This window comes from Helianthus annuus, chromosome 16 (genome assembly GCF_002127325.2).
Source record: "Helianthus annuus cultivar XRQ/B chromosome 16, HanXRQr2.0-SUNRISE, whole genome shotgun sequence".
Lineage (NCBI taxonomy): Eukaryota > Viridiplantae > Streptophyta > Magnoliopsida > Asterales > Asteraceae > Helianthus > Helianthus annuus.
Genome location: NC_035448.2, coordinates 13,431,076 through 13,555,844, shown reverse-complemented (window position 1 = coordinate 13,555,844; position 124,769 = coordinate 13,431,076). Strand labels below are relative to the sequence as shown.

General features: G+C 36.2%; 3 protein-coding genes and 3 long non-coding RNA genes across 13 annotated transcripts; 1 reads left to right on the top strand and 5 right to left on the bottom strand.

The window, feature by feature from the left end:
- Positions 1–10,390: 10,390 nt before the first annotated feature.
- Positions 10,391–26,282, bottom strand: LOC118479249 (probable receptor-like protein kinase At5g38990). Of its 5 annotated transcripts, none has more exons than XM_035986066.1 (7): positions 25,964–26,282; positions 22,622–22,725; positions 20,004–20,799; positions 19,415–19,485; positions 17,618–17,726; positions 16,462–16,533; positions 10,391–10,575 (listed from the first exon to the last, which is right to left on the bottom strand). In XM_035986066.1, the coding sequence occupies exons 3-7, from the start codon at positions 20,706–20,708 to the stop codon at positions 10,504–10,506; spliced, it is 1,029 nt and encodes a 342-aa protein (XP_035841959.1). In that variant the 5' UTR covers positions 20,709–20,799; positions 22,622–22,725; positions 25,964–26,282; the 3' UTR covers positions 10,391–10,503. The 5 variants fall into 5 exon arrangements, with proteins under 5 accessions (XP_035841959.1, XP_035841960.1, XP_022016387.1 ...); XM_035986067.1 differs by having other exon boundaries at positions 22,622–22,722; XM_022160695.2 differs by lacking the exons at positions 22,622–22,725; positions 25,964–26,282 and having other exon boundaries at positions 20,004–21,472.
- A 13,206-nt stretch (positions 26,283–39,488) lies between these two features.
- Positions 39,489–44,717, bottom strand: LOC110915944. Of its 4 annotated transcripts, none has more exons than XR_002579375.2 (4): positions 41,971–44,717; positions 40,749–40,834; positions 40,323–40,412; positions 39,489–39,659 (listed from the first exon to the last, which is right to left on the bottom strand). It is a non-coding gene; the product is annotated as an uncharacterized LOC110915944 (long non-coding RNA). The 4 variants fall into 4 exon arrangements; XR_002579376.2 differs by having other exon boundaries at positions 40,346–40,412; XR_002579377.2 differs by having other exon boundaries at positions 40,358–40,412.
- Positions 44,718–45,237: 520 nt separating this feature from the next.
- Positions 45,238–48,086, bottom strand: LOC110915946. The gene is made up of 3 exons (XR_002579378.2): positions 47,717–48,086; positions 46,495–46,580; positions 45,238–46,158 (listed from the first exon to the last, which is right to left on the bottom strand). It is a non-coding gene; the product is annotated as an uncharacterized LOC110915946 (long non-coding RNA).
- Positions 48,087–69,417: 21,331 nt separating this feature from the next.
- LOC110915942 (formin-like protein 20) lies at positions 69,418–72,447 on the bottom strand. Its single transcript, XM_035986068.1, has 11 exons — positions 72,410–72,447; positions 72,235–72,315; positions 71,517–71,567; positions 71,350–71,431; positions 71,186–71,280; positions 71,032–71,103; positions 70,824–70,940; positions 70,608–70,676; positions 70,451–70,517; positions 70,247–70,344; positions 69,418–70,178 (listed from the first exon to the last, which is right to left on the bottom strand). Exons 1-11 carry the CDS (start codon positions 72,428–72,430, stop codon positions 69,861–69,863), a joined length of 1,071 nt encoding a protein of 356 aa, XP_035841961.1. The 5' UTR covers positions 72,431–72,447; the 3' UTR covers positions 69,418–69,860.
- Positions 72,448–75,028: 2,581 nt separating this feature from the next.
- LOC110915943 lies at positions 75,029–76,873 on the top strand. Its single transcript, XR_002579370.2, has 4 exons — positions 75,029–75,094; positions 75,412–75,534; positions 76,451–76,545; positions 76,649–76,873. It is a non-coding gene; the product is annotated as an uncharacterized LOC110915943 (long non-coding RNA).
- Positions 76,874–83,296: 6,423 nt separating this feature from the next.
- On the bottom strand, positions 83,297–93,014 carry LOC110915941 (probable serine/threonine-protein kinase PBL28). Its single transcript, XM_022160693.2, has 5 exons — positions 92,118–93,014; positions 85,331–85,401; positions 85,147–85,252; positions 84,858–84,929; positions 83,297–83,569 (listed from the first exon to the last, which is right to left on the bottom strand). Exons 1-5 carry the CDS (start codon positions 93,012–93,014, stop codon positions 83,393–83,395), a joined length of 1,323 nt encoding a protein of 440 aa, XP_022016385.2. The 3' UTR covers positions 83,297–83,392.
- Positions 93,015–124,769: the final 31,755 nt, after the last annotated feature.

The following is a 124,769-nucleotide window of genomic DNA, read 5'->3' as shown; positions in this document are numbered from 1 at the left end:
CGGAACAATTGTTGATGTTCTGGTGAGTTACAGATCCAAATCGTTTGAAGGTCTAGCGTTGGCCTCCTCGTTTAGAGTTTAAGTACCGATTATGTGTCAACTTTTGGATTTGGGTAGCGATTTGTGATCGACTTATCGTTTAGGAAGTCTTATCGATTTAGTTTCATCATTTGATATTCTCGGTTAGCTAGCGATTACGTGCATTGTTGTAAACGATTCAATTATATCATTAGAATTATCTTTTAGCGATTTAGTGAGTGCCGTTAACCATACAGTGATATCTTTTTTTTAAGTTCTTAGCGATTGCTGGGCTGTTAACGAGCTGAGCTCAGCTCAAACTCAAAATCGAGCTAAAATATTGACCTGGATCCAGGTTGGCTCGGCTAGATATGGCTCGATCCAAACCAATAAACAACTCCTATGCTTTTTTAAACAGCCAAAAAATGCAACTAAATTTAGCAAAAGGGACAAAAATGCAAACATATTACAACCAAATTGTCTAAATATGAAGCTAAAATTTAAGAATTTTTTATTTGGATGACTTTCACTTTATAAGGGGATTGTTCTTTTAACTTTATGTTTCCCTCCTATATAGGACAATAACAAATTGAAGAAAATGGTGCATGTGAACTCTTTTTATCATCCACAAATACATACATGGATTGTTTCATTCACAATAGGTTTCAAGTGCTTCATCTAAATTTGCTCTTATAACCATATAATGCATATTTATGGTAGGAAGTTCTAATGAAGAAAATGGTGAATGCCAACTCTTTTTTCTTGATTACATCCCAATTATTTGGAATATCATATGCAAAGTATAGTGGTGAAACATATGCAAAGTATAGTGGTGAAACATGCTGCTGTTAACTTGTTTACAATTCAAATGTGTAGGAGAAGTAACAAAAACGATGTGTGTGTATATATATAATAATTTGAGCCGGGCCTAGCTCGGGCTTAGCTTGTTTACAAATCGAGTGGAGCTGAGCTGGCTTGTTTACAACCAAGCTATTTTAAGCTTTTTCTGAACGAACTTTAAGCGAGCCACGAGCTACGAGTTTTTTGAACACCCCTAAACAATTGAGTGGGATAATTTAAACGATTCAGCCAAATCATTTTATGTGATCTTTAGCGACGCAGAGTTTTTATTCTAAACGTTTAAGTCAGTTTGTTTACCAAATGAGGTCATCGTTTAAGACTTAGTCAAACGACCATTTGTTAGCAAAACTAGTGTGTGTATAATCGTTTAAAATCCTAGACGACCAAGCTGATTGTTTGTGATTCTTGTTAGCAATTATCCTAATCGTTTGAAAGTTCCACGTCATTGAGCACTTTGTGATAGTTTTCATGCCGATCTGTTTTGAGATAATTTACCCTGGATATGATGGAGACACATGTTTTTGAAAAAGAGTATTTTTGGGAAATATTTTAAACGAATTTTTTTTTTGAAAATACTTTAGTATTTTGGGAACATGTTTGTGGAAAATTTTGGGAACATGTTTTTTGGGGCGTTGCATGTTCGGTTTTCAGCATTGAATATGGGTGTTCGGGAACACGTTGGATCAATTTGAAGATCACAGTGTGTTACCTAAGGATTGGGATGTTGGTGCAGTTTTTGTGTCCGATACTGTTAGAATAGATTAGTTTTATTTTATGCTGATTATGTAATAGTTAGTGAAACGGTCAAACGAATGTGTATTGACCCGCTCGTTTGAAATGGTCAAACGAGAGGGTTATTTGTTTGACCGTGTGTGTGTGTGCAAGTGAAGTGGGTTTGGCTATAAATACCACCCTTTTGGTTCATTTGTATAGAAAGAGTTTGGAGGGACGTTTCGACTTGGGGGAGAGATCACCACTTGGTCTCTCCCCGGATGTATGCACATTTGGTATTGTTCGGTTAGCTTGTAATCGGGCTGCTTTGTAACGTTATACTACCAAATTTATACAAAGAAGTTTTGTTTATCCGTCTCTAATCTCTCCCGTCTTAAACATAATCACACTCTAATCACGGGTTTCGGTCCGAATCACGAACCTACAATTGGTATCAGAGCCATGGTACCCGATTTAGTGAATCTAACAATTTTCTAAGTCACATGTGCTCTAGAACTGTGATTTTTGTGATTTTTGTTCAAGATGTAAAACAGTGGAAACATGAAGAAAAACCCAGATTTAGACCATATACACGGGTCTGAGATGAATTGGTTCATACCAAAGAGTTGGTTTTGCTGTTTCACACCAAAAAAATCAAGTTTTTCATCATCATTTGAAGGTTCTTCATCAGATATGCAGACGAACAGGTCGCTGTGTTGTTGAAGATGGTGGCGGTTGTTAAGAAACATTAGGGTTTCTTCATATCTGCATCCACGAAGAATCTTTCTCTTCCGAAGAATCCTTTGACGAAGAATGAAATGGTCTACGAACACTCTAAGGTCGACGAAGATTGTGTACACGAACAATCAGTTTCATCAAGATTCTTCATGAATCAAGGTCGACGAAGATCCATTGTTCGTTGGACGAGGAATCAATTGTTCATGGTGAACATTCAATCCATTGTTCTTGGTGAACATTCAATCCATTGTTCGTGGTGAACATTCAACCATTGTTTATGTTGAACATTCAATCCATTGTTCATGGTGAACAGTCAATCCATTGTTCGTGGTGAACATTCAATCCATTGTTCGTGGTGAACATTCAATCCATTGTTCATGGTGAAAATTCAATCCATTATTCGTGGTGAACATTCAATCCATTGTTCATGGTGAAGATTCAATTGTTCGCTGGACGAAGAATCCACTGGTGGGCTGGAGAAAGATATATCTCCATTGGGCCTGACTTGGACGAAGAATCAATTGTTCGTTGACTTGTTTCAGATTTGGGCCATGTCGTTGTTTGGGCTTAACTATGTTAGCCCATTCTTGAGTCTTCGTCGCCCACTTAACATTTGATTTTTGGTTTGGGCTTAACTAGAAACCATCTCACGAAGACTAGGACCTCATGGACCAAATGTTTAGGACTCGTGAGTTACAAAGTGGTGGTCGGGTGTTCACGAAAGATATTTGAGTTAATTTTTTTAATGTCAAATTCATACGGGTTCGGGAGCGAGCGGGATGATGAGGCATGATGAAAACGTGATTTTTTTATATAGGGTAGTCACAGTTACCGCTGCAAATGTCAAAATTGGTGACGCGACTTTTATGGGCCAAAAACGGTATATTTTTCTTCCGCACGTGAAAATTTGTTTTGTTATCGGTGTTTGTAAACGCTCGAAAGCATTTTGTTTATTGTTAAATTCTCGCATTTGGTAACGATTGAAGGAACCTAGAGAGCCAAGACCGGTCCTAACGAGTTCACAAAGTCGAAGAGTTATGCCTATGATGGAAGTTTTCGGATTAGGTGTTAGCAGAACTTTGGGGGGATACAAGTCGGATTCTACGGGGCTAGGGGACTTTCATTATCAACTAGAGTATGCAAAGAAGAAATTCATTTTCGTGATTTTTAGAAAAACCAAGAACGTTTGAAAGATTCTGCTCAATGGAGAGAATCTGTTCAGTGTAGTTGTCAGACCCCCAAAATCCACCTGCGGAGTATCACCGCTTGGGAGCGTGACTGACCAGGATCAAGCCACCAATCATATCGAACATGTAATTAATGTCAAGTATAATAAATGTAAACAAACCATTCAATACGATTGATGTTCCAACAAAACATAGTTTAAGTTGCGGAAGCGTAACAATGAGTGTTCAATGTATATAATTAGTTCAAGTGTTGTAAGTTTATCAAAACATCCACGATCCATGCACCACAACGACCTGCTCCTCCCTGTGCAAGCTCCATATGTACCTAATGTCCTGCAAGGCATGCAGCAGAGAGTCAACAACTAGTTGAGCGAGTTCACAGTTAACAGTTCAGTAATAGTATAGTGTGAGTAGCAGTATGTTCGTTCGTTATGTCATGTATCGTATTGGTTTCCATCGCGGCCTCCCAGGCAGGTATGCGAAGATATTAGGGGAATGTTCATCCCGAGTATTCTAGACTAGGTTTATCTGTATCGCGGCCTACCAGGCAGGTGTGCGAAGATTAGTAAATTACAGTTCGCGGCCTTCCAAAGGCAGGTGTGCGAAGTCAGTCATAATATCGCGGCCAACCCTTGGCAGGTGTGCGAAGATCAGTTCAATAAGTGTTACTAGTCTAGTCGTAGTTCAATCAGCTGAGTATGTACCATAGTTCATCAAATCACATCACTACGTTCCAGTATAAATAAGTACCAGTAAGTAATCTATCCCATTCCCACCCTGGGAACCCCATGCCTTGGCTGTGTGAACTCACCTTGGTTTGCTCGGTATGTTATTGCTTCTGGGGTTTATAAATCTCTAAGTCCGTAACACACGACCTAGGATGTGTTGCACATGATACGGTGTAAGTGTTTGCATCAAATAGGGTTTGCAAATCGTTGTCATTCAAGCAGTTGTGTCTTGTGTGTTTATTGTGTACATGATGATATCATATAGAATGTTCACGCATGTAAAATCATACAGTTGCATTCAGTATCATACAATTATGCATATACAGAATCATCCTTCACACAAACGGTTAATCATATTCACATAATTCATGTGTCACGTCTTTGTTTTCATAGTTTAATCTAACGTGTATAACAATTTAAGGATCACCGTTATCATACTTAACAGATTAACATCAATTAAACTTCACAAGTTTAACGTACTCAGGGAATCAAGGTGTCATACACAGCTTAACAGAATCAGCATAATATACCATGCAGCTACTTGTTTGAAATTGATCATTACACAATATCAGGCAGTTACACATCATCAGGTAATTACACAGCATCAGACATAGCACAACATCAGACAAGTGTGGGGGGCTTCCCCTGTTAAAAGTCGGACAGAACAAGTCATGGTTTAAAAACTCAGGCAACATAACCTTAACATGTTCGGACCATATGAGCTTTAAAAGTCGGACCAAAAGGAGAGGAGTTAAACTCGGACTAGGGGGGGGATCCTCACAAACTCGGACCCTTGAGTATTCACATAACCTCGGACCTGACTTGATTGCTTAAACTCGGGCCACACTTGATGACAACAAACTCGGACATCAAACAAATACAAAACTCAGACATGATCAACCATTAAAACTCGGACATCATTCAACCATTTAAACTCGGACATCATTCAACCATTTAAACTCGGACATCATTCAACCATTTAAACTCGGACCATATTACACCATAACAAACTCGAACATGAACAAGGGAAATGGTTTAAACTCGGACAAGGTTGTGTGCTATTAAACTCGGACATGGTGTGAATATAAAACTAAACTCGGTCCCTTACATATATCATTAAACTCGGACCATATTACACCATAACAAACTCGGACTTAATGTCCATTACTTAAACTCGGACCAATACCATTCATTAAACTCGGAACATATAACATCATTAAACTCGGACTCTCATATCCTACCCCAAACTCGGGCAACCTGATACATTTAAGGTCGGGCCATGTTTTCATTTAACAAACTCAGACACTTTAACTTAATATACTCGGACTAACATATCAATCAATCTCAGACAATTACAATCGCAATTGGAACAGTTACACTTTCACATTCAACAGTTACGTTCTTATTGTTCATATGATCTAGGACCCTAATTCATGTATACAGAGTGTAGGTTTTATGAGCAGTCAATTAACGATTACAACAATCATTCGGTGAACAATCTCATTGCTAATCATTCATCATATCATAATAATCAATCTCAATTGAAAACACAGAACCATCATATGATAAACTAGGGTTTACAAGAAATACAAGAATCAATGATTAATAACAATCAAACAATCACAAGAAATGCTTAACAATTACCTTGATTCGATTCTAGTTGGATTAGCAATCAAACTTGATGTGAAAGACTTGAAATTCCAAGAATGATAAGAAGGTGGTTGTAGAGAGGATTAGGGAATGTGGGTACGTGTTTTGATTCTTAGAGAGTGATTAGTGAATGATTAGGGAAGAGATTAGGGTTTTAAGTTGTTAAAGTTTCACTATTCACACAAAACACCCTAAGGAATTATCTATCCCATATTTCATGCACAAGATATACAATTTACAGTTTCACCACCACATTTAAGTATTTGTCAAATCATTTAAGTATTTAAACGCTTACAATTCCATAGCAATTAATTGTGATGCGAAATAGAAATCTTGGGAATTCGAGTTGTCACATTATCCCCAACTTAAAAGAAATTTCGTCCCGAAATTTGGTACGCACTCACTGAGGAAGCTAGGTAAGTTACATCGTTCACTGGTTTTCCTGGGGTGTCACATCATCCCCCCGTTGATTTGGAATTTCGTCCCGAAATTCAGTAGCAGTAGCTTCAGCCTCAGTAGTGGTTGCATTGGTTTCGAATAACTGGGGTACTTTTCTGTCATCTAGTCTTCGCGTTCCCAGGTGTACTCTGGGCCACGTCGGGAGTTCCAACGAACTCGAACAAGAGGGATTCTCTTGTGTTTGAGGACCTTAACATCCCGGTCCGTGATTTCAACTGGCTCCTCGACGAACTGCAACCGCTCGTCGATAGTGAGTTCCTTAAAAAGGAACTGTGAGGGTCTCATCTGACAGGTACTTCTTCAGATTCGACACGTGAAATACATTGTGAACTGCACCGAGTTCAGCTGGTAAGTTCAGTCTGTAGGCTACTGGGCCTACTCTTTCAGTGATTTCGAACGGTCCAACATACCGTGGATTGAGTTTGCCTCGTTTACCTAAACGAACCACACCCTTCCAGGGTGAGACTTTTAATAAAACCCGGTCCCCGACCTGAAATTCCAAGGCTTGCTACGCTTGCCCGCGTAGGCTTTCTGACGGTCGTGTGCTGCCGCCATGCGTTGTCGTATCTGTGCAATCTTTCCTGTGGCGTCCACTACAATCTCTGGACCCGTAATCTGACTATCCCCCACCTCTACCCAACAGAGAGGTGACCGGCATTTACGTCCGTACAATGCCTCGAATGGAGCGGTTTGAATGCTGGTATGGTAACTGTTATAGCTCTGTCGTGAATCGTGCATCCCGATCGGAGGATATGGAGATGGGCACCTCGTGCCTAGAAACAACTTCTTTAAGATGGATGTCTGCGGGAGTGGAGAACTTATCCGTTTCCTTTACAGCCAGGAAATGTGCAGACTTGGTGAGTCGATCCACGATCACCCATATAGTATCATTCCCACGCTGAGATTTAGGTAAGCCCGTAACAAAATCCATGGAAATCTCTTCCCATTTCCACTGTGGTATCCTGGGTTGCTGAAGTAAGTCTGAGGGTTTCTGGTACTCTGTCTTGACTCTCGCTCAAGCCAATCATTTGTAATGTGGGCCTTCATGCTAGGCCACCAATATGTAGTTCTAATGTCGTGGTACATTTTATCCGACCCTGGATGTACCAATATGTAGTTCTAATGTCGTGGTACATCCTGTTACATAGTAGGCGTCGTCTTCCTTTTGTTCTAACCGTTGCCTCGAGCTGCGTAAGGCTTCAGCCTTGACGTTTTCTGGTTTCAATGCTTCTACCTGAGCATTTCGTATCCGTGCAGGAAGATCAGACTGAATATTAGGCTGTAGCGCTCGCACGCGCTTAGGTAGGGCGTCCCTTCGACTGAGGGCGTCGGCCACAACATTGGCCGTGCTGGGATGATAATTGATGGCGCATTCGTAGTCGTTCAGTAGTTCAACCCATCTTTGTTGACGCATGTTTAAATCCTTCTGCTTAAGGATATGCTCGAGACTCCTGTGATCGGTGTAAATCGTGCACCTGGTACCGTACAGGTAGTGTCGCCATATCTTAAGCCCGAAAACAATAGCTCCCAGCTCTAAATCGTGCGTCGCGTAGTTCCGTTCATGAATCTTTAGTTGTCGCGAGCGTAAGCAATAATCTTATCCCGTTGTGTCAATACACAATCGAGACCCTGTATCGATGCATCACCATAAGCCACGAAGTCATCTGTGCCCTCCGGCAGTGAGAGAATAGGTGTGCTGCAAAGCCTATCCTTAAGGTACTGAAAAGCGGTCTCTTGGGAATCTTCCCAACGGTAGGTGACACCTTTCTGTGTCTAAGTTGTAAGCGGCTGCGCGATCTTCGAGAAGTCTTTAATAAATCGCCTGTAGTAACCCGCCAAACCCAAGAATTGGCGTATTTCTGTCGGTGTACGCGGTGCTGGCCAATTCCTGATCGAATCTACCTTGGATGGATCGACATGAATCCCATCCTTATTCACCACATGGCCTAAGAAATGGACTTCACGAAGCCAGAAGTCGCATTTTGAAAACTTTGCGTACAGTTGCTCCTTTCGAAGAAGTTCCAAGATAAGACGTAAGTGCTGCTCGTGTTCCTCCTGACTCTTTGAGTAGATTAGAATGTCGTCTATGAAGACAATAACGAACTTGTCAAGATAAGGTTTGCACACCCTGTTCATAAGATCCATAAACACGGCAGGTGCGCTCAATAATATCAAACCATCCATCATATCAAACATAAAGTATAGAAGTTAAAATAATTCATAAAACCCAATACAATTGATGTTCAAACCAAACTTTGTTTGAGTAGCATAAACATAATAATGAAAACCCAAGATAAGTTGTAAGTTTAAATATCGTTCATTGCGTCTCCTCCTCCTAACATGAAAACTCGACCTCTTGCCTCGTTGCCATTGTTGTTGTTGTTTCCCCCGTTGTTGTTGTTGTTGTTCCCGTTGCCCTGATTATTGTTGCGGTTCTGGTTCTGGTTCCAACTGAGGACAATCGCGTTTGTAATGACCTTCTGCCCCACACTGGAAACATCCCCGGTTTCCACGCTGTGGTTGCTGCTGCTGCGGGTTTTGAGGAACTGGTGGCGGAAGTTGCTGGTTCTGATTTGCTGGCCGAGAGCTTCTACAATCCTTAGCCTCATGACCCATCTTGAGGCATCTTTGACATTGTTCCCTGCGACATCTTCCGCTGTGGTGTCGGTTGCACTTATTACACAATGGGTGAATTCCCCGATATCCACCCTGCCCCTGACTGCCAGATGATTGCTGACTCGAGTTCTGATAGTCATTTGTCTTGCGCTGCTGAGACTGAACAGAAACCGATCCCTTGCTGGAATCCCCCTCCCATTTCCTCTTGTTGTCACTGGGAGTAGCAGAAGTGGTGACAGCAGTAGTGGTAGCCTTGACACGTTTTGGCAGTTTGTTCTGATCCACTGCCTGATCTGTAATACGGTGAGCGAGACGCTGGATTTCCTGGATGTTGTTGAGGTTAGCCGAGGTAACGTGGCTCTGTATTTCTGGTGCCAAACCTTTGAGATACAACTCAATACGCTTGTATGGAGGGTCCACCATAGTTGGACACAGCACGGCCAGCTCATTTGACCGTTTAGTATACGCTTCAATCTCTGATCCAACCATTTTCAGATTATACAACTCGTCCTCCAACTTGTGAATGTCTTCTCTAGTGCAGTATTCCCTCTTGATCAGTTCTTTGAAATCATTCCAGGGTGTGGCGTTAGCAGCTGCCAACCCTAAGATCTGCACTTGTGCGTTCCACCAAGTGAGCGCAATCCCTTCAAGTGTGCCAGTAGCGAACTTCACCCTGCGAGCCTCAGGGCATTCACACATCTCGAAAACTGACTCGAGCTTTTCAAACCAGTGGAGGAGTCCAACTGCTCCCTCCGTGCCACTGAACGTGTTAGGACGACAATCCATGAAATTCTTGAAGGTGCACACAGGTTGTTGCTGAGCGGGTTGACCTATTGTGTACGAATAGGGCAAAGTTAAATACGAGAATTAATGTAGGATCTAAAGATCCTAGTGTCTATACTGCAGGGTATACTACCTGCTTGAGCGGCTGCAACTGCCGCAGCAATGAGAGCCTCTAGTTGGGCTTGAGTCATGTTAATTCGTGCGGCCATTGATCTTCACATCAAAGGCAACATAAGTGAGAAAGGTTCGCGAATAGTGCGATGACAGAAGAGTGTAAGCACATAAGTATTCTCATGCAATAACAAGTTGTGAGCAAAGTAATGTAAGCATACTACGAGCAAAGTTCTATGCAGTTCTAGCAAGCAGGTAACAAACATAAACCTTATTACCTAGGATGTCGAGTCTTGCACGTGGAGCGAAGCGTCGTTGTGGATCGTTGAGAGCACTGTTCTGGTTATAGTCTGGTTTTAATAAAAACGTTTTTCCCATATTAAAACCAAGTTCTCTATAACCAATGGCTCTGATACCAATCTGTCACACCCCCAAAATCCACCTGCGGAGTATCACCGCTTGGGAGCGTGACTGACCAGGATCAAGCCACCAATCATATCGAACATGTAATTAATGTCAAGTATAATAAATGTAAACAAACCATTCAATACGATTGATGTTCCAACAAAACATAGTTTAAGTTGCGGAAGCGTAACAATGAGTGTTCAATGTATATAATTAGTTCAAGTGTTGTAAGTTTATCAAAACATCCACGATCCATGCACCACAACGACCTGCTCCTCCCTGTGCAAGCTCCATATGTACCTAATGTCCTGCAAGGCATGCAGCAGAGAGTCAACAACTAGTTGAGCGAGTTCACAGTTAACAGTTCAGTAATAGTATAGTGTGAGTAGCAGTATGTTCGTTCGTTATGTCATGTATCGTATTGGTTTCCATCGCGGCCTCCCAGGCAGGTATGCGAAGATATTAGGGGAATGTTCATCCCGAGTATTCTAGACTAGGTTTATCTGTATCGCGGCCTACCAGGCAGGTGTGCGAAGATTAGTAAATTACAGTTCGCGGCCTTCCAAAGGCAGGTGTGCGAAGTCAGTCATAATATCGCGGCCAACCCTTGGCAGGTGTGCGAAGATCAGTTCAATAAGTGTTACTAGTCTAGTCGTAGTTCAATCAGCTGAGTATGTACCATAGTTCATCAAATCACATCACTACGTTCCAGTATAAATAAGTACCAGTAAGTAATCTATCCCATTCCCACCCTGGGAACCCCATGCCTTGGCTGTGTGAACTCACCTTGGTTTGCTCGGTATGTTATTGCTTCTGGGGTTTATAAATCTCTAAGTCCGTAACACACGACCTAGGATGTGTTGCACATGATACGGTGTAAGTGTTTGCATCAAATAGGGTTTGCAAATCGTTGTCATTCAAGCAGTTGTGTCTTGTGTGTTTATTGTGTACATGATGATATCATATAGAATGTTCACGCATGTAAAATCATACAGTTACATTCAGTATCATACAATTATGCATATACAGAATCATCCTTCACACAAACGGTTAATCATATTCACATAATTCATGTGTCACGTCTTTGTTTTCATAGTTTAATCTAACGTGTATAACAATTTAAGGATCACCGTTATCATACTTAACAGATTAACATCAATTAAACTTCACAAGTTTAACGTACTCAGGGAATCAAGGTGTCATACACAGCTTAACAGAATCAGCATAATATACCATGCAGCTACTTGTTTGAAATTGATCATTACACAATATCAGGCAGTTACACATCATCAGGTAATTACACAGCATCAGACATAGCACAACATCAGACAAGTGTGGGGGGCTTCCCCTGTTAAAAGTCGGACAGAACAAGTCATGGTTTAAAAACTCAGGCAACATAACCTTAACATGTTCGGACCATATGAGCTTTAAAAGTCGGACCAAAAGGAGAGGAGTTAAACTCGGACTAGGGGGGGGATCCTCACAAACTCGGACCCTTGAGTATTCACATAACCTCGGACCTGACTTGATTGCTTAAACTCGGGCCACACTTGATGACAACAAACTCGGACATCAAACAAATACAAAACTCAGACATGATCAACCATTAAAACTCGGACATCATTCAACCATTTAAACTCGGACATCATTCAACCATTTAAACTCGGACATCATTCAACCATTTAAACTCGGACATCATTCAACCATTTAAACTCGGACCATATTACACCATAACAAACTCGAACATGAACAAGGGAAATGGTTTAAACTCGGACAAGGTTGTGTGCTATTAAACTCGGACATGGTGTGAATATAAAACTAAACTCGGTCCCTTACATATATCATTAAACTCGGACCATATTACACCATAACAAACTCGGACTTAATGTCCATTACTTAAACTCGGACCAATACCATTCATTAAACTCGGAACATATAACATCATTAAACTCGGACTCTCATATCCTACCCCAAACTCGGGCAACCTGATACATTTAAGGTCGGGCCATGTTTTCATTTAACAAACTCAGACACTTTAACTTAATATACTCGGACTAACATATCAATCAATCTCAGACAATTACAATCGCAATTGGAACAGTTACACTTTCACATTCAACAGTTACGTTCTTATTGTTCATATGATCTAGGACCCTAATTCATGTATACAGAGTGTAGGTTTTATGAGCAGTCAATTAACGATTACAACAATCATTCGGTGAACAATCTCATTGCTAATCATTCATCATATCATAATAATCAATCTCAATTGAAAACACAGAACCATCATATGATAAACTAGGGTTTACAAGAAATACAAGAATCAATGATTAATAACAATCAAACAATCACAAGAAATGCTTAACAATTACCTTGATTCGATTCTAGTTGGATTAGCAATCAAACTTGATGTGAAAGACTTGAAATTCCAAGAATGATAAGAAGGTGGTTGTAGAGAGGATTAGGGAATGTGGGTACGTGTTTTGATTCTTAGAGAGTGATTAGTGAATGATTAGGGAAGAGATTAGGGTTTTAAGTTGTTAAAGTTTCACTATTCACACAAAACACCCTAAGGAATTATCTATCCCATATTTCATGCACAAGATATACAATTTACAGTTTCACCACCACATTTAAGTATTTGTCAAATCATTTAAGTATTTAAACGCTTACAATTCCATAGCAATTAATTGTGATGCGAAATAGAAATCTTGGGAATTCGAGTTGTCACAGTAGTTGACGACAGTTCCGCTCAGTGGTGGGAATTTGTCAAGGCTTAGAGATTTTACCAAAGAAACGGGGGGGATAAAAATTTTCATATGTTTTGGAATTTCTTCGGTAAATTTCTAAACGCAATCACAGGTGGTGGAGTTTGTGTTTTTCAGGTGATACCAAAGGTTCTGCGTGGAATGTTTTGCACAGACACATATTTGAGGATTTTAATTAATTCTCCAGCCAACGTGAAGGGTTTTGCACGGAAACATACAGGTATCTAAAGTCTATAGTAGTTTCAAAAAGCTGTTCACTGAAGACCTGGGGAATCTTTATGAGATTTTACAGGGATCTGGGTGTAATTCAATTCGTTGAGTTAACAAACGATGTACTTGGTCAAGCTGACATCCTGAGTACTGATGCTGAAGATCCGTAGTGCATGACGTATTCAACTTCACAAAGGCGAGACAATGAGACCTGGATGTAGTTCAACTAAGCATGCTGGTTGAGCTTGCAAGTGATATACTTGGTCTAGCTGACTTCCTGAGTGTTGATGCTGAGGATCAAAGTGCATTACTTGTTCGATTCCACAAAGATGGTTTACAGAAGACAGTTCACAAGAAAACTCTACCAATGTAGTATGCTTGAATGAAATAGAGTTCGTATCACAAGATCAAGACTTGATGCAGTTTTTAAAGAATGGAACCCTTATCAAATGCCAGTTGGAGTATTGGAAGATCAGCAGAAGATCGATCAATTTAGCCTTTTGAGGAAATTGCACAACACCCAACACAGATACGCGTACTTTGAAGGAGAAATGTTATACGAGAAGCTTCAAGGGTTTGGTATAAAGATTGAAGTGAAGATATTACTTACCTGGATCATCGGTCAAGGGGGAATTTGTTAACACAGAGAAGATGACATTAACAAATACTTGACTGAAGATCGATTGCAGTTGCATTTTTAGCATTCGACAGCAACGGACAAGGGGGAATTCGTTGGTGCAGTTTTTGTGTCCGATGCTGTTAGAATAGATTGGTTTTATTTTATGTTGATTATGTAATAGTTAGTGAAACGGTCAAACAAACGTGTATTGACCCGCTCGTTTGAAGTGGTCAAACGAAGGGTTATTTGTTTGACCGTGTGTGTGTGCAAGTGAAGTGGGTGTGGCTATAAAAACCACCCCTTTGGTTCATTTGCATAGAGAGAGTTTGAAGGGAGGTTTTAGACTTGGGGGAGAGATCACCACTTGGTCTCTCCCCGGAAGTATGCTCCTTTGGTATTGTTCGGTTAGCTTGTAATCGGTCCGCTTTGTAACGTTATACTACCGAATTTATACAAAGAAGTTTTGTTTATCCGTCTCTAATCTCTCTCGTCTTGAACATAATCACACTCTAATCACGGGTTTCAGTCTGAATCATGAACCTACATGGGATCCAATGAAGGTCTGCATAGTGCCCGGATTGTTGTTTTGTTGATCAAACAATGTGGTTCTAAATGATGTAAATTGGATTAGGACTTACGCTCCTGGTAGATCAAGGATGTTCTGAAAGAGTTTCATTATTGATTAGTTGGGTGTTCGGTAATAAAATGGGCTTATGGTGTGTTAACCAAAGGATCATGTCATTATCAAGTCAGAGTTTTTGCAAATCCGAAGCATGAGTTAGGGGGAATATGGGAATCTGACGCATTGTGATGTCATCAACTTGATACATGACTGAAGTTGCAATATATCTAGCATACCTGAATCATCAATCAGGGGGAGGGGGGAATCTGTTAATGTAGTTTTGATATCATCAACAATTTAGTGACTGAAGATTGCATGTTATTCAACACATTATTCGACAACAACATCCAAGTGGGAATCCGCTAGTGCATTTTGGGATGTTTATTGCTATTCGAATAGACTTGGTGTAATAATTTGCTGAATAGGTTAAATTTTTATTAAAGTTTGCAAATGATTAGACCAATTGTTTACAAGGTAAAAATTAGACTTACTGTTTAAAGTGATTGGCCTTAGTGTCTAGCGATCACTATAAGTATCTAAACATTTGCATTTCATTTAACCTCATAGAATTCTAGCATCAAAACCTTGGGTTTAGACTGTGTGTGTAGGTTTGAGAAAAGATCAAGATGTGATCTCTCGTGCTTAAATTGTCGATGTTAACTCTTTTGGTATCAGTGAATATGTGTCGGTTTCATTCACGTTAATCTCAAACCTAGGTTTTCTATCAAATTCACTGAGAAGGAAAGGCCTTGTATAAAAGAAAATATTCTGAAGAAATTGAGAGAGAGTAAAAAAATGATGATAACTTTGCGGGGTAGGAAATGGATGCTTATACGTATAAATGAACCAAGCCGCTTGCGATCTATTCGAGAGATTGATCGCCTCGCTAAAAGCTCAGATTAAGTCGAGAGAAAACGATCCTGAGCCTAAAAATATTCTTGAAAAATCAACGAGACCGGTTGAAGCTTCACTTAATTATCGCTCGAGTAACCTCACGAGCCTAAACGAACCTATTATTTATAGACTTTTTTAATATTATACATGTAAGTCCATCTAGTTGCGGTCCGTAACCGAACCTGAACTGCATCGCCGAGTTGCGGCCTTGTGAGATGTCAGTTCCGTCAATGGATGATGTTAATTTCCATCATTGCGGGCTGCAAATTTGAAATCACCCAAGGGTCGTCAGGCTTGGGTGAATCTCTTTAAAACATCACGTACGACAACGTGCGTGATTATAGGTATAACGTGTGTGATTTTCAAATGAACATACGATCAAATCTAGATCAAGAACCCAACCCATGTGGCCAAGTGCATGTCTACTTTCTATAGATGCTTGACAAACCTTTAGTTGTATAGGCTATTAATTATAGAAAACAACGTGAGGATATGCAACATCCCCAAAACATGGTAAAGCCCGTTTTAATAATGTCATTTTAAACAAACAGATTGATACTAATTCTTTTGGCATCGCCATGTTGACACATGAAACTTGATATCATTGATGTATAGAAAAGAACTTAATTTATTCACGTGAAACCTGATATCATTGATGTAGAAAATAACTCTATTTATTCACGTCACTGATTTAAGGAAAAAAAAAATAAACATCCAAAAACTAAGAAGCCAAATATATTAAGTTAAAAGCATCTCGAATGATGGAGGTGAATTTGTTTTCAGACCCGGCATGCATCTTAGCATGCCACATTAATCCAAATTTCTACCTTAAAAACTTACATTTTTTCCTCTAATGCACAAACCTCCACGTGACATTCAACTTTTATTTAATATTTTTATTTAAAAAAATGGTTTGTACGTGGTTCCCAACCCCTGTGTCCGAACGAGTCTGGTATGGCGGACGAACACCAATGGACTTGTCTCCAACGGTGCCACTCGTCCGGCTATTATTTCCGGAATTTCAGACATCTCCACGTAATATGAGTTGGAGATGCTCTAATATATTATAATCCACACTTACAATCATGTTGGGAAGCGGCATCTTAACGTTCATGAGCATGCTTTCCGTGCTATTGGCCCTCCTCCAGTCAACCTATTTAAAAATTGCAATAGCAAAATGGTAGCTAAAGAATAAATATATATAAAGATAGAGAGGAGTGGTGTATGAATATTAAATCACAAAATAAAAGTAATTTCATAGATAAGATATTTACTCTATATTTATATGAAAAATAGTTTCTCTCACAAATTCACTGTTAAGTTGCTTTTATTCTTATCTGATATGTACCTTATGCTTATGTAATTTGTAATCTTCTACTTTTCTTTTTATGCTTATGTAATTTGTAATTTTCTAATTTTCTTTTTGTTAAACTTTAGTAACTTTTTATTTTATTTCCTTAGAGTATTAATAACTTTTACGTTTCTTCCTTTGAAGTATTAGTAAAAATAAGACATAACTCTTATGGTTTAGTTTGAGTTTTAATAAACCTTATACCTTATAACTTTATTATTATTATTATTATTATTATTATTATTATTATTATTATTATTATTATTATTATTATTATTATTATTATTATTACTAAATCCATCCCATTAAAAGTGTCATATTTTGAATTTTCAAAGTCTTTATATATAAACTTTGACCTTAAATAATTTTGTTTGTGTTAGATAATACTTGATGAAAGTTATATGATTTGAGTGTGTTTTACAAGTGTTTTTATCGGGTTAATTTTTATCAAGTTTTATATAACACAAAAATATATAATTAAAGTCAAAGTTTATGAATTAAGATTATTATTATTATTATTATTATTATTATTATTATTATTATTATTATTATTATTATTTCAGTTAATGTTATTCTTATTAACATTATTATTATTATTAATGTTTTTTTTTGTTTTTTACGATAATGTTTTACGTTTGGATCTAAATTTTGCTAGTTAACACGCTGGAACACGCGTATGTGGTTCTATGGTTTATGTCTATTTTTGGCGGATTAACGGCCTCATCACAACGCGCGGGTCTAAATATCGGTTGATATCAAAAGTCACGTATCATAGAGGCATCAATGGTTGTTGGAAAGGCGTCCCTCCTCATGTGGTGGAGGGTTCAAAACATATATCTAAATTTAAAAATAGCATAAGATATTTAACTAATCTAAATTGCATTACCAAGTAGACTTTGCCGAGTTCTGAACTGCGTCGTCCTCCTTCAGTAGTATCTTTCTTTGGGATCGTAGTAGCACGGAATAATGTCTCAACTTCTAACGCATCGAATTCACTGCAATCACCAAAATTAAAGTAAAATAACCAAAGTGAACATTTGATCTGTTCAAAACTAACATAATAAAAATGACTTCTTTTGTTGCCAATGTGGGGTAACCCACTTGGTAGAAATACGTACATGTCGCTTAAAAGAGAGATCTTAGGTTCAAACATGTGAAAAAGAGGGGATAATTGGTGTAAATGAGTAACGTTAGCCGTTAAAGAAAAAGTTCTTTTATTTCAATATGGATTTTGTTATTTGGACACTCCTCCTTTGATATGATATTATACGTGTCATATAGATTTTTCAATTTTCAAAAAATACTGGACATGTCATATAATGTTTGCCAGTTGGGGTCTATATTCCATGTATAGATATGTGGTGTATTGACTTAGTTTTTTTACAAACATGTTTATACAATATTTATAACTTTAGCAAATTTTAGAAAAAATATCATTTTTATTGTAAAATTAAAATTTAATATAATAATAACTTAGTTACAAAATCGAAACTAGATTATGGTATCTTACATAACCAAACAAATAAACTAAACTAAACATATATTACAACTATAAACAACATGACTCATTTTAAGTGTAGTATAGCCCTATATTATAGTATATCCCTATACTATGCCAAATTTTATCTGTAATATAGCCATATATATTAGCATATATCGCTATGTATGTGTATGTGTATGTGTATTATAGCATATCCCAATACAATATTATAAGATACCATACAATACGAAACAATACAATACGATACTATACCATACGATACGATACCATACGCATACCCATACCAATACCATACTATACTCATACATGTACCATACCCATACCCATACCCATACCCATACCCATACCCATACCCACACCATACCAAACCCATATCCATACCTACACCATACCAAACCAATACCCATAACCAATACCCATACCTATACCCATATCCATACCATATTAGACATATACAAGGCTTATACAAGACCTATATGATACTATACTACACCTTATGATACAATACAATAGGATACGAAATGCTAAGAAAAGAAACTATAGTTTACAATACTACACCTATAGACCTATACGAGTCATATAAAGGACCTATACTAAACTGTACTACAACTATATGATAAAATACCATACAACATCATCAATTTGATACAATACGATACTTTACTATAGTATACAATATTATACTACATATGTAGCGCTATACGAGACCTATACTACACCTATACTATACAATACTACACTACACTACACTATAGACCTATATAGACCTACACCATACCGATACAATACTATATGATACGATATTATACTATACTATAATATACCCATAGACCTATATGAGTCCTATATAGAACCTATACTGTACTACACATACAGGATACAACATGATATGATTTGATATGATGCGACGATACAATACTAGATACTATACTAAAACAATAATTTATCTATTTTTATATAAAAAAAAATTACTTCAATTTGCTAAAACGATAAAAAATCTATGAAAAAAGAAAAAAAAGAAAAGCTATACCAATGCCACATAGAGCTATACACCATGCATGTGTAGACGCATACATGGCTTATAGGTCTATGACCGGTGGTTATTAATGGTGCATGGAATTTTATGAAAGCTATATAGAGAAACATTGTTTATTGTGATGAAGGGCGCAGAAAGTGGAATACCTTTGGGGCTCTTCATTTATTTGAAAATCTGCCCACAAGCTTCCTTGCATGGCACGGGGAAGCTTGCTCCGCTGAAATATCCAAAGAGGGTAAAAAATAATGGTAACTTTGCAAGGGTTTTGCGGGAAGAGATGATTAAAGTGAGAATGATAATTGATAAACATATTGATCGATCTATTTGCTTGTTGGAAAAAGTTTTTTGATCTACTGGAATCATCCTTTGTTGTAAACATATCGGATCAACTCTAGATCAAGATCACCCGACCCATATGATTGCTATAGATGCTTAACAAAAGTTTAGTCGTTTAGAGCTTTAAGCTATAGGAGACAACTACGTTTATGGGGCATTTCACACCCAATTGATCCACCCCCACTACGGGTGGTCTAACCGAAGAAAAAATAAGCATCAAAATCAAAGAAGCCAGATATATTAAGATTAATAAACACCTATGTCATATGTCAAAAAGAATAAAAGTAATTTCATATAAAAGATAATTTATTAATTTAAATTCCACTAAGAATAGGACATTTTCAGGTTTTGGACCTATCTTTCTTTGAAAGTTGGGTAATATTGTAAATAAAAGCTTACTTGTTCATAGTATAATGCTTTTTCAAGTGCTTCCACAACCAAGCTCATTGTGGGACGATCATCTGTGCGTTCCTTCAAGCATTGATATGCAATGGTTGAAAATGTACTCAAGGACTTAGAATCCATTTCATTTCTTAGATCAGGATCAATCATCATATGCAATGTTTTCTCTTTGTAATGTTTTTTGGCAATGTTGATAGTAAAACAATTGTCACTAAGAAATTCAGGATTGGCAACAAGCTTGCTAAACAAGACTTCATACAGTACAACCCCAAAAGAATAAACATCAGATTTTTGTGTGATACCACCGTTTAGTATTTGTGGATCAACATAACCCCGTGTTCCACAAGGAATGGTAAACACAACTGAATCGGCTGAATTTGTAAGAGCTATTTTAGACAATCCAAAATCTGAAATCTTGGCATTCCAGTTCTCATCCAAGAGTATGTTCGAACTCTTGATGTCACGGTGGATGACTCCGTGTCCAGATCCAGTTTCATTATGAAGGTACCTCAACCCAGTGGCAGCGCCCACGCAAATCTCAAGACGACGCATCCAGGACAAATCTTTTCTACGCAAAGCTTTGTCAAGACTCCCATTTGGTTCATATTTGTAAACCAAGATCTTCTCCCCATTGTCTCCGCAAAATCCGATAAGAGATACAAGGTTTTCATGTTTATATTTTGAAAGCAGTGAAACCTCCATCCCATATTCATGCTCTCCTTGTCCGTGCGGACTAAGAATCAGCCGCTTTACTGCGAGGTCTCCATGTTGCCTTGATTCGCCTCGGTAAACTCTGCCATATCCACCAATTCCAACGATGTTTGCTTCAGCAAATCCGTTAGTTGCCGATAATATTTCTTGAAGAGAAATCTTCAGTTTATTAGAGGAAGACATGATTTTATCTTTTGACTTATGATCTCAGTTTTAGAAAGAGGGAAAGGGTTATAGCGGTAGACAATGAGGTGGTGTACATATGATTTTTTTCTTATAGTGGAGATAATAGATTAAAATCATACAGAACATTATTCCATTAAAAATACATTTCTCGTGTAGATCAAGAGTCAACTTGTTCATATTCGACAATATTAAAAACCTATTGTATTCAACGTGAGAGATTATGGTACAAATGACCTGTCAAACATTTATATCCAATTATGTCAATGCACTTGGGGTCTAATATTAAATAAGTTACCTTGGTAGTTGAGTTTGAATTTCCGATTACTAAGATTAACATCCATAGATCAAGAACAAAGTTATTCCAAAATGGAGATAAATTGTGTCACTAAATAATGTGGCTATGTCTGTATCTAAATGTTAATATTTATGATAGACCATTTAAATTGCGTATGATTACCGTGTGAACGTGAAGTCAACTATATAGGCATGATGACCACTTTGAAACCATTTTAAATTAACACCTGGATTAAAACTATAGGGTAAAGTTCTTGTACAAATAATCTTAACATACTGAACATACAAATTGAAGGAAAACTCAAAAAGACAAGGTGGCGTTTTTGTAATTATCAATAACTATCAAAGTTACTCTACAAATATACCTAAAAAAACCAAACCACTCACCCCACCCCCAAAAAAAACCTAAACCCCCCACCCCCCCCCCCCCACCCCCCAAAAAACCTAAAAAAAACCTACCCCCCACCCCCAAAAACCTAAAAAAAACCTAACCCCCCCCCCCCCCCCCACCCTCCAAAAACCTAAAAAAAAACCTAACCCCCCCCCCTCCCACCACCCCCAAAAACCTAAAAAAACCTAACCCCCCCCCCCCCACCCCCAAAAACCTAAAAAAAACCTAACCCCCCCCACCCACCCAAGCTAAAATGCTAAAAACTAAACCCCCCAAAAAACCTAAAAAAATCTAAAAAAAAAAAAAAAAACACACAAATTATTTTATTTTATTTTTTTAACATTTTTTATTAAAAAATCGCTACTTTTAGTAGCAGCAAAAAAATTTTTTTTTTTTTTTTTTTTTGCTAACGAAATGTAGCGATTTTTTAATAAAAATGTTAAAAAAAATTTGTGTTTTTTAGGTATTTTTGTTGTAACTTTGATAGTTGGTGGTAATTACAAAAATGCCACCTTGTCTTTTTGGGTTTTCCTTCAATTTGTATGTTTAGTATGTTAAGATTATTTGTATTTGATCTTTTGCCTAAAACTATATCACATGATCACCGCATCTAGACTAACACACACAGAGTTAACTTTCATGACGCACTGCTTGTTATACCATCTTAAATTATATACTAATAAAACACAAACTCAATGAACAGTACTTTTAAGCTTTTTTTTATATGTGGTTTTAGGCTATAGGGTGTGGGGATTATGGCTGGGATATGATTTGTCACCTAGGAACATTAATGGAAGGCTACACCACCCCCTTGGTTTTAGGTTATAGGGTGTGGGGATTATGGTTGGGATATGATTTGTCACCTAGGAACATGAATGGAAGGCTACACCACCCCCTTGATTGATCCACCATGGTTTGCATGGATTAAACCATGCCAACCATGGTCCTCCTTTCCATTTTTCAACAAATCATTTCCTTTTTGTTTAGAAAAAGATAATAAATAAGGGGCTAATGGTTTGGGTCATGACCATACCCTTATGGTAGTGGTTTTATTAGTAAGTAGTTTTCAGCTGTAACTTTCCCATCACATTATATCCCAGCTTCATCAAAGCTCTGCACATGAGATTGCTTCCACTGCTGGTTAAAAAAAAAAGAAAAACAATATTTAATGGCTTAGGATACCCACAAATATTTTAGGCTAATAGCTGGAATTGAACTTTTTTATTAAATCATGTGATAAGGATGTATCTAGTATCACTGACACAAAACCATACACACATGGAGGGTTGACTTTGTGCATCTTGTTCATCTACATTTTGAAAGACACGTAGAAGTAGCATTTATGTGTGTAGCAAGATTATATTTTTTGGACGGCAACAATGAAATTATCATAAAAAAGGCTAGAGGGGGGAACTAATAAAAAAACCCCTTACAAACCAGGAGAAAACCGAAAACATACCAAGCGCCAAAGATGGACTACGAGTACATGATTATATTTAAAAACAGCAAAGAAAGGACCCATTTTTCCCAAATTACTGAAACCCTCTATAGATACCATGCCTTTGACCCAGTTGAAGCTATGCGTGGAATTTTCATCCAGCAAGTTGTCCACCGACGACCGGTTGGAGGAGAATCTCCATGAGTTCCTATTGATCCAAAGGCGCCATATAGTTGTGTAGATAATGAGCGAAAGAATTTGTTGGATAGTGTTGCACCCTCCGAGGTCAATGCCGACCCGGTTTAACACCAGCCCCCACACACTTTTAGCCACAAGACAGCGGATAAAGAGATGAGAAGAGTCTTCCTCCTCAACTAACCGACCCATGAAACCCTAATCATTCGCATCCAAGTGAAAGGGTTGATTCGTAATTATTGTATAGTTAACTAGGTTAGAACCCCGTGTAATACACGGGTTGAATAAATGTAATTCTATATATCAAATAATAAAAAAATATATTTTTGAAACCTCGTTTATTACACAGGTTGAATAAATGTAATTTTACATACCAAATAATAAAAAAATATATCTTTAAAAATCTCATTTATTACATGGGTTGAAGAAATGTAATTTTATATATTAAATAATAAAAAAGTTATATCTTTAAAAACTTTGTGTATTGTACGGGTTGAGTAAATTTTGTTTTATATATTAATAATAAAAAAAGTTACATTTTTAAGAACCTCATGTATTGTATGGGTTAAGCACATGTAATTTTATATACCAATCAATAAAAAGTTATATCTTATTATATCTTTATAAACTCTATGTATTATAAAACTTTTGGACTAAACTGACAAAATGGCTCAAACCACAGGGACTAAAATGACATTTGACTCTTTACATTATATTAATTTATATTTAGTGTACGTCTTTTGTTAATGTCAAGATAAATAATTTTGAAATCTAATAAATATTTCAAAAGATTATATTATCTCCTATATGAATAGTTTAAATTTAATTTTATAATTATCTTTTAATTAATGCTAATTATCTATAATTAAGTAGGAGATAAGGATGAGAAAACTAAAAAATAGATGGCTCCATACCCCGTGTATTACACGGGTTGAATAAATGTAATTTTATATATTAAATAATAAAAACTTATATCTCTATGAACCTTGTATATTGTACGGGTTAAATAAATGTAATTTTATATATCAAATAATAAAAAAATTATATCTTTAAAAACCATGTGTATTACACAGATTAAATAAATGTAATTTTGGATACTAAATACTAAAAACGTCGTATCTTTAAAAAAAACCCGTGTATAATCGGGTTGAATAAATCTACCAAATAATAAAAAAATACATCCTTAAAAACCCCGTATATCACACGTGTTGAATATATATAAAAAGAGTTATATCTTTAAAAACCATGTGTATTACACAGATTAAATAAATATATTTTTGTATATTAAATACTAAAAACTTCGTATCTTTAAAAAAAACCTTTGTATAGTCGGGTTGAAAAATCTACCAAATAATAAAAAAAATTATATCCTAAACAAATGTAATTTTGTATATTAAATACTAAAAACGTCGTATCTTTAAAAAAAACCGTGTATAGTCGGGTTGAAAAATCTACCAAATAATAAAAAAATTATCTCCTTAAAAACCTCGCGTTTTACTCGAGTTGAATAAACATAATTTTGCGTACCAAATAATAAAAAAAAAGTTATGTTTTTAAATAATTAGGATAACATTTAATATTAATTTATTATTTATATATTTAATATAAGATAAGTAGATAAGAGAGGTATTTGTTTTAAATATATATTAAATTAACAATTTAGATTTGAGAATAATATTTTATTAAAGTATTATAAGATTTAATATTAATTTATTATTTATTTATTCAGATAAATATAAATTTGAGGATACCCTTCAATGAATGACACGTGTCCAAAAGTTAGTTTCTTTTATTATAGTAGTTAGATATAGAAGGTAGTTATAAAGTTCAATATTTAATGGCTTAGGATGCCCACAAATATTGTGATTGGTTGGCAAACCAAGTTGTATTTAGCAACATTATATATATTTTTTTTTCAAGGGCAACAATGAAATTCTCATAGAAAGGCAAAAATACCAAGTTGAAATTATCATAGCTAGGAACTAATAAAAAAAACCCCTAGAGGGAAACCAAAAGAAAACCGAAAACATACCAAGCGGCAAAGATGGACTAACATGATTATAGAGTTAAATACTTGGTTGGTCCCTGTGGTTTGCAAAAATTTCATACTTGGTTCTAGTGGTTTACTAATTACACGTGTGGTTCTAAAAGTTGTCAAAAATGAACTTGGTTGGTCCCCTGACCTAACCTCTGTTAAATTTCTCGGTTAACTATGTGTGAAATGACTATGTTACCCTTGAACAATTAAAAACCTAAAACTAAAAATTAAAAAATTAAAAAATTAAAAAACCCACCACAACCTACATCATCATCTTCACCATCATATTTACAATACACAGGTGATCTAATCTCACTAATGTAAAGTGCCCTTAAAGTTACAATCAAAATCAAAATAACCAATATGAAAAAGAGTTGCAGGCAAGGAAGAACAGAACAAACAGTATAAAGTGAAAGCTACAATTGTAAGACATGTTCAAGCAAATAAATCTGGTCAAATTATTAATAATCACTAAAAAAGAAGTCATGATTATACATACCCATAAAAGAAAAACACAAAAAGCTAATCAATTAACGATTGTTTTGATACTTGACAATTAAATCAAAAATAAAATCATCATAATTGAGCTAACGAAGTTCAATTTCAATTTATCACCCACATGTCAAACATAACACAAAACAAGTACAAAAACCCTAAATTGTATATCTAAACATAAATAAAATTATGAACAAGAATTGGAATACCCTCATCTCGCTATTGCCGAAGAATGCATCGAACAGCTTTCGAAACATTTGCCCCATGGCTACCAAGATTCTTTAATTGAATTCGTTTCGATTGTTGAGATGAAAGTGGCTCAAGGATCAAAGCCCTTTGATGAAAGAGATCAGCTAGGTTGAGTGGATCGAGAAGAATTCGACCAAAAAAGAAGAAGAATTGGGGAGAAAAGAGAAGATGGGTCGGGAATAATTAATATTGTAGCGTTGCTTCACAAAATCTTCTTGGTGATCTTCATGATGGTGATGAAGATGATGCAGGTTGTGGTGGGTTTTTTAATTTTATAATTCTTAGTTTTAGGTTTTTAATTGTTCAAGGGTAATATAGTCATTTCATACATAGTTAACTTAGGGTAACCGGGGCGTCTTCGGGGACTCACCTCGGGGAGGCATTTTGCCGATTAGGTGGGTACCGCCGTTAAGGCGGGGGAGTGAATCGGGGAAGCTTGTAGGTGGCGGCTCACCGAGAGAGAGGGGGAGGAGAGAGAGAGGAGAGAGGGAGAGGGGACCAATCACAAGCTTTCCTTTTTTTTTTTTTTTTTTTTTTTTAAAAAAAAACCAATTCACCTAATAGGGGAGTGGCGCCATCAAATGGGGGTGTTAGGGGAGTTTAAGAGGGGAGTTGACGTGGCACACGGGGATTGGTTTGGCGTAAGAGAGTGCACTCACCTATTAGGTGTGCACCCCCTTCACCCTTAGAAATTTAACAGAGGTTAGGTCAGAGGACCAACCGAGTTTATTTTTGACAACTTTTGGGACCACGCGTGTAATTAGTAAACCATTAGGACCAAGTATGAATTTTTTGCAAACCATAAGGACCAACCAAGCATTTAACTCATGATTATATTTAAAAACAGCCAAAAGGGCATATAACCCATTTTTCCCAAATTACGAAAACCCTTTTTGCCATGGTTTTGACCCAATTGAAGCTGTGGATTTTGATATAAGAAGAGATGAAGCGTCCTAATTTCCGCTTGTATTTCCCTATATTGGGTGGTGTGGTCTTAGATTTCACTAAAACTAAACTATTTTTTTTATTTTTTATTTATTTATTTTTTTTGAACGGCAAATTTTGGATCACTGACGGACCACTGGAGTATCATCATGCCACCAGTAGAACCACCCGATCATATCCATCTCCACTAGGCATAATGCCTATACACCAATTCAGGAGGAAACCCAATAAATATGGGAAAACCCCCTATTGTGAGAAACCCAATAAACTATTTTAAATTAATTTTTAAAATACCAGATTTTAACTAAAATAAAAGTTAAATTAAAATAAATATATTGTATAGTAAACTTCCGTTTTGCTCTACGTGGTTTGGCCGTTTTAACGGTTTTGCCTCAGTCCTTTAAAAATAGTCATTTTACTCCTTGATCTATTTAACTTATCTCCATTTCACTCCCCGCCCCTAACTCTGTCTAAAATGTTTGTTAAAAATAAGCGTATTATGTTAATTCTATAAATAAGAATTTAAATTGATTTTCAAAATCCATTTGTTTTGTCATTTTGTTGATATAAGTATCCTCTGTCATCCTCCCTTCACCTCCCCGAATCCTACCCAAAACAAACGCACATTACCTTGTTTAATCTCCATCCACAAAACTCAAATCCCCCAATCTTATCATGTAATCGATCCGCCAAGCAATGTCCCCCGTCAAAACCCGCCTCAACAACCACAACCCTTCATACCCTGCATCCCCCCGCATCCGCCACTCTCGCTCCAAAACCTCCGCCCGCTTCACCCACCAATCACTCCCTCACCGGTTCGCCTAGATCTTACTCTCCCTTCTCGTTAACTGTTAGAGCGTCTTGTTATTTGTACCGCTTCTTTACTTTTCTGGTATGGTGTTTTACTCTGGGACCATGCAATTCGTCGTTGTTTCAGGTGGAATTGAACGGTCCATGGCGGTTGGTTCGGTGTACCAGAGCCCCGAGCTGTATGTGAAGGTCCGGGGTGATATGGATGCCGATAATTCCACCACTGATGCGGTTAGTCATTGATTTGTAGATTTTGACCTAATGTAATTTTGACCACCCTTTTTTTTAATTTTGACTTTAGTTAGTTAATGAATAATGAAATAACTCACGACGTGGTTGATGTGTGGTGGCGCCAGTTAATTTGTGGTAGCAGACGGTGTTGTGTAATGGTTCTAGCGTCGATTTCATGGTGGTGTGGAGGTGGTTTGTGGGTAGGAAGGAGTGGATATTAGGTAGATAAAGATGAATATTTGGGTTAATGATAAACAGAACATTAAATAGGGGTTAGTCATCTCACCTTTCTTTCCCTCTCTCTCGATCACCTACATCCTCCACCACCATCAACACCACCACCGTCACCACCATAGCCACAACCACCTCCACCTCCGTCACCAACCACCACCTCAACCACAAACCACAAACCTCTAACACAACCACCGTCGCACCACCACCACAGTCACCGTCGCACCACCACCACAGTCACCGTCGCACCACACCACATATGATCGGTTCTACGAGTTGAGGTTGTTGATGCATATTATATGGGCGCGGCCCGTTCGGTTCGACATCGCTACGAGTTGAAGACCAAGACTTGATTTCCTCCATTAAGTATCAGTGAAAGTTGTTGATCTGCTGTTGCAGATATATCTATTTGCTACTGTCTTGCATGACGAAAGACCTAACCAAGTCCATGATGAAACACCTACACATGATGAGCGACGAATAACCTGCTATGCATATATGATGAAAAACCTGCTTATGCTGTTGAAGAAAATCCCAGTCCAGCTTGCATGACGAATAACCTGCACATGTGAATGACGAAAGACCATCTCTTTCGTCATGAGTCTTTCGTCGGCTGCTTGTGTTTCGTCGATATGTTTCGTCGCTGTATGATCTTTCGTCGACCATGTTCCTTTATATAGCAGCAGTCTGAAGACAGGAGACAATGGACAGAGAACGACAGAACACACACTGAGTTAGTGTATTTAGAGAGAGTTTGAGAGATTGTTCTAGTTGATCCTTTGTAAACAAACTTTCTGATTAAGTAATACATTGAGTTGTTTAAACGTTGAATCTTTGTGTTCGTGTTCTTATCTCGGTTTGCTTTCCCGGTTGGATTCCGCACAACCGGGTTTGTTCGTATACAAGGATTAGGCGACTAGTTCCTCTGCTAGTTGGACCTACAAGTGGTATCAGAGCCAAGGCTCTCTTCCTTGTTAAAACCGAGTGTTTTTCTCGTGTTTTGAAGATCACAGATTCTAGAAAAACCAGTTTGAAATCTCGAAAATCTTAATATTTTTCTGTTTAGTTTGATCAAAAACCTTGTTAAACTCATGTTTACATGTTAAGGTTTGGTTTTTATTAAACTTTTGTGTAAAATTCGTGTTCGATAATTTTTCCGGCGACCGGAAAACTCATAGTGTTCTTCATATATTCAAAGAGTTCATATTGTTCTTCAAAATATAATCTGATTTTGGTCTTGGTTGAATTACTGTTGAAGTGATAAGGATTATAATATAATTGTTTGACAATCTTGACACAAGGCATGATGTAAGGTTGATAAGTCAGTGACGTGGGTCTTTAAAAAGGTATGGGTAAAGCATGGGTGTTTGCATGTTGTGTCCAACAACTGTCAGAGGGTAAAGGATAAGGTTTGGTGGGATTTAGAAAATATCTTATCTATTGGTGATTTTAAGTCTATGAAATACCTTCTCACTTTTGGATTTGTCTTTGACGAAAAACATATTTTTCGCCATAACTGGTCTTTGACGAAAAACCTTATTTTTCATCACTTTGGTCATTTACAAAAACCCCTTTTTCGTCAGTTAAGGTTTTTCGCCAAGAATCAAGTTTTTCGTGGGTTTTTTACGTCAAGTTTTAACAGTAGCTTTCAAAGATTATCTTAACAAATTGTTTTAAGTGATTTAAGCAGGTATTCATTATTATATATGTGACGACCCATAATTCCCCGTGGTCTTAAGGTGTGTATTCATTCCCGAATCATTTCCTGTTACGCTTGATTTACACGGTAGTTTTATATGTTGTACGTTATTTGTTGCACTTGAAATTCTAGATGCTTGTTTTATATGCTTAGTAATTTTGCACTAGTTACACAGTAACTTTTCATGTTTAGTTTAGGCCACACACATACCATATACTCCCATTTGTAAACTTTGCACTAGGTCGGCCCAAGCTGACCACTTGAGCCCAACAGACCCTCATGGGAGTTTGAGGCAACTCGACCCAGTGTTGTGGCCCAAGAAGGAAACAAGAGCTTTGAGGGGATCAGCCCACTAGTTTTACAACCGACCCCTTATGTACGTATTATATGTAACCCTTATGATCTCTAAATCCCAAAATAACCAACTCACAAAACCCTACTATCCCATATGTACGTGCGGCAGACCCCCCCCCCCATCGAAGCGATATTGTAGTTTGAAGACATCAGCTTGTTTAGTCGAGCCTCTTGGTTAGTATACTAAATTTCATGTTTAAGTTGATTGTTTTTGGTGACCTTGATTCGTGTTATAGTTATTGTTATAATTCTAGTGCACACCCGAAAGTGGACTGTGGTCGTAAGATTGGTTTGTAAATTGTAATATAGTTGTTTTGATACTTGATGTTATGATCGCATGCGGATATAATCGTGATACGCACTAGTAATATACATGATAAGAACCTGTTTCAGTGTTGTTTATTAATTTGATCCGAGTGTGTGTTTAGTTTGATATAACCGATCTGAATGTTGATGATATAGGTTGCTTATTTGTTTGGGCCACATCTGGGCTTGAACCGATGACAGGTGGGCTTCATCTAGTTGAAGCCGCACCTTGCTTTGGGCCGTTATTTGTTTGGGCCACATCTGGTACTGGGCTCGGCTACAAGCAGCCGGGACCACTCTGTTTAGTTGGGCTGCATGTCAACATATTTGTTTGGCCCGGGTTTCAGAGGGTTAATCTCTTGGGGCCAGTCATGCGCTACATAGATTGGGTCAAAGATAGAGTGGCCCGATAACGAATGACTAGTTGGACTTCTTGGGTTCATGCGAGCATGGCCCAGTTATCTGTTAAATAACTACATGGAAATGACTTGCTAATTAATGATGCACGAATGCTAGTTTCGATTAACGAGTGTATTTGAATGTAAACTGAATCACTTGTGATATGTTGTGATATGAATTAGTGTTGCCTTAACATCCAAATCGCTTGCTATGATCTGCATTATAATATATGTGCCACTTATTTGTAAATTATGTAGTAAATGCAAATACATGGATGTTGTGTGTTCTTGTAACTGATTAACTTAGGTAACCACGGTAGGGCTGGGTTGACCACTTTTGTTAAACGGGTAGCTAAATCTACCGAGCAAACCAAAGGTGAGTTCATCTTGAGCATGCGTCCCGGTGGTTGGGACAGTCTTTGGGTATCCCTGAGAGGGATGGGTTTTGGGGTAAATCAATGGGTATTCCTGAGAGGAATACAAATCTTGATTAAAACATGAATGTTAGATAATACACCTTTTCCTATCTCTTTAAGTCCCATCTTATACCGAATAGTTACCGGGGAGGTAACGGGGTTATTAGTTGATAGCGCTATTAGGTTTGGCACCCTCACACTGTATCGGGGAGGACGGGCGTGAACTAATTACCTTAAATCATGACCATTGCTTAGATAGGGGGCAGTGGGGACGGGCAAAACAATCTGGTAGCCATCTTGTACGGTACTCGGGTTATTATCTACATTACATGCAATGAACTGAACTAAACATTTGGTAACTAACGTTTTCACAAACTATGAACTCGCCAGCTTTGTCTGATACACTTGTTGCATGCTCGCAGGTCGTTAGGTATCTTGGATTTGGGAACTTGCTGTCTGGAGTAGCAGGAGTGGTCATGGGTCGACTGAAGGGATTCATATGATTGATTTCTTGATACTATACATTGGTTTTGAAACTGTTTAACTTTGGTTTATCATTTGCTTCCGCTGAACATGTTGGTTTTCATTTAAACTTGTTGATGGTATTTTCATTAATAATGGGGATTTTATTTATAAACTTGTACGGGTTCAATGTAATTAGTCGCTCGCTATTGGTACGTGACACGCCCAGCAGGGACACTCCCTATGTGGTATTTTGGGGGTGTGACAATATATCCAAAATGTGTTCAGATTGGTGGGGTATTCCATCCAATACGAAGAGCAAGTATAGAAGCATGGGTTTATTGCCATCATGGGCCGAATCTCCCGCACCCGCATCCTTGTCTATTCCAGCTCAAGCGAATCAAATTTCGGCAAGTCAATGGGCGTTCGTTCCAAATCAAACTCAAAGTATTAAAAGTATACTTTTAAGCGAAAGTGAAACAGGAAGCCTTAACCGTCCACCGAAGCTAATGCACATGAATGAATATCCTGGATGGGAAAAAAGATTCCATACGTATGTCCTTGGGCAAAACACAGAATTGTGGTTATGTTTTACTACAGATTTCGATCAAGCACTTGATGTTGCCGATTCAACTGCCGCGACATTTGCAGATCTTATGGAAGACGAGAAAAGGGCATATGATTTAGAAAAGAAAGCATATTCTATTCTAACTCAAGCGTTGAGCAAGGATATATATCATCAGTTTGTCAGCTTCAAGACGTAAAAGCGGTTATGGAATGCATTGAAGACGAAAGGTCTAGGAAATGAAGCGACACACAAATTGCGACATGATCTACTCAAGAAGGAGTTTGATGGCTTCACATGTATGGAAAGGGAATCTTTAGGAGATTTGACAAGTCGATATTATCACTTGTTGACTGAATTGAATAACTTTGGGGTAGTAGTGACTCCAGAAGAAGTTGTGATCAAGTTTGTCGACGCATTACCAGCTCAATGGAATGGTTTCTTGGAAATCTTGAAATACAATGGCACTTTGTCTACGACAAACATAAATGATTTCATTCAGCTCTTGGAGAACAAAGATCAAGAGGAAATCAGGAAGGCCAAAAGGATTCCAGTGCCACAGAATCCTGATATGTATTATGGAAACTGTGGAAATTCTAGCACTGCTGCAAGACCTACTCCACATGCTCAGCTTCAAAAGGCCTTTGTACCAAGAGATATGTATGGAAATCCACTACCAGTTTCCTCAACTCAAACGACTTTTGTCTCAAGCACTGACATGTACGGAAATCCACAACCAGAAGTCGCAAAGCAAAGCTATCAATCTACCGGAGCAAGAGATATGTACGGAAATCCATTACCAGTTCCACACCAAGCTAGTTATGGAAGCACTTCATCTGCCGGTCAACCTTTTAATCCAGATACAGTTCGGCTCGACACTTCAAATTTCTCGAAAGTAAGTGTTGAAGTAGCTAAGGATCATATGGAGCTATTAAACACATTGGTGAGCGCGTATTGTGGGTTAATAGGAGGTCAGATTGGAAACATCAATATGACATAAGAAGATTATCAGCAGATTGATAAGGAGGAAATGGATATGGTGGATATCAAATGGGCTTTTGCTAGTGCGATTAGGCGAGCTAAAGACTTCATGGAAAGGAATGGTAGAACCAGCTTGCAAAGCAAGAAAGATACCAAGTATGGGTTCGATAAGCAATCAGTCAAGTGTTTTAATTGTGGTCAAAGAGGTCACTTCAAGAGAGAATGTACAAAGCCAGCTCAGCATGGGAACCGGAATCCGTTCAGGAATCAAGGCAATTAAGGCAACCAGCAGAATCAGAATCAAAACAGGAATAACGAGCGTACGTTGATTCCTGTGAACAATCCAAATCAAGCAGGAGCATCAAATGCTAACCAGGCTCTTGTGGTACAAGTCGATGAAGGTTGCGACTGGTCGATTCAGTTGGGAAGCGATGTTCAGGATGGAACAGCTTGTTTTGTTGAGGTTGTCAAGGATCTGAAACACACCAGTGGTGGAGAATCTTCCGCCAGTGGTGGAGAATCATCTGAAGATGAAGACAGTTATGGTTACAGTAGAAGCTCAAATGAAGAATCCTCAACTTCAGGCGATGATCATTTGGATGAAACGTCAAGTGTGGCAGTCGATGCAGATATTGATGAATTGTTGGGAGAAGCTGCAGCAGGGAATCATAGAAGATCAATCTTGGTGGATGAAGCTGCTTATGCTTCTTCTTCTAATCGTTCAACCTTTATGGCTAATGTTGGTGGTTCATCAAACCAGGTATGTGTCGATGATCCAACTTCTGATAAATGTGATAAATGTGTTAACTTAGGTGATAAATTGTCGGACTTGCAAAAAAAAATATGATGATTTGCAAAGCAAGTATGACGTGACATATATCCACAATCCAAAGTTGATAGTGGATCTTTCGAAATGCAAAGAGGCTAACGTGTTTTATGAAAACCATGAAAAAGAGTTTAAAACGGTGATTGAAAATTTAAGATAAGATAAAACCGAGCTAACAAAAATGGTTTCAAGAAAACAAACTGATATAAACTGTTATATCAATCGTCTCGAGGTCATGCAAAAAGAGTTAGCCTGTGTGAAGTGTGAAAGTGAGGCGATCTGGATTAAGCTAGATAGTTATTCTAACTCTAGGTATGTGCTGGATCATATCATTGACATACAAAAAGAGAAGAAGGATGTCACGTGCATTGGATACATGAAATGTCCACCACCTGTTAGACAAAATTATGATGCAATGCCTGATGAGGAGAATAGAACTTATTTTGAGCAATCTGTTCCTTTAGACATTGAGGAATTTGCAACCGAACTTGGATACAAAAATGAAGTATCATCAGATTCGGATGTTTTAACAGTTACAAGTGTGTCAACTGCTGAACAAAAGGATGCTGATTCTTCAGATGATGAATCCGATGATACTGACTCCGCACAGTGTGATGCGGTAATCAAAGAAGAGGACATACCTCTCGAGAATCATATTTTATGTGATCCTCCCGCAAAACCTGCTAAGACTGTTCTGGTCGAGTCCACGTCTGCAAAAGTGTCTGAGAGTGTGAATTTGCTGTACACTCTTGTTGGTGATAATAAAATCTATTCTGACAAAGATTTTCCGATAAAAAATGTAAATCAATCTTTAATCAGTAAAGTTTTTGAAGATTCGACAAGTTTTTGGGAAAGTCGGGTTCACACGTTGTAGTAACATAGTGTCCTCCGATTCCAAAGGCCGAAATTCGAAAACAATGTGGCAATCAGAAATTACAAACAATGAAAAAGTAGCAAAATCATATCAAACAAAAAGTTAAATCAACGACTCAAGGTCGAAAGGAACCGAACCAAAAGAAGAACAAAAAGGTGAACATTGTGAAATCAAAGGGGACGGATAAATTGGAAACTTTTGCAAATAAATCTAACTTAGATCATATCAATCAAGTTAAATTTTCGAAAAGAAATGAACAAAATAGTTCAAAACTAAGTACCTCGGGATCACAAAGTTCATCAACAAGACAATCACATGATACTTCGGGGTTTGTTGAACGAAGATCATGTTTTGAGTGTGGTGAAATTGGACATATTATTAGAAATTGTCTGTGTCTTCAAAACAAGATCCCCGTCTTGTAAAAAAAAGGGAAAAGAAACAGAAACGCCAACAAGTCAAGGTAATTGAGTAGGCAATTAAAACCGACGTGGTTCACAAACAACCTGTTTCAGTTAAACTAGAAATTTCTAAAACTTCTAATGATCACAAAGTTAAGATTTCAAAAATTCAAACTGGTAAAACACAACAGACTTGGAAACCAAAAACGGTTACTAATTCAGGAGGAGCATCACAATTTTCAAACCATCGAAAAATTGAAATAACTTTTGTCGATGAAAATGGAAGACCCAAGACCACAATGGCTTGGGTCCCCATCTCCAACTAATCATGTGAGTTCATGTGCACGATGTTCCAGGAGGAACTTTCAGCAGTCATTGGATTGTTGATAGTGGGGCATCCAGGCACCTGACAGGCAACATGAAGCTTCTCTACGACGTTAAATCAATTAGAGGAGGTTATGTTGCTTTTGCTGGAGATAAAGGCGGATATATTACTGGTGAAGGAATGGTATCCAACGGGGTTGTAAGATTTGATAAGATCAACTTTGTGCAACAACTTGATCACAATCTTCTCAGCGTTTCACAAATCTGTGATAAGAAGTTTTCAGTACACTTTGATGCAAATGGATGTTATGTGCTGAAACCCGGCTTCAAGATTCCAAAAGAATGGATTCTCTTATATGCTCCAAGGATTAATGATTTGTATGTCCTTGATATGAGCCAAGCAATTACAACGTCTGCACAAGCAACTTGTTTCGTTTCCAAAGCCACAGAAAAGGAGTCAATCTCTTGGCACAGACGGATAGGACATGTTCATTTAAGAAAAATGAATCACTTGGTGTCAAATGAATTAGTGACTGGTGTTCCTCTTAAAAATTTCCATCTTCAAGACGTCTGTGTTTCATGCCAAAAAGGAAAGATAAGAAAGAAGTCGCACCCTACAAAGAAGATCAACACCGTGGCAGTTCCTCTTGAACGTTTGCACATGGATTTGTTCGGTCCTGTCAAGCATAAAAGCATCAGGAATGATCAGTACTGCCTCGTGGTGACTGATGATTATTCAAGATTTTCTTGGGGGGCGTTCATGGCACACAAGAGTGAAACTTTCGAAATTATCAAAAACTTGAAAACAACGATTGAGAATTTGTATACCTTGAAAGTTAGACGGATACGCAACGACAATGGAACCGAGTTTAATAATCATGCCATGGAGGAGTTCTGTAGATCCAAAGGTATTCTTCACGAATTCAGTGCAAGTTACACTCCTCAACAGAATGGCGTCGCTGAGCGTAAGAACCGTACATTGATCGAAACTACTAGGACTATGTTGGTAGAGTCACAGTTGCCCATTCCATTATAGAGTGAAGTTGTGGCCTCTGCATGTTACACAATGAATCGAGTCTTTACAGTTAAAAGACACAACAAGACCTGCTTTGAGCTTCTTCACAAACGGAAACCAGATTTACAATATCTTGAACCGTTTGGAGCTCCTTGCACAATGATCGAACCTAATGGAAAGTTTGGGGCAAAAGCAATTGAAGGATACTTTCTTGGTTATGCCACCCCGAACTTAAGAGCCTGGAATCTAGAGACAAAAAGGGTCGAGGAATGGTCTGAAGTTAGAGTACAAAGGCACACATTGCCAGTCAAATGTCCTGGTCAACCTTGGATGTTTGAGTACGATGACTTTTTCAATTCGATCAATATTCAAGAAGTCGAAGAAAGTGCTGCGGCACATATGTTTTTCGAGAGTGACAACGCAACAGATTCACCGTTGGTTCGTCCAATTATTGTCAACAATCAAGAACCAACTTCAGTGAACAATAATGCTCTCGATAATGAGGATTTTCATGATGCTAACGAACTGAACGAATCTTCAGAGGATGATGAATTTCTCGATGCAGACCAAGAAGCTGTTCATGGTACTTCTGAGGCTACACCTCCAGTGGATGCCCCCAAACAGCTGAAGCTACTGCATCATCCTCTTCGACAGTTTCGGGTATTGAATTGGTTGTTGATCTCAATCTCAATAATCTGGGTACAAACATTCCAGTTACAGATAATCCAGAAACAAGAATTCATAATACCCATCCTCAACAAAACATCATCGGTAATGTACAAAGTGGCGTACAAACAAGAAACATGTTGCGAAACAACAACAATGCGGGCTTGTATGCGGCGATTCGAGAATCTGGTCAACAAAACGATTGGTCCTTCGCGTGTTATGTATCACAAGACGAACCAAAATCTTGGAAAGAAGCTTTGAAAGATAACTCTTGGGTTGAAGCTATGCAGGAAGAACTGCAGCAATTCCAGAAGCTAGGTCTCTGGAAACTCGTTGATAAACCTGATGATTACAAGAAGATTGGTACCCGTTGGGTTTATAATTGCAAAAAGGATGACCGTGGAGTAGTTATTCGAAACAAATCAAGATTAGTCGTTCAAGGTTTTTGTCAGATTTAAGGGATCAACTACAACGAAGTTTATGCACCTGTTGCACGTCTTGAAGCAATTCGAATCTTTCTAGCCTATGCGTCCTTCAAAGGATTCAAGGTCTACCAAATGGACGTGAAAAGTGCATTCTTACATGGTGTGGTTGAAGAAGAGGTGTACGTCGAACAACCTCCAGGTTTTAAAGATCCTATTCTGTAACAACCCCCACTTTCGTGCGTTGTTACTACTCGATATACTCGTTACGCCTAGCACCAGAGATTCGGATCATAATGTACCCACATCAGTTACAACGCTATATCACAATACTTTCGCATATTTTCGCATATTCTATCACTATCACATCACGTTACACTTACTGACAACCACGAAGATGTCAAGTGAGGACCAATTCTACCCTCCTTGATAGCCGTGATGTGTCGCAGTGCAACTCATTACTTAAAATACATCAAACGTTCATGATGACATTGAGAGAGGACCTATTCTACCCTCCTCGATGACCGTGAAGCGTCGAAAGGAAATCGAATACTCGAAACGAAACTCAGTTAATGTATCGCAACTTGGAAATATAGATATGTAAATACGACCCAACGTAGAAAATTATAACAAATATATGAAATATGGATGAGAATGTGTAACCAAACTATCGCAAACCATCGAAATGGAACGCCAAAACTCAACTCGCCGGAGGTGTGTGATCAAATGGCATTTCGGTCGGAGAGCCATCCGATCGGACAAGCCATCCGATCCAACTCACCACTACACCTCCTTTCTCCTCCTCCTTGCCTATAAATACCCCTCAGTCACATCAAGAACACTTGATGTGACTGCTACTGTTCGACCAGACGCTCCAACCCCTTCATCTCTTGATTTCTCGCAATTCTTGTAAGTTTTCAACTCAAACCTTGTACTTCTTTGATCTATATTCACTTCTCCACCTTTCTATCTTTTAAATCTCAACTTTTAATCGTGAAATCAATGGATTTGAGGTGTTCTAGGGTGACGTCATCATGAAGTTCTTATGAACTTCAAGTGTTGGCCTCATTCCACCAAGAATAACTCAGATCCGAAGGATTTCCACAAGAACAAACAATATTTTCTCACAGATCTACACATAATCATGAATGAAAGGATTGAAAGATGGTGTCCCAACTTCTCTTTCAACTCTTTTACACTTAAGGCACTCAATACCGATAGAATCGGAGCTTATACCGACCTTCTACTCATTTCTAGTGTCGTGTTGGTCCAAGATCTAATTCCTAACGAAGAGACGACCCATTCCGGGTTAACATGGAAAAACCGTCAAGAACGGCCAGATCTGATGGAACGGGGTGGTTCCCGGCCGTTAGAACAAGTCAGGCTTGATGGAATTTCAGTTGTTTAGTAAGTCACAGCAACGCCTCGACCAAAACCACCGAAGAACCTTCAAAACTTTGTCAAATACAGCTGGACAGCCCAGCCAATCTGTAACACCCTAGTTACTAAATTACAATTTTACATGAAAATACCACAATTAGATGTGTAGTTAAGACCACACATACTGTACAAAATGCGGGTTTATTAAAAACTTTTACAATTTAAGTGATATACATAATGTGATTTAAATCACCGTTTAGAATAACGACAAAACAACGTTGCGGAAGCTTTATTTAATGTGTGTTCGGTTCTTGCTCGATGCTCGATCTTCATCCGGGACCCTCGACATTCACCTGTGATCAAAACCAACTTAAAGGTCAGTTTTGATAATTAATTAAACTAATATAATGGGGAAATTAGGAAAATCCCACATGGATATCTTAAACCCAAAATAAAAACTCATTTCTGACCTCCACCGTAACTTACGGTGGCACCGTAAGTTACGGTGGTCTCTGTGTTTCAATTATTCAACCGTACAACAGTAGGCATTTACCGTAACCAAATCATGTCCACCGTAACTTACGGTGGCACCGTAAGTTACGGTGGCCCCTGCATCATTCCTTTCCTTTTTGCCGTTTTTGACACGAAAACTTTCGTATCTTTCAAACCGCTCGTCTGTTTGACCTACCGTTTCTTCCTACGTGATTGTAAATTGAACCTCCATCAAATGGAGTCAAGACCCAACATCTGGATTAACAAAATTTTAAGACTTTTAAGTCTTCGGCTTATTAACCCTTTTTACCAAATTTGACCCGTTCGTGATTTTATCAAACAAACCTGTTGTTTGATTCTAATTTCTCATTTTTAACCAAATCTTGTTTTCAAAACATTCTGTCTAAATAATTTAAATCCTTCGGTTTACCTATTAAGGTAACCGAATGCCCTTTTTTTTTTTATTTTGCCTAACTTTCATAGAACTTCAAGTTCTACATGATGAGTTAATCTATTATACATACCTGGCTCGGATCAACTTACTAACCCGGTTTAATACCTTGCTTTATAATAGCTAATTAAGAGCGATGCGAGTATCCATTGGATATCTACTCCTGTAAACATATAACCCGACACCAGAATCATTAGTCGATATTGTCAAAAGGTGATGTCTACACCTTTTGACCCGTTTGGCCGAATTGACCGTTTATCTTTGCGAGATAATATTTATTATCATCTCATCTACATGACTCGCTCCTTTTAACACCGTATGCTCATTTTATTTATAAACCGTTTATTACCACTTTCGGCTCTTTATGTCTTTCGCGGGAAAGCGTCTTTTAAAACTAACGATTATTGTCAACGTGTGACTAAATTACCATTTGTCTTATTCGTAGTCAATACGACAAAAGAACATTTTAAAATATATGACTAGTGTAAGTTATACTTACCTTGCATCCTTGCGAGCTTCATACTTGAACTTGTATCCATTTGACCCGTTCATTTCCAAGCTCCTACCTAGCTTGTCAGAGTCAAACTACCATATCATATCCACAAGATGATTAGATTAGTCAACCATTAACATGACCATCACACCTTATGGATTCACACACTTATTCACCAAAGTATGCTATTTATTCAACAACTATATTATTTACTTATTTATTTTTTGTCATAATTCTTTCCATTCACTAACCGTTTGACCCGTTAGTCAAGTTATTTATACAAACTAGTTAGTAAGTGATTTTGAACACTTTAAGCATGTCATATAAAGTGTTACTTGTTCCTAACAATAAATACTTCATGACTAAACAAGTATACGCAATCATATGTCTTTTTCTTGGTTAATAAGAACATTACTAAAGTGCAGCGATTTTGTATTCAGCTGCTGTAACTGACCATTTTGACCCATTTAAAAGCTGAATTAGATCAACATGTTCAAAAATGGATCGTAGAACTCTGAAATAGCTTTCTAGGCATATATGGTACGTCTTCTAACGATGTTCCTATGATTTTATATGATTTTTACAAAATCAGCTCTGAAGTAAAAAAAAATGCTTCCTGTCAGCTTGCTGTCAAAACAGTTCAGCCGACTTCGGACACTGTTTTGACCCGTTTAACATCAGAATTTAACAAACATGTTCAAACATAAAACGTAGTATGTTTCAATAGCTTTCTGAGCATATAAGGCTCAACCTCACAGGTCGTTCCAATGATTTTATATGATTTTTTTTAAAACTGCAGCCCAATAATTTTTAATCCCAATCAGTTTTGTTATATTTTCTTGTTCAAGCATTTCATCAAGCACCTTGTGTGCAACACGAAACATCAAATTTCTCCAGCCCATTTAAGTGTTCTAAACCTTTAAATTCTAGCATATGTAACAAGTACTAACATCAAACTTCAAATCCAACTTCAGGGAGTTCTACTAACACAATTTAACCATTATGATTCTAGGGTTCATCATGTTTCTACAAAACTCATTTAGCACATAATCGGGTGATCATGAATTCACAATTATGAACATCAATTCAACAAGTAAATGACTAGGGTTTACTCCTAGACATCAAATCATTCATAATTTCATCATATAACAAACATGCAACCATCAAATTTCAGATTTCTAAGTTTACCTAGAAATCCAACTAGAGATTTTTCATAAAATTTACATACCTTATGACTCCCCTTTCAATGGGGATCAATAATCTATGCTTGATTTTCGATTTTGACTTGGATTGAGCCTTCAATTTGCAAGTTTGGTGAAGATTTAGGGTTTTGATGTGTGGGGATCGCCCCCTGTTCTTCTTGTACGACCAGACACCTCCTTGTGGGGTGTTTGGTGTGTTTTATTTAATTAATTAAAGTTAAGTTTCAATTTTAACAATATTGGCCCCTCTAATTTGGTTAGTTAATTAAGTAGGGAACAACCTACTTATTTCTAACAATATTCCCCACTTATTAACTAGGTTTAATATTCCTAGTTAACTTTGCGGGTTCGAGAATATTTATGACTAAGTTTATTTCGGGTCCCGTTAACTCGGGCCTTCTATCACTTTATTTCTTAAAAGCTTTTTATTCACTTCAAATAAATATTAGGATTATTAAATAAATTCCTAATATTTGACAGTTTACTTTTACCACTAACGGTACTTTCCCCGTCTTTAGTATTAACGGGGTTTAATTACCAAACTCGTTTTCGGGGTGTTACAAGTCTACCCCCCTTAAAGAGGTTTCGTCCCCGAAACCTTTTCTTACTTAATTTATCGAGTTCCACTCCATGCATTTGCTCTCGATAATCAATTAAGCATTTCTCATATTTTAACCGATTGTTAGTATTACCAGAAAAGTATGGTAATATCCTTTTGGTTATTAATCATCTACGTATCTTATATGACATGATGCGACTTGAAATAACGTAATCTCGTTATTTCCACTAGTTTAATCAACTTAGCGATATTCAATGCTTTCATATACTATCGGATTTCTTTATGAACCCGTTACTTTGACCCGTTTAAAGGTCCTTAGTGAAATCTTTCACTTTTAGCAACAAATCTTTTTATTTTCAAATTTATTTATTCGGTTCAGTTATACCGAATTTACCACTTACAAGCAAACCAAATTTCTTAACTTGAATTATTGACCTTAACCGGTTTCACTAACTAGACTTATTAGTCCGGTTTCTTTTTACCGCTCGCTTGGTTATAATGTGATTCTTCTTCACATTGTACCTCTTGACCGTGATCATGTCACATCATGTTTAATTTATATCAACCTTTTCATCTTCGAAAATATCACTTTTCGAATATATTGTCTTGCACCTATCAGTGTCAAGATTTGTATCTTTCATACTTATTATTTAAATTCCTATCAGAGTCTATGTTTGTAAAAACATTATTTCTTACTAAAACCGAAGTTTTAGTTCTAGGATCTTCTCTTTAACTTTTGTCAATTATCCCTACCAGGATATTGACAGTCCATAATTTATTCTTATTTGGTTATATCCCATTACCGGGCTCATTATTCTCTTGCATTTAACGCTACCCTTATCTGGCTAGCGCTCATTTGTGCCATTCGGCGTTATATTGTATTCAACCTGTTTGACTTATTAATGTGAAATCCATCACTTATAAACAATCAACTTTATTCTTTATTCAACCCATTCGACTTCGAATAGTTGAATATAATTATCAAAATTTTTGTTTGCGAAATTTTATGGTCTTTCAGTCATAACTCATAATCCGAGTCTTTTGACTTTAAATTCGTGTTCCCGTTTCTCGGTTTACGCATGTGTTTAAATCCTTACCCATCAACCGGGTACTTTACCGAAGTCATTATTAGTGCAAGCATTCCGGTATACATTAAGATTTCGTTTTAATTTGTTTGGTTGTCTTAGCGAAATCCATCGCTTCTATTCAACCAAACCTTTATTCTTTATTCGACCATCCTTGACAGTCTTATAAACTATGAATGATGATTATCATCATCATCATCATTTCTTTACTACGACCAAAGTCAACGACTTTGATCGTTTTTCCCATGTGGGCAATACCTTTGTTTCTATGACCCCGCGGGTCATTTATACTTTGGTTTTACAATGCCCTTTTTGTCTACCATGGTTTTTGATCGTTTTTCCCATGTGGGCAATACCTTTGTTTCTATGACCCCGCGGGTCATTTATACTTTGGTTTTACAATGCCCTTTTTGTCTACCATGGTTGTTTCGTCCGAAATGACTTATGTCACGAATTTCCTTGGGTCATTTATTTCTATGTGCGCCATACGTCGTTTTTATGGTTCCCGCGAAAACCATTTATACGAGTATGCCCATAAGATTTCTTGACCCTAAGGATCCTTTAAATTTTCATTCATCTTGACCTTACTACATCGGACATAACTGCGCTCATTATAAGAAGCTCATGCTATCATGTGTTCACTACTTACTTGGCCAGAGTAAGCGATCAACACATGGTACGCGTGACCTTATTATAATTACCACATCACGTCCCATGTAAGTAACTCCTCAAATTATTTCCATATTTATGATTTCATTTGGTAAAACTTTATTTAATTGTTAGTTAACAATTATTAGTTTTAGTCGTTTATCCTTGAACATGTAAAATGTCCCATTTTATAAACATTTATTCACATTTGTTGATGTGATCATTACTTTTCTCAATAGGATTTATATTGAGAATACTTACTTGGATGATCACTCTCGTCCAAGTTTCTATATAAACTGAATTCTGTTATTGTCTTGTTATTCACAATTTGTGAATAATACATATTCTCTACTGAATTTCTCTTGGAAACGTCATCCTGGATAGGTAACCTATCCAGGTTTTCCAAGTTTCATATTCTATATGCAACTGTCATTCACTATGTATTTGTTGCATATTACTGTTTGTACTATAAGTTTAAAATGTGCACCTGGTAATGCTTGCCCCGACGGGCATTCCTTGCCATTACTTATTTGCGATCGTTACGCGATTTAGGTCCTTGATGAGTATGCTCTTCTTGTCACATCTCGGACCGTTCCATCATCATATCCGCAATTTGTTCAACTCTCGTCATCTTCAGACGCGAGTGTCCTTCAATTAAAACATTCACAAGAGTTAGTAATTTCAACTTCAATAATCGCCCGTATTATAATATAAGGCTTTTTTTTTTTACTATACGCGTCAACGCGCGTATTTTCGTCAACCATATTAATCATTTTAATTGGGGTAACGTGTATCACACGATAGCCCTATGTGTTGTTTACAACACTTCAGCATGCTAAGCTATTAACATACATGTACTTACCGGATTTGCGATCAAGCCTCGAACCGAACACACCTTAATCTTTAACCATGAGCTCTGATACCAACTTGTAACACCCTAGTTACTAAATTACAATTTTACATGAAAATACCACAATTAGATGTGTAGTTAAGACCACACATACTGTACAAAATGCGGGTTTATTAAAAACTTTTACAATTTAAGTGATATACATAATGTGATTTAAATCACCGTTTAGAATAACGACAAAACAACGTTGCGGAAGCTTTATTTAATGTGTGTTCGGTTCTTGCTCGATGCTCGATCTTCATCCGGGACCCTCGACATTCACCTGTGATCAAAACCAACTTAAAGGTCAGTTTTGATAATTAATTAAACTAATACAATGGGGAAATTAGGAAAATCCCACATGGATATCTTAAACCCAAAATAAAAACTCATTTCTGACCTCCACCGTAAGTTACGGTGGCACCGTAAGTTACGGTGGTCTCTGTGTTTCAATTATTCAACCGTACAACAGTAGGCATTTACCGTAACCAAATCATGTCCACCGTAACTTACGGTGGCACCGTAAGTTACGGTGGCCCCTGCATCATTCCTTTCCTTTTTGCCGTTTTTGACACGAAAACTTTCGTATCTTTCAAACCGCTCGTCTGTTTGACCTACCGTTTCTTCCTACGTGATTGTAAATTGAACCTCCATCAAATGGAGTCAAGACCCAACATCTGGATTAACAAAATTTTAAGACTTTTAAGTCTTCGGCTTATTAACCCTTTTTACCAAATTTGACCCGTTCGTGATTTTATCAAACAAACCTGTTGTTTGATTCTAATTTCTCATTTTTAACCAAATCTTGTTTTCAAAACATTCTGTCTAAATAATTTAAATCCTTCGGTTTACCTATTAAGGTAACCGAATGCCCTTTTTTTTATTTTGCCTAACTTTCATAGAACTTCAAGTTCTACATGATGAGTTAATCTATTATACATACCTGGCTCGGATCAACTTACTAACCCGGTTTAATACCTTGCTTTATAATAGCTAATTAAGAGCGATGCGAGTATCCATTGGATATCTACTCCTGTAAACATATAACCCGACACCAGAATCATTAGTCGATATTGTCAAAAGGTGATGTCTACACCTTTTGACCCGTTTGGCCGAATTGACCGTTTATCTTTGCGAGATAATATTTATTATCATCTCATCTACATGACTCGCTCCTTTTAACACCGTATGCTCATTTTATTTATAAACCGTTTATTACCACTTTCGGCTCTTTATGTCTTTCGCGGGAAAGCGTCTTTTAAAACTAACGATTATTGTCAACGTGTGACTAAATTACCATTTGTCTTATTCGTAGTCAATACGACAAAAGAACATTTTAAAATATATGACTAGTGTAAGTTATACTTACCTTGCATCCTTGCGAGCTTCATACTTGAACTTGTATCCATTTGACCCGTTCATTTCCAAGCTCCTACCTAGCTTGTCAGAGTCAAACTACCATATCATATCCACAAGATGATTAGATTAGTCAACCATTAACATGACCATCACACCTTATGGATTCACACACTTATTCACCAAAGTATGCTATTTATTCAACAACTATATTATTTACTTATTTATTTTTTGTCATAATTCTTTCCATTCACTAACCGTTTGACCCGTTAGTCAAGTTATTTATACAAACTAGTTAGTAAGTGATTTTGAACACTTTAAGCATGTCATATAAAGTGTTACTTGTTCCTAACAATAAATACTTCATGACTAAACAAGTATACGCAATCATATGTCTTTTTCTTGGTTAATAAGAACATTACTAAAGTGCAGCGATTTTGTATTCAGCTGCTGTAACTGACCATTTTGACCCATTTAAAAGCTGAATTAGATCAACATGTTCAAAAATGGATCGTAGAACTCTGAAATAGCTTTCTAGGCATATATGGTACGTCTTCTAACGATGTTCCTATGATTTTATATGATTTTTACAAAATCAGCTCTGAAGTAAAAAAAAATGCTTCCTGTCAGCTTGCTGTCAAAACAGTTCAGCCGACTTCGGACACTGTTTTGACCCGTTTAACATCAGAATTTAACAAACATGTTCAAACATAAAACGTAGTATGTTTCAATAGCTTTCTGAGCATATAAGGCTCAACCTCACAGGTCGTTCCAATGATTTTATATGATTTTTTTTAAAACTGCAGCCCAATAATTTTTAATCCCAATCAGTTTTGTTATATTTTCTTGTTCAAGCATTTCATCAAGCACCTTGTGTGCAACACGAAACATCAAATTTCTCCAGCCCATTTAAGTGTTCTAAACCCTTAAATTCTAGCATAAGTAACAAGTACTAACATCAAACTTCAAATCCAACTTCAGGGAGTTCTACTAACACAATTTAACCATTATGATTCTAGGGTTCATCATGTTTCTACAAAACTCATTTAGCACATAATCGGGTGATCATGAATTCACAATTATGAACATCAATTCAACAAGTAAATGACTAGGGTTTACTCCTAGACATCAAATCATTCATAATTTCATCATATAACAAACATGCAACCATCAAATTTCAGATTTCTAAGTTTACCTAGAAATCCAACTAGAGATTTTTCATAAAATTTACATACCTTATGACTCCCCTTTCAATGGGGATCAATAATTTATGCTTGATTTTCGATTTTGACTTGGATTGAGCCTTCAATTTGCAAGTTTGGTGAAGATTTAGGGTTTTGATGTGTGGGGATCGCCCCCCTGTTCTTCTTGTACGACCAGACACCTCCTTGTGGGGTGTTTGGTGTGTTTTATTTAATTAATTAAAGTTAAGTTTCAATTTTAACAATATTGGCCCCTCTAATTTGGTTAGTTAATTAAGTAGGGAACAACCTACTTATTTCTAACAATATTCCCCACTTATTAACTAGGTTTAATATTCCTAGTTAACTTTGCGGGTTCGAGAATATTTATGACTAAGTTTATTTCGGGTCCCGTTAACTCGGGCCTTCTATCACTTTATTTCTTAAATAAATTCCTAATATTTGACAGTTTACTTTTACCACTAACGGTACTTTCCCCGTCTTTAGTATTAACGGGGTTTAATTACCAAACTCGTTTTCGGGGTGTTACACAATCTGACAGCCCAGCCGATCGGACAGGCCAGCCGATCGGACAGGCCAGCCAATCGGACAGCCCATCCGAACGGGCCGGCCTTCGATCAGATTATCATTCGTTCTTGTTTGTCCCGCTATCATTTAACGCGCTACCAAACGCTCATGCAATCAGTCTGTAAACAGGGTATTCTCAGACACTTTCCCGTCAATCCAACCAAGCTATGTTAGCTTACCAAATACGCACTGTGAGTATACTTGAACCCCTTTTTATCGCATTTTGGGTGTAACATACGTTCCTAACAAATCGAACTTATCAAACGAATTATTCAATCAATCAATTTATCACCTGCGAATAATTGTTATGCATAGATATATATGATGCTAGTTGCATATGTGCTAGGACTTATACTCGTGACGTCCCACCACGACTAGTATAGTACTATTGCGCCCGACGGGGTCTAGTTATGCCATCGAAGAATCGAGCATCGAGGACTTAGCTGGTAGTATCAGTTTTGTGAGTATATATGTCGTGTATTACGTTTATGCATGTGGAAATTCGCAACACCTTTTTTAATCTATTACGCTACTACATACCTAAACTGTATACTCGCCAATACTTTAGTATTGACATTATTTTAACGTATGTTACAGGTTTAGTCGCAGTCTACATCGATACCAAGCTAGGAAGTCTAGAAACTCATCTAAAAATCTAGGTTGTCAGATTTGTATTGTTCGAGAGGACAAGAAATCAGTGATAACTTATGTGATTCTATTATTTGTTAGTATAGGATAACGAATGTAATAAATATTATCGCAAGATAGTTGTTATGGATTCTCTTGAGCAATCTGATTCGCCTAGTGCCACGCCCCGATGATTCCGCCATCGGTTGGGGTGTGACATATTCACCCTGATCGGGTTTGGTTGCTGAACAAAGCTCTCTATGGTCTACATCAAGCACCACGAGCTTGGTATGCAACCTTATCTAATTATCTGCTGGAGAATGGATTTCGTAGAGGTCTTATTGATTGCACTCTTTTTATCAAAGAACAGGATGGAGATCTTCTATTGGTACAGGTATACGTAGATGATATTATTTTTGGTTCTACTAACGATATTTTGTGTAGGAATTTCGAGCGTGTTATGCAGGAGAAATTTGAAATGAGCGCTATGGGGGAGATGACTTCCTTTTGGGCTTACAAGTGCAACAAACGAAGTCTGGGATATTCATCCATCAGACTAAGTATGTCAATGACATCTTCAGCCGATTCCAGATGTCCGACACATCGCCCATTGGTACCCCACTGCAGCAAAATCATGGAATTCTTCCTGGCTTGAAGGGTGAAGTTGTTAGCCCCTCATACTACCGCGCAATGATCGGATCTCTTATGTACCTCACAGCATCAAGGCCAGACATAATGTACCCAACATGCTTGCTTGCCAGATATCAAGTTAATCCGAAGGCCTCACATCTTGCAGCTGTTAAAAGGATATTCCGCTATTTGAAGGGATGCCCAGACACCGGTCTATGGAACCCTAGGGAAGATAGCTTTGACTTGATCGCGTTTAGTGATTCTGATTTTGGCGGATGCAAAATCGACGGCAAATCCACAACGGCTGGATGTCAGTTTTAAGGAAATCGCCTAGTCACATGGCAGTGCAAGAAGCAGACCTGTGTCGCTACATCAACATGCGAAGCTGAATACATTGTTGCCTCAAGTTGTTGCTCCCAAGTCCTGTGGATTCATCAACAAATGCGCGACTACGGTTTTGAATTCCTATCTACTCCTATTTCCGTTGATAATTCTGCTGCATTACAGATCACTAGAAATCCTGTGCAGCATTCAAAGACCAAACACATCGAAATCAAATATCACTTCATACGTGATTGCTTTGATAAAAGACTAATCGATGTTGTTAAGGTCCACACCGATGAGCAACGTGCCGACCTTTTTACCAAAGCATTTGAGAAATCATGATTTGACTATTTACTAATGGTAAACGGCATTAAGGTCAAGCCAGAGTAAAACTAACATCGGAAAATCATTTTTGTAAATATTTGTTTGTGTTTTCTTAATTTCTCGTACTTTTTGCATTTTAGGGGGAGTAAAAACGAAAAATACAAAAACATTGAAAAATTTTAAAAATCCAAAAACATCGATAAATTTCTCAAACACAAAAACAATAGAAAAACAAAAATGAGTTTCCTAGCTAGCAAAAAGAGAATATGATAGTACATCAGTGGTCTGTCCAAACCTCTTTAAACCTAAAATGAAAAATGATAAGCAGCTCTATATAAGATGTATCGGTAGGCTCATAATCAATATAAAGTGTGCAGGGTGATATAAACCTAAATCAACTGAAGACCAGGTGGGAACCGCTCATTGGCATATGGTCTTAGTACCGAAATTTCATTTGAGAGATTACCGAGGTTCTGAGATACGAGGTCTTTATGTTGTTTATCATCTGGGTATCATGGTTGTTTCTTTTACCGAAATATAACGGAGACGAAGTCTAGATCTTCCATGATACCATACATACGTGTACATATTGCATACGACCACAATAAGTGATCAACAATCACATGTCCAAACAAAATAAGTGATAATATATCACATTTATCCGGGAGTCAAGTTCGTCTCTTTACTGTACGTTAGTACTGACCTGTTCACGGACTTGCTCCTGTGCCCTCATGCATATGAAAATCAAGTTCCTCATCAATAAGTGATTCTATCACATAGGGCTTGTTTTCAATTAAAAAATAAGTGAGTATCTCACATTTTCATATACGTCAAAACAGATGATAAACGGTATACTCACCCGTAAGATGAACTCTCGTGCATACCTTGATACGGGAATGTATCGTGTGTGGATGAACACCGGTCGGTAAGTATAAATCATACACTAATCGTATCCCCTCGCCGCGATTACATCTGATAAGTTGAGCTTATGTGGACAACAATACCGATAACTGTTATACGATGCTTATCTAAATGTTAACTAACTGAACAACAAGAGCGTTTTGGCGTGACCGTACACTGATATTATTCTCTTACCCTCGAAACTCGCAAAAAGAATGTCTGTAAATATTTATTTACTGCTTTCAGTTTCTGCATCTTTGTATATATTTATTTACTGCTTTCTGTCTTTACATTTGAAATATTCAAAATTCCAAACAGATTTTAGGTGTGTTTTAATATAAACTTTATAAAAGCCAAAAATATTTTATTTCTAATTTCTTTTGATTACTCGATGTTGGAACTCAAGTCTTCGACACCTGAAATCTGATCGAAACCAAAACAACTAAATCTTCATAAACGGTCAAAATTTGCAAAGTTTTGTAAGTTAAAAACCAAAATGAACAATTTTTAAACTTTCAAACTATCGGACGGTAGTTGATTGAAAACTGGTCACATGTGTGTCGTTTCTTTATGTTAACTATATTCCAAGCAGTTGTTCTCATTACATGTTTAGCTTTCTTGTATGTGCAGATGCGAACGTGATAGAAGACAAGCTTCGGAATGAAGACACGACGTAGAGGCACTCAAAAGATGAAGATGATCGAGTTGCCGCTGACCTATCATCAACACCTCAAGGATCTAAGTGCTGAAAATGGAGTTTATTTTAAGGGGGAGTTTGTTAACACACTTCCTAAATGAAAAGGGTAGTTTGTTAATACACTTTCTACTTACGATGCGTGAAGACTTTGAAGATCCTCCGACATGATAGACATGGAAGACGAACTCTCTCGAGAGGCGTCCAAGGGGGAGTTTGTTGATGCATATCATATGGACGCGGCCCGTTCGGTTCGACATCGCTACGAGTTGAAGACCAAGACTTGATTTCCTCCATTAAGTCTTAGTGAAAGTTGTTGATCTCCTGTTGCAGATATATCTGTTTGATGTTGTCTTGCACGACGAAAGGCATAACCAAGTCCATGACGAAACACCTGCACATGATGAGCGACGAATAACCTGCTATGGATACATGACGAAAAACCTGCTTATGTTGTTGACGAAAATCCCAGTCCAACCTGCATGACGAATAACCTGCACATTTGAATGACGAAAGACCATGTCTTTCGTCATGAGTCTTTCATCGGCAGTGGACTTTCGTCGGCTACTTGTGTTTCGTCGATATGTTTCATCGCTGCATGATCTTTCATTGACCATGTTCCTTTATATAGCAGCAGTCTGAAGACAGAAGACAGAGGACAGGGAACGACAGAACACACACTGAGTTAGTGTATTCAAAGAGAGTTTGAGAGATTGTTCTAGTTGAACCTTTGTAAAAAAACTTTCTGATTAAGTGTAACATTCCTATTTTTATATAAGAATTATAGGTTTGGTTAAATTTGTTAACCACTAATAACTAGTAACTAGTTTATTTTAATATAAATATTCAACCCAAAAGTTTTAAACACTATTTTATAAAGTTGGTTGAAATATTACACCAATTAATTGGCCTATGTATGGGTGACCTGTCTAATAAAAATAAAAGTACATAAAAACTTATATTATTAGACAGATATATTACGGGTAAGTCGACTGTTAAAAACATGAAGTACCTAGACGAGCCTAGTAATCGTATAATAATTAAATCATAAAAATACATCATATTTGAACCTACTCTGTTTTTAATGAAACTTGGTTCAAAATGTAGACAAAAATATTCTCGTTCTAATGACATATTTATTATTTTATAAAACATCATATTTTAGAAGTTATAAACGCCAAATAAGTGAAGAAGTTAAATTAATTATAAAATATATAATAATAATAATACAATAATAAAATAGTTAACTTACAATTCAATTGAAATTAATTTTATACGTTTGAATGTATAACGAAAAGATAAGAGTGAAATATAATAAATAAAATAATAAATAAATTAATATTGAATTTAATTCAATATGTACTGTATACGTGGCCATGTTTAGCACATACAAAACATATCAACATATTAAACTGTATGTACGTGGCAGTGAGTGAGGCTTAGCCTCAAAGCAAACTTTTAAGTATAAACTAGTAATAATGCCCGCGCGCGTTGCGGCGCGAGTACATCGCAAACATCGAATGGATTAGTCTAAGCATTATGTGTTGCGTTAACCACACGAAAACACGTGTTTCAACGTATCCGATTGAACTTAATGTAACGTACATAAGCATTGCGATTTGATCCAAGCGTGATGAGTTGCGTTAACAACGCGAAATCGAATTTGAAAAATCAGAAATGTTACACTTCTAACCGAAACATTGGGGGGAGGGGCAGGTGCACCTCCCGTCCCTTAAAAGCTACGTCTCAGTCTAATGTAATGATAATGGTTTGAATAGGTGACTGGTGGTTTTGTATGGTGTCAGCTAAGAATTGTTAGAGATTGTTCATGGCACTGGAGGCGGTTACCTTTTAGTGCTTTATGCCATAGGTTAAAAAACTTGGGGGTGGTCGGTGGCTGTTGCCACCGACTATCTCCTTTAAGATATAGCTAGTAATTAGACCCGTGCGTGTTACGGCGCGGGTACATTGAAAATTTCAAAGTTGAGGTGTAAAAAGGGAGTAATAGTGCAAAGAGTAAAAAACGCAAAGTCTAAAACTTAAGCGGTTGGTCACGGTAACAATTAAGTAATAGTGCAAGGGGTAAAATACAAAGTTTAAAACTTGACTAAAACTGTAAATTCCAAAAAGGAGTTGGTATTTAAGAAACAACACACAAAGCATAAGGGCCAAAATCATAAATTTCAAAAAAAAAAGGAGATAAAAAAAGAAACCCAAAAGTTGATGGGTTGGTGGTGGAAATACACCCGACATACCCTGTTAATATATAGCTAGGTTGTTGCTATATGTCGCGCGTTGCGGCGGCGTCACTTAAGTTGTTTATAGCCGGCAATGGTCTTGAGACTGCTACAAACTTGATGTTTTATGTTGACAGGGGTTATATAGGCATAAAGGTTGTCACAAAAGATCATCATGCTTTCCCCATAAGAGCCAGGACTTGCATTCCAGTAAGCAGAAGCCATTTCTTGGTCTTCCTAACACATACACCAGAGGCATAGGCTTTGTAGTTTTCCAAAAGGTGGTCGTGGCATTCCTAAAAGTTATGCAGTTTTTGAAAAGTTGTTGATGTCTTCTTACATTTCTTGGTTATGTCAGGTGCTTTGCTTTCTTGTCCGAATCAGTTTATAAAATGGTATCTTTTTTGTTAGTAACAGTTGAAACAAAAATACAGGTACAATTAGTTTTAGACTTAGTACCATTTGGGTGATCAACTAAAAGAATCAGTTCAGACAAACCCACCCACAATCAACACATTACTCATAAGTATATACATGTGAGTAATTTAAATTTAATTTTAATTTCAAAGCATGTATCTTCAAATCATTAAGATCTGTTCATCTACCAGGTGATTAAAATGCTAGGCGATTCAAATGGACTTAATTAGGACGTAGAAGAAAAGCATTAAGCAGAAGTACATAGCAATGAAATATGTACTGCGTCATAAAATAAATGCTGGAATATAGCCTTTCAAAGGTCTAAAATCCAGACTTGGATAAGAAATCACTGTTTAGGGTTTTTTAATAAGAAGTTCTTTTTCATTGCAATAACGATAGGGGTACTAATATATCAAATAATAGACAACCTTTCATGCCACTCAAAAGTTGCATTTATATCGAAATGAAGCGAGTAAAAAACTGATACACTACTTTTACTCATTTAATTTCAGCCCTTACATTGTAATTGACACTATTGCAGCAGAATAGAAAAACAAAATAACTAAATTTGTTGCATTACGATATTTTCAAAATGTGGGTTCCTTGGTTTAAAAAAGCGCAAGGCGCTCCGAAGCGTTTTGGTTCCAAAAGATTTAAGCGAAGCTTCAAGCGCAAAGCGAGAGGTTCACGTATACGAAGCTCTCAAAATTAAAAAAGATAAAAAAAATTATTTGTACACATCAATATGACACATTCTACTTGTTAATCAATAATAAACACAAAAACATGATTAAAAAACATACTTAACACATAAAAAACATAGTTAAAACATAAATTTAAGTCGATTAATGGAGAAAGTATGAAGAATCGATGGAGAAGAGGGAGGGAGCGGCTGAAGATGTTTACTAACGTTCTTTTTTTAGGGTAAAGAAGTAGTGGGCCTCAAATAAACACTATTAGAGGCTATTGGGCCTAAATAAAAAACCCAAATCTGACCTGATTGGGCTGAAGCGTCGCTTCAAACCAATGGCGCTTCGGGCTTAAAGCGTGCTTCAAAACGCTTCACATGATTTGTCGCCTCAGAGCAAAAAAAGCGACAACCCTAGCGCTTCATCGCCGCACGCTTTGAGCTCGCTTTTTTAAACCAAGGTGGGTTCATTAATAATTGCATTTACAGGTATATCAAGGTTCATGTTGAAAATATTAACAAATTAATGGTATATTTTTGCATTAGTTTTAAAATATTGATGTAAAACAGTAGATTATTATCTTTTATCTGATCAATTTAGTTGATTTAAAAGTAATATGTGTAAGCATCTTAAAATCATAAAAAAAGGTTTAAATCTTACTATTGTGGTTCAAACCACCCAGTCACGCCATAAACGACCAAACCATCGAATTTTTTTTCCTTATGTTATGACCAGGTATGTATTCAAGACCAAGTCTTAACAACTGAAAAGTTAAGATATTACCACATAACTGAGTAAACCAACAACCAACCGTATACACAGGGAGTGAACGAACGAAAGAGAAACTTACCTCAAGGCTGAACGACAGAGACTCGCTTAGGTATTGCAGATACAGGAAAAGAAGCAAAGAACGGCCCTGCCCAATTCTGGAACCCACCATCCTCCATTCTCCTTCAATAAGCAGTGGGCCTACCTAAACTCCTTGAAGATAAATCATCTTCTAATTTTCCATCTCCTGCAACTTCTTCACCCCTTGTTGCCAATGCTCAGACAAGTGCCACCTTAGTACCCCCTATTCTAAATCCGCCCCCTGCCGCCTGCACCAGTTTCCGTCCCATAGCCTCTTCCATCTGCCAGGTTGTCCCCCAAGTAGTTGCAACAATTCGGTGCTGCTGGATTGTGTTTTCAATGCCCCGAAAAATTTCAGCCAGGTCATAAGTGCAAACCCCCTCAATTCTTGCTCTTTGCGGACAACTCATTCCAAGCCCCAAATCCTCCACTAACCATGATCGAAGACAGCCTTATACTTCCTCATGTAGAATTAGGAACACACAATCTCATTGTGTGCTCACTTGCACGTTCCACCACACCCACGTAGTTAGTCTTACATAAACAAAGTTGGGCAGCTCTATGTTGTTTATGACATTGCTAGCTTCTTTCCTGTTCAATAAATTACGAATAATTTGAGTGAATATACATAATGAAATGTGAAATTGTTTCCAGCTATTGTGTATATTAATAATATTTTACAACCACTCATAACCCAAACTAAATAAGTCTGCAAACGCCTACATGTGCACCCCATTGTTCACCGCACTCAATAACCACGGCTAATCGCTTTTACAACCACTCATAACCCAAAAAAAAGCTCCAATGACCTATAGCATCATCAAAACTCCATGCTTAAAAATAACAAAAAACAGAACAACCCTACTTACACTCAAGATCATTAAATCAACTTTTATGCATGCATTCAATCAAATTGCACAACACAAACCTGCAATTGCATAATTATACACATAAAATCCCAACAGCAAGCCCTAAAAACATCTCCTAACCACTACCGACCCTAGGGTTTTAACTGCACACAACAATTAATCCAATTCTAAGGTTTCTGAATAAAATACCTGAATTCTGCAACAATTTAAAGCTTACAAATGTTCCCCCTGCTATTATGATTCTCATTTGATGTGTGTAGCGTCAATTTCAAATGATGAATACGAACCTACGACTTACTCCGGTGGACCTTCATTGAACCGGCCGCCGCCGAAGCGGCCACCTCCGCCGCGTCCGACACGGCCTCCGCCGTCCCTGCCGCCCCTGAAACCCCCGCCCCCGCGACCGCTGCTACTGAATCCGCCGGCCGTGTTGCAGTGGTGAAAGCACATAGCTATTGTACGTAGGAGTGACAATGGTAAGTGTCAAAGTATAAAATAGTAAGAAAAAAAGAGGGACTAATAAAAGAACATGGGTGAGTATTGTCGGTGGCAAAGGCCACCAACTTTGTAATTTAAGATAGATATATAAATATAAATAGCCAAAGATGATTCTATTTCGCCTGTTCAAATTCTTTTTCTTTCGCCAACCTTTCCGTCTTTTCTTTCTAAAAAAATTCTCTAGTGTTTAATTATTTTTAAAGCCTTGCCCTGTTTTAAGTATTCTAACTCCCGATCACTGCTACCCTTTCCGATTGATCTGGAACCCATAACCCATGTCAGGGCTCTGCCCGACTAAGTTCGTTGGGATTCTGTCTCAGGACATCGGGATAAGGTTGAATTAGGGGTACTATACTTACCACGGGTGCATTATATATTTTAAATAGCTCAAAAGTTATACCCAAAAAAATTATACCAGGAGATTTTCTAGTTGAACCCTAAAGTTACAAAGTAGGCCCATTCTCTTTTCTCATCATTTTATTTCCTTTTTGTGATTCACTCAAAACTAATATTTATTTTTTGTCAAATAAGAAACTCTATTTGAGACCCCAAGTAATCCTGCACGATCCCTAAAATTTTCATAACAATAAGAATCAGGATCAGGGCCCTAAAACTCAGGGGGGGGGGGGTATTCCCTACTTAACGATTATCCATATAACTCGCTGTAGAAATCGAATTTATCAATTCCGTCGACTCAGCTAGGCTACCAGGACACGAAGAAACCCTATGATGAAATTGGACTCGTCGCGCCATGCGAAGGAGACAGGTCTCCCTGTCGCGACACGCGAGGGAGACCATTTTCTAGCTATAAATAGAAGGGTGTGGGACTTAGATTTCTGCATTTGAACGTCGAACAAATTCGTTTTACACTTCGAGATATCACCTGATTACTATCAAAACCACACTAGCTCGAATTCTGCTATAATACAAGGTACTAACTTGATCGCTGCTACGATTCATTATCCGATCGATTGAAACTATCCGACAGGATGTTTAAATGTTATACTTTGTCATTAATCGTGATTCCGACAGGATGTTTGAGTGCCACCCGAACTCAGTGTGTACTCTGTCATTCGTTGCGAATCCGGTAGATGTTTAAGTATTGCACTTTGTCATTCGTCGTGAGGGTTTTAATCTCGTGAGTTTATCGTAAATGTTGTATTAGTTATTTACCTAGTTCGTGTGCATTATCGCTTAAATTAGGTTATCAGACTTATCAGTAGACTAAACACTACCCTATACACTTACAATCAAAGTAGATGCTAATTCTCAGAAGAATTTAATCAGGAAGCTTGTTAAATCAATACTGCTTGCTTATAATGTGAGTCATTCTCTTTTTATCAACTGTTTTACAATACTCCAAATTATTTTCCAAAATTATAATTACAGGGATTAAGTCTTTGTAGTCTTCAATTACAGCCGGTATGTGGGGTATTGTGCACATTACTATGGTTTTTATCAGTTTAGGTAGGCGTACCTAAATCATGATAAGTCACTTTTAGGTGAACGGACCTAAATAGTGATATACGTCACTTTTGGGTGAACGGACCCAACAGTGATATGACCACAGTCACCGAAACGAGTCGAGTGACAAATACTGTGGGTAGTTGGTTGACATATAAACATTGTAATCGCTCTTAGTACTGTGAATTATAACAAATATGTTTTTGTATAAACCTGAATGAACTCCCTCAGTATTTCCCGCTGACAAAACCTTTTTAAAACGTGTTTCAGGTAATTACAGTAGATTGGAGTAAGAGTTGGATACGACACCAACAAGACTTACAGAAGTGGCTCATTTTATTAATTAAATTAAATTAAGAATTATCATTTTATATATTTGGATTTATCCCATATTAAAACTACCTTTATAAAACATGGATTTATCCCCATCTGTTTAATAAATAAAATCCGGTGTTTCTAAACTCTGATATTTTTCCTAACTCTCGGTCCTGATGAAATTTCCGCCGCAATATTTTTCAAAAATAATCACCGGTACCACGTGGCTGCTCGCGGCTCCCGATTCCATCCAGGTGGGGTCGGGGGACGTGACAGAAAGGTGGTATCGGAGCCACTGCTTTAAGCCTATAAGTGTTGTGATAATAATACTTAAGCTTAAATAAAAGAGTTAGGAGATTGCTATTAACTGGTAACACATCTGATAGCATTTAGAGTTGAACATAAGAAAAGATGCCTTAGTATAAGCTAAGCCACTTGTTTAAGCAATTAGGTGTTGTAATAATACCTAAGTTTAAACGGAGAGTTAGGAACTTAATATTATCTGATAGCACTCCGGATGATATTTAGACTTGAACTTAAGAATTTTGCCTTAATATAAGCTTCAAGATAAATTACTTATATAAGTATAATTTAATGGATATTGGTATGCCATAAGAATAGTGATTAGAATATTGCAAGGTACGATAAATAAACAATAACACTTAATTGCTATTAATCCTTGCTTATTGATATTACCTGGTCTAGAATAAAATATATTATGGGAATACAAATTTCCTTGATTTTGGATAAAAGCCCTAATAAAAGAGGCACTTTTAAAATCTTGAAAAGATACTATTTATGGGAAATAGAAAAATTTTCTCCGGCAAAACTGGGTATGGTGTAGAAGACTCTCCAGCTTGTCCGGATATACTGAGGTTACCTCTCCGGCGCGAACCGGATAAGACGGGGTAAATAATATGTCAAATCAGTGACAATATTTCCCTAAATAATATCTTGACCTGATATCTGACTTGTTTTTGGAAATATGAATCTGTTAAATACATTGACCTTATAGAGGGTATGTATATTACAGCATATGACATATATGATTATATAGATATGTATATCTATAAGAAATTCCAAAAGTCAGTTAGGAATAAAGCACAAGCATATGTGTCTAGATTTCTTTATCAGGAATCTCTTTTCCGATATCAAACATTATTTCGTTTGATCATTTTCCTCGTAACTCAAGCAACAATATAAACAATGGTAACCCTTTAAGTTGGGACACCATCAAAAATATAAGAATTACCAATGCGTTATCATAAATTATTAACGCAAGTAAGAAACATGTAAAGTGGTGCTAGTGCACAAGAAAACACATGAAGCTTAAATTATACGTCCACAGATATCAAAGTATATCACACACAACTTCCAAGGCTAGACCTTTGGAAAATATAAATTGGGCACGATGACCCCAATACTAAATTCCGTCAGTAGAAGAACTACTAATAAAAAAGAAGCACTTTGCCACATGATCTTACAAACGATCTAAAACTCGCTAAGGTACGTTGGAACAATATTTCACAACCATCGGTGCACAGTCTAATCAGAGTCATAATTATTAGCACTACAAAAGAAGCCATATACCTTTACAAATCCCCTATTCCATTTCATTTCATTCGACATTCCTTAGGTAATGTCATTTAACAACGATTATCACACGAAATTCCAGATAAAGTTCTTATATTTCTTTTGTTAAAATTCTGACCTTTGTGAATAGACTTTGGCCTTGCTACTTCCCCTAATGGTCATCATACTATGAGTATTTCTTTCATAGTAGCAAATATTAATCTACTCCATTTCTTGGTAAATCCACACGTTACACGTGCACTGTTTGTTGCGCATGTGGTTCGTTTGATTTATAAAGACCATAGGAGGGTTTCATTCCAAATTTGTGTTTTATCAAAACGATAATTCTTTAATATCGAATCAATGAATTTCTTGAAAAACTCGATTTTCTTTTGAAGGGTATACATGGTTTCTATTATGATCATGTCCGGACTTCCTTATTAAAACTTGTTTTATTCAAACCCAGTTAACTTGCTCGCAATAAGTATTCAATTCAAGGTCCCATATAATATTTTTAGGCCATCATAATCCCAACAAGCACTTCGATTCTCTTGAACTATAACATACTTTCTTGACCTTCGATTTCACTAAATTATTTCTTTGATCACGATCACCTTGTGGTGACATTTTCACAAATTTGAAAATTTCGCTAATCTCGGATTTAATTATTTATTTATTTATATTGAATCCGCTTTGTTGATTTATTCTATATAAGCAATCTTAACACAATCATGTGCTAAGATATTGATACACAAATTTATTTCATATTTCAGTATATCTCTTAATAGTTCTTACAACACCAATCGAGCCTTTTGTGATATTTATTGCTTTATCATCATTGATCGAAAAACATTATATAAATTTAAATTTTATTGATTATATATGAAAACTCGCATAAGTAATTACCTTATTTACAATATAGTACTCCTATTTAAAAAAAAATTCTTGTTAAACCATTGAGGTAAAGAATTTATATTTTTATTATGTTGAGGTATACACTCGTTTAAATTTATATTTAGTTACTTATTATTTATTTTTGGTAGTTAATACTAGTTTTATTAATAGTAGTAGTGTTAATATTATTTTTAGGTATTAGGGTTATTGTCAGGGACAGATATTGGATAGCCTAGCCTTAGTTAGACATAGACTGATCACCTATGCTTAAACAAGGCAGCACTAACCAATATCCAACCATGATAATGACTAGTTAATATATAAATATATATATATATATATATATATATATATATATATATATTTTGTACTGTAAGGAGAAAACATATTTTTATAAAACAATACAGTGATCAGATTTCTAAGCAACATTCCATGACAGGTTGTGTTGTAAACAGCAATGTATTCTGCCATCATCGTGGAAGTTGTAGTTAACTGTTGTTTATGACTCTTCCATGAAATAGGTCCGCCTGCTAACATAAAGATGTAGCCCGAAGTGGATTTCTTGTCATCTTTGCATTTGGCAAAGTCAGAATCAGAATAACCTACCACTTCTAAATGATCACTTCTTCTATAAGTTAGTTTATAGTCTTTCGTCCCTTGCAGATATCTGAGGACCTTCTTAGCTGCTTTCCAGTGATCTAGGCCAGGATTAGTCTGATAACGGCCTAGCATTCCAGCAATATAAGCGATATCTGGGCGAGTACAAACTTGAGCATACATCAGGCTCCCGACTACTGACGCGTAAGGTATCTGACTCATTTGCTCCTTTTCAACCTCTGTTGTCGGACACTGGAATGAACCGAAAACCTCTCCCTTAACTGCTGGAGCGACGGAGGGTTTGCACTGTTGCATGTTGTAACGTGTAAGGACACGATCTATGCAAGTCTTTTGAGACAATCCTCGAACATTTTGATTAAAATAGTCTTAATGCAATTATGACGATAATACACTAACTCTATTATCTTTTCGTGTATCCTTGCAATTCACTCATCTCAGCACATTGATTTTCTCATATCATAATTAAATATTTGACAAATCAATTTCATACTTTTATTTCATTATGAACCTGTCGATTCTAAGTCTTCCTCAGTTGCCAATCAAAGTATGCTTTCTTTTGACAAAGAATTTTATTGATTCTAAAAAGTCCTTTACATTCATTTTAAATATCTATTGATCATATATCTTTTGGCTTGAACCTAGTAACTTTGGAAATTATATCATTTCATCTCGTTCGTTTGACATTGATTTCTTGAACTAATTCAGTTGAACCATTGAGTCCTATTTATTATACAAATCACATTCACAAAATTTGATATTTTGATTCGGTATCATTTACCTTAATATTATTCTTTTTGAAACAAAAAGAAGTCTAAAAGAAATAGCGTAACCCAAATCTCGAGGACGGGATTTAAAACAAGTTGGGGAGAATGTAACATTCCTATTTTTATATAAGAATTATAGGTTTGGTTAAATTTATTAACCACTAATAACTAGTAACTAGTTTATTTTAATATAAATATTCAACCCAAATAGTTTTAAACACTATTTTATAAACTTGGTTGAAATATTACACCAATTAATTGGCCTATGTATGGGTGACCTGTCTAATAAAAATAAAAGTATATAAAAACTTATATTATTAGACAGATATATTACGGGTAAGTCGACTGTTAAAAATATGAAGTACCTAGACGAGCCTAGTAATCGTATAATAATTAAATCATAAAAATACATTATATTTGAACCTACTTTGTTTTTAATGAAACTTGGTTCAAAATGTAGACAAAAATATTCTCGTTCTAATGACATATTTATTATTTTATAAAACATCATATTTTAGAAGTTATAAACACCAAATAAGTGAAGAAATTAAATTAATTATAAAATATATAATAATAATATAATAATAAAATAGTTAACTTACAATTCAATTGAAATTAATTTTATATGTTTGAATGTATAACGAAAAGATAAGAGTGAAATATAATAAATAAAATAATAAATAAATTAACATTAAATTTAATTCAATATGTACTGTGTACGTGGCCATGTTTGGCACATACAAAACATATCAACATATTAAATATTAAACTGTATGTACGTGGCAGTGAGTGAGGCTTAGCCTCAAATTAAACTTTTAAATATAAACTAGGATTACGACCCAGCGCAATGTGGCGGGGATTCTTTATTTATAACTAAGTCGATCTACGACCCACACGTTATGTTAAACCTGTCAAACGGGGTAAAAATAGACGATGTAAAAACGTTCACCCACACACGCACGTTGCGTCGTGTTAACTCGCAAAATTTAGAACGAAACGTAAAAACGTTAAGCCAAAGACACAGCTGTGATATGTTAAGTCACAAAATTTAGAATCAAGCATAGAGCGAAAAATTTGCGAAAAATGGAAACTATAAATGACCAAAGTTGAAAGTAAAAAAAGTTATGAGGATAGATTGCAAAAGATAAAAAGTTTTGGGTTAAAAGTAAAAAAACAAATAGTTTTGGGTTAAAAGTAATTTATGAAATATTTTTGGGTGAAAAGTAAAAAAAACATTTTTTTTTAAAACCCCCCAAAGCCAACGTTACGACAACAATATGCATAACAATTTTTTCTTTGAAAACCCCCAAAGCACACCCCGCGTTGCGGCGGGGCGTAAAACGGTGTCAAATAGTACTAATGTCACATAACCGTCATCGACAACCAACACTAACTTGACCTATAATATGCGTATTGCGACGAACCTGTCAAACATGGAAAAATAGAGGTAAAAACGTTGAACCACACATGCACGTTGCGTCGTATTAACTCGAAAAATTTAGAACTATACATAAAACGAAAATTTGCGAAAGATGAAAAGTACAAGTGACAAAAGTTGTGAAGTTAAATTCGAAATAATGAAAAGCTTTGGGTTAAAATTAAATAAACAAATTATGTAGGGTTAAAATTGGAAAAGGTACAAACCTTTGAGTTAAAACTAAAAAATCAAGTTTTTTTTTTGAAAAATTCATAAAGCACAACTTACAACTAATAATGCACAAAAAGTTTGCAAACTTATATAGGTTTTAATAGCCAAAGATGATTCTATTTCGCCTGTTCAATTTCTTTTTCTTTCGCCAACCTTTCCATCTTTTTCTTTCTAAAAAAATTCTCTAGTGTTTAATTATTTTTAAAGCCTTGCCCTGTTTTAAGTATTGTAACTCCCGATCACCGCTACCCTTTCCGATTGATCTGGAACCCATAACTCATGTCAGGGCTCTGCCCGACTAAGTTCGTTGGGATTCTGTCTCGGGACATCGGGATAAGGTTGAATTAGGGGTACTATACTTACCACGAGTGCATTATATATTTTAAATAGCTCAAAAGTTATACCCAAAAAAATTATACCAGGAGATTTTCTAGTTGAACCCTAAAGTTACAAAGTAGGGTCCATTCTCTTTTCTCACCATTTTATTTCCTTTTTGTGATTCACTCAAAACTATTATTTATTATTTTGTCAAATAAGAAACTCTATTTGAGACCCCAAGTAATCCTGCACAATCCCTAAAATTTTCATAACAAAAAGAATCAGGATCAGGGCCCCTAAAACTCAGGGGGGGTATTCCCTACTTGACTATTATCCATATAACTCGCTGTAGAAATCGAATTTGTCAATTCCGTCGACTCAGCTAGGCTACCAGGACACGAAGCAACCCTATGATGAAATTGGACCCGTCGCGCCACGCGAAGGAGACAGGTCTCCCTGTCGCGACACGCGAGTGAGACCATTTTCCAGCTATAAATAGAAGGGTGTGGGACTTAGATTTCTGCATTTGAACGTCGAACACATTCGTTTTACACTTCGAGATATCACCTGATTACTACCAAACCCACACTAGCTCGAATTCTGCTATGATACAGGGTATTAACTTGATCGCTGCTACGATTCAATATCCGATCGATTGAAACTATCCGACAGGATGTTTAAATGCTATACTTTGTCATTAATCGTGATTCCGACAGGATATTTGAGTGCCACCCGAACTCGGGGTGTACTCTGTCATTCTATGCGAATCCGATAGATGTTTAAGTATTGCACTTTGTCATTCGTCGTGAGGGTTTTAATCTCGTGAGTTTATCGTAAATGCTGTATTAGTTATTTACCTAGTTCGTGTGCATTATCGCTTAAATTAGGTTATCAGGCTTATCAGTAAACTAAACACTACCCCATACACTTACAATCAAAGTAGATGCTAATTCTCAGAAGAATTAAATCAGGAAGCTTGTTAAATCAATACTACTTGCTTATAATGTGAGTCATTCTCTTTTTATCAACTGTTTTACAATACTCCAAATTATTTTCCAAAGTTATAATTACAGGGATTAAGTCTTTGTAGTCTTCAATTACAGTCGGTATATGGGGTATTATGCACATTACTATGGTTTTTATCAGTTTAGGTGGGCGTACCTAAATCATGATAAGTCACTTTTAGGTGAACGGACCTAAATAGTGATATACGTCACTTTTGGGTGAACGGACCCAACAGTGATATGACCACAGTCACCGAAACGAGTCGAGTGACAAATACTGTGGGTAGTTGGTTGACATATAAACATTGTAATCGCTCTTAATACTGTGAATTATAACAAATATGTTTTTGTATAAACCCGAATGAACTCACTCAGTATTTCCCGCTGACAAAACCTTTTTAAAACGCGTTTCAGGTAATTACAGTAGATTGGAGTAAGAGTTGGATACGACACCAACAAGACTTACAGAAGTGGCTCATTTTATTAATTAAATTAAATTAAGAATTATCATTTTATATATTTAGATTTATCCCTTATTAAAAGTACCTTTATAAAACATGGATTTATCCCTATCTATTTAATAAATAAAATCCGGTGTTTCTAAACTCTGATATTTTTCCTAACTCACGGTCCTGATGAAATTTCCGCCGCAATATTTTTCAAAAATAATCATCGGTACCACGTGGCTGCTCGCGGCCCCCGATTCCGTCCAGGTGGGGTCGGGGGACGTGACATTAAGTAATACATTGAGTTGTTTAAACGTTGAATCTTTGTGTTCATGTTCTTATCTCGGTTTGCTTTCCCGGTTGGATTCCGCACAACCGGGTTTGTTCGTATACAAGGATTAGGCGACTAGATCCTCCGCTAGTTGGACCTACAGAGGTTGTACTTGCCGGGTTTTGAGTAAACCGTATGTAACACCCTTGCTTGTTTTATACAATATTTTATATAAGTTTCGTATAAATACATGTTTATACGATTACACATACGTATGACAATACGAGTTTATTAAAACTTTTACAATTTAAAAGTTATACAACATAGTCTAATTGAGTTTGTTGTTAAAAAACGAAGTAGCGATGTGCGGAAGCTTGTTTCTTGACCGTGTTCGGTTCTTCATTGAGCTTGATCGTCCTCCGGTACTAGAATTTTACCTACAACTCATAAAACATGAGTTGGATTAGTCATACGTAGCTTAAAACGTATTTAAACGGGTTCGCAATGCATATAATATTAAAATAAACATTTTTTCAAATTTTGGAAACCATCGCGTCGCGCGACGGCTCTTTGCTTTTGTTGTCGCGTGGCGCGACCTCCTGTTTTGTCCAGAATGTTTGTTGCTGAAGTGCTGCAACTTCTCGCAAGTTTAAGTTACACAAAAACGTGCATAACTTTCCATTTACAAATCCGTTTTACACGATTCTTTTTCCTACGTGATCGTAATTTGATTCTCCATCACATGGAGTTAAAATCCAACATCTGAATTCACAAAATCTTGGATTTCATGCTCTCGGCTTGAAATTCAAATATAACACCTTTTGACCCGTTCATGATTTTATCAAACAAATTGATTGTTACCCTTTTAAAATATCATGGACATCACGTTATATCTGTTTACTATTATTCAAGATTCAAATTACGGGTTCCTTATGTGTTTTTGGACCCGTTTTGCATATCTACTCATTTTGACCCGTTAAGGGTATTTTAGCACCTTTAAGCTTAAAATCACGTTTTTATTGGTTTACATCTTATCCCCGCTTTTAAGTATCCACTTGTCTTCCACCACATTACAATTGGGGTGGATTTAGTGTAGTAAACCGTTTATTTCGAGTTTACCCCTCGGTTGTCATTTTACGGAAAAATAACCATTTCAACTCATTGGACACTAATGTTCCATATCATCTTTTTTTATACTTCTTCTAAGGATTTAATTTATCAGAATGCTTATTTCTGAACAACTTTTAAAAGTAGTTTACCCGTTTTACCCATCAAGAGCGTTTTGGTCAACTTTAGCCCCTCATTTACGACGAATGGCTTTCGCTAATTGTCAAACTAGTGTATTTGAGCTCTATGAAGCAAGTCTAGTATGTTAATGTATAAAATTAGACATATGAACTTAAGTAGGATGTTAAAAGTGGCTAATAACTAGTCATGAAACTTAATTGTTGATTTTGTAAAATTATGCCCTTTAGGTGTTTGTTGAAATGCCTAAAAGAAAGCTAAATGGGCCATAATTATTGTGGACTAATCGGTAAAAAGAATATGAAAGGTTCGCAACACTATGTTCGAACCTCATAAATGGATAAAGGAAACTATGCATAAACCGAGTAATGGTAGAGTGAACTAGTTGTAAAGTAACCCCAGAGAATGAGGCATTGTATGGGAAGTAACCTATGTGTCGAGGAAGCAAACGGATTAGGTATATTTACCTAAATATATTTAACGGGTCAAAATAAACTTTACGCAAGTCGGTGATGAAAGCGTAATTGAGATAAAGTTAGAAATTTAAATTAATAATTTAACACTAAATTGTAGATAATCAAATTACGATCGCGTGGAATAAAAAATGAAGGAAAACGGACTTGTAACGAAAAAGTTACGAGGATTTAAGCGAAAACAAGAAGATAAAGAAAGCTGCAGCTGGGCCAACCGTAGGCTACAGTTCAGTGCCGTAGCTTACAGTCCAACAGTTATGTTTTTAAGTTGGGCCAACCGTTGGCTACGGTTTAGAGCCGTAGCTTACGGTCCAGAAGTTCTGTTATTGGACATTAATGTATACCGTAGGCTACGGTTGGCAAACCGTAACCTACGTCGGGTTTTGAAGTAAAAATTTGATTTCGTTTGTTTGATTTTTTTGAGCTTTCGGGTCCGTTTAGACGGGTTCTAAGGTCTCAATTACTAACGTTTATGGGATGGGTGAAGATTAAGCGACGAACATGAACCGAACACACGTTAAATGAAGCTTCCGCGTTAAATCTTGTTTTGTTTTGTTAAAAGTGAATTATGTAAACACTTACAACTATGTTTTTTGGAATTTTTTAAACATGTGGGAATGTTGGCATGACAAGTTTTTTTGTAAAGTCGCATTTTTAGTATTAAAATGCGTATTTTAATGTTGTAATCATGTAAATTTCCAATCGGGTCTTACAAACCCAGTATTGTTACTAATTGTTTTGACCCAATGTCTAAATTGTTTCAAAATGCGATAATTAAAACGTATGATATGCATGAAAAAAAAATGTATGATATGCAAATAGGTTATGTTGACGTCTAAAACGCATAATTGCAGAAAATAAACAATTATTAAATGGTACTAAAGTTACCGGAAAGTGTTATTTGTCACAAAGAAGAAGTATCTATCTTTGGAGGTGGGGACTACCACCTGTGGTGTAGCGAGTGATACGATATTGAAGAACAAATCACGCTGATTCTATGAATACGCGTGATGATCTTCCCCAAACCCCCAAAAATTCAACCCAATGGGCAGAGAATTTGAAGTGAAAATGGTTATTCTTAAAACTGAAGTCTGACCATTAGAATTACAAGAACAAAATATATATAAAGACTGAAATTTGAAATGGGCCACAAAAAGGCCATAGGCGAAAACAAGCCCAAACACAAAATACATTAAACACCGAGAAAAAACATAAAAGTGTCCATAACTCCCATTAGAATGCGTTTTTTGGGCTGAAACTTGGACAAGGCCCTTTCGGGTCCTTGCCACGACATGCTCCTCATTTCAAGCTTCAATTTGACAGGTCGAATGCCTAAAACGAAGACTCGTAGCCAAAGTTATGGTTGTTTTGGTAAATCACGAATGGGAGCTCGATAATGGGCCTCCAGAAATGTCATGGCTCAATCTTCTACACTTGGCCCTGCATCAACCTAGCAGTGATGGAGGTGGAGGCAGGGGCGGACAACAAGGGGCAACCGACGCTCCGGCGGTAGTGTAAAATTAGTGTAAATTTTGGAAAAAATTGACGTTTTTCCGATTTCGTTGCTCCTTTTTATAGAAACGTTGCCCCTTTAGGTCTTTTCCAGATCCGCCACTGGATGGAGGTGCACCGTGGATTGGAGGTGGCGGTGCTCCGTAGGTTGGAGGTGGCGGAGGTGGAGGTGGTGGATGACCACGTGGCAGTGGTGGACGTGGAGGTGCACTGCAGACTAGAGGTGGTGGTGCTGTGTGCATTGGAGGCGGTGGAGGTGGAGGTGGAGGTACTCTGCGGATTGGAGGTGGCGAAGGTGGTGGTAGCCTGAACTGCTTTGCTTCAACCTGAACCAAAACTTAGATATTTCAGTCATATCCATTACCTATGCATGAAAATGTGTTTCCATGTTAACCTGTGTTTTAGCTTTCTTTCTCTCTAGCTCATCCTGTTTGCAATTCTCTTCATGAGCTTTTCGAAATAGCCTCACAAAGTTAAAAAGGGTCTGAGTAACTGCAAACCATAAAAAAGATATCCATGTTGACCTCCTCCAGTTATTTATCCAACATATAATTAATATTATAGAAAAAAATCAAACCCTTTATAGTGTATATGTTACCTTGTTCAAAAGGGTATCGAGCAGGGTCTTCACCAAAATATTGGGATAAAGTATCAGCATTTCTACCCTGTAATTAATAAGAAGGAGATTTAAGAAAGTGAATTTTGTTAAGAAAAAAAAGGAAGATATCAATTATAAAAAGGTTTTTCATTATTACCACCGCTTTAAACAAATCAAGCACAAACATGACTTCTGACTCAGCAAAGCCGATGAATCCGTTTAACGTCTAACATTATAAGAAAAAAGAATCGCTTAGCAGGATGTAAATTTAAGAGTATAGTCTTTGACAACATTAAAAGTTCGGAAAATTTAACGAAAATGATTTTTATTTTTTTTTATTTTTTTGCACAAGTTGTGTGAGATATTTCCTAACCTTATGGAAAACTTCAGACACAGGGCCATCATTTGCTGATGCAACTAGTTCTTGTTTAGCCTTTTCCAGTCCCTTAAAGATTTCTGCCAGTTCTTCTGCTACAGACTTCAGTTGTATCTGCGGTTTAAGCCTTTTTGTTCATCATTTTCTTAACCAACAATAAACGTTGATTAAATTTCAAGAAAATAAGTGAACCATGAATGTGAACCTTAGTTACAGACCCAAGACTAACAAGATCCACATGAAAATATAAAAGGTCTGGTGACTTTTTGGCGATAACCTGAACAACCGTGAATTATATGATTAATTCTTCAGAAAATAAGATTTGTGACTAACAATACATAGGTATAAGTGACTTGTACCTTGCAGAGATAATGCACTAAAGTCATCTTGCTGTTAGAAGCCCGTGTATCAGTGAATTGCAAAAGACTGTCCAGCTTGAAATCAATTGCAGAACCTGCAAAATATGTGTAGAGCCGAATGTGAAATATTCAAAACATATAGCAGTCAGTCTTGTTGTTCTTACCTCTATCAGTTCTTTGATTTAATACATTATCCAAATACAAAATTCTCTTCATGATTTCCTTCAGTTTAACTGAAGTCCGGATCTAATACCAGAAAGAGGATAATATGAGATAAATTAAAACAATTGTGTAAGGATTACAAACAGTGTCAACTATTATATTCAAGTACCTCATAACATGCACTTTGTATAGTGTTCAAAGTCTTCTTAAATCCTGACAACTGAAAGAAAGTTCAATTGAGACTATTATTTCAATACTAATAATATCAAATAAAAAGAAAAAAAAATAATAGCCTTATTATGTGATTAAAAAGGGGTATTGGATTTTAATAATCCCAAGTTTTACTGATTGGCCGGTAATAATCCCAACTTCAAAAATTGCCTACAACAGTCCCAACTTGTAAGATTTTGGCCACCAATGATCCTTGTCTAACTGGGTTATAACCCAGTTAGTTTTTTGAAGTTTTGAGCGGCGGAGAAGGTCACTAGAGGTTGGAGATGACCAGTGGTGGTCTCCTTTGGTGGTTTCAGGGGTAAAGAAGGTCGTCAGAATAAGTTGCAGGTCACCGGAGTTGTGTAGATGGTGGAAATTTTAAACTTTTGAGAAGCGGAGAAGATTACTGGAGGTCGGAGATGATTGGTGGTGGTCTCGTTTGGTGGTTTCAGGGGTAAAACGGGTCGCCGAAATAAGTTGCAGGTCACCGGCCCAACAAGGTTATAATCCAGTTAGACAAGGATCATTGGTGGCCAAAATCTTACAAGTTGAGACTGTTGTAGGCAATTTTTGAAGTTGTAATTATTACCGGCTAATTAGTGAAACTTGGGATTATTGAAATCCAATACCCCGATTAAAAAACACAATGACACAATTTATACCATAAAATTTACCTGGGTGTTGAATTGAACTTTGAACAGAAAAACACGTAACTTTGATTCCATACGTGGCACCTTCATGAGCTCCAGGAAGAACTAAGAGATAATTTGTTTGAAAAGGAACAAAGAACAAGAGGTGACATACAAATTATCAAAAAATGATATAACAATTCATTATTTGGCCACCAACCTGTTCACATTCACCCAGCATCTCTATATCACCTGTATAATTCTGAACAGTTGCAATGCAACACCATTATATTATATTATAATACACATAAATAGCTAACAAAAGATAAAAAGATATAAAACTATTGACTGCAACAAAACTGCTCCTTCCACAATCCTAACCCATAAAAATGTCCCATCAACACTATCTAAAGGTAGCAATATCAATCCACTTACCTATGAATGGTCCAATGTGGGTTATGTTTGGTCTCTAACAAGTTAAATGGGCAAAATCAAAGAAACTAGCTTTCTAAGAATTTTTTAGTGCATATTATTACCTCTGAATCCTAATTCTTTAAAACTTTAACTTGAGATACTATGAATTTGGTAATGATTATTATATTTATATATATATATATATATATATATATATATATATATATATATATATATATATTATTTTATTAATAGAAAGTGATGATGAACAGTGTTTGTATTTTTTATTAGTTTATTATTATTAAATTAATATACATATTTACCTATATATATTTATTTATTAATATCTATTAATAGATGGAGGAAATGAATAGTGTTTTATCATTTGTGGAGCATTCTTATTGGCAGAGTTGGACGGTTGTTTACACCTCTTTCTTTCCCCAACCTCATATTCTCGATCAGAATACCACCTGGTTCACCGAATTTTCTCCTCCACCGTCTGCTTTCCACCTCCCACCAGATCAACAGGTTTTTCTCTTTGTCATGAAAACCCTCTGGTTAGATCCAGCAGCGACGCAACATGAACAGACCAGATCAACAAAGCCTTGAGAGGTTAGGGTTTGGTATGGGATTATGACGGCTAGAACTCGGTTGATTCCGACAAATTCAGGTTAGCTCCGGTGAGAACCGGGTGACCTGAACCAGGTATCAAGAATTATCATCTTTGTATCATTTAGTATTTTTTATATGATTTGGATTTTTATATGGTGGCGGGGCCTTGGCGGCGGCCAGGTGCATTTCGGCGCCTGGTTTGCCTTTCTGCTTCAACTCTTGGTTTTCTCACGCTAGGGTTTGACACCTATTCAACATCACCTGTTCATCGTCTTATCCCGAGGGATTAGGATTTTGAACTTTAACCCCTGCATTCGGTGGGTTTTGCTTCTTCTCCGGCGAGAATTCCGGCGATTATAGTTGAGCATCGTTTGATGCCTGTGTTTTTTTATGCATGTTTGTCTCCGACTGATCTTTTGTTGGTCATAGTAGACGCCTATGTTTTGGTTGTCGCTGGTGGCTTTGTAAATCGTCGTGTGTACCACTCTAAAAGGTAGTTCAGGAGGTGATGATTCAAATGGTGGTGACGCCATGGTTTTCTAACCGGCGGTGGTGGTGTTTCTGACCAGTCACCCTCTAACTGTGGCTAGGGTTTCGCCGTGATGTATTTTGCGACTACTCTGGTGACGATGATGGTACAACAATGGTTACCTGAGTCGCTTTGGTTTTGGTGCTTACGCTGCTACTATGGCGGCGGTAGTGGCGATACCTGTGGTGGTGGTTGTCATTTTTCTGGTAACAGTGTTTTTCTGTAAATTTGTTTATAGGCTGTGATGATCAGAAAAAAAACGGGACACCAAAGATCGGAGTCGTACCTTGGCGGGGCAATATCCAAATGGCATAGTTGATATATACAGTGACTATGCAACTGTGAATTTGCAGCCATGGCTTAACCCGGATCTATTTTGTTCCAATTCCACAATTACATATCTGAGCCTATTCGTTTTGTTTCCATTTATTGTGTCATACACCTTTTTTGAGAAGTTGATAAAAAATCTTATTCCTAAACTATCAAAACAGATGGTATTAATAGTTTCATTGTGTATCATATTAACCTCATAATAGATAAAAATTAATGTTATGCTATTGTTTCGCTATTGACTGACTGTAGTTCTTTTGAATTTCAGCTTTGTAGACGTGGTTTAGCGTCCAGTATATTGGTTCTTGGGTTGGCATGCGTGTACATATACTCTTTATGACTTATAAAGTTTTCTTTTTTTGCAGTTTTCGATTTAGTAGCTATAGCTATAGTGTTGAAACTTTGAAATTCGTTGATAACCCAGTGACCTATTTAGACGCGCACAAAAGTGAACTCCTTTCGACCCAATCCTATAACTTTCTAATAATGTTCATTAGAAATCTTGAATTGCCAGGAAGTTGAGTCAGGTTTAATGGAGTACAAGCCAAACATTATCATTAGTGCTATTGTCCTTCAGAAGAGGTGTCAAAGCCTAGAACCAAACCAAGTATGCGTTTTTTATTTGCCTGTTCGGCCCTCTTTTGCCTGTGTTGTTCTCAACAAGCTTGCCACTTTTTCCTTATAGTCAAAGTCAATATTTACCAACCGTCCAGCACTTCTGTGACTGTCAAATAATCATATACCATTCATATATCTTCACTTTTTAGGTCACGGTTGTCTTAAGTGTTACAAATTAGATATTTTAAGCAACTCTAAAAAATATTTGATTCTATCAGCCATATGATACACATAATTTATTAAATTACAATACAAACTTTATCTTTTTTTCTTCTTTTATTAATTAATTGTTGAGGACAATTTAGGGAAGTACAAGTGGACAACATATTTGGTCAGCACTTAGCATGATGAATGAGTTCACAAAGCTTTTCTGTATGTGGGATGTGGATGGTTGCTTTGTAGGTAAATTTATTTTCTAATTTTTATTTAATAAATCTCACTTTATAGGTATTTGGTGGGCATGGGTAATGACATCAAACCTAGAGGTGGCAAAATGGGTGGGTTGGATTGGGTTGGTTATCGGGTCAGGATGGGTATGGATTAGGGTGAGTTTGGGTTAGGATGGGTTTAGTAAAAAATAGGTCAGGATGGGTAAGCAAGATGCTTGATTCAGGATCGGCAATTCATTTAGATCTTTTGAAAGTTTAGGCCTTTCCATTAGCATGTTTTTTTATCATGGTAGTTCTGGTTTTCTTAAGGGTAATATAGGCTTTTTACAGAATGACTTACGAGTAGAGCTAGAATTGGATCTGGTACTACCTGCAGTTTTGTTAATGGGAAGTGAATTAGGTCAACTTTCTCAGCTGAATCCCGTGGGCCAGAGTTGAAGCGTATGTAAGCAGGTCAGTAACCAAACTACCCATTTCGATTCAGGTGCAAAAAAGGCCAGTTGGGTTAACGGGCCGGGTTGGGTTTGAAACTGAAGATCCTTAAATATAGGTTTTTTAAAGCATAGTCTTTTTAAATATAATTGCCAGAGGTGAAATGGTGCTAGCAGGTCAGTAACCAAACTTGCCATTTCACTAGCGATGCAAAAATGGGCGGTCCCAAGGGGTATTAACGGGTTGGGTTTCATACTAAAAAATTCTTAAATCTAGGTTTTTAATGCATAATTCCTTTTTAATATGATCTCTATAAATGAAATGGATGCAAGCAACTAATCAAACTTAATACTTCACTAGAGGTGCAAAAATGGATCTTCCCTAGGGGCGTTAACAGGTCGGGTTAGGTTTCACACTCACGATCCTTAAATTTATGTTTTAAGGTATAATCCTTTTTAATACAATTGCTTGGATGCAAGTGGGTTGGTAACCCAACCAAACATTTCACTAGATGTTTAAATATGGATGGTCCCTAGGGGTCTAAACAGGTCGGGTAGGGTTTCAAACTAAAGATCGTTAAATCTATGTTCTTAAAGCATAATCTTCTTTAATACAATTGCTGGAAGTGAAATGGATGCAAGTGGGTCAGTAACCAAACTTCTCATTTCACTAGACGCACAAAGAATGAATGGTCCGGGGTATTTCCGGATCGGGTTGGAGCAAGTTTGAAACTTAAGATATTTAAATATTGGTTTTTACATCATAATCCCTTACTAAAGCACATTCCTTTTTAACCATAATCATGTTATTTAACAGTCAGGAAGGTAATGTGGATCATCGACTTCATTAAATAAAATGGACTGTTTATCGAAAAATAGTGATTTTTGTTTTGTTACTAGATGTTATCATCTATCATTAACCTTTTTATATGCTTTAGACAAGATTCGTATTGAGAGCTTAGTTCATATTATACCTAACAAAGCTAGCAACACATTGAGCATCATTGATGGTGGAGGTGGAACGCCAAGGCTGGTGAGTAACAAAAAAAATTGTTGGCTATACATAGCTTTCTTTATGTATTTGAATATTGTGAAAGCAAGGCTCTAATGTTGCCATGGCATTACCTTCAAGTTAGGTGAACAATCTTGGTGCCGTTACAAGATTTGGCCCTGAGATTTCATGGAAGCTATTGTTGGTGGTGCTAATGTTAGTATGATTGGACAGTTTGATCCCGTTTGGTACAAATATGTTAGTAGCTTAATTTGTATTTAACTGCATGAGAGCTTGAAGGAAGTAACCCCTCTTTAGGTTCCACTGCAATAGTTAAAATCTGTGAACGATGTTGTCTCCATGGCGAATTCCCTGGTTACCAATTATTTTTTTTCTCCAAAAAGTATATTTTTATCTTCGTCTCGATGTATTTTATCTCTTAGATCATGTTATGATATCAAACCGAGTGATTTGGTTTCGCACATGGATAAAAAACCGGTTTAACGCGCCGCAATGCGCGCGGGTATACAACTAGTTTTAAATTAAATTTAGAACACAATGAACAGTAATTTACCTATTTACCTATAGATTAATATAGAACACAATGAACAGCAACATCCTCAAGGGGATTAGCAAATGGTATCGGGTACCGGTTCTGGTATCAAATTTATCAAACCGGGTATATTTTTTTGTACCGAATCGGCAAGGTTGGAGAGCTTGCTAGTCACTAGTCGGCCGGTGAGGTAGGGACTAGCGACTACTCGGGATTACTCGTGATTACTCGGGATTAATCGGATCGGAAATTTTATATGTAAAATTTAGTATTTTTATAAATATGTATATATATACTCACACATCCATATCAATATAATATTTAAAAAGGTAAAAGTAGTTCAAAATACAAATTAAACATACATATAAGTCATAACATAACAAGTCTCAGTACTTAAAATTCAAACATTAACAAATAGCTCAAATGTAATTGTCATCCCCGTAGTGTTCAAAGATTTCGACACCATCAGACTCTTATTCAATCTCCTCGTCTACTTCATCCTCTTTCTCCGACTCAAATTCTTCGTCATATTAGGGTAAGGGATAAGGAAAATGGGCTAAAGTTGTAATCTTGGGCCTGTTTTGTAAGGATTTCAAATGGGCCGACTAGGGCGACTAGGGCGGCTTTGACCGACTAGCGATTTTTTGACTGATTAGTGAAAAATTACTCAGTAGGAGGCCGACTAGCGACTAGTTGGCGATTAATCGCCGAGTAATCGCGATATTTGCAACACTACGAATCGGTATCGACTTTTGACATTTTCGGTATCAGTTCGGCACCGGTATTCACCGGTTTTTTACCCTCAAATACCGGTACTTTACCAGTACCGAATCGTACCGTACCATGTATATTCGGTAATGGTACCCACTTTTGGGGATTTTCGGTAACGGTATTTTCGGTACCGATTGGTACCGAGCTCATCAAATCCTGTAGCAACGTAGCAATGCAAGTAATTGCACCATTTAGATTACTTTTCGTACACACTTTAAATAAACTATATTTCGTTTGAGTTTGAATGAGGTTTTATATACATTACATTTTCCATGTTGGGAAATAGTAAGAATAGGCCATTGGCCAAAAGAGACGGTGGTTTTTTTCTTCATTACGTATTTTAAATTAATATATTTTAACAACTAAAAGCAAACTCATGTATTAAAATGGTATGTGTTGAAGTTGTTAATGAATAACAAGCAAAGTAGGTTAAAATCCCATATATTAGAATTGATAAATGTAATATTTTTTAGTTAGTAATAAAATGTTATTTTTAAAACGGCCGGGTATAGTGAACCATTGTTATTGGTGAAAAAGAGCGGCACACTATTATTATTGATGAAAAAAGGAGGCGGATGTCATGTGCATCCACTTGTTTTTTCTTATTTTTTTAATTGCTGCATTTTTAATGTCACTATATATATAGTTAGAAAGAAAAAAAAACTTAGTATTAAAATGATGTGTGGTGGAGTGGTTAATTTTTGTTGAACCTAATGAAGGGACCCAGGTTTGAAACTGGGGGAATGCAAAGTTTTGCCTTTTTTGCTTAAAATATTAAATTTAATATCCCTCAACTTTACCCACTTTTTTTCCTTAACTCGGCTACTACTCCTCGACGTTATTTATATAGTTCCTAAAGTTTATAAATGCTTTTTCCTTTGACGATGTTGTTTTTATCTACGTCTCCATGTTTTTCCTTGAGATTGTGTTTCTAATAGTATGTATAACTAATAGAAACAAAAGCGTACGCGCTATCAGACTGAGAAATACTTAGTTTAACGCCCCGCAACGCGAGTAGGGCATCCCACTAGTTAAAATAGATTTATTATATTATACTTTTAATTATATTTGCCTTTAATATGTTTAGTTTTCATTTAGTTTGATTTTTCTTTAATAACTTATGTTTGTTAACTTTTATAAAAAGTTGCATACGTAGGTGTGTTCAATTTTTGTTTCTCGATATTTGAGTATAATTTTTGTTGAAATGGAGTTGTATTCAAAATAAAGTTTTTTATCGTAAGCTACAGCAATTGTGAGTACTGTACTAGCATTCGTTTTTATTATCGGCACCCATATTGTTATTATCAGAACCGGTGACAGTATTTGTTTTTTATAGTTTCAATATAAAACGATTGTTTTGTGCATAACATGACTTTAAACTGAGTTGGATAACATACTGATATCGTCACGAACCGAACCGAAGTGATACCGACTGAAATCCTGACGCATCGCACGGGAAAATTTCACTAGCTACACATATGAATTGAAATTCTTCATGAATAGTGATCTAAAATATTAATATTTTAAAGTGTTTCATTTCTATTTTAATTATTATTATATGTATAACTAAACAGCTTATTAGCTATAGTAATTGATAACTTGAAATGTTAGTGATTCAACCTTAAGTCCTTAACCATAGTCCATAGCCTATCATGTGGTTAAGAGTAAGTGAATGTCATATACCTTAAGACATTTCCTTCCTCATTTTTATTTTCAAAAAACATATATATGATTATTTTTATCTCATATTTTTCATATACTTTAAGATGTAATGCATACCTTTAAAACCTTTTTAATTGTGATTTTAAAATATTTAAACACATGAAGTGTTTCTTAATTTCTAGAAAAGTTGTTTAAGTTACAATTGCATTAAAAACATTTCACTCATGGCAAAGAAAAAATGTTAGCTAACCATTCCAACGAAATAAATTTAGAGATGTTAACATTCATTGTTGTGTCTTTCCCTACTTCGTAATTAGTTGTTTTCTTCGTTGCTATGTGATTATTTTTAGCGACGTATACGTTTTTTCAATAGTCTAACGCTAGGGTTGGCCATGGATTTGTTTAATTTTGTATATAAAGTTTTGAATGTTAATGTGTGGCCTTTGGTAACGTTTCGACGTCGTTAATTTTTTTACCGGTTTTACACCTCCGCCACAACACGCGTGGCTACGTTTTGATCTGCAAAGCAGAGCCGCTTGAATGTTTGACCCGTATCGAACTGCGGATTGATACCTACTATATATATGGATATAAAGTCGAATAGTGATCAATATTTTTAAAACATTATTTAATTTTTGATCTATTTTTAAGTATTTTTTTAATAATATATAAAAAATACACATAATAAATGATAAAATTATCCTAAAAATAAATATATAAATAAAAAGATTGTATTAGAAGTTTTACAAGTTCTGTAATTATTTATGGTTCTGAAAATGATCTTTACCCTATATATATATATATATATATATAGTGGAGAGTTCAAATGAGAAGAAAATTTTTGTAAGAAGAAAAAAGAATAAATTTCAACTAATAAAAATATTTTATTTTACTTCATTTAATACAAATATTCAATGTCAATGTAAGGGTACATTGTTAAATCTACATAGATCATTAATAACTAACTACATTAAACTTTTTGTAACTTATCTTCAAAATATATATTTTTTCAAAAAAATAAAATAATTTAAAGTGTATGATAAATTACGAGATGTATATGTTAAATTACGAGTTGTGTAGGGTAAATTTCAATGCGTAGGATAAATTTCGAAAAAATGTAGGATAACTTTTGATATGTGTAGGGAAAAAAAGTTAGTGTGGAGGACTATTTAATGTATTAGTAAAAAATGATAATAAATGAGATAAGTGAAAAACTATTTAATGTATTACAAAATTACCCTTTTGTTCTTTTTCTTCTCAACTAAATTTTCTTCTCAAATGAACCTTCCCCTATATATATATATATATATATATATATATATATATATATATATATATATATAGGATTAGGTTCAAGAGTGAACACTAGTGTAACTTGCGAACTGGGTGAACTAATCCTGGCCATACACGTGTGTATATCAATGGCAAGGATTTGATGTTGAAATACACTAGTGTATTTATGATTTGGTGATGATATCCTGGCCATACACGTGTGTAGATCAATGGCCAGGATTTGTTCACTTAGTTCGCAAATACACTAGTGTTCACTCTAGAACCCACCCTATATATATATATATATATATATATATATATATATATATATATATATATATATTGAGAAGAAAATTTAGTTGAGAAGAAAAAGAACAAAAGGATAATTTTGTAAAACATTAAATAGTTTTTTTCACTTATCTCATTAATTATCATCTTTGACTAATTAATTAGTCATAAAGACTATCATCCTCCACACTAACTTTTTTTTTTGCCTATACACATCAAAAAGTTATCCTACATATTTCGAAATTCATCCTACACGTTGAAATTTATCTTGCACAACTCGTAATTTATCCTACACAACTTCTAATTTATCCTACATTTTAAATTATTTTATTTTATTTTTTTGAAAAAATATATACTTTGAAAATAAGTTACAAAAAATTTAATGTATTAGCTATTAAAGTGGAAGACTACAAATTAATGACCTATATAGATTTACTAATGTACCCTAATAGTAACATTAAATATTTATATTATATTAAATGAAGTAAAATAAAGCATTCTTATTAGTTGAAATTTGTTTGTTTTTTCTTGTTACAAAAAATTTCTTCTCATTTGAACTCTCCACTATATATATATATATAGGTAGAGGATCCTGTACAAAGTGAGACTTTTGTGAGAAATGTAAGAAATAATTTGGGAATGACAAGTGTCCTTTATCTTAATTAATTCAAAAGGGTGTATTAGTAATTTTCCATTATTATCAATTAATTGATTTCCAAAGATAACTGCCAAAAACTGGCGATGAGATATATCAGGGATTTGATTCGAATTCGAATTGTTCTATACATTTAATTGTTTACGGTAAATTCTTGTTTTAGTGTTATATTCCCCAGTCAATAGTGTTATATTATATACAGGCCATCTTGAATCTCCTTTTCATAGTGTCTTACAGTAAACAGATAGTGTTATATCTTTCTATAGTGTTTTATCATGTAATATACTGTTCCTTTCATAGTGTTTTATCCCCATAAATAGTGTTTTATTCTGTATAGTGTCTTACAGTAAACAGATAGTGTTATATCTTTCTATAGTGTTTTATCATGTAATATACTATTCCTTTTCATAGTGTTTTATCCCTATCAACAGTGTTTTGTTTATGTATAGTGTCTTACAGTAAACAGATAGTGTTATATCTTCCAATAGTGTTTTATCATGTAATATACTGTTCTTATAGTGTTATAAAAGTTGTTGTGAAGGAAATCGAAGAATTTATTCTGTACGAGAAATTCGCTGATTTTTAGGAGATTGATGGGGGTTTTGAAACGGTTACCATAAATTCCCTGATTTTTAAGAGATTGATGGGGGTTTTGAAAAGGTTACCATATTTGAAACGTTGGAAAAGTCACTATTGCCCTTCAATTTTACATAAGGTCCTTCTAATTAAAACACAATTTACATTTTTATACCCTATTGATCTCAACCATTATATCAAATATCCAACGGTTTAAAACACTTCTTACCCTTCTCACATTTTAGACATTTTTTACCATATCCCTACCCTATATATATATATATAAAATCATGAAGAATAGTGATCAATATTTTTAAAATATTATTTTTTATTTTTGATCTATTTAGAGTATTCTTTTTAATAACATGTTATTCATCACAAAATTTAATTTAATTTTTAATACTTTGCATACGTTATCTGTTTTTAAAAATCTAACTCCAACAATATTTTTTAAAGTCTCGATGTGTAGTTATCATAATATTTTAAATATTCTTTTTTAATTTTTTTAGTACTCTTTTTAAATTTTTAATAGCGTGTTACTTATCATTTAGTTTGATTTTTAATAACTTGCGTACGTTAATTTTTTTAAGAATCTAACTCCACAGCTTTGTTTTTCAATATTGCGATATAATTTTTATTAAAAATGGATACTTGCTAATATCGTACCAAATCGAATCGAAGCCGGCGATGAATAGTAATTTATCTTTTGTTGTCAAAAACAACACATTTTTTATAGTAAACTATACATGTGCCGGTAACAATTTTAAAAAATGTATATTTTTTATCGTAAAATATATGAGTATCAATACGTGACGAACATAACCGTTTTCGACCAAAGAACATTGGTATTTGTTTTTATGTTTTTGGATTGATGTAAAACACGTGTCGATATCCTTTTGAGTATATCACGATTTTTTTTAAGTTTTTTCTTTCAGTTGTTATAGCGAGTGTCGGTACCGAAACACACAGAACCCATATCAACTGATCTCTTGCCGCATGGCGCGGGGGAAAACCACTAGTTCATAAAAAAGTGAAAATTTGGATTGTTTTCGGTTGACCCGGCCTGACTTGATTAGCTTCAACCGGCACCAAAACTTAAATGTTTGGACCAATTACCTAATCCGCTGCATATTGCAAGTTTGCAACATCCAGTAATACAACATGTATATATAAAAAAATATCAATAGTACCTTGAGGAGCTCCATCTCTTCTTTAGTGGGACAAAACATGATAAGACTCTCTATTTGATTGCCATCAAAGATTGATTCATCCATAGCTAAAGCTGCAGCCTGTAGAAGCCAAATAAACTTGATTTTATTCGAATGATTGGCATGCAATTAAGAGTGCAAAAACTTAAATAAAGGCAAGTTCAACATGAGCGCACATGACGCTGCAGTTTTGAGCTGGATGAAATCTTTGTAGTCAAAGTTGCTTAAATAGAAGAAATTAGAGAGGAATGTGCTAAACCATCCAACATCCAGTCATGGTAGAATACTCACACTTTTAAAAAGTTATCGTTATAATAAAATTCTTATTAGAAAGTACACATCGTAAATTAATTCTGATTTATGTGTAAAAAAGTATACCTATTATATAATGATGCTTCAAAGCAAAAGTTTTGTAGAAGAAAATATTAGGATTTATAAAGAAAATCAAAGAGAGGCAAAAACTGATGATGCCTTCGTAGGGTGTAGGGAAAGTGACAATTGCTCATGGCTGAGCTCTGCTAGACCCTAAAAAAAGCTAGTATAATTAACAAGTGCAAGCTCAAACTTCATTTATCTAGCTCGAGTAGCTTACGAGGCAAAACGGGCACATTACTTAAATATTTTTACTTAGTAAATTAAATATATATTTATATAATAAGCATTATTATATATATCAAATAATGATAAAACTAACTAAATAATATATATGATGTAAGAGAAGAGTTCATTGGGGAACACTAGTAGAATTGGGGATCCTAGAACACTTTTAAAAATTCAACTTAACATGTTAAAAATTATTTTTTTTTTAAATTTTGGCGTTTTTCTTATAAATACATGTAGAAGCATTTTTAATAAAAAAAAATCAAAAACTAAAGTATAAAAAAATGTTTCATAAACCTGTTTAAAAGACTAACTTTTTTTTAGAAAAATGGTTTTTTTATTGGAATAGTTTCTACCTAATTTTATAAGCAAAAGCGCTGAAAATGTTTTTTTTAAAAAATGATTATCAATATGTTAAGTTAATTTTATAAGATATATTTTTATTTTAACTATTTTTAGGTATTTTTTTATATTTTTAGTTTTTGATTTTTTTATTAACAATGTTTCTACATGTACTTATAAAGAAAAGCGCCGAAAAATTTAAAAAATTAATTTTTAATATGTTAAGTTGAATTGTTAAGAGTGTTCTCTCGTTCTCCATTTTTTTGTGTTCTGAATGAAACTCACACTATGATGTAATATATAAATATTATTAATATGTATAAAAGTTATAAATATACATGTAAACGTAAATATAGATACAATGCAAATAAATAAGCATTAAAATCAAAAAAACGAAGGAGACAAATATATTAAGGCGTTGTGTTACCATCATGTCGTGTAGGGGGGTCTTAACCTTCATGAGCATGATTTCGATGTTATTGGACCTCCTCAAATCAACCTAATAATTAAAAATTGCAATAGCAAAATGAGAAGGTTATGTAAAAGCCACCCTTAATTCCAGGTCTCAAAAGGTTTACATAAAAAAATGTATCTATATTCTATAGCTGGTCGATAAACATCCAAACTAATTATACTATTCACATGAGGATATTCTTCTACTCATCACAGTAAGTAATTTTATAGATCCGACCCTTAACTAATTTAAATTGCATTACCAGGTGGACTTTCCCATATTTTGAACCTCTTGAGTGGCGTCGCCCTCCTTTCTTTGGAACTCTAGCAGAAAATGTCTCAAGTTCTGACACATCAAAATCTGATTCACTGCAATCCATTAAATCAAAGACATATGTCAGCTATCTAAACATTGTGTATAATGTCTGCAACAAGAAAGTGGAATACCTTTGGGACGCTCCTGCTTTTTGCAATTCTTCCCAGAGGCTTACTGCCACACGACCGGGACCATTGCTCCACTGGAATATTATGAAGAAAACCAAAGAGTGTCAAAAAAATAGTGATAACTTTGTGGGGGTGTATGGAAAGGGGTGACTGAAGTAAGAGATTATTAATAAATGGGTCGACTGGAGCATTGAGCAGTCTAAAAGGTTGATCCATTTGATTGTTGGAACAAGTTTGTTGATCTACTGGAATCATTCTAAGTTGTATACATATCAGATCGGATCAAATAAAACTTGCAATAGATGCTCAAAATTGGATCTAACTAGTATTAAACACCCCTCGCGTTGCGGCGGAGGCGAGCACTAATGGCACACTACTGTCAGCGACCACCGACACTGAAGTTGCGGTGTTAATACACAGAAATTAAACCGAAACGTAAAACATAGAATAAAATAACTAAGTTGATCTAGGACTCGCGCGTTATGATGAACCCCTGTCTATTTTTTCCCGTTTGACAGGTTCATCGTAATCTATATATTATTTATATCATTACCACTATACAAACCATAATGCATACATTACAACAACCATTGCATCAATATTTTGTAAAATATATTTATACAAGATTTTGGCTAAATTAATTATATTATTATATATATAATAATTTATAAATAAAACAACACAACTTTGAATGGATCAAACCGATTGAATATGGTAAGATAATGTAACCATTATTTGATTAGAGTACAACCACTTAAGCACAATTTACAACCATACATGCATACAAAACATATTGAATTTGATAAGGTAATGAAACCATTATTATTTGATTAAGGTACAAGTATTTAAGCATAACTTACAACCAAACTTGCACACAAATGTTTCAAATGCTACAAATTTATAGCATATAATATAATTTAACAAAGTGTACAACCCCAACATATAAAGGTACAACAAAACTAAGCATAAAACACCATTAATGCAAAAGTTGCAACCACTTAAAGCCTAAGTATACAAATTGATATTATATAAATTGCTAAAAAATAAGCCTCAAAATCTAATTGGTCAACAGCAGTCAACCGCGGCCATAATTGGATCTAGTTGGTTAGCTCGGTAAGAGTTTGACTTACGAAAAATAAAACATAATTCCTCTGTCTATTATATTAAAAAATAAAATCATTTTTTTGAAAAACTTTACTATTTGAACATGTAATTTTTTTATCGATATTGATATTCACGTATTTTGTTATAAATATTAGTAAATTTATGATATTTAACATATATAAAATTTCTCAAAAACTATTTTTTTTTAATTTAACATGATCGAGTACTATCCGCCTAAACCGAGTACTCACAACTCCCCAGTCAACCGACATAGGAGTGATTATCGACTTCTTCAACCATGTTCATACTTTTCTAAAATTAGTTATCCTAGTAATTAACATGTTAAAAAGTTCATAATAGAGTAAATACACATTATAAAATAAAATCATTTGTGGTTAGAAAAAATACATTGTGCTAAAAAAGTTATACTCAGTTACAAAGATTGCAAAAAAAATATTACTAATATGATTATGCTTGAAATCAATAGTTTCATAATACATATATATATATATATATATAGGGGACCGCTAAAATGAGAACCACCTCCAGTTGTAAGAACCACGAGAACCACTTTCCACCAATCAAAATATGCCAACACAAAGGGTGTTTTGGTCATTTACTCATATTGTCTAATCACTCTCTCTCTCTCCATTAATAAATGTGCAGACCCTTTTATACATCATATCTCTCTTTTCTCTTCTCTTTAAAAATGTAGAAACCTTTCGTCTCTCTCCTCCCAAATACCTGCAACCCACCCTCACAAAAACCTGCAACCCACCCTCGTCACAGAGAGATCCGACCTACACTTTTGGGCGGCGGTGCACCACAAACAACGGCAGCAGTGGCGGAAGGCGGTAGTGGGGCGGTGTTTGATCGGTGGCGGAAGACGGTTTGTGCGAGGTTGGTTGGCCACCATCGCCTGAAAACGAACTGTCATGGCCACCATCTCTCCGGTCACCCTTTTGCGACGTTGTTGGGTTTAATTTGGTATGTTGGGGGTTGATTTGGGTTTGGGGTTTCTTTGATTCTGATTATGTTGGTTTGGGATTATTTTTTTTTTTAATTTTATTATGTTGGTTTAGGATCTTTTTGATTCCGTTTTCCGTTGATTCTGTGGTTGTTTGTGGTGGGTGGTTGGTGAAGGTGGGTTTTGTGATGTGGCTGGTGAAGGTGGGTTTGTGGTGGATGGTTGGTGAAGGTGGGTTTGTGATGTTGGTTAGGGGCGACGCAGGTCCGGCTCCTCTCGATCTCATGTCCGACCGACACAGGTCCGGCGACGGGGGTTTCTTTTGGCTGAGCCGGTGATGCCAATGGTTTTTTTGGTATGTCTTCTTGATTTTTCTGGGTTTGATTTTTGGGTGTTCTTGAATATGGGTTTGATTTTTGGGTGTTCTTGAATCTGATGGGTGTTCTTGATTTTTCTGGGTTTGATTTTTCTGGGTTTTTTTGAATCTGATGGGTGTTCTTGAATCTGATGGGTGTTCTTGAATGTTGCTCATGTTGATCTGTGGGTTTTGATTTGTGTTCTTGAATCTGATGGGTGTTCTTGAATCTGATGGGTGTTCTTGAATGTTGTTCATGTTGATCTGTGGGTTTTGATTTGTGATATTTAAATCTGTGGGTTTTGATACGATCGACGGAGTGGCGATGATGCAAAAAAAAAAAAAAAAAACCGTAGATTTTGATGACGATGGCGCGGCAAGGACGGCGGAGGGTAGGGTTTTTGATCCTGCAACCCCACTTTTGCAGCCTCTTGATTATCGAATAATCTGAGCCAAACCCCGTTTTTTTTTTCGAGATACCCTTTGTTTTTTATGTTTGTTGAGTTTTTATATTTTTTTTAGGCGTCGATGATGATAACAATATATCTGAGACACCTCCCGAGTTTACTTTTTACGTAAAACGTAAATCGTAAAAAGTCTTTACGTTTTACGTAAAACGTAAAACGTTTTACGTAAAAAGTAAAAAGTTCTACGTAAAACGTAAATTTTTTTTTACTAAAACGAAAAAAACGTTAACGTAAAAACGTTAACGTAAAAAACCGTTAACGTCACCGTTAACGGTAAAAAAACCGTTAACGTAAAAATAACCCGTAAAAACTTTTTTGACGTAAAACGTAAAAACGTGAAGCGTAAAAAGTTTTACGTAAAACGTTTTACGTAAGTCGTAAAAAGTCTTACGTAAAACGTAAAACGTTTAACGTAAAACGTTTTACGTTTTACGTAAAACGTAAAAAGTAAAAAGTTCTACGTAAAACGTAATTTTTTTTTTACTAAAACGAAAAAAACGTTAACGTAAAAACGTTAACGTAAAAAACCGTTAACGTAAAAACCGTTAACGTAAAAAAAAACCGTTAACGTAAAAAAACCGTTAATGTAAAAAACATGTAACGTAAAAAAACGTAAAACGTTTTACGTAAAACGTTTTACGTTTTACGTAAAACGTAAAACGTTTTACGTTTTACGTAAAACGTAAAAAGTAAAAAGTTCTACGTAAAACGTAAATTTTTTTTATTAAAACAAAAAAAACGTTAACGTAAAAACGTTAACGTAAAAGACCGGCGCGCAAAAACCGGGACGCCAAAAACCGGCGCGCAAAAAAGACCGGCGCGCAAAAACCCGGTAAAACGGGACGCCAAAAACCGGCGCGCAAAAAAATTCGGGTTGTTAAAAAAATCTTAATTTAAAGAAAGATTTTTAATAAAAAAATTCTTTTAAAAAAAAATATTATACAAATCTGAATTTAAATTATTGTTTAACATAAAATTCTGATTTTTTAATATAAAGTAATTAATGAATAAGACAAAAAGGCAATTAAATATAATATATATATAAAGACAAAATAGTGTAATTTTACTATACTACCCTTTTGGATTATAATATTAAAGACATAATAAGACAAAATCTATTTAATATTAATTTTAGTTACTTTAAATCTCATCCATCCATCTCATTGATCTAAAGGCTAGAAAGTGGTTCTCTCAGTTCTTACAACTGGAGGTGGTTCTCATTTTAGCGGTCCCCTATATATATATATATATATATATATATATATATATATATATATATATATATATATGTGTGTGTGTGTAGGGTAAGATTCATGCAAGAACCACTCTTATTGCAAGAACCAATGTGAACATAAAATAAAATCTAAAAAAAAAAAAAAGCACTCAATTTTTTTAATATTTTTCTTAAAAAATCGCTATATTTTGTTACCATAAAAAAACTTTTTTTTCGATTAACAATTATCCATGCACATGTGCATATTTATCATTACTTTGACAAATTCGGTAATACATTATCAGGAATAGACAATTGCACTTTAATTTACAATACCATTCGTAATACACTACTTTTTACATTACCAGTATTCAAAATGCACATGTGCATCATTATGTGCATCATTAGGTATAACCATGATATAACATGTTTTGTTACAAAAAGTTTGTGATTTTGAATGGAGAAGTAGGCCCATATACATGTTTTTTGGTTAGTTATATCTAGTGGTTAATGGTTTGGTTATAGTTGTCAATTTATGATGTAATATGTTGATTGGATGGTATAAATGGTGTTTACATACATGTAATAAAGTGAAAATGTTGGTAATGGTATTATATTAGGATGGTAGGAGGTAATGGTATTGTATTATGGATTGTAGGAGGTAATGGTAGTGTATTATGGATGGTATGATAGATGAAAGGGAAACTGTATTCAAAGTAGTGTACCAAAACACCTTATTTCATGTTGATACATATAGATACACATGTGCAGTTCTAATACTGGTAATGTAAAAAGTATTGTATTACACGTGTTAGTGTAAATTAAAGTGCAATTGTCTAATAGTTGTAATGAATTACGGAATTTGTCAAAGAAATGACAAAAATGCACATGTGCATGTTTGTGTATTATGGATGGAATGATAGATGAAAGAGAAAGTAGTGTACCAACACACCTTATTTTATGCTGATACACATAGATGCACATATGCATTTCTAATATTTTAACGTAAAAAGTATTGTATTACATGTGTTAGTGTAAATGAAAGTGCAATTGTCTAATATTTGTAATGAATTACAGATTTTGTCAAATAAATGATACACATGCACAGGTGCATGGATAACTGTGACTCGAATTTTTTTTTTGAATTTTGTTTATTTTTATATTGTAACGAAATATAGCAATGTTTACAAAAAAAATGGTAAAAAAAAAAACAATTTTTTTGGGTGTTTTTTAGATTTTTTTAGGTATTACTGTTTAGGGTTTTTTTTGGGGGGGGGGGTGGCGGTTAGGTTTTTTTAGCTATTTTAGGTTGTGTTCACATTGGTTCTCAATGTTCTCACAATAAGGGTGGTTCTCGCATGAGCCCCTCCCTATATATATATATATATATATATATATATATATATATATATATATATATATATATATAGTGTTGACTTAATGCGAGAACCACCTTTATTACGAGAACCAATGTGAATACAACAAAATAAACCCACTACACCACTACCTAAAACCTAAAAAAACCTAACCCCCCACCCCACCCACCCCTACTCAATCTAAATTCTAAAAACAAAACCATAAACCTAACACCCTCCCCCCCCCCCCCTAAAAACACAAAAAAAAAATTGATGACGAAAAGTAGAGATTTTTTTATAAATGAAAAAATAAAAGAATTTGTGTGTTTTTTTTAGATTTTTTCAGGTATTTTTGGTTGTGTTTACATTGGTTCTCGCAATAAAGGGTGGTAGTTGTTTACAAAGTCTATTTTTCCTACAAATTGTAAAAAGTTATGAAACACCATAATATCAACCATAAAACACAGTCAAAACCCACAAATAACAAAGTGAAAATTATTGAAACGCCATATGTGTGGGTATTGTGTTGTGTTTTAGATGATAAAGCTTGGATTATCGAATAACTAATATTAGTGTGTTTTATATTGATTATCGTGTTGTGTTTTGTATATTATTTGTTCTACGATTGTGTGTTTCAAGTTTTTATGGATTATTAGGGTTTGGATATTGTGTTTTTGTGATATTCACTTTGTTATTTGTGGGTTTTGAGTATGTTTTATGGCTGAAATAGTAGTGTTTTATGACTTTTTACAATTTGTAGGAAAAATGGACTTTATAGCCAAACCCCACCCTATATATAAATATATATAGGGGAGGGTTATCTTGAGAACGCTAAATATTGCGGGAACCGTGTGTTAACAACTGAAAAACCAATCAAAATCAGTTTTTTTAATACAAACTTCATTATAGATAAAATACAACGTTAGAAAAAAAAAATTTACTCTTTTAATAATTTATCTTTTCTCCCAAAATCACTCTTAATAAAATTTTTACACATGTGTAAATACAACAAATTTACACATGCGTAAAAGATAAACTTACACATGTATAAGTTTTCATTATTTCCGAATACATGTAAATTTAAATGTGTAAATTTGATTTCTAATAGTGTATTTTAATAATAGTGATAAGATGTAAAAAATAAATTTTGAATTTGAAATGTTTTTGACCATGTTTTTGCAGTTTTTTCATTTGTTCTCACGGTTCTTGGGTTATTTACCATTCTTATTTAGACCATCACATCAAAATATAATGATAAATTTGGAGGGTACAGGGAAAGGGATGTGACCCTATAGGTTGATTTATTTGATTGTTGGAACAAAAGCTTACTTGTTGATAGCTCAAAGCTTTCTCGAGTTCTTCCACGACCACGCTCATTGTAGGACGATCTTTTATAAGATTCTTTAAGCATCGGTAGGCAGTGAATGAGAATGTTCTAAGGGAAGCTAGTTTCATTTGACTTCTTAGATCAGGATCTATCATCTTATCCAGTTTATTTGTTTCGTAATACTCTTGGGCCATTTTGACCGTAAAATGACGATCACCAAGAAATTCCGGAAGAGTTACAAGCTTTCCAAACAAGACTTCAAACAATACAACCCCGAAAGAATAAACATCAGCTTTTTGTGTGATACCACCATATAGTATTTGTGGGTCAACATATCCCCGTGTTCCACAAGGAGTGGTGAACACAGTTGAATCGGCCGAACTTGTAAGAACTATTTTAGATAATCCAAAATCTGAAATCTTGGCCTTCCAGTTCTCATCCAAAAGGATGTTTGAACTCTTAATATCACGATGAATAACTCCTTGTCCAGACCCAGTTTCATTATGAAGGTACCTCAACCCACGCGCAGCGCCCAAGCAAATCTCAAGACGACACATCCAGGATAAATCTTTTTCACGCAAAGCCTTGTCAAGACTCCCATTTGGTTCATATTTGTAAACCAGGATCTTCTCCCCATCTTCTCCACAAAACCCGATAAGAGAGACAAGGTTTTCATGTTTATAGTTTGAGAGCAGTGAAACTTCCATCCCATACTCATGCTCTCCTTGTCCGCTGTACACACGATTCAACCGCTTTATGGCGAGCATACCATGCTGTTCTGATTTTCCTTGGTACACTAGGCCGTATCCACCCTTTCCAATGATATTTTCTTTATCAAATCCGTCGGTTGCCAATAATATTTCTTGGAGAGGAATCTTTAGTTTATCTGAGGAAGACATGATTTTATCTTTCGATTTATGATCTCAGTTTTAGAAAGAGGGAAAGGGTTATGATTTATGAATTTTTCTTCTAGTGGAGATAATAGATTATAATCATACAGAATATTTTATTCTATTAAATATACATTTCTCTGTAGATTAAGAGTCAACATGTTCATATTCGACAAAATAAAAAACCTATATATTGTATTCAACGTGAGAGATTATGGTACAAAAATGACCTGTCAAACATTTATATCCAATTATGTCAAGGCACTTGGGGTCTAATATTAAATAAGTTACCTTGGTAGTTGAGTTTGAATTTCCGATTACTAAGATTAACACCCATAGATCAAGAACAAAGTTATTCCAGAATGAAGATAATTAAATTGTGTCACTAAATAAATAATGTGGCTATGTCTGTATCTAAATGTTAATATTTATGAAAGACCATTTAAGTTCCGTATAATTACCGTGTAAACGTGAAGTCAACTATATAGGCATGATGTGATGATGACCACTTTGAAACCATTTTAAATAATAAATAACAGCTGGATTAAAACTATATTACACGATCACCGCATCTAGGCTGACAAACACAGAGTTAACGTTCATGACGCACTGCTTGTTAAGGGTGTCCGGGGCACCCTCGGTGACCCCATGCGGGGACCGGTTTTACCGAGCGGGGAGGGTGCCACCGAAGGCGGATGGAGGGCAATCGGGGAGGTGGGTCGGGGTGAAGTCACCGAAGAAGGAAGGGGGAGAGTGTGAGGCCACCATCTTTTCAAACCAATCAATTATTTCCTTTTTTTTTTAATAAAAAAACAAGTCACCTAATAGAGGAGTGCCGCCATCAAATTGGGGTGCGAGGGGAGTTTAAGAGAGGAGTTGACGTGGCACAAACGGATTGGGTGTGCGTAAGAGAGGGCACTCCCCTGGCGAGTCCCCTCTCACAGTTGTAATTTCCCATCACATTATATCCCAGCTTCAGATCCCAGCTTCATCAGGACACTCACAAAGTTCTGCACATGAGATTGCTTCCGCTCCTGGTTAAAAAGAAAAACAATATATTTAATGGCATAGGATACCCACAAATATTTTAGGCTATAATAGCTGGAATTTAACTTCTTTTTTATTAAACCATGTGATAAGGATGTATCCACTGACACAAAACCATACACGCATGGAGAGTTGACTTTGTGCATCTTGTTCATCTACATTTTGAAAGACACATAGAAATAGCATTTATGTGTTTAGCAAGATTATAATTTTTGGCATTTATGTGTTTAGCAAGATTATAATTTTTGGACGGAAACAATGAAATTAAAGGCTAGAGGGGGGAACTAATAAAAAAGGGTGAGGGTATTGATATACCCCTACTTTTTGAGTGCACATCCCCCCTCCACCCACAGGTGACATATAGGGTAATAAGGGGAGTATATAGTGTGAAAACAATTAATGTGCCAGAAAAAAGTGTTTTGATAAGCCTCTCATTGCCCTATAAGAGGCATATAAGGTTGTGATAGTTGAAGCATTTATCCCTATATGCCTCTCATTGAGCAATGAGAGGCTTATCGGCACGACTTTTGATGAATTTAAGCTATAATTACTGACATGAAATGAGTTCAGTCTGAAAAAGCGTGAAAATGACCCATATGACCCTTATCGACCTATACGACCCTTATCGACCAAGAATGTTCATATACCCAAGCATACATGATTTATTTGATTCAAAATTTTTCAAACTAATAATAATAATAATAATAATAATAATAATAATAATAATAATAATAATAATAATAAGAATAAGAATAACAATACTTAATAAAAATAACATATGCACATTTAAAAAAACGATGATATAACTAGACCCGGTAAACAAGTCGGGTCGGGTCGGGGGCCGGGTAGGGTCATGGGTCAAAGACCCTACCCGACCCCAGGCCCGACCCGTCTGTCGGGACTAGTTATAACATTGTTTTTTAAATATGCATATGTTTTTTTATTAAGTATTATTATTATTATTATTTATTTTTTATTATTATTATTTAAAACTTCATATTTTATTAAATGAATTGTGTGTATTATAAAATGTCAATTTTTTTATTTATCAAACTTACTTCCCATTTGTTCGATGGTCCGGAGGTTTACTCGAACCATTCCATTTTATCGATCGCTTATGTCGAAGGTGTCTATTTCATCGTGGCTAAGTTAACGGGATGATTGCTCGATGCCGGTACGAAATGGACTTTGAAATACCTCACCGAAGTATAGAAGCTATGGAATGGGTGACAATGTACATGTCTCGTATTACACAGGGTAGGGCGTTACTCGGTAGTAATAGAACTTCACGAAAAACAATTTGTTAACTTGGCAAAGGTGTAACATCCGTGAATACGACCCTTATCGACCAAGAATGTTTATTTACCCAAGCATACTTGATTTATTTGATTCAAAATTTTTCAAACTCATAATAATAATAATAATATTAATAATAATAATAATACTTAAAAAAATAACATATGCACATTTAAAAAAAACGATGATATAACTAGACTCGGCAAACGGGTCGGGCCGGGGGTCGGGTAGGGTCATGGGTCAAAGACCCTACCCGGCCCCAGGCCCGACCCGTCTGCCGAGACTAGTTATAACATTGTTTTTTAAATATGCATATGTTTTTTTATTAAGTATTATTATTATTATTATTTATTTTTTTATTATTATTATTTAAAACTTCATATTTTATTAAATGAATTGTGTGTATTATAAAATATCAATTTTTTTATTTATCAAACTTACTTCCCATTTGTTCGATGGTCCGGAGGTTTACCCGAACCATTCCATTTTATCGATCGCTTATGTCGAAGGTGTTTATTTCATCATGGCTAAGTTAACGCGATGACTGCTCGATACCGGTACGAAATGGACTTTGAAATACCTCACCGAAGTATAGAAGCTATGGAATGGGTGACAATGTACATGTCTCGTAATACACAGGGTAGGGCGTTACTCGGTAGTAATAGAACTTCACGAAAAACAATTTGTTAACTTGGCAAAGGTATAACATCCGTGAAATATAGTGTACGCAACAATTTTTTTATAAAAATAATATTAATTAGGGTGTTTTATAACATAAAAACACTTAATTACCACAATTTTTTTTTTAAATTAATATCATATGAGTCGTATAGGGTAATGAGACACATATACAACTCCTAAAATGTGCTCATTGACCAATAAGCCTCCCCTGGTGGACACATTATGAGCGTCTCATTGACCAATAAGCCTCCTCTGATGGTTTCAACTTTTCTCAAAGGTGGAATAGTTCAACCATGGGAGGCTTATTGGTCAATGATACACTACTACTACTACTAATAATAATAATAATAATAATAATAATAATAATAATAATAATAATAATAATAATAATAATAATAATAATAATGATAATAATAATGTTAGGATCTGGGGCCATCATGATTGTGTTTGTTTGCATAAAACGATTAATCAGAACATATGAAATGATATAAGTGCAGCGGAAATGAGTAGCAAACTTTGTAAACACAATCAAAGGAAAGTACAGATTGATAAACAATTGCTTTTCATTGAGTCAAAAGATTTACATAAAAGCAAAAGATTACAATGCAAGCTTACAATCTAAACTCCCCCTCAGCCTGATACACCAGAGTTGGTTGCACAAGATGAAATGATTGAATTGAGGAGGCGAACTCACTCAAAACGAATCAAGTATAACAGTACAAAATACTGTCATATTTATAGGCAAACCAAACTACTGATGAGCTTCAGCTGACGTCACCATGATAGTGACATCTAACGACCTAACAAACTATAAACACTATTCTATACAAACTACTGACATGTAACATCTGATAAGTAGTAAAAAGCAAAACTAAGGAAAACTACTGCTTCACGTTCCACTGTTGTAGCCTGAGCACAGATGTTGAATCTTCAGTGCATTCTTCAAAGGTGATCAGTATTTGAGAGAGCAGTGCTTGAGTCTTCAGCAGTACTTAGGGAACAGCAGTAGATAGAGCATCAGTGTTTGTCTTCAGCAGTCGTTGGATAATCATCAGAGTTTGGTTTATCAGTTGTTGTAGTTGAGCAGCACTTAAGATCCATCAGCTGTTAGATAACCACTGTCAAGGGGAGAGCAAAGTCTAACCTGCTGCTTATTGATAGTCCACTGATGTGATCCGGTTTTGGCTTTACATTATTTGTTCCTCTGGTAGGGTTCAATCCCAACAATCTCCCCCTGGAACAGATAATGCCAAAACCCTTCATTATTCAGGACCTTTATTACTCATCAAGAGTGCCTTAGCTTGTTCCTTAAATTCAGCTTCAAAATCTTTGGCACTCTGGTCATCTTCATCCCTGCACAGTGAAAGCTCAAGGAGATCCTGCAAATCTTCAACACTAAGGCCTAGTGCTTCTTTCCTTGATATGTGCTTCACCTCACCATTGGATCTGAGCAAAGTCAATACGTGGGTCTTTTGATCAGACTTCCACTTTAGTATTTTTGAATCCAGTGGGTTTCTTGGGAGAGATTTATTATCAGATGAGTTGAGGGATGATGGCCTTAAAAACACATGCAAACTCTCAGACATTCTTTTGAAAGCTTCTTCAATGACTTTGTTTGCTGCAGCTATGTCTTCTGCAGTTTCTTGTCCAGTAAGCTCTTGTTTTTCCTTTTCTATCATGCCTGTTGCAGTGTTTGGGGATGCAGGACTGTTTAATACCTTCTTAAAAAGGTTTTGAATTCTTGCTGAGCTATCTTCTTTTAGACCCATTTTCATGGTGGTGTCTTTGAGATACTCTCCTTCCTTTTCTTTGACCTCCTTGTCAGACAGTTGTTTACCTTCTTCTTGGTTTGTCACAAGAGTAAGGTTGTCTGCTAATTTTAGCATTGTTTTGAGGCTTTCAATTTGTTGTTCCAGCTTCATCATTTGTTCTCTCTTCTTCCTTTTCTTCAACCTCTCATAGGCTTCATCAGTTTGCTGCCTAGACCATTTTGATATGGCTTCAGCAGTGTCCACCTTAGCATCCACTAGCTCCTTTTTCTTTCCTTTATATTCAGCAGTGAGGTCAGCAATGAGCTTTTTGTACTTACTCCAGTTTGGAGCATTCTTTTTCTTTGAAGGATCATTCTTGATTCTTTGGATCCTTTCAGCCTCATGCTTTAAAGCTACTAAAGGCCATTCTTTAAACAGTTGTTCTTCAACAGGATAGAACTTTTCTTTCATGATGAAGGCTAGAAGTTGTTCTCTCAACTTCTTCTTTTGATCAACCTTTTCTTTGTCTAGCTCTTGTGCAAATTCTTCTATCTGCTTAACCTTTGCAAGGTAGAACTCCAGTCTATTAGCAATGTCTTCTTCGCTTAGCCTTTCATTTTCACTGTCAATCTTAGCTTTAACTTTAGCTTGCCTTGCCTTTATCTTGAGATAATCATTTATATCTTCTGGAGCTATATAGCCTATGAGTGAGGAGAATTTTCTTTTTGAGGGATCTGGTTCTGTATAAAACTGCCTCATCTCATTTTTGATGGCTTCAAGCTCTAGTGGATACTTTTCAGCATTTGGATCATGTATCCCTTCATCGGCAGTAATTGGCTTTCTTTTTCTGCTAAAGAGCTTAGGTTGAGATATAGGAAAGGATAGAGTAGTGGTGGATGGTTGACTAACAACTGTTGAAACAACTGGTGTCTCAACTGCTGTTGTCATTACAACTGCTGATGTATCAGCAGATGTCTTCTGCTTTTGAGCAGGGGTTATTGTGGCAGTTGTTTGAAGGGTGATCAGTGGTTGACTAACAGATGTTGAAACAACTGGTGCTTCAACTCCCGTTGTCATTACAACAGATGTTATAACATCTGTTGTCTTCTGCCTTTTAGCAGGGGGCGATGAAGGTTTGGCTGTTTGTGATGGTAGTGGTGGTTTTTGTGTTGTAGACACAGGTGATGATGGTGGTGGAGCAGTAGTTGTGGTGGTGTGTGTTGGAACAGTAGTTGTGTGTGTTGGAGGTGTGTGTGTTGATGTAATGGCAGCTGTTTGGCTACTGACAGCAGTTTTTGTAACTACTGTTGTATCAGCTGTTGAAGTTTTTGAGGTTTTGGGTTTTTCTGGTTCACTGTATATCCCATCTTCTATACCTTTCTTTTTCAGCTTGATGTTCTCCCCCTTTTTGGCATTATCTACCAGGGGTGTATCCATGAAGAAGATGGCAGATGGAACTTTCTCACTCTGAGCAGTCTTTTGTATGCTAGCTTTTATAGCCTTGATGTCTGCTTGAGTGTCTTTGAACCGAGATTCCACCATGTTGGTCAGCATTTGTACTTGATTAGCATGCTTTTTAGCAGCCATTTGTTGCTGTTGTTCAAGCATGGGCTGGAAGATATTCCAAGCTCATTTGCAGCAAATGCTTGTGGAGCAGGTGCTTGAGTAGGAGGAACAGTTGATTGGGCTTTTTGAGCTTCTAACAGCTGCTGCACCATATCTTTTATCTCGGCAACAGAAGATTCCAGATTTTCAACTCTGGCCGTCAATTCATTGTATTTTGAATCATCACCTGAATTAACAGGATCATCTGAATCCCCACCAGTGGTGGTTGTATCAATGTGTGACTAAGGAACAGAGTCCCAAAAATCATCCATTGATGCCCCTTTTTCTTGGTACTGGGGACTTCTTTCTTCAGCAACCGATAAACCTTTGATGTTACCAGCAGTTAAAGATAACTTACTGGTGGTTACCGATGTTGCCATGGAAGAAATTGCCTTCAAGGGAGTCTTAGTAATGTAACAACTGTCCAATTGAAGATCTGTTGATCCATCAGTTGTAGTTGCTGCTCCACTTGAACTACCACCGAGAGTTACTTGTAACTCAGGGGGTGTAACCTCCTCAGCTGTTGCTGGGTTAGCAGAGGTATGAGCATCAGACCCAGTCACTTGTGGAGGTATACTCTCAGTAATAGGTGATAGAGAGGAACTGGTTTGTGTCTGTGCCATATCAACTGCATGCAACAGGGGTATTATTGATTGTGGCAATATGATTGGTGAGGGTATGGGTGTTGAAAGAGACATGTCCTTGGGATCAGGACTGTGGAAGATGGATCCGAGTGGGTCCAGAGCTTCATATTGTGGGGTCCCTGTGCTTACAACCTGATCCTTTTGTGAGGATGCAGGAGGAGTTTTAGGCCGGGGTTGAGATCTTTCTTCCAACTGCTGTGAGGAAGTAGCAGCAGTGGTTTCATGTGACTTTTGTGTTGTCACTGGCATTGACTCTGGGATCTCATCTTCCAGAGTTGCCTTGGTGTGGGTTTGGTGGGTTTTCTGGATGTTTTTCTTTTGGTCTTTTTGGTGGCAGGTGTTGGTTTCAAAGCAGTGGGTGTGCTACTTTGATCACCTGGAGCAGTGGGCTCAACAATGGTTGCTTGAGGATCAGTAGCAGTTTCTAGAACCTGCTCAGCCTCCTTTGTTTTTAATTTTATTGGTGCCATCATTCTTGAAAATGTTTCAATTGTTAAACAGTTTATTTTGAATGAGACACCTTGTTTGGGCAATTCTGCATCTTTCTCTACAAATGTTTGTTCAAAATAGTAGCTTAGAAATCTTGGAAAGAGCAGAAATGCTTTATTATCAACGTTCTTTACCAAATCATCAAATATTTCCTGGGAGTAGTTATAGTTTTTATCGTTTAAAATCGCATACCCCAGGCATTGGATTTTTGTTGCTATCTCATTAAAAGACGTTGTTTTATTAGAAACACACATGAGCAGTGTGTGGAATAAAAATCTGGGTGCAGAAGGGAAGTAACCCTTTTGAAGGGTATCCCTATTTGGTTGTTCTACATAGCCCTTGTTCATGAAATCCTTTACCAACTCGTCTTTTGTAAATGAGGTTTTTCCATTTAGATCATCGAGTTTAAAGATTTCAGAGATGGATTTTGGAGAAATTTTTACCTTCTTACCCTGTATCGAGGAGTTGATGGCGGCGATGATATCTCCTTGTTTCTCAAGGGTGGCATTTTTCCAGAACTCTCTCTGGGTATCAAGGTAAATAGGAGCGTCTGCTGTTATCAAAGTTTTGTACTTTGATGCAGAAAGGATGTCAAGGATGGAGTCGAAAGTGTGGTTATCGGTAGGTTTTGTGAAAATACCAACATAGTTGTGTGGAGCTTTGTAACGAATCTCCGTGGTTACAGCAGCCATTTGAGTGGCCTCTGCTGTTGTGGAAGAAGATGATGGTTTTGATTTTGGTTTTGCAGATGGCTTCGATTTTGGTTTCGTCATTTTTATGAAGAAGATCGAAGAAGATTTTTTGGAGTTATGAGAGGGAAACTGCTTTGTGAAGAGAATGTTTGGAATTCAATTCGACAGTGTAATCCTCTGTTTGGATTTAATCAGGGTTTTATTTAGGGAAAAAGTGATTGCTGATGTGGCAGCGGTTATTTTGATCTGAAGGCTAAAAACTGACCATGTGTCAAACATCTGATGGAATGGTAAATAATGGAGGACAGTTGTTTTGACATCTACTGATGGAACAATCATCAGTTGTTACAACGGTAATGAAATGAAATAGTGGATGTATCAGTGGATGAAACAAAGATTTTAAACATCAGTGTTTTGGAGAAGCAGAGGTTGACTCTCAGTAGTGGACAGGCTTTAGAGAACAGATGTTAAGGCACAACAGCACTTTAGGAACAACAGTGGTAGAAAATAAAATTGTTTCAACAACTGATAGTGCAGCAGTATTTCAACTTTTGACAAACAATGTTAGCATCTGCTTGTTCAGATGTAGAACTTGATTTTGCTTTGTGAAGGCACAATATCTTATCTAACATCTATTGAGCATTTGAGATGCTATTCTTAACAAAATACATTTTAGATGTAAATTATCAAGATTAAATTGCCAGCAGTTATCTACATGGAATTTTGTTCAAGGTTTTTCCAAATGTCTATTATTTTAGACAATGGTTTAGCATCTCAGATGATGAAGACTTTTGTACTAAAACTACTCATTTTGTGTCTAATTACTTGAACTAGAACATGAGTGTCTAGTAGTTCAAAATCAATTTGCAATCAATTTTTGGTCAGTGATAACCAAACTTGAGCATAACACGACCTTGATATGAGTGTCATTTCCTTTTGATCAGTTTTAAGGATAGTATTTTCACAAAAAAAAAATTAGGAAATTACATCCTGACCAAAGATGAACTTTTACTATCGAAAATGAGTAAAAGTACAAAATATATTTTATAAAAAGTAAAATATATCTGGTTTTATTTAGAGAAAAACACCTTAAGAAAAATTAAAGGAAGTTTTGAAAAATAAAAGGATCTGACAGCTTTTCAATTAGGTTCATGATCATATCATTCTCAAGTTATTTTGACCATAGTTTGGGGTCATTTTCTTGACAATTGATTGTAAATCTTTCTTTTAAGAGCTATCACTGGAGATGCCATTGTTACCTGAACAATTCCTGTATTGATGAATGCACACAGTTGCATGACTTCATTGTTTTACCCAACTGTAACCTCAAGAGTGTTTTATGCTTATACTATTTTCTTTTGATTTCAAAAGTTTTGAGATAGCCACACTTTGAGATTTGCTCATTTTCCTTTTCCCGTTTTACCCTTTTTATTCATATGTTCAGAAATACTCACTAGGAGATTATATTTTGAACATACTTTGTCCATAATCACTTGAAGCAATGTTTTGAGAGATCTGACCATATTCGATCATGTTTTATTACAGATCTCACATTACCTATGATTAGGACTGTTTTGACACCTTATTTTCTCAATGTGTTTTGGACAAAGTTGATTTGGTCCTTTTGAAGGTACTCAACCTGCCTTTGAGCACATGAGAGATTTTGACTAAAGTTTTATTTTCCTCTTTTCTATGTCTGCAGTATACTAGTGTTTTAAATGAACACAAGTTCTGCTGAACTGAGGTACATACTTTAGTGTTTATTGAAAACATCACAAATATCGAAACAACAATTGAAATCAATTTTGAAAACATCGAACAAACCCATAATTTTATCAGATATTTTGCAGATCTGAAAACTATGAGTGACATATGCATGATAACACTTGTTGTGTGAGATTTGTGTGTCATATGACATCTTGGTTGATTTACAGAGTATCTGAATAACCATTTTGACCATGATTCACTCTTTACTCTGCTTTTCAACTGAATACAACCAACCTTAGTATCAATAAATTTTGAGCTGAACTGTTATGTCAAATTGATTGTTAGATCGAATTTGACTGTCCAGGCTCTGATACCAATAGTTAGGATCTGGGGCCATCATGATTGTGTTTGTTTGCATAAAACGATTAATCAGAACATATGAAATGATATAAGTGCAGCGGAAATGAGTAGCAAACTTTGTAAACACAATCAAAGGAAAGTATAGATTGATAAACAATTGCTTTTCATTGAGTCAAAACATTTACATAAAAGCAAAAGATTACAATGCAAGCTTACAATCTAAACTCCCCCTCAGCCTGATACACCAGAGTTCGTTGCACAAGATGAAAGGATTGAATTGAGGAGGCGAACTCACTAAAAACGAATCAAGTATAACAGTACAGAATACTGTCATATTTATAGGAAAACCAAACTACTGATGAGCTTCAGCTGACGTCACCATGATAGTGACATCTAACGACCTAACAAACTATAAACACTATTCTATACAAACTACTGACATGTAACATCTGATAAGTAGTAAAAAGCAAAACTAAGGAAAACTACTGCTTCACGTTCCACTGTTGTAGGCTGAGCACAAATGTTGAATCTTCAGTGCATTTTTCAAAGGTGATCAGTCTTTGAGAGAGCAGTGCTTGAGTCTTCAGCAGTACTTAGGGAACAGCAGTAGATAGAGCATCAGTGTTTGTCTTCAGCAGTCGTTGGATAATCATCAGAGTTTGGTTTATCAGTTGTTGTAGTTGAGCAGCACTTAAGATCCATCAGCTGTTAGATAACCACTGTCAAGGGGAGAGCAAAGTGTAACCTGCTGCTTATTGATAGTCCACTGATGTGATCCGGTTTTGGCTTTACATTATCTGTTCCTCTGGTAGGGTTCAATCCCAACAAATAATAATAATAACAATAATAATAAATAATAACAATAATAAATAATAATAATAACAATAATAATAAATAATAACAATAATAATAATAATAATAATAATAACAATAATAATAATAACAATAATAATAATAATAAATAATAATAATAATAACAATAATAATAATAATAATAAATAATAATAATAATAATAATAATAGTAATAATAATAATAATAAATAATAACAATAATAAATAACAATAATAATAACAACAACAATAATAATAATAATAATAATAATAATAATAATAATAATAATAATAATAATAATAATAATAATAATAATAATAATACAAGATTTTAACTAAAATAAAAGATTTTAATTTTTAATTTAATTTTTAAAATACAAGATTTTAACTATACAAGATTTTAACTAAAATATTTTAATTTAATTTTTAAAATACAAGATTTTAACTAAAATAAAAGTTAAATTAAAATAAATATATTTTATAGTAAACTTCCGTTTTGCTCTATGTGGTTTGGTCGTTTTAACGGTTTTGCATCAGTCCTTTAAAAATAGTCATTTTTACTCCTTGATCTATTTAACTTATCTCCATTTTACTCCCAGCCCCTAACTCTGTCTAAAATGTTTGTTAAAAATAAGCGTATTATGTTAATTCTATAAATAAGAATTTAATTTGATTTTTAAAATCCGTTTGTTTTGTCCTTTTGTTGATATAAGTAACCTCTGTCATCCTCCCTTCACCTCCCCGAATCCCACCCAAAACAAACCCACATTACCTTGTTTAATCTCCATCCACAAAACTCAAATCCCCCAATCTTATCATGTAATCAATCCACCAAGCAATGTCCCCCATCAAAACCCGCCTCAACAACCACAACCCTTCATACCCTGCATCCCATCGCATCCGTGACTCTCGCTCCAAAACCTCCGCCCGCTTCACCCACCAATCACTCCCTCACCGGTTCGCCTAGATCTTACTCTCCCTTCTCGTTAACCGTCAAAGCGTCTTGTTATTTGTACCGCTTCTTTACTTTTCCGGTATGGTGTCTTACTCCGAGACCATGCAATTCGACGTCGTTACAGGTGGAATTGAACTGTCCATGGCGGTTGGATCGTTGTACCGGAGCCCCGAGCTGTATGTGAAGGTCCGGGGTGATATGGATGCCAATAATTCCACTACTGATGCGGTTAGTCATTGATTTGTAGATTTTGACCTAATGTAATTTTGACCACCTTTTTTTTAATTTTGACTTTAGTTGGTTAATGAATAATGAAATAACTCACGACGTGGTCGATGTGTGGTGGCGCCAGTTAATTTGTGGTGGCAGACGGTGTTGTGTAATGATTCTAGTGCCGATTTCCTGGTGGTGTGGAGGTGGTTTGTGGGTAGGAAGGAGTGGATATTAGATAGATAAAGATGAATATTTGGGTTAATAATAAACAGAAAATTAAGTAGCGGAGGACAGTAGTGATGGCAGGTGGTGGCAGCTGGATGGTGATGGTGGTTGATTAGCAGCAGCCAGAGGGAGTGGTGACGGTGTGATGTGTTAATATATAAATAATCAAATTTTATTTTTCTGATATTATAATAAATAGTTAAATGGCTATTGATGTGTGTAAAATGCAACATATAAAACACATCAATTAAGGCATAAAACTAACCCTTTTTAAGTACTAATGTTGGAAAAAGAGTGTTTTTGTCTTCCTTTTGTATTTTCAGGATGAAATGAGCTCAAAATCACAAAAGAAGCAAAAAGACTACTAAATCTACCATAAATACAAGAAAAGGAACAAAAGTGAACTGCCCGGACCCTCAACGGCACCTCCCAAGACAAAGAGAAGAGAAACAGAGCCTGAACACGCCCCGTGTCCAGTGAACACGGGGGCGTGCCCAGGAAGCAGCAGAAAAGACAAACCAGTAGAAGCTTCCATTGCTCACCACGGGGCCGTGCCCAGCGGACACGGGGGCGTGTTGAAAGTACAGCAGGCGCATTAATTGTAATTCGCAATTACAATTAATGAAGAGAGAGAATGTCAGACGGGCACGGGGCCGTGTTCAGCGAACACGGGGCCGTGTCCAGCGTTCTGTTCAGCCTATAAATAGAGGAGCTTGGCTTCATTCTCTCTCATCCCTTGGCACACCACCTCTCTCACACTTCATCCACCACCCACCACCACCATAACACCATCATCCACCACCATCATCCATTGTCCATCATAGAGTGTGTGAGTCGTCTCGGGATCCAAGATTGATCGTAAGAGTTCTTGACAATCAAGGCCATGTTTGCCTAAGTCTCTTACATCACTTGGTGAAGACAAGTGTTTAGTATAATACTTTTTATTTTTAATCTTTTGCACTTTTTATTTGGTTTTGTATTAATGACTTTAATAACTAGTTACTTATGTTGAAGGTGATCTTTCCTTATCGTTTGTCCGTGGTGTCTTGGCGTTATTTTACTGTCTATATAAAATAAAAGATTTTCACCATTCATATCTCCACGGTCTATATGGAGGTATGTTGGCTACCTGGTCGGGGGTTAAGGGAACGGTTTGGTAAAGGTCTTGCCCTTGTTCAGCGTTTAGAGGTCCTGCTTGGGACCTGGGTCAAATTTAGTAGGATCTCCTTCAATGCCCATAGGTATTGGATGGCGGGGATCCAAACTCTTTGACCCCCTCATAAGCTAACTACTATTAATACTATAACCCGGCTATTTAGGACTGTATCCCTGCTGACTCAGACTACTTAGCCGAGGGTAACGTCACCGCCAAAAGCGGGGCCTACCATAATTTGCATTAATAACTTAATTCATTATCTTTCAATAATCCAACCCTTTAGGATTGTATCCTTGCTGACTCAAACTACTGGGTTGAGGGTAACGTCACCTCCGAAAAAGGGGCCTACTACAATAACTAAGATAATCTCTTAAACAAGTGCAAAAGTGCGAAAATAATCAAAGGTTATACTAACACACTTGTCGGATCCAAGTGATTCATCTTGTCTATCTGTTTTTATTTTATTTTATTTTTCAGCATTTAGTTAGTTTTTATTTTTCTTAGTTTAAAACATTTTTCTAACTTTTTGATTTGATTAGACGTTGAGGATAAACCGGTATTAAAAGCTCTTGTGTCCTTGGACGACCTCGGTAACTTACCAACACTATACTACGTCCACGATGGGTGCACTTGCCCATATGTGTGTTTAGTGTTAGTAAATATCGTGTTTTATAAATTTAAAACTTGGCTAAAAGTGTAAAAAGGGCTTAAAAATATATCTAAAATTATATACACACTGACACGCATCAAGTTTTTGGCGCCGCTGCCGGGGACACAAGGATTTTAAGAAAGTTAGGAATCAACGGCCTAATCATCTTTTTATTTTTCTTTAATTTTTAGGTTTTTTTTTTTAGATTTTTCAGCTTCTGCAGAGCTCAGCACGGGGCCGTGCCTGGTCGGACACGGGCCGTGCTCAGCAACATAACTGGCAGTTTTTGTTTTTCAAGTTAACAGAAGGCTGACCACGGGGCCGTGTCGGTGCAACACGGGGCCGTGTCTAACTTCCAGTAACTGGGATCTGAAAAACAACCACTGTGACTCCGACCACGGGGCCGTGTTCGCTGGACACGGGGCCGTGGTGAACCTTCTGACCAACGTTCTTTTCTGTTTTTATTGCAGGACTTGGAACCCGACGCCAACCTCACGTAGTGTATGAGCTCCAGTTCCAATAAAGACATAAAGGAACCATTAGAAGAACCCGAACGCTTTCTCAGAAAAAGGTTAAAAGCCAAAAATCAAGAGAAAGTTTCGGGTGACCCACCCCCAATGGCGGACCAACGTACCCTCATGGATTACTTACGGCCCACCGTAGGTAATCTCGGCGCCGCTATCAATGCCCCGAATGTAGAAGCTAATAACTTCGAACTTCGACCGCACTTGATACAAATGCTCCAAAACTCCGCAACCTTTCACGGGCTCGCGGACGAGGATCCCCATCTACATATAACTAATTTCTTAGAAATATGTGATACGTTTCGGATCAATGGAGCATCAAACGACGCCATCCGCCTTCGTATGTTTCCATTCTCACTAAAAGACCGAGCGAAAGCTTGGCTCAACACCCTCCCAGCTGGATCGGTAAACACCTGGGATGAACTAGCCCAAAAATTTCTATATAAGTATTTCCCTCCTTCTAAAACTGCTAAATTAATGGCTGAAATTAACACCTACTCACAAGAGGACGGGGAATCCTTATATGAAACTTGGGAAAGGTTCAAGGAGCTACTACGCAAGTGTCCCCATCACGGTCTCGCGATATGGCAACAAGTATCCACTTTCTACAATGGATTGTTGCCACATACTAGACAGACACTTGATTCTAGCTCCGGGGGACTTTTAGGTAATCGACGCCCACACGAAATATATAATCAGATTGAGGAAATTGCTCAAACCAATTTTCAGTGGCACACCCCCCGGGGAAATAAAACTATTGCCCCGGGCGCCCATAAGGTAGACGAAAACACCTCTTTACAAGCCCAAATCGAGGCCCTTTCTTCAAAAATAAAAAAATTAGAAATGACAAAAACAGTCTCGGTCATGGCTTGTGAGGGGTGTGGTGGGTCACATGAAAATTGGAGTTGCATGAAAGAAACGGACGATCAACAAGAAATGGTAAACTACATTGATAATAGACCTAGGCCGTCGGGTCCTCCAACAGGGACCTACAACCAAGGATGGCGAAACCACCCAAACCTTGGTTGGAGGGAGCCCGGCAATAGTAGTAACCAACAACCACAACGAACAAACTTTCAGCAATCAAGAAATGAGTCACAAAATTTCACTCAACAACAAAGTGGGAGAGAAAGGCTCGAAGATACTATATCTCGCCTCGTCTCTGACACTGACAAGAAAAATTCGGAAAGATTCCTACAATTAGAATCAAACTTTAGGAATCAACAAGCTAGCATTCAAAATATAGAAAAACAAATAAATCAACTAGCTCAAAATTTTTCCGAAAGACCACAAGGCGCGTTACCTAGTAATACCGAAACCAACCCGAAGGCACAAGTTCACCTCATCACGCTACGAAACCGAACCGTAGGGCCTGCAGAAGTACCTCCAACCGTGGAAGAATCAACGCCAACACATCTGCAGGAGAAGGACCCTCCCCCATCAACAGAGCCTACCAAGGCTCCTCGAGTTCCGTACCCCGGTAGGTTAATTCGTCAAAAAACCAACGAGCAATTCGCAAAGTTCGAAAGTTTGCTAAAACAATTGCATGTCAATATTCCTTTTATCGAAGTCCTAACCCAAATGCCCAAATACTCTAAATTTATGAGGGACTTCCTAACACATAAAAAGAAAATTGAGAATTTGCAATTAGTTAATTTAGGCGAAGAATGCTCTGCCCTCGTACTCAATAAACTACCCCAAAAGAAGATCGATCCCGGAAGCTTCACGATTCCGTGCTCAATAGGGGAATCTCCCGTTCGCAATGCCTTGGCCGACTTAGGGGCAAGCATTAACCTCATGCCCTCCTCAATGTTTAAAAGGCTTGGCTTGGGAACCACAAGCCCCACAAAAATAAGCATACAACTCGCGGATCGATCGGTCAAGTTCCCGCAAGGTGTCATCGAGAATGTCTTGGTAAGGGTAAGCAGGTTTGTTTATCCTGTTGACTTCGTCATACTCGATATGGAGGAAGACAACGAGGTTCCCCTTATTCTAGGGAGGCCTTTCCTGGCCACCGCACAAGCAGTAGTGGACATGAATGAAGGGACACTAACGTTGAGGTATGGGGACGATGAGGTAAAATTCGGAGTTGGGAAAAGAATAGAGGATGACGACCCGGTCCACTACATGAAGGTTATCGACTCAAGCTTGGATGCCGCTCTCCGACGGTGTAACTTGGGAGGCAAGGCACCCCAATCAAATGACGTGTGACCGGGAATTGGGTCTAGCCAAGGACCCTTATAAACGTGGCGCACCACGGAGGCATTCCGCGGACCTATCCTTAGTTTAAGTTTAATCTTTTAGTTTTTGCAGAATAAAACACACTCATGGTGGTAATGGAAGAAAAAGGGAACGAGAAAAAAATGGAACCATGCAGAAGAACAGAACAAACCGACAAAAATCTCCATAACAGAAGGCTCCACACGGGCCGTGCCCAACCAACACGGCCCCGTGCTGAGCCCCCTGCAGGAAATCACCCAGTTCAGGTAACTGGACACGGGCCGTGTTCAGCGAACACGCCCCCGTGTCCAGGCTTCTGTTTCAATTCTATAATTTTTGTTACTGGCACTTGACCACGGGGCCGTGCCCGGTCAACACGGGGCCGTGTCCAGAGTGCCAGTAACACAAATCTTTGTTTTTAAACACACTTTTATCAACCAAAAACTCTATTTTTGGACACATTGAGGACAATGTGTAATTTAAATGTGGGGGGGATGCTAAAACCTTGGAATTTTGCAAAATCCTAAAACAAGCCTTACACAAAACTCTATTGGAACCGCTAAACACCCCAAATTTTTTTTCAAAAACTTTTTCATTTTTTTTTATTTACTTGTCTTAGTTTAAGTTGGGAATAACAAGTTATAAAAGGGTTATATTTTTACAAACTTACAACCGATAGCGTCGTGATAAAAAGAACTAACATAAGAAAATTATGAAACGGTATAACAAGTCTAGCTAAAATTCGATTATATATGCTTGGTCACATTAAAAACCCATTCCCACAAAAAGTGAGTTTTGAGCCTTTATTGAGCATAAAAATACACATATTTAGATTAAATGCTCATTTTTTCGTTTCTTGTGTGAATAGCCGCTCGGTCTTTACAAATCTAGAACTTGCCACGACGATACATTCCCGGTCCTTACCAACTTAAACCCAAGTAAGTAAATGACGGAGGCATTAGGACTAACTATTTTTTCTTTCAAAACCATTATTTTTCATTTTTTTTACCTACCCAAAATCCCCCTAGAAAACCCCTTTGAGCCTAAACCTTTCATTTCATTACCCCCAAAACAATTTTCTACCCACCAAAAACCTTTTTCATTTTTTCACCTTTATTTTAGTGACAAACTCGGTTTTTCATAAACATACCTTTACGTGATCAAAAAAAAAAAAAAAAAAAAATGTTGAAGTCAAAAACAAACATAAGCTACAAAAAGCTTGTTTGGAGAAATACTTCAAAAATAAATATCACCAAAAATAAGGTATTTTACGAAAACCGACACTTGTTACGATTTTCGCCCTTTTTACTAACCACTAACCAACCACCCACCTTTAAACCCAAGCCTTCACCCCAAAAAGACCTCTTGATATTTACAAAGGTAAAAGTTAAAAAGGAGGAGGATTGATCGCTTGGCAAGCATATGGAAAATGTAAATCCGTGCCGCTCTCGAGCGATTCACTTAAATAGACACCTTCGGCCGAGTGATTGAGTGATCTCCCGTGAGGTATGTGAACTTGTATATAAATGGAATTTTAATAAGGCATGCTATGCCAAATTAAGTAGTTTATCTTATGAAAAGTTCAAAATAAACCATGACGAATAAGATTGTAAATAAAATAAAAATAGAACCTATACAAACCTTGGATTCCCGACACTCTAGGACAAGTTAAAAAACTTCTCTTCTACCTATTCCATTTGGGAGTGTAAGCCACATTAAAAGAGTTTTGCTTGAGGACAAGCAAAAGTTCAAGTGTGGGGGTATTTGATGTGTGTAAAATGCAACATATAAAACACATCAATTAAGGCATAAAACTAACCCTTTTTAAGTACTAATGTTGGAAAAAGAGTGTTTTTGTCTTCCTTTTGTATTTTCAGGATGAAATAAGCTCAAAATCACAAAAGAAGCAAAAAGACTACTAAATCTACCATAAATACAAGAAAAGGAACAAAAGTGAACTGCCCGGACCCTCAACGGCACCTCCCAAGACAAAGAGAAGAGAAACAGAGCCTGAACACGCCCCGTGTCCAGTGAACACGGGGGCGTGCCCAGGAAGCAGCAGAAAAGACAAACCAGTAGAAGCTTCCATTGCTCACCACGGGGCCGTGCCCAGCGGACACGGGGGCGTGTTGAAAGTACAGCAGGCGCATTAATTGTAATTCGCAATTACAATTAATGAAGAGAGAGAATGTCAGACGGGCACGGGGCCGTGTTCAGCGAACACGGGGCCGTGTCCAGCGTTCTGTTCAGCCTATAAATAGAGGAGCTTGGCTTCATTCTCTCTCATCCCTTGGCACACCACCTCTCTCACACTTCATCCACCACCCACCACCACCATAACACCATCATCCACCACCATCATCCATTGTCCATCATAGAGTGTGTGAGTCGTCTCGGGATCCAAGATTGATCGTAAGAGTTCTTGACAATCAAGGCCATGTTTGCCTAAGTCTCTTACATCACTTGGTGAAGACAAGTGTTTAGTATAATACTTTTTATTTTTAATCTTTTGCACTTTTTATTTGGTTTTGTATTAATGACTTTAATAACTAGTTACTTATGTTGAAGGTGATCTTTCCTTATCGTTTGTCCGTGGTGTCTTGGCGTTATTTTACTGTCTATATAAAATAAAAGATTTTCACCATTCATATCTCCACGGTCTATATGGAGGTATGTTGGCTACCTGGTCGGGGGTTAAGGGAACGGTTTGGTAAAGGTCTTGCCCTTGTTCAGCGTTTAGAGGTCCTGCTTGGGACCTGGGTCAAATTTAGTAGGATCTCCTTCAATGCCCATAGGTATTGGATGGCGGGGATCCAAACTCTTTGACCCCCTCATAAGCTAACTACTATTAATACTATAACCCGGCTATTTAGGACTGTATCCCTGCTGACTCAGACTACTTAGCCGAGGGTAACGTCACCGCCAAAAGCGGGGCCTACCATAATTTGCATTAATAACTTAATTCATTATCTTTCAATAATCCAACCCTTTAGGATTGTATCCTTGCTGACTCAAACTACTGGGTTGAGGGTAACGTCACCTCCGAAAAAGGGGCCTACTACAATAACTAAGATAATCTCTTAAACAAGTGCAAAAGTGCGAAAATAATCAAAGGTTATACTAACACACTTGTCGGATCCAAGTGATTCATCTTGTCTATCTGTTTTTATTTTATTTTATTTTTCAGCATTTAGTTAGTTTTTATTTTTCTTAGTTTAAAACATTTTTCTAACTTTTTGATTTGATTAGACGTTGAGGATAAACCGGTATTAAAAGCTCTTGTGTCCTTGGACGACCTCGGTATCTTACCAACACTATACTACGTCCACGATGGGTGCACTTGCCCATATGTGTGTTTAGTGTTAGTAAATATCGTGTTTTATAAATTTAAAACTTGGCTAAAAGTGTAAAAAGGGCTTAAAAATATATCTAAAATTATATACACACTGACACGCATCAGCTATGGTAAATAAATTACCAAAGTACCCTTATTTTATACTTGAATACCAAAATACTCTTTCAGTTAATATACAATATTGATGGAGTTAAGGTCGTGAAGCAAACTGGTGACAAAACGAAAACATCAGGAAGTAAAATGCCTATTTTTAAAGGATTTGGGCAAAACTGTTAAAACAACAAAACCACAAGAAGCAAAAGCACACCCATCTCTTTCTCTCTCTTTAAAGTTTGCACCCTCCATCTCTCTCATCTCATCTTTCTTTCCCTCTCTCTCAATCTCCTACATCCTCCACCACCATCAACACCACCACCACACCACCACCGTCACCACCATAGCCACAACCACCTCCACCTCCGTCACCAACCACCACCTTAACCACAAACCTCTAACACAACCACCGTCGCACCACCACCACAGTCACCGTCGCATCACACCACATATGGTCGGTTCTACGAGTTGAGGTTGTACTTGCCGGGTTTTGAGTAAATCGTATAAAAAGAGGGTGTTAGATCTTCTAATTGGGGCGATCTGATCCAAGTTTGATTGAAGTGGTTTCACGCGTTGATTTGTTGATTTATTCCTGATCTGATCAGATCCAAGCTGGATCCAAGTTTGATTCCAGGTGTTTATTGTGTTTTTGGTGTGATTAAACTTATTATTTACTTCAAAAATTAACTCTCCGGTTTGTCTTCATTTCAATTCTAAACATCACAACTTATTTCAAATTCTAAACATCACAACTTAATTCTCCACTTTTTCTTTATTATAACAAACCAATAAAAGTTATTTAATCAAGTTTGACCAGGTGTTTATTGTGTTTTAGTGTGTTGATTAATTTGTTTGGAGTTTTGTTTAATTTTGTTTTTGTTGTGTTTTGGGGGAATTATTTGTTATATGAATGCAGTTATTTTAGATTTAGGATTCTTGAGTTGAACTGGATTTGTGTCGGTTGATGGTTAAAGTTGAAGCTGATTTGATGATAAATGTTTTATTTTGCAGCTTTTGTTCATCTACATTGTTGATCTGGGATTTCTGTAAGTGCAGTTCCTGTCGGGTAACTGTGCTTTATCAGTTCTGGTCAACGGTCAAGAAGCTTTATCAGTTCCGAGTTTATGATGTTAAACTCGGAATATCATGATCATTATTATTGTTCCAAATTATTTGTTTTGTATCCCGGTCAATGTGTTGTGTCTCGGTTTAGTCCATATTCTATATATATGTGTTTATAGGGTAGATTAGGGCAACCCTTTAGAGCTTGGTAGATCTCTCACAAATCCCAGCCATTCTCCATCAGTGTGTGAATTCTAGAGAGAGGGGGAGACTATGTGTTAGTGAGAGAAAGCTTGGTTTAGATCTTTGTGATCTAAACCAGCTTGTAGTGTAGATGATGTATACTCTTTTGGTATGTAATCTGTGATGACTGATTCGTTAATAAAGAGATTCATCTTCTACATCTTTCTATCGTTGGTGTTTATGATTGTTCTTCATGTCTTGAATCAAGTGCAATGTTTGATGTTCTTCATCGATCCAAGGGGTCCAGGGGATTTTCAGGTGGTACCAGAGCATGGTTGCCGATTCAGAATGGTCTAACCGCCTTCCGAATCACCATTGCTCTTGATTTGATGCCTGCTTCCGCCAAACATCTTGAAGACGTGAAGATTCTGCAGAAAACTTGAAGAAAATGAAGTTGTTCGTCGGCTGTGATGGTTTTTTTCTTGTTCCCAAGTTGTTGCAGTTCTAGGGTTTTGATCTGAAAAAGGCTATGTCCGGATTTATGTAAGTGTTATACATGTCTAAGTTAATCTATCAACATCCGGTCAGAGTTTTCCTTCAGTGTTTATGCTTCCGGATTATTGTTGAACTTGTGTGAAGTCACACCGGTGAGATATCCTGAAGCAGGTTTCCTCAGGTCAGGATTTACTTATTTGAGAGGTCAGGGTTTAGATTTGAAGGGTCAGGGTTCCATTCAACTTCAAGTTTTACTCAGAGTTTCTTTTAAAAGAATAGTAATCCGAGTTTACCTCTTATTCCATCAGAGTTTACATTTTAAAGGTAGTCCGAACTAATATATTAGTTATATAGTCCGAATTTTGATATTAATATATCATTTCAGAGTTTAGTTTGTTCAAATTTCCGAGTTTAGCATTAACATTCCCTATTCCAAAGAATTCTCAGTTTACTTTGTCCGAGTTTTTAAATTGAACTAGTCATTGTCAGAGTTTATCTTTCTGATCAGAGTTTACCCATTGTCCGAGTTTAGTTCTTTTAGTCCAACTAATCCAAGCTTTATCCTTCAGAGTTTCATTGTGAAACTGTTAGTTGATCCGAGTTTAACCTTATAAAAGGTTATCTCCATCAGTTGTCCATCCGAGTTTCTTCAAAGTAGGCTATAAGAGTTTGTTATTTCCAAAGGAATTTTTAGAGTTTAAAAAGCTATTCAGATTTTATTGTTGTTTTCAGCGAGCCAGAGTTTATAAATTCATTCCATCAGAGTTTACATATTAATTTCATCAGAGTTTGTTATAAGAGTTTAAAATTAACTCCATCAGAGTTTGTTATCAGAGTTTGTTTTAGAATCATTGTTTCTGAGTTCCAGATAAATTGGTTCAGGGTTTCCATGTTAAGTTTGTCCGGGTTTTTACGCTCAATGGCAGTTTTATCTGGGTTTAAGCTGGGTTTTATAAAAAATAACATTTTCCAGGTTTAAGCTTTACAAACTTGACTCAGGGTTCCTAATTTATTGAATCAACAACTGCTTTCCGAGTTAATCAGACAATTGAACTTCCGGGTTTGAGAAATAGTACTCCGGGTTATAGCCCTTGGTGTTGGGCTTCGGGATTTTGGGCTTTATGTTTGGGCCTTAAGTTTGTGGTATGGATCCGGATTTCACAAAAAAACCACTGATCACTCCGGGTTTCTTAAACAATAACAACCAAACTTATTCAATTATAAAAGGTTAGTACCTGTTATCTCCGAGTTTGTTCTTGGATATCTTTTCCGGGTTTGTTCTTGGATTTCTCTCCGAGGTTCTCCCTTCCGGGTTTACACAGTGGGCGTCCAAGGTTTTGTATTGTTCTGTGCAGTTCTAGCTTATTCATGAGAGATTCCGGGTTTTCCTCATTCCGGATTTATTGAGTATAAAGGGAAGGGATCCGGCTTTGTTCACTCATTAATTACAAAACCCACTTAGAACAACAACCCTTTCGATACTTTCATACTCTCATAACCGTGTTCAATGATGTGATAAAGTTTCTTGATTTCTTAGTGATTTCAACTTAATCTTCATTAAAAACTTAATCCTCATCAAGAAGTACTGTTCAGACGATCTGATCCGAGGTTTCAAAAGCTTCCGGGTTTTAGAAGTTTCTGTAGTTTGGAGGTTCCGAGTTTTGCATGTTTCGAGTTTTTCTAGTTATTCGGGTTACCAGGGGTACCGGATAATTAGCAGGGTACTTATGTTGTCCGGATTTAGTGAGGGGATGAGACATGGTAATGGTGGACCACGGTGTTCTTTTCAAGATTCTCGGAGTTTGGATGTTGTCCTTACTAGAGTTTTGGGACAATTTTGGACTATTATCGTGCATTGGAGTTGAAGATAATAATAACTTGGTTTGACTTTGACAGTTTACGAAGAAATAGGGGGAGTAAAAAATCCTATTTTCTTCGTAAATCTAAAGCTTGTGCGTAAAAAGGCTCGTGTGTAATGGAGTGTTGTCACGTGTGTTTGTGTTTTTAATCAAGTGTTGACATGATGAAGTTGGATTCTCGGTTGATGACTAGTTGAAGATTGAGCCTTATTAAGTTGTTGTTTAGAGTAGCGAAGATTAGTTCTGGTCTCGAATAATGTGGGGCTTCTTGATTTGAGGGGAAGATTGGAGATAAAAGCCATCGGTGATTTAGCGGATTCGTGAAGATAGGAGATTGACTCATGAGGATACGTGACGAGATGAAATCATACACGAAGGGTTGAAGACTTTTGATTAAGATGGTGGATGTGCTTTTACGGAGTTCAGTTTGTTATTAAGTTATCGAACCGAACTTCATGTCTTAGTGAAGTTTGAAGTGTTCAAGGTTGGACATTGGAAATCCAATGTTTCTTTCTACTGCCGGTTAGGTTTGAAGATTAGTGTATCGAGCGATATTCTTACATGTGGTTGTAGGTCGATTCGCGTTAACTTAATTCAAGAGTAGTTTGAGGGGGAGGATCTACAGTGTTTGATGTTGGATTCTTCGGGTTTCTCAAAGCGGCCTTAAGTGATCGTTAGCAAGTCTTTTATTAGAAGGGTTGAAGATTGTTGTGCTCTGCCGGAAAGATCAAGTCTCAACCAAAGTTGAAAGCAGGCATGATATCATCAGTCAAGGGGGAGTCTATAATTGCAGTATCCGGTGACTGAAGATATCAGTGTCAGACAGAACTAATAGCAACAGTTAAGGGGGAGTCTGTAAGTGCAGTTCCTGCCGGGTAACTGTGCTTTATCAGTTCTGGTCAACGGTCAACAAAGTCCAAGCCAAGTCAAGAATTCAGAAGCTTTATCAGTTCCGAGTTTATGATGTTAAACTCGGAATATCTTGATCATTATTATTGTTCCAAATTATTTGTTTTGTATCCCAGTCAATGTGTTGTGTCTCGGTTTAGTCCCTAGTCTATATATATATATATATGTTTTATAGGGTAGATTAGGGCAACCCTTTAGAGCTTGGTGCATCTCTCACAAATCCCAGCCATTCTCCATCAGTGCGTGAATTCTAGAGAGAGGGGTAGACTATGTGTTAGTAAGAGAAAGCTCGGTTTAGATCTTTGTGATCTAAACCAGCTTGTAGATGATGTATACTCTTTTGGTATGTAATCTGTGATGACTAATTCGTTAATAAAGAGATTCATCTTCTATATCTTTCTATCTTTGGTGTTTATGTGAAACACCCGTTCTAATAAATCGTTGTTTAACGTAAATTTTAGAAAAACAGTCATGTAATTAAGATTACATATACATCGAAATTTCGGGTTTATTAAAACCTTTTACAATTTAAAAGTTTAGAACATATGTAATTAAGTTCGTCATTAAAAAGTAACAACGAAATTTCGTGCAGAAGCTTATTTCTTGATCGTGTTCGGTTCTTCATTGTGCTTGATCGTCCTCCGGTGCTAGAATTTTACCTGAAACTCATAAAACATGAGTTGAATTATTCATACGTAACTTAGAACGTATTTAAACGGGTTCGCAATGCGTATACGGTTAAAATAAACGATTTTCGCTTAACTGACACATGCTCGCGTAGCGCTACGGCCCGTCGCGCTACGCTAGCATGTGTTTTCGACAGACTGTTGCAGCTAGTTGCTGCATATTTCCAGCATAACCCGATTTCACGGAAACGAGCGTAAGTCACTCATTTTTTATCCGTTTTACCCGATTCTTTTTCCTACGCGTCCGTAATTTAATTCTCCATCTTATGGTGTTAAACCCAACATCCGGCATAACGAAATTTCAGACCTTTAAGTCCTCGACTTAATACCTTTTTACAAAGTTTTGACCCGTTCAGGCGTTTATCAAACAAACATGTTTGTTTGATCTCAAATTCGCATGAACCTTATAGTTTCAATATTGTCTATCATATTAGGTTCAATTCACGAGTTTATGCATATTCTTAAACCCGTTTGTACTTAAATGCTTATTTTGACCTGTTAAGGGTATTTAAACACTTTTCCGCATAATTCATACTCGTTTATTCTAGCATCTTATTTCCACAATACTTATCAAATGATCTTCCACCACAACTATATGTGTGGAGGATTTAATGTGGAGATATATATATATTCCGAGTTTTACTCCTCGGATTATTATTTTACGGCAAAGACTCATATAGGGTCATTTGACCCAAGATTTACCCTTTTCACTCTTTATACTTATTCAAAGTATTTGCTTGATCATATAACTTGTTTTTAAACAACTCTTAAGGTTCATTTGCTCGATTTTTCTTACGAGGGCGTTTTGGTCATCTTAAATCCTTTCTTTACAATAAAAGACTTTTCATGTCGTAATTGACCAAAATTCCACTTTTAAACTAGGATCTTGTTTAAATAGTCATTATGATTTTAAAACACAATGTCTATAACTTAAATCATTCGGCGTATACGATCCGTTTGACCCGTTTTCTTCTCAGACTTTCACCTTGCTCGTCAAACGTCAAACTATCATTATAATTCACGTGATGGTTAGATTAGTCATAATCACTTACGACTATTCCATTCTACGGGTTTTATGTCGAAACTACCATTCGACTTCATCGTTGGTTAGTTTAACTTTCTAAAAGTTAACTACCGTTATTCATTTGACATGCACCATTTAAATTAAATCAACATCATGATTAGAATCCCGTATTATCCCATATCACACGTAATTAATCAAATTAGGAAATTACGCGTTTCATTCGTAATTTATTCATATCTACTTTCATCCGGGCATTTTATCAAGCGCCTTGCGGGCAAGATCCTTATGTCTCTTTTATCTAATCTCAAGGTCATTCTTTTAACGAATTTTAACATCAACATCAAACTTCTTTGTCTAGTGTTTATAAACAACATCTAGGAATTGCATCATATCATCAAATTTCACAAATTTAGCATTCAATTTCATGTGTTCATCATTTTATCATGAAACCCCATTTAACATATATAAGGGTAATCATTCAATCTCTAGTCTTATGGCACTAATTCTACAAGTTTGCATCTAGGACTTGTTCCTAGACTTGTATTCATGTCAATATCACCCATACATTCCTCATGCACTCAAGAATTTCGATTGTGGGTGTTCATCCTAAATTCAAGATATCACCGAATTACAAAAATCTACATACCTTGTGACCTCCTAGCTTAAGGGATCAAGGATTTAGTTAAAGCCCCAATTTCTTTCCTTGATTCATCTTCGATTTTGTTGGATTTGTGAGCTTTAGGGTTTTGAAGATGAGAGCTCCTTGGCTCTTATAAAAATCTCTACCAGAACACACACTTAGAGTGTGTGTTTTGGTGTTAGTGTTTTATTTAATTAAAACATTTTCCCATTTTGCCTCCTTTAGTCCCTCTTGTTTCATTTATTACAAAAGAAGCTATCTCTCATAGCTTTTCATTTAATTGCCCATTACTAACTAGGTTAACTATTCCTAGTTAACTTGGTGGGTGCGGGGAATCATAACCCGTTTTACTTTTAAGTCCCGTTAACTCGGGCTTCTGATAAACCGTGTTTTCTCAAAGCATTTATTCCTCTTCATTATTAATACGAGATTATTTATTTAAATCCTAATATTCACTGGGTTAATTTTTTACCGCTAATGGTATTTTACCCGTCTTTTAGTATTAACGGGGTTTGATTACCAAACCCGTTTTCGGGGTGTTACATTATGATTGTTCTTCATGTCTTGAATCAAGTGCAATGTTTGATGTTATTCATCGATCCAAGGGGTCCAGGGGATTTTCAATTCCTCTCATTTCATCCATAGTTTCTCAAATGAGAATCTTTTTAACATATAGTCACAATCTATCTCTTTCTTCTTGTTGCATACCCAACTGGGTCAACAATAATTTCTGCAAAAGAACCAACAATCTGTGTAAATTTGAGGATAAATGTCTGAAAGTCCAGCAAAAGTTCAATTAGTTCGTTGCCCCAAGTGTGAGAATCTGCTCCCTGAGGTTACTGATTATGTTGTTTATCAATGTGGTGGATGTGGTGTTGTTGGTGTTCGTTGTGGTACAGTTTGAATCTTTTTGCGAATTTTGTTTGATTTTGTTCAAGAAAGTTAGACGTGGGTCCAAATGTATGATCTTTTTTGTATTTGTTGTTGATGGGTGTTTGAAGAAATGAACTGGGTGTGCCTGATCTTGTGAAGAACATGTGGTTTTTTTATTGTTATTTTTTAATTATAGGGGTAATTTGGTCATTTAACACAACTTAACAACAAAATTCTAACTGGGTTACAAATTTGGACTCAAATGGTTAAAGAAAATGCTTATGGGGACTCGGGTCGTTAAACTTTTTGCTTTTGGACTCAACTAGTTAAAACTTATAAAACACAGGAACTCAAAAAGTAATTTACCCTATTCATTTAATTTTTAAACCAAACTTTAAGGTTAATCAAAAAGGAAAACCAAATTTTGAGATCTACTATTTAATATTAAAACAAACCTCATGGGTTTGTTTGCAAATTCAAACAAAACTCTAAATTCCTTCTTCCTCTTCATACCTACAAAAAGAAAAGAAGAAAACTCCAAAATACGCACACAAAAGAAAAAAAATTAAGCTCCCCACATCATTGAGAAAGGCAAAAAAAAAAAAAAAAAAAAAAAAAAAAAAAAAAAAATCTTAACCATTGATTTAAGAAATGAATGTTTAAGATTCATTCTCATGCTACTTAGGCAAAATAAATTTTTTATTTGATTTTGTTGGTTATTTTAGTGTTATCGAAGCGTATTTTAGAGTATTGGATTAAGTTATTGATCGAGAAAACAACGTTAGAGGTTAAACGAGCTAGATGACGCGGGAGTGCGGGCTTGATTTAATCCTAATATTATTTGAGTATATTATGTAAATAAATTACATGGGCCTTCTAGTTAATGATCAGGTTGTAATTAACGAATTTGTACTTAATATATATTATATTATTGTTGTTTTATTAAAAGCTCATTAAATTGAAAGACTATCAAATCGTTGAAACCCATTACATTAGTTTAATTCATTAAGCTAATGTGGATTGTTGGGCCAATATTGGCTGACTTGAGACTAAAAAAAATTTCATTTGTTTTAGTGTGTTTTGCCGATGATGGCTTCAAAATAAGTCCAATATATTATTTTTGGATAAGCCCTTGTGAAGTCTAATGAAACTTCATTTATTTATTCTCGATCAACACATGAGATACATACAAAAAGAAAACTACTTCAGTTTTTCTTGGATGGCGAATAAGCAACGCACAAAAAAGAAAGAAAGCGTACAGTTACAATAGTTCAATCACAGAATCATCAAATCCCATTTCAACAAGAGTACTCTCTGTCTAATCCGATAAATCATTGCGTGTAACTCGCAAATAGGTTTATCTGATAGTTCTCATACGATTCAGAGATTAATCCAGGTTTTATCATAACTTTGCAATTTCAATTCGGGTTCCAAGTTTGTTTAATTTATTTGAAATTACTTGTTCTATACCAATTATACAATAAAGATAAACATATTTTTGGGTTCAATTTGGTTTCGAATTGTAGTTTTATTCTAATTGCATGGCCTGTAGTAATTTTGTAGGAAAGTTTAAGTTGGAGAATTCTGACTTTGAATTCAATTATATTACTTGTTAAATATTTGGTGTCGTCGTCGACTGGATTTAAGAGAAAAAATAATTTTGAATTTGTTCAACAACTAGTGTTATGCGCCGTCCGTGTTGCGGGACGCTAAACCGAATATTTCTTAGTCTAATAACGTGTAAAATCATACTACTTATAACACGATCTAAAAAAAAGATACATCGATTTAACCAATTAAACAAAAACACTACCATAGTTTTGCCAAAAAAAAAAAATAACTAAAACGATGGCAAGCATGTAATTTAAAGCTGTGGGCAAAACAATAATTTGTTAGGACCAATTAGCGAGTGCTAGGCAGCTGTTTGGCACGAAAAAAACTACACTGACTCAACGAAGTAAAATAAAACACTACCATAGTTTTGTCAAAAAAAAAAAAAAAAAACGATACCGAGATTGCAATTTTAAACTGGGGTAAAATCGTAATTTGAAATGGAGGCAAAATCATATTTTGATCTAAGGGCAAAACCATATTTTTATTTTGAACTGAGGGCAAAATCGTAATTTTTAACTGAGGGCAAAATCGTAGTTTTACGCTGCGGGCAAGCAAAATTTTATTTTGAACTGGAGCGAAATTGTAATTTTAAACTCAGGGTAAAATCGTAATATGGCAGGACCATAGCGGGGGAAAAAACCATAATTTTATTTTGAACTGGGGCAAAAGCATAATTTTTAATTGAGGGAAAAATCAGAATTTTAAGATAGGGGCAAAACCAAAATATTATTTTTAACTGAGGGCAAAATTATAATTATAACTATTATATGCTAAAAAAAAGAAAAAAAAAAGAAGCTGCTGCTTGTTGGTTGCCGTCATATTTGACCACTAAGAAAACATAACTATTCCCCTCAGGGGAATGTAAATGTAGTAAACTAGTTGATGCCCCTCGTCCGCGTTTCGAGGCGATAGCCGAATAATTCTCAATCAATTAAAAAACACTATTATAGTTTTGTTAGGAAAGAAAAAAACTAAAACGATGACAAGACCGTAGTTCTGAGCTCAGGGCAAAACTGTAGTTTGTCAGGATTAATGAGCGAGTGTTAGACAGCTCCTTCACATGGAAAAAAATTAAATCCCGTCAACCAATTAAAAAAAACACTCTTATAGTTTTGCTAAAAAAACAAAAACGATAGCAATATTGTAATTTGAACTGAGGGAAAAGTTGTATTTGTTGAGTTGGGTAAAATCGTAATACTATAAAAGTTAAAGTGATGGCAATACTATAAATTTGAACCAGAGACAAAATCGTAATATAACTTTGCACTAAGGACAAAATCGTAATAAAAAGCTGGGGACAAAACTATATTTTAATTTGAACTGGGCAAAATCGTAATTTTGAATTGGGGGGCAAAAGCATTATTTTATTTTGAACCGGACAAAAACATAATTTTAAACTGAAGACGAAATCATAATTTTTGAAACGGGACGAAAATGCAAAATCGTCATTTTTAGTTTGGGGCAAAAGAAAAAATTTATTTTGAACTTGGGCCAAAATTGTAATTGTAATTGTAATATAGGGATAAAAGCATAATTTTGAACCGAGGGTAAAATCATAATTTTGAGCGAGGGACAAAAACATAATTTTATTTTGAAGCGGGGGCAAAAAAATAATTTTATTTTAAAATAAGGACGAAACCGTAATTTTAAAACGAATATAAAAGAATAAAACGGTTGGTCCAATAAGGAAGACGAAATCATAATTTTTGAAAGGGGACGAAAATGCAAAATCGTCATTTTTAGTTTGGGGCAAAACCCAAATTTTATTTTGAACTTGGGCCAAACTTGTAATTGTAATATGGGGATAAAAGCATAATTTTGAATCGAGGGCAAAATCGTAATTTTGAGCGAGGGACAAAAACTTTTTTTATTTTGATGTGGGGAAAAAAAATAATTTTATCTATACTATTATAAAAAGGAGAAGT

Coding starts and splice junctions, on each gene's coding strand:
- LOC118479249 (XM_022160695.2), bottom strand. CDS start 20,900: ATGTCTTCCTCTAATAAACTGAAGATTTCTCTTCAAGAAATATTATCG. Junction 16,534..17,617: donor AACTCGGCAAAGTCTACTTG/GTAATGCAATTT, acceptor ATTTTTAAATAG/GTTGACTGGAGGAGGGCCAA. Junction 10,576..16,461: donor TGCCGCTTCCCAACATGATT/GTAAGTGTGGAT, acceptor CATGCCTTGCAG/GACATTAGGTACATATGGAG.
- LOC110915942 (XM_035986068.1), bottom strand. CDS start 72,430: ATGCTGGGTGAATGTGAACAG. Junction 71,104..71,185: donor TAGTGCATTATCTCTGCAAG/GTACAAGTCACT, acceptor ACGGTTGTTCAG/GTTATCGCCAAAAAGTCACC. Junction 70,345..70,450: donor TCGATACCCTTTTGAACAAG/GTAACATATACA, acceptor TATGGTTTGCAG/TTACTCAGACCCTTTTTAAC.
- LOC110915941 (XM_022160693.2), bottom strand. CDS start 93,014: ATGTCTTCCTCAGATAAACTAAAGATTCCTCTCCAAGAAATATTATTG. Junction 85,402..92,117: donor AAGCTTTGAGCTATCAACAA/GTAAGCTTTTGT, acceptor ATAATATTCCAG/TGGAGCAATGGTCCCGGTCG. Junction 85,253..85,330: donor AAAGCAGGAGCGTCCCAAAG/GTATTCCACTTT, acceptor AATGGATTGCAG/TGAATCAGATTTTGATGTGT.